The sequence below is a fragment of the Battus philenor genome, unplaced genomic scaffold (assembly GCF_028537555.1).
Source record: "Battus philenor isolate CCGP_79_NKW_IND1 unplaced genomic scaffold, ilBatPhil1.0.hap1 SCAF_13, whole genome shotgun sequence".
Taxonomy (NCBI): domain Eukaryota; kingdom Metazoa; phylum Arthropoda; class Insecta; order Lepidoptera; family Papilionidae; genus Battus; species Battus philenor.
Genome location: NW_027181675.1, coordinates 7,997,274 through 8,141,452, shown reverse-complemented (window position 1 = coordinate 8,141,452; position 144,179 = coordinate 7,997,274). Strand labels below are relative to the sequence as shown.

At 31.4% G+C, this 144,179-nt stretch overlaps 1 protein-coding gene across 4 annotated transcripts; it reads left to right on the top strand.

The window, feature by feature from the left end:
• Positions 1-53,212: 53,212 nt before the first annotated feature.
• On the top strand, positions 53,213-130,027 carry LOC137933143 (uncharacterized). Of its 4 annotated transcripts, XR_011109118.1 has the most exons (6): positions 53,213-53,621; positions 109,250-109,285; positions 126,351-127,747; positions 128,087-128,206; positions 128,479-128,533; positions 128,709-128,739. XR_011109118.1 is itself a non-coding variant. In XM_068776949.1 (5 exons), exons 3-5 carry the CDS (start codon positions 126,379-126,381, stop codon positions 128,758-128,760), a joined length of 1,476 nt encoding a protein of 491 aa, XP_068633050.1. In that variant the 5' UTR covers positions 53,213-53,621; positions 109,250-109,285; positions 126,351-126,378; the 3' UTR covers positions 128,761-130,027. The 4 variants fall into 4 exon arrangements, 1 of the variants encoding a protein (XP_068633050.1); XR_011109119.1 differs by lacking the exon at positions 109,250-109,285; XM_068776949.1 differs by lacking the exon at positions 128,087-128,206 and having other exon boundaries at positions 128,709-130,027.
• The last annotated feature ends 14,152 nt before the right edge of the window (positions 130,028-144,179 follow it).

The following is a 144,179-nucleotide window of genomic DNA, read 5'->3' as shown; positions in this document are numbered from 1 at the left end:
TCTATCTATAGGGAAGACATACCGAAGTCGCCACGCTTAGTAGGTGCGTTGGTGTTCGCAGTGTGGAATTATGGTACGCAGAAGATGCTGCTGCCCATCCTCTGGAAACTTATTTGTGAGCAGTGGTAATCCTAAATAATTAATGCATAAAGAGAATTACACAAGATTGTTTCCCGGAAATGTATCCTGCGACCTAATATTGCAAGTCTCAGTCACTGCTAATATTTAAATCTTAATTATTTGAGCAATTTAATCCCATCCACGTTTTCATTTACAAGTGTGTAAAGTATAGTGACATGTATAATAGTTAATTGTTCAATTAATCATAGTCATATAAATAAATATTAAACTGCCTCTACTCACTTGTCATTGTTTTACTAAAATTTAAACAAAACGAAAAACGTGCAACACTTTACATTTGCAAAAATAATGTTGCCGCGAACCCAAACATTTCCGCGACGAAATTTTGCCGGAAATTAAAATGAAAGTGAACATTAAACACAATAATTCGCAAAGAAACAGGGTCTCTACTATATTTTTATGTACAAGTTAATTGTTTGTGCATAAAGTTTGGTTCGCCTACAATTATGGAATACAGTCGTGGACGTCTTAAAGGTGAAATAACGATGATAATGTTTAAAGCATTAAGCAACGGAGTAACTGCTGAATAACTTAATAATAATTAATAATAAACTTAATAACTTAATAACTGAATAACCTTTAAAGCTATTGCTTAAAGTTGTGGTGAATTTTATTTCTGCGAGAATCTAAGCTTGACATCACGAGAAAATCTAAAAAGATGTTATGGAAAAAATTGCCTTTGATACGTGAACATATTTATCATTGCAAAATAGAAAAAAAATAGATAAGGAAGTTATTTAAATTGTCACAGTGTTGGAATTAGTAGTGAATAATAGTTATACCAGGGGTCGAAAGGTTCTCGTCTGGGGACCATGAACCGGTAGACGCGGTGTGGGTAAGCTCCCCACTAGGCGACGAAGTAGTTAAGGGCGCGGGAATTCGCTAGATTCGGGCACCGCGAAACAGGACATCGTGGCGATCTTTGGGGTAGGCATTTGCCTTGCAGTGGCGTCCACCGGCTGAAAAGAAAATATATCTACGGCGATAACTCGCGTATTCAATACTTTTATCAAAAGCTACTATCACATTTGGTAAAATTCAAGGTCACCATCATTAACATTTAAGCCACAGAATATCTACTGAATGTCGTCCTTCCATAGATTTCGGGTAAGACCGGTTTGAAGAGACATGCATCCGGCTAAACAAAGTGACCTTTGTTTTTGTTGGTAAGAATAACATATAACCTTTTCCACCCCTTATATGGTATGTTGTTCAACATAACTTCGTCAAATAATTAAAATGACGCATAACTGTACCAATAGATAGCTCCTAACTTGTTCTTTTATTTATATATAATGAAATAGAAACAATTAAGTTTGTTTGTTTAACGTACCTTAGACTGAATAATTTTGCAGGTCATCATCATTTCAGCTGTTGGATGACGGCTACTTGATAAAGACCTCCTCAATAGACTTCTATCAAGAGCAATTGGAAGAGACCTGCATCTTCCGACGACCATAACAAGGTTATCTGTCTATTTTGAGGGGAGCGTTATACAGTTTAAAGACTTTAATATTATTTTACTTTTGTATATTACCTTTGTAACGATCGTTTTCATAAATATTTAAATAGTATATTCTAAAATGTACTAAAATTAGAAATCGGTGTGCGTAATAGTCAGGTCGGTGACAAATGACGTGGCGTCCCCGCTGACCGGCTCACATCTCAGAGGAGGATAGGGATTATTTTCGGACATTGATAAATTGCTGCACGTACAAAATATTCAATCGCTTAGAAACTTTGCACCGCATCATTTTACAACTTTTTATATATTGTACAATATTATAGTAGATTTCCTAATACATATGCAGCATAATAGCAAATAGTGGAGTACAGATTCTTATAGTCGACTATGTACATATAACGAAACGATTCAAAAAAAAACTTTGATAGATATAACCAAAGCACATGGTTCCACAAACGTCCATTTTTTCGTTTACAAATGAATGTTTTTTTCACAGCATCATTGAATTAGCTTCCACGCATTGCTGTTTTAAAATATTTGTAATCATATTTGTAATCATTTTTGTAATTATTTTGCAGCGTATAGGTTCAAACTATACGCTGCACTAATAAGTATTTTTCTCTGGCGTATTTAAAACAATTCTTAATCAAAAGTTAATTTTCAGGACAAATAAATTAATTTACTTTAAATGGTATTTTTAAAATATAGTTCTTTAAATTTATTGCTACTTTAATGTTAATAAACAGATTTTCGTGTTTGTTAAAACCAAAGTAAACGATATACACGTTTTTGCTGTAAGTTTAGAAATAATACTTATTAAAATATTCGTATACACAATATAGTTGAAAAAATAGCAAAATATTATTCCATTTCGGTTTGGATATATTGTTAAAGATTTTGAACACCCTTTATTACTAAGCCTGCAGGCTCAGTTCCATGGCGCCAAAGAGAAAGTGCCTTTGTGCTGACAATAAGCGTCAAAATCCGGTCTTTGTGCCTTCTAACATTGTTATCCCTTATAGAATATATAATCAACCCAAATTTTATGAACTTACAGTTTTCTCAACAGAGCTTGTTTTGTAATGTTGCTAAATTGGCAGTTTCTTAAACGATTTACCTTTTAACAGAGTGCAATGGCGTCGCCATCGTTAAATGCAGAGTCAAATAATTTTGTTCATAAGGTACACTACTTATTCTATAATTTTTCAAAAAGTTAAAATTAAATTTCGTTAAATCACGTAAATAAACGCCTTCACTATCCAATCTGTTACTGTCTATTAATTGAATGTTATGTAAATAAATTTAGTTGATTCTGTTTCTTTTGCGTGGTAGGATGGCCGTTAATTTTCCATTTCTTCTTTTACAGCTCAGCGAGATAAGCAGTTTCTCTCGTTTACTTCTGAGTGAGTCTGTGATTACATTTTTTTTACTTTGACCCTTGCATCTCATTCGTAAATACGAATAATAAATAAGTAATAAACAAGTGTTTATCGTAATAGGTTTAAGCACGTGCACAACTCTATCATGTGCTTAGTGATGGTCTGCATTTATTTTTTAGTTCTGTTGATTTGCAGTAGTAGTCTCGTTCCTAATCTTGTCTATCGAAATAATCTGAAGCATGTAATTGTATCATCACAGCTTTAGCATTTCAGACTTTTAGTATTATAATTCTTGCTACGTGTGTTCTTAATCATAAGCTTACAAGTTGACTCTGATAACAAAAATACTGACAAGTTACAGTATTTTCTTGTATAAGCCACATGTAAAGTATAACATGCACACGCTCATACTACCATAAAAGTTAGATTATTAAGATAATTAAATATCACTATGTTTTGTCGATGGTTGCTTACTATAAAACTGATTTGTAAATACATTTGCTAAAGAAATGCTAACACGCTTCTGCTATTTCATTGGTGTTGCAGAGATTCACTAACGATAGTGACTATTTGTAGTTTTGTAGCTTTGTTTTGTTCTTAGTAGAAAAGTATAAATGACACTATTGGTGCCTTTCTCGTTTCAGTCACTAAGAACTTTTCATATATTTATTATCATATACGAGACTTATCACAAATCCTTGGCCGGCTATACCAGTTTATATTAGTTAAGCTTTGGATACGCTAAATTTACTTGCTAGAGTAAAAATCATATCTGATACCTTTTAGAGAACATCACAATGCGATGCGATGCGATGCCAAATTTCTTTAAAATGCGAGTAAATTTTGTTTTATGAATACTGTATAGATATTGCATGTAGTATGTGCTGTGTACATGTTTCAATAGAAAAAAAAAAACAAATAAAAATAATGAATGTAGTTTTCGAATAAAAAGAAATGATTCCAGACAGACTCTTTTACGAAATCGCTAAATTCGAGGTAGGTACTCTGGGACTATAATTTACTCAGTTCGTTTAGCATTTGCATGGTCGCAGTGCGCCGTCGCAATTTTCTGATGCTCGAATGCACTTTATTCTTCGAGCTTCGGAATCTTATATTATTATGGTGTGTAATTAACAACATCTGCGATTAATAGTAAAAACTCACAAATTATCCCTTAAAAATTGTTTCGGTTCAGCAGATCCAACAAAACTTTTAATTTACAAAATTATAAGCAGCCTTGTATGAATACCTTGAAAAATTAGATACGCTTTAGTATTTTCCTATCTCTATTTGGAGAATATTTAACCATGCGTTAAATAACTAGAAGCAAATTGAGTGAATAATACTCAATTTGCTTTAACTTATATATGAATGCGTGTAAATTAAATTTATAATTAATTTACTTAATACAAGACATCAACATAATTATAAAAGATATAATGTATATGTAGGAACTTTGGGAAAATGTATCGCAGCACTTATAGAAATTTATCAAGATGGCTACTAATGAAAACAGGTATTTAAGGCAATCAGGAAGGCTAGTAAGGGTTTGTTATTCGGGCCGGCTTCGTAGAACGTTGACAATGTAATTATGTGAAAGAAATTACTATTAGTTAAAATGCAATTTTAATCAGTGTAATATTAAGGAAAGTGGACAATTTTTCCTTTCCCGTTAACTAACGCATTATTTGTGCGCATGGGAGTGGACAGTGCTAGGAATAGTAAATTAGGCCGAAGAGCCTACAAATACAATACAAAATGTTTACTAATATCAGATTTTGTTTGGAACTGTGTCGTAGATATTAAACCCCATCTCCAGTTCAAAGGCGACAGTATTAATGATGTATGATCCTAAATATGTAAATATAGAACAAAAGAAAAAGATTGCATCGTTAATAATATGATTGGTGTTTATTTAATACCATATTAGAGGAGCGGCATTATTTTTAAATCAATAATTTTAAATTATAACAATAAACAACCTTTTATATAATTTAAACAAAAAAACGTTAATGAAAGTTACTAAGAAGAATAAATAAAAGAAACATCAGACCCTGGATCCGTGCTTGCGATTAAATTAAGGGTAAAGTAATTTACTAAACGAAAAAGTTCCACAATTTGAATTCCTTTTCAAAGTCAATAAGCAGATTATTATAAGAATAACGAGTAAAACTTTACAAGGGGGTTGTAAAACGTTTCAGTATTACATTAGTTTTCTTTTCCGTCAAAAATTCTTGTTATAATTTACTAACTTTTGACGTGAAGTAAGAAATTTTTGGTTTTGTTTTCAAAGAAATTAACGTTTAATCGTGTAAAACGTCTTAATTCAAATAGATTCGTTAAAACTTTGAATATGCGTGAGCTTCATAAGTTTATTCTTAAAGTAACTAAAGACGCTAGCATTACAGCGCATTTTAATATTTTTTATTCATCAAGTTTGGCCTTATGCATGAAACCTATTATAAATAATATTTATTAAGAATATAGTCATTCTTGTAAAAAATAATAAATATAAACGATTTTATGTTAAATGAACGTAATTATTAATATTTTTTCGGAATATCGTGGGATTAGTCGGAATATCGATTAACCAGTTCTATTGGAAATGAATGAAGGAGGCCATGTTCAGCTGTGAACATTCTATAGCTGAAATGACGATGAAGATATGTATTATGTAAATACCTAATAAAATTGGTAACATTACACAAAGCAACCATTTAAAAGGAGTTCCTTCAGACATGTTTAAATAATTAACTGTCTATTATTCAACCGCTGGCTTTTAGTGTCGAGGATAATTTTAAATATTTAAGATAATACTTTGTTATAAGCACAGCCTGAAACAGTCGCCACATCAAAGAAATTGCTCGTACCTTAATTTTGATGAAGGAAGTTATTCCGCCCCGGAAATATCTATGGCGGCGGATAATATCTGAAAGACAGTCGTGCGAAGGTATATTTCAATTTAAACATGTTAAATTGAATTAATTTGCAATATAGGTGGTACGCATTAAAGTATAATATTGATGCTTAGGTATAAATTAGAAGTTTAAGGTTAATGGTAGGATAGGATGCAGTCCGCGGAATAAAAATAAACTGTAAAAGTATTGGAGCGATGAAATAATATTTCTCTTCGAACTCTTGACGTTTATGAAAGTTGTAAACCCGGCAAGTTTGACTTTCTTCAACTTAAAATCAAGGAATTTGCAGCAAAACAAAATTAGATATGAAAGGGGAAAGTTTGTTAGGCCCTGTGGGAGATACGTAGGAAATAATTTACGGTAAGGAACACGCAAAAAAAGGCTTCCGAATTTCACAGCAATACGAGTATTATAAATAATGAGGAAGCTTTTTTATTTTGATATTTATGAAAAGGCAACATTTTCGTTCACATGGGCCAGTTTACACACCAAAATTGTTTTCCGTCAATAACAGATCATGTGAGCATAAAACATTTAAAAAATCCATCAATTTTCTAAAAAAAAAATTTATTATTTTTAAAATATTTTTATCGACATATACATAATTTGCGTTCTTTGTAGGATTGGATGAACTTATGCCACGGGAGGTGCGTAAAGTTTGTATCTTTAATCAATAAAAAATATGTCAATTTGTGCTGTTTAAAACAGCTATTTAGGTAAAAGGAGTACATTAATTAATCAATATTTATATATAACGAAAGTAGTCAATATAGGACAAGTTGTTACTTAAACTCGCCAATTCGATGTGCTATCCGCCTTCTATTTGGCCTGTCCACAACGGTTGACCTCTTTAATATTCTGGATTGGTAATAAAAGCAAAAGCAAGCGCAGCGTTGGACTTACACTCACATGTTGTCTTGTTAAGGTCGTCGGAAGATGTTGAATGCAAACCGCAAAGGAAGGTCTTATTGGAAGTGTGAGAGACTTATGTATAGCAGTGGATGTACAACGACTGAAATGAAGATAATTTATTCATAAGTTATTAAGAACTGGTCTTCTTTCAGTTTTCTAATTAAATTAATATTGTTTCAAATAACAGACTAGTTTTTTAACTTCTACATTTTCTTGTTCTTTTCAACCGATAAACGCTCACTACGACAGTCTACTTAATGGGGGGCCTACCGACGCCACGTCTACCGGATCGTGGTTGTCACTCGAGCACTTTTCGTCTCCATCGTCCATCGGTTACACAAGCGATGTCCCCCGCTCATTGCTACTTCAGACGAGCAATTCTTCGAGCTATGTCGAAGATTCTTGTTGATCTTGTTTCTTCTGCAGATTTCCTTATTTCTAAATCGATCTCACAGCGAAACTCTGAGCAATTTAAAAACGTTGTGTTTTAAAGAATGAAAACTAAATCTTTTTAAGTTTTAAAAACATATACTTATATAATCTTTACAAAAATTTAATTAGGGGGATTTAGATTCGTTTACTTCGAAATACTTCAAATGATTTTAACATTTCAAGAAAATAAAATGCAATAATGTCAAGAAACGAAAGCTGGACGTGTCGGGCAACGACAATGTCGTTCGTGGTTTACGGAGACCGTAAAAATTTAATGGCTGCCTTTATCAACCGTTTCACGCTATTACAGTTTTACCTATAGTTCTTTTGCTTTACGCTATTATGAGTTTTATTCACAAGTAAATATATTTTCAATTTACCATCAATACAGATAAAACTGTAAACTTTATATTAGTTCTATCATTATACATTTATTCGTGTAAGTAAACATTTGCCTATCGCATTATAAAAGAAATATAAATAAATGAAACTTATTTCAGAGTGACCAGTTTATTTATTGATTTAATGTCCTTATAATAAAATACAATTAACAAAATATATTGTCGATTATTTTCATAAATGTTTTTTATTTAGAACGCTGCACGAAAGGAAAAGCTTAATATTTAGCATAGACACAGCTGTTTTAATTTACTACGTGATTTTTAGGTAAAAATAAAAGTGTTCCCTTTACTATCTTACTTCTAACAATTCATTTTTTTCCTCTATGAGAACCTGCCTCGTTCTTAAGCGTTTTATGTGTTTGTTTTCTTTTTCTTTAACAATTTATGTCGGTAAAAATTACTATTATAAAATCCACAACAAATAATTGACAAAATTACTTTACGTACTAATTACAAAGATCATATTAACACATTTATGTGGTTATTTCTGCATTTTATCTGAAATATTTTGTTCAAAATTTTGTTAAAATCATGCATTTCAATCTTAAACTTTGATAATTTTCTGTGTGTATTATTTTGTTCAATTGCTTAGCCACAATAAAAAAGCGAATTGATACAGCCATTCACGAGTCTTCAGTTTAGCATTCATTTTAGTAATTTATTTTCATATATTAATATCGATTTAATCATCATATAATCCAGTTTTAATCATATATAAATTTTGGATTAAACTATGCTGGAAATATAGTAAGAAAACAATTGTTTCTATAAGTTTTTTTTTTAAGAATATTGTATTGTTTAACGTTCGAGTGTAGAGCAATAACATCTTATTGCTAACAGTTTACGATGCAATACGCACCGCCGCCACACTTTGCTAGTAATTGAATTGCAGGCGCTTGCTGTAAATGCGGATTTCCGTACTATACGGTGTTAAGAAATAGGTTATACTGCCGACATTAAATATATCAACAAATATAATAAAATCTATCAAAGTTTATGAGTTTTAAAAAGCTTCACCGTCGTTTTCCTAACAATTTATGTCGGTGAAAATTACTATTTTAAAAATTAAATTACTATATTACTCTACATACAAAGACAAGGACAAGGAGTAACTAAAATAATGTATTAAAATTTGTAACCTAATTAATTAATTAAGCTTTATTGTATTATTTTCAATATATTACAATATATTGGAGAATTCTTCAAGGCCTTAGTAAATTCCCCAGGGATAGTAATCATTCGCCTAGTGAAAGTTAGCGCTCAAATCAAAGTTCGAACGCCAATGAGCCAGAATGTTAAATGGGTATTATCAACGAAAGACAGCTCAAAACGAGTTCTCCTCGTGAGAGCTTTTGGGCCTGGTTACTCTAAGGAGCGTCCACCTAAGTGATCCAAGAGCACCGCGGCCTCTCCGACGATAGGGTGTGTAGCGGATCGTATCAAGGCTCCGAAACAACCACAGAAATTCTACAAATACGTCTTGGGTAGCTGTATAAGGTCAAAAATAATTCAAGATTTGAAACGAAATTTTAAAGAACGTCTGTAATAAAAATTCTTGCGTTCTTAAATGTTATTTGTATTTTACGTAACGGAGATAAAATCAATATTGAAACAAAAATATCTGATTTCAGTTATTGATAAATATAACAATTATAAAATAAAAGAGAAAAATTGCAAACGTGTACGCCTAAAGAGAGTTCGTTGCGCTATGTTATAGGTACATTAAAAAACAAAAGCGCGTACATGTCAATGATTGTACCATCTCGCTTTTAATCCGGGGACCTCAAACGGGGGAGGTATCAGGGAATGCACAAAACACCCAATAGTGTTCTTTGCTCACAGAAGAAGCTAATTTTACTTAAGTGGGCTACTCTAAGCGAGCGCGGTGCGTGGCGTATGCTCCAGGGGGGTGCTTCCCTGCCCTGTGTTTGATTTCAAAGATGGCTAAAATGTCGCTTTTAAACACTTGCAATAAATTATGTAACAAAAGTTTTTTATCATAATTTGTTTCATTGTAAAAATACAAATAAATAAATTTCAAGCATAATTATGCTAAGATTAAGTTGGAGTGCATTTCACATGGTTTTCACATAACATTTAAATACTTAGTTAAATTTAGTTATAATTCACATAGCGATTAATTTCATTTAAGTTGATGTAATTTACTTAATAATTGTCGAGTTATATTTATTATATGTACCAATACAAATAATCAGTTTACATGGTTCAATGTTTACGAAACAAGTTAGTAGGTTTTAAAAAATCTACGAACTTGTTTCGTAGTTGTTTTTTTTTTGGCAATTATCACGGTAAAAATTTATCATGAGAATGTATCTCCGGAAAAAGAATTTTCATTTTGATGAAGCAAATATAAAAGTGCAAAATAAAACTTGTATGAACTCAATTATTGTTAATGGTATCATCAGTAAAACGGGTATCATCATGTATATCTCAATAAACACTTTAACAATGTTGCTGTTAGAGACAGTCCCATATGCTTGCAAGCTTCATAAAGCATGCAGGCATATGGGGCTGTCTGAGAGCATATTTCATAAAGGAAGACATGCCGCCTACTGTGCTGCTGGACTGATAAACTGTGTAAATAATATGCGCTTTAGAGGCCTAGTGCCCCTCTAAGATATCAACAATAATGTTTTCTGGGATCCCTCTGATGTTGTTGATTTTAAAGAGCATAATTTGATGCCACCTAAACTTTAAAAACGCTCGTTTATCTAGAGTTGTAGACATAAGTTAGCCTAGCGAACCTATTTGCATCATAGGATTTATTTTAAAGGATTAATTTGCATAAAGTCGTTTTGATATTTAGAGAAGCACCAAAGAGAAACGTGTGTATACAATGAAAATAAAACGTATCATCACATGACTTGATACCTTGCTTCTTTTGTTCTAAATACATCGCTACCTTAAAATATATATTAAAATATGCATCATATTAATTAAGATATAACTAAAATTCCATTTTGGAGATATATTCATTGAACTTAGAGATTCCTCGCCGAACTTTGACTATGTGTGGTTTTCCGTCAAAGTTTGAGAAGCATAAAGTAAATACGAAGTGACCTGTCTCATTCCCTGTCTTAGATACGATATGTTTTGGAAGTTCGTTATTAAATGTTTGTAACTCAATAATAAGACATTTCAAAATAAAGCAAAAAAAAGAATTTTTTCGAGAGAATGGTAACAAGTTAAAAATCATTAACATAATAAATCGTAAGAAAACTTAAACGTTTTTAAGAGGACTACATGAGTTATACAAGAGTAAATTTAATCTGTACCTTAATATTGTTAATAAAATTTGATGCAGTAAATATAAAGATAATATTTAGTACAAATTTTCGTATTTACCAAAGGTAGTCTTTGTTCCACAGTTACTGATGATAAAAAAAATTGTTGGAAAATTTTGTCTACTAGAAATTTTTCCTATATATAAACATCTTACAACACTGTATCAAAATATGAATTCTACCACGAATAGAATAGACCGCAAAAAACCAAACCAACGTGAACCATGTAAAAGTTATATTTCGTCTGTAGATCATTTTTAATCTATTTATGGTAGTATTTCATTTTAATAAATTAAAATTATCTGTGTACACAATATAAAGAGCAGTTATAGCGCAGCGGGCAATTTAACAACTGATTGACACGCAATTTGCGGTAATTATGTAACATAACACTGCTGAAATATTGCGAATATTACATACCATTCAAATTAATGTTATTATTAATATATTTAATTTAAAATGACATACTTTTTGATGATTTCTTGTTTAAATACTAGTTGTAATTATACAAATGCTACATATAGATCCTACTATAGCAGCACTTTGTGGGAGGACGTCCTTCGCTTCACTAGCCGAATGTGAAAATTATTATTATCAATTGAAAACTACATCATATCGCCATAATGCACGTATATCAACTTTCTAAAACTGACTAGAAAATATGACGAGTTATCTTAATGCGAAATACAAAAGCTTAAGGTTTGCTTTGAAACGATTTCCTTGCGTTGGTTGTCAACATAACATGTTAATATTTCGCCGGGCAACATTTTACCGGCCTCGTTAACACTTGAGCTGGAAGCGATGACGTGCATTGTTTAAATGTAAGCACGCACGTACGCTTTGTTCGCGTGTGCAATACTTAAGATTTCCTAGGGTAGTTTTTATTGTATCTCATATACGATAACAAATAAATTTTCTACTTGACTTCTCGTTAATATAAAATACTTCATTAATGCAGTTAATTATAAATTAAAACTACGATATGGTGTTTAAAACTACGCTGGCATAAATAAATAAAACTACAAATTATTCTATACTTAGATTCTTATTGTAACGAAAAACTTTTTACTTAAAGATAGAAACATGTGGTCGGTAAATGTTACTTAAAACCAATTAGTAGATTATTGTATTCTTTCTCGTAACACGTAACATAATATTGTCACGGATGTAAGTACAAAATATTACTTAGACAGTCCACTTTACCTGATGCTTGCCGTTGTTTCCGCCTTGAGAAGACCTTTACTTTATTTAGCTTGAGGGCGTCTTGTATTACCTTTTCCTCCGTAGGTATGAGTTATATTTGATTAGTATACTGTAGACACTGAATAAAATAAAACACAAGAGGAAATAAAACAGAAGATAAAAATAGCGAATTAAATACGGTCCTGTTATTTTCGTTGCTATATGCTATTTATGAAACAATATTACTTAATATAAAGTAAAAAATGTTTCATAGGGCTGGCTGTACGTATATACCTATACTAATGTTTGACAGGATATCTTAGACTTTCCTCAAAGAATTCAAGAGTTTTTAGTTAATCAAATTATGAGGAACTTAGTTTTTAGACTCATTTACATGGTTGGTATTAAAAAGTATATTTTAAAAATTAAAAAAAAGAACTGTTAAGTTTCTGGCCGTCTCTTTTCTGTAGATCAGCATTACGAGTCGGTGGAAGATTGAAGAAATTTTTTATTTGTATATAAATTTAAAAAGTTGTAAAGAAATTCTTAACAGGTGTAATTTGAGTCTGGAGATACTTAATGATATTAAAAACGAATGGCTTAATCAGAGAGGCGCACATTGTCGACTTGGGAAGCGGCAGACACGAAATTGATTCAGTGAGAGACGTGAGCCGCCTTCACAACAACGCGATTCAAATGTAAGTTAGAAAAAGCCGGCAGCGAAACGAAACTTTGCGTTGACACTCAACAAATTTAATTAGGCATTCCATTTGAACGCCTTTTCGTATCCTACTCCCATATCATTTTTGTTTTCACCTAATTTAAATCCCTTTCAAAATTTTTTTTTATTAATGCTACAAATGGAAAATAACATTTTTTTACTGGTGTAATATAAGCCGATGCCGATTTAAAAGATTCGTTTTTAACACATTCTACTGACGTTTTTATCGACCTGACTGTAGAACAGCAAGAATACGAAAATTATTATACGCTTTTCTTTTTTAGTTTAATTATTAATATGATTACTTTCTTCGACTCATTATGAGATTTCAGAAATTTACAAACAATTTGAGACAAAAAAAGAAAATAAAGAACTATATGCAAATGTAATTAAATAAATGAAATGAAAATAATTTTTGATGAAACTGTGCAATTTGTTTTAATGCATATGCTATATGCAAAGTACTAGATTTTTTGTTAGTATTAACGTTTTAGCTTAAATATAAAATCATTAATGGTTTAGATGATATTATATAGGAAGTATCTCCAGGGCGTACTAAGAAATAAATATTACCTAACGTCTACTTTGTGCATATACAGCGTATGTAGTTTGCGATAAAGATGGCACTCGCTTTCATTAAGTTTTCCTCGACGACTGTAATGTTATTTTTAAGGCAGACATGGGGGAATGATGTGCATACTCGTCGCTTGATTGCCGCGCTCTAGACGCCGCTACTACTGAGTAACCCACTTGAAGGAAATTACTCTTCACTGTGCTCCTCTATCGGATGTTTTGTGTGCGTCGCGACCTGCATCGCTTTGAGTGCAATCTCGAGTTCGTGGATCTAAAACAAAGTGAAGCGAGCCTTTAATCCTGGGGACGTTTGGGGACTTTCATCGTCGTCTTTTTATGTTTTCCGGTTTTATATTCCAATAATTACAATCCGAAAAGCAAAGTATGAGAAATTTATAACAAAGTTCACCTTTGTAATCTTAGCTGTTGTAATTCAATTTCGATCTTATGAGCTATATATAACTATTGGAAATCTATCATGGAGGCTTTTATCTAACAGGGAATGTCTTATGGCTGAAATGACAATGATGAATATGAATTATAAATTGTAAGGTCAAATGCTACCACCAACTAATAATATCTTGTTTATCATGTGACAAATTTGAATTTAACGTAATTTTAATATAATTTTTTATGAAACAGTGGTTTTAAATTTGGTTATGAAAGCGTTAGTATCAATTATCTTTAAAAAAAACGAGTAAATATTTGCGAATGAGGTATGATTTGTACAACACGATACAAAATAGCGCTCGTACAAATTAAAGCAAAAAGGATACTATAACTTTTGAAACCAATTTTAAAGGTAAACAAAAATAAATTCATATCAGAGGTAAAGCTTACAAAATCAACTGGATTCCGCATTAATAAACATGAATGTTGTTAGACTAAGTGAAATTGAGGGAAAATAATGAGGCGGCGCGTAAATTTACCGAGCAAGTTCGTAGTTAGAGTTGCATGAAAAGTTGAAGTTGAAGCCGCGCTCGCGCCTGCTTTTTGAGCTCATTCGACCGTACCGTGGTGTGGTATGTGAGAGCACGGTAAATACTGCGAAGGCGTCACCTGCAATGCGGCATGATGAAGTGCCCGCTGCCTGTTCTCCTCCGCGTCCTAACGAGCGGATAACAAATTTATATATAAATAAAAACGTCGCTCTCACTCACAATTAACTTCCGAAAATATCAGCAGACCAGGTGACTGCAAACGTCAACAAATAGTATACTATCACGTCCTGTAACATAATTCTTGTTAAAATGTTTCATCAACAACATCATTTCAGCAATAGAATCTCCACTATAGATCTCCAAGAGATGATCGATTGAAGGTAGGGTGCATCCAGGGTTTTTCAACGACTTTTAAAAGGTCGTATGCCCGCCCACCTTGTATTAGCTCCAAGCGTAACAGCCCCACATCTAAATTAAGTTCATTCCATGTGTTTACACAGTATAGAGTTTTTTGTTATAATATAAATGTTTTAATTTTTATACCGTTTTATAAGCGGAGTGCTTGCAACCCAACAAACAGTATCAATAAATATAAAAAAATTGCTGTATCAAAATATTATTGTATAGAGCCCCCTTTTTAAAACATGTGCATAGTAGACGCATAGCACGCAAAGCTTTCCATCATAATGTCTTCTAAAAAGTAGTTCTTATAAACTAAATATTAAATATTCAAAGACGATGATTTTGAGACAATAAAATAAATTATGTTTGTGTTTATATGTTTCTGTTCGTAAGTTATATGCATTGATTATTAAAAGAATTTTAATGAAATTGAAATATACTTAAACAATAACTCAGGTTTAAAATAATCATCTTCATGATCATTACCATTAGAACGTCCACTGCTGAACATAGGCTTCCTCCATAGATTTCGATTAGGACCGGTTGGAAGCGGCCTGTATCCGGCCTCTTCTGGCAACCTTAACAGGGTTGCCTGTCCACTGTGTGTGTGATACTACATGATTTAAAGGCCACAGCAGCCATAAGTTCTACGCGCTATGATTGGGGCAGTCACCATCCACACGTCACTTCAGCTTGTCAAACCGGTGGACTTAGTTTGCTACTTTTGTTCATCTATGGATTTCGTCATACTTTTGAACTCATAGCTCTCTTCATGACTCTTTGAGCACCTGTGAGCTTGCTTAGCAGTGACAGAGTTGATTAATATAATAAAGGTACAATGACTTACATATCCACTAGTAAATAATAATGAATTTAAAAAGACAATGCGATTAAATGAAACAATGACATTTCTAGTCGAATTAGATTTTTTATTAATTTTTATTAAGTATAATCTAAATAAAATATAATTATTGCAACATGCTATTATATTTCTTTTTTTTGGTCCTTTAATTATACGTTTGGAACGTATAACACCTTAATAAACATTAAATATTATGTTTATTTTTACTCAAGATAATGTTATACCGTGATTGTGGCGAAAGGTTTCTTTGGCCTTGGTATTTTTGAAAACGCCATATTCGTAATGGCTAATAAAAGTAGTACACAAGAGCTATAACATTTTGATATTCCAATTCGTGCATTAAATGCGGCATTTTATTGAGCAATAACCGTAAAGTTAGGTGTTGTGAAAACTATAGTTATTTGCTACGCTATGGATATTATCTATGTACGTATATCTCTTACTATCTTTTAAATATGAACGACATTTACATAATAGTTTTAAATGGATACCAATAGTTTAAAAATTTATGCCTTTATATATTTTTTTACAAAATATTTACAATAAACGTGGTGTGCGCCTGATGTGATGTTTTTAGATAGTAATTACGAATTTTTTTTTATTTCGAATTTGTATTTTCAGCCTTTTTACTAATTTTGTAAAGGCGGACTTAATGCCTTTAGACATTCTTTACCTAACGTAAGGTGGTGCAGAGATAAATAGCGGTCAGGTGACCAAATGTTATAAAAGTTAATTGGTTATACAAACATATGGTAACTGCATGGTTGCTATGTAGAAATATCTTTAAGTAATTTTACGAGTAATACAAATATTAATGTAGCTTTTATAAATAAACTGAAGATGTAAATCGAAAAAAAATATTGAAAACTATTTCATAGTATAAACTATAAAAAGCATATAAAAACATTTTGCAACGGACGTTCTATTCAGGCCGCTTCCAATCAGTCCTATTGGAAATCTATGTGGGCCATGTTTAGTAACAGATGTCCTACGGTTGAAATACATTTTTATTAAAGAATAAATAAATAGGCATTGTGCAATTAATGTATTTAAAAATGCTTAATTAAGGGTTTTATAGTGATTTTTACAATCAAATACTATTGCAACTCTATTTAGCGTGGTAAATAGAAGAAAAAAAGTAAATTGTTATAAATAGTGCCTGTATAGAGTGCATTTCTTAAATGTTTTATATTTTATGCAATTTTAAAGGAGCAGTAAATAAGTAAATAGACAAAGGAAATTTAATATAAATATTATGACACAAATTTTCATAAGGGGTCGAAAGGCTCTTGAGGGACGACCACGTGCCGGTAGACGCAGCGTGGGTAGGTCCCTCACTAGGTCAACCGTCGATATAGGTTGCAGGAAGTCGCTGGATACGGGTAGCGCAGGAGTGATCATCGTGTCGATTCTTAGGGGAAACCTATACCTTGCCATAAGCGTCCAATGGCTGGAAGAAGGATAAAGAATTTTGTGTGATAGGCATTATGGTGGTGTAAGATGGGTCGCAGCGATATCGTACCATAATACCACATTGCGATCCTCGCATAGATGTCTCATGGACATGTGGCATGGAACAACGACGACGATGGTAGAGATTATCATAAAGTAGCTTGGAATTCCCACTTCCAAATAATAAAATAAAAAAATGTCTAAGATACATTTTGGTACATTTGCAAAATAAGAAATTAATCCTTGAGCGTTGTAACTAAAACTTATACGTAAACAAAGCTTATTTCATCAACCTATCTTAATTTTTTTCAGATCCATAATTAATCGTTAAAAAGTTTTACAAACCTAAATTTGATTTTGATTTATTATGAGACACTCTACAATATTTGATCTCGAGGATAATTACAACCCTTATCGTTGTTTAGGTCTTGCCTGTAACTGTTATTACTGCTTCTTATATTTAGGGATAATTTGTCTTTATTTCCTTAATATTACTTGAAAGAGTTGCAAGAAATACAGTACATTTACCTGGTTGTGTATAAATAGAAGTGATTCGCCTATAATATTTCGTACTAAGCAAAGATTGTACCTATTTACTCTATCACAATACCATATCTGCCCTTAATACCTTAACGAGATTGTACGTTTCATTAGGCCAGTAATTACTTCGAAATATACGTTCTTTTCTAAAACACATAATAACTACAGTGCTAACAAGGCCACTTTATAGTGACTTATGATAATGCGGTGAGGCAGGGGCCGTTAAAAAAATAGCAAGAATACCGCCATCGCGATCGTCGACGGCGGACTGACGGATCGGAGCGGACGATACTCCTTCCCAGATTGCTGCGCGCATATTTGTCAAGGTACAGCGGTTTCGGTAGCTCTGTAGTGAATTAAAATAGGAAAATATCTAATACATACTCAATTCATGCTGATTTATGTATACATTTTGTACATATATAATAAGAAAATATCTTAAAGCGTAATTTATATTTTAATATGTCTTCCAATAATGCAGTACAGAGAAACACTTTAAAATTATGTACTTACGGAAGTAAAATCATGTACAAAGCATGCGAATAATGCATTATCTTCAATTTCGTAACGGTGTTATAAGGATTTTATTACCTCTACAGACCGTCAAGGAATGAGTCTTTACCACAAATTAAGACATCAATAATTTTTTAAGCACTATGCATTGCAGGCAAGGTATTATTACGTAGCCATGTTTTAAGAACACGAAATGTTCCAGCTGGAACGCAAAATAATGAAATACTGTTAATTTTTAGTTATGCGAATTGGTGAAAATTACGTTTTTCTATATTTATCGGTTAACAATACAAGATACAATTAATTAAGAATGCGTGAGCAACAGTGATAAATTTTAAAATTTAAATATTTAAGACTATTAGGAATCGTACGTTCACTACGATTTAAATTACTTCCTATTATCACAGTTTTTTCTCGTTCCCCTGTTATAAGTTTTCAGGAAAATTGCTAATTTATGCATATTTGTAATTTTTTTTATTGATTATAAGCTAATAATTTCACTTTTGCCTCTTTTGAAGTTAAGCGATGACGAGGTCTAAGATGGTACATGTTTGTCTAGAAGATACCTATTAACTCTTGACTTGAAGACTCCCAAGCTATAGCTAGCTGGATACGACGACGCCGGTAGATTGTACCATTGACTTAGCTGTCCGCACTATAAAAGTAGTAGCAAAACGCTTAGAGCGGGTTGAAGTAATTTTAACCGTGTATATATTTTTTCTTTGGTGTATATTATATATATACGAGTATACATCTATAATAAGCCGGCTTAGAGGATCAAGGTATGTTATGGATCCCGTATAGGAAAATAGTATGCTACGGCATTGCTTTATTCCCTGACCCTTTATTAAAATTTGTGTAACATACGATATTGTTGTTTTACCATACTCCTTTACATAGGTTACGGAAATTTATTTTTAAATTTCTTAATCGAAATGGAGTTAAATTAAATAATGAATATTATTCTGGCTATAATTATGAATTAAATACATAGTTTAGATTTTTAAATAGACAGTTTCTGTTAAAAACACTCAAATCAAAAATTGTTTTTAGTCAAATTTATTGTCCCTATACTTTCTTATGCTTTGTTTTTTTTTTGACTGAAAATACTTTATAAGCAGTATCTGTCTTATTGCAGTCGCGTCGTCCGGATAATCGAGGGTGTGTCTCGGACCATGGTCGGGCGACGTTTAATGACCCCGGCGGAATTGATACGTAGGCACCAACAGTTAACGAATCTGAATGAATATGTTAGTGTCAGAGAGTATTTGAGCAATTTTAAGGATGCAGGTGCGTGCTTACAACGCGCTGCACTTGGTTTGTTTTTATATAAGATTGTAATTTGTGAAAATTTTTGTCGGATTTGTTTAGTAAGTTTTAAACTTAAAGCGTTAAGTTTTTCTGCATTTTTACTAATAAATAATAAATATGCTTGGAAAAGTTGTTCAAGACACTTAAACATGAATTTTTAAACTCCATTATGTTACTATTGCAACGTAAGTAACTACTTCTTTTACTTTTTTTCTCTTCTGTACATTTATATATTTATGAGAAAACAGTACATTACTTACAGAAATTAGTTCACTTTTGAAAAAAAAAAATCTTAGCAAGATGCATGTAAATCTTAGTACTTTGTAAAATTATTTAAAATATTAGTATTTTGTTTTTGTCAGTGTCTAAGTTATACACATAACAAAGGCTCGGTAATAATAAAGGTAAGTTAAGTGTAACATAATTGTAATCATAAAAATAAGAAAGGATATAAAAGACTAAGATTGAGATAGGTTTTGTTGATATTCAAGATTATGTTTTTTATTCAAACGGCTGCAGCAAAGCCATCTACATTTATGATGCTATAGCGAATCAAATGCTATGAAAATGATACAAACAAGGATTATTAACCCTTGAATTTCTCCTTTGTTTAGTATCTAAAATAAAATTTTATAACTAGTTTTTTTCATATCCATTTGTTTAAAGTATTTATGTTGTAAGTAATAAAATTTACTTAAAAAATAAAATTTCACGGTAATCGTTTAAGGAATATTTAAATAAAAAAATAGTTCAGCCATCTTTTTAAAACATCATAAACATCGTTTTTATTTTTTTTAAAGTAAGGTCTCAGATGATTGAACATTAAGATGGTGAATTTCAATAAACGTGAACTCTTTTTGAAACAGTTTTATACAATTTTTATCTAAATATCCTTCAATTAGTACAAGAAACACTGAAACAGTATATTTGTAAGATTTTGTAAGATTAACTAATGTGTGGACAGGGTACATAGCGAGTCGGACAGATCGTCTTTGGCGGCTAAGATTCTGAAGTAGAGACTATGCATTGGTAAACGCAGTGCAAGATGTCCACCTACGAGGTTTACAGACCTTGTTTAGGTCATTAGAAGGCTACGGAGGAGGCTTATGTTTAAAAAAGGACGACATACGTCTGAAAATATGCTACAAACGACAGGAATTTGTTTTAATCGTTTTACTACATTTTTTGCATCATTTACAATTATAAAAAATTGTATATAAGTAATAACAAAATTTTTTTGTTTCAACAGATAATAAAAAGCAGTCAAAAAGTCTTCATTAGGCAATCTATTCTTAATATTAGTATTTTTAGATAAAAGTATGTTATATATCTTTTAACTACACATTAAAGTACCTCACACTACTTAAAACATGCAAAAAGTTTAAACTGGTCCAAGCAAAACAATTATAGAAATATTTTTTGTTAGTTAAAGAAACAAGTTCAACTTGTGGTAAATTATATTTGTGCTCATTATTAAGTTACACAAAGTTTTACGGATAACCAAATATTATATATATATTAAATTAAAAATAAAAAATATTTTCAATTAAAATTTACAGATAATATTAAATTTATTATACATAATTATGGCATTTACTATTATTTAAATATTACTGCTATTGTTTTTATAGTTGGTGTTGTGGTACAAAAAAGTTATTGAAAATGAGAACAGAAAACATAAATTGTCAGGAAAGTAAAAATTGTCTTTTTCTTCTTAGCATATATACAGAATGATTAGTGGCAGACTTATGTTTCCAAATACGTTTATTTCAAAAAAAGATTAAACAATGCTGGAGAAGGGTGATGTCGTTGGAATCAGAAGGAAACGGATTTCGTAGTCACGATGTTGTAGTAGTCGGGTGAGCATCGTGCGTTCGCCGTCAAGACATTTTTTAAAAGTAATGATTCTTGCGTAAATGCTGGTCGATAAATTTTGTTCACATTTCGATTTCCCGAATTCAGATATTCCACGCAACTGCTTCGGCTATAAACACTCCGCAACTAGGACACAGTCAATCTTTAAGGACTCCCCAAAACATTGAACTGATTAAAAGCAGTTTTCGTGAAAATCCACGACTTTTAATACGAAAGAGCCGCTTCAGTGCGACTTTCGGCAGCGATTATTTATAAAATTTCAAAAAAAGATCTGAAATTCCATCGATAGAAAATTGTAATTGTTCAAAACTAAATCAAGCTACTTTTTTTCATGCATAATTTTTTGTCATGGACATCAAGATGGATTTTAGTTTTTTACAGTAACAATCCTCGAACTATGACTTAAAAAGAAAATATTTGGCGAAAAAACAGTGCAATTGAACCAAGTTTACTGCAAGGTGTGGCGTAGTAGAGAGGCTCCATTTTGAATAGTATGTGTAACTCAAGGGAAGACATTCATCTGCCAACAGACATTCTTTTCTAGTACATTCTTTTCCAGACAAAAATTATAGTCGCTAACTTGTTTTACCCAAACAAAATTCATGAATAAGAAATAAATACTTTATAAGTTTTAAACAGGAGGAGATTTCATGTAGAAGATTATGTTAAATAATTCAATGTAAAATTATAATGTAGCTTAAATTAAATAGCAATATAGAAGAAGAGGAAACAGATTCATTTATAAAAAAAATGTTTTTGTTATAGGTGAAAAAATAATACCACATATAAATAACAAAAAAATATATAATGTATACATAATGATTACAGATGATAGTAATAATTTTAAATAAGAGCTAAAATTACAATTCTATTCTACGGAGTTGAAAATCATCAAAAAGTATAGGTAAAACCCGCATGTCATTGAAAGAAAAATGTATATAAATACATAAGGTTAAGAATTTACTGAAGCACGTAAATTCTTAGCGGTACGTATTTACATTTTTTCGCCAGAAAGAAGTTATTTTTAGCAGTGATCCGAAATATACATTAGAATTTTAGTTGGATATTTTCATATAAAGTTAGTTTGCAGATCTTAATGTTATTGAATGTCTGAGAAGTTATTTATGTTGTGAAAAAGTAAGTCCATGAATCTAAAGCAACTCTAAAATATATAATGGATTTTCAGACAATATTTATTTCACAAGTACGTGAAAAAGCTCGTAAATTAAAAGAATGATCGCGTAACTTTCAAGCGTCAATAACAAATGATTTTTTGCAGAATGAAATAAATATGGTTTGTTTGAAAGAGAACTTTTTATGTATTCAAATCTTAACCATGACTTTTTTTTATAATTCAATAATCTAAATATACATTATATAAACATTCGTAATTATAGTGCCATAAAACTATAGGATAATTTAAACGTGACTTTTTTTCGTAGTAAACAACTTTACATAATAATTTTCGGTTTATTTTCAACAAATGTGCTGAACTCTGAGTTTGGAACAACCTTGCAATGTTTTTATTTTATGACTAAGCAACGCGTTGCGTGTGTCTAAATGTGGATGGTTCTGTGTTACGGCCACTTTTCTTTTTATGGAGTCACAAATCCGCAATGTGGGTCATGGAATTCTAAATTAAAATTTAAATGAGTAATGATCTGGTAAGTTTGTTTCGCCTGTTCTTCCTTGATTCTCTTATTGAAAATAATATGAAATTTCGCTGATAGTACTTTAAATAAATCATCCCATTATTGTCAACTATTTTTACCTGCTCTATTGACTAAATAAGCACTAGTCTTCTTGAATATTCTAGGACTGTCAAAAAATCGGTCATATCTATTGCATTCTTGTACCATCTTGATCACCATCATCAATAATGTATCATCCGATAGATGCCCACTGAAAGGCATAGTATGTCTCCCCCAAAACATTGCCACGATGGCCGGTCTTGCACTATCCGTAAGCAGCGACTTCCCGCGGAATAACTGTGTAGTCGTACCCTCTAGTGGGGGGGCTACCTCTGCCATGTCTACCGACTCGTGAGCTCCACTCTGGCTCTTCTCACCTTTGGCCCCAGCGGCTGTCGGGTGCATGCGATGTAGCCCGCCTACTAACACTCTATAGGATCAATTCTTCGAGCTACTTCGGTGACCTTGGTTTTGCTGCGAATGTCCTTTTTTAATTTCTGATTCAATCTCGTAGCAAAGTTCTGAGCCTCTCCATTGATTTCTCGATGGCCTTCTTATAAGGCGCATCGTATGCGACCATGTTTTAGATCCGAAGGTCATCATCGGCAACACACACTAGTCTACAAACTTTGTGGTATTTCAATCATACATATATATATATATATATATATATATATATATATATATATATACATATATATATATATATATATATATATATATATATAATAAATATTCTAATAAGAAACTTTATAAAGAGCTGCAGATTGCTGTTTAAATTTTCTTAACCGCATAAAGAAAATGAAAGAAGCCGTAAAATATAACGAAAGCATCAGTAACATCGCAAGTAGAGTGCCTGTTATCGTTTGTACGAAGCGGCGTGGTAACGAGCTAGGAAACTTATAACATATTCTCTTTCTTATTAAGCGTTTTACAATTTATCTGATATGTTTCCAGAATTAACTCAGTCTTTTCGTCATTTATTATCTAGATATTGTCAGTCCTTCGACGATGATTTGGAAGAGATTAAATCTAGAAACTTAATGTAAACTTAATCCAGGCTTACGTCTTGTTGTTAGTTAATAATTTACTTATGTACCACCAGTTCCTTGGTCATTTAAATACTATTTACCCGGACGAACTTCGTGCTGTTAAGTTATTAGCCTAATGCAATCCAGTGGATAAAGTGATTAAACATTTTCATTGTAATCTTTATTTAGTGATTTAATGTTTCAATTATAAACAATTGTTTACAAGCAAAATCTATTCTTACACGGCTAGACATTAATAACCAACCCGAGGAGCGAACCAACATGGCAAGTCTAACAATAACGAAAGCACCCACAAAAGCAGATCATAGATACCTTAGGAGGCAACTCTTCGAATTATCGACTAAGGCTTTTCAGGAAGAACGCGACCTTATGCAATAAAGATAATGAAAGTGTGTTACTATTCTAATGCTTTACGATAGATAATTTTTTTTCTTAGGTTACATCTCAATGAGCCTTTTTTTGGTTTTGATTGACAATAAATGTGTAAAAGCTATGAGCTTTACTCCGATGTATGGGACAATAAAAATTTAGTTTTTTGGGGAATCTTATTTATGTATTTACAAAAATATGAAAAAAATATGTGATCCGTTTTCGAGTTTCATGCTTAGCAACGCATTAGACGATTTATTTTTTAGTTATGGTTTATTATAATCTGGCCCTAATTAGCAACTTTACAGTCGTTCAACAAACCGTTGATAGAGCTATGGTTGAGATTTGTCTATAAGATCGACTCAGGAATGAGGAGATTCGTAGACAAATGAAAGTAGCTGACATAGCCCAGCGGGCTGGCAACTTAAACTGCCAGTGGGCAGGCTTCAGAGCATAGACAGGCCATAGACCGGCAAGCGCAGCATAGAATGGTACACCCATAAGGCGGACAGATGACCTTGTTAAGGTCTGTAAAAAACACTGGATACAGACCGTTTCCTGCGCTTCTATTGGAAAAGTATAGCAACCTATGTACATCCGTGGATATTATAAAGCTGTGTATCCTAATGATGATGATGTCATACATTTTGCTTTCGTAACATTTAGGATCTAGAAGAAAAAGAAGTCCTCAATTAATATGTCTGCAATTTTGTGGCATATTAGCTTACCTAGAACTTAATTATCATTTTAAAGACACGTTGAAAAGTGAAATTAAACAAGCAGAGTAGAGCAGAAGAAAAAATGTTAATTAATTACTCACTGGTAAGGGTTAACTTGCATTCAATCTCGGTGATCTGAAGAATGTTTCAAAGTTTCCCCGAGTTGAACGATTCTACTTAATTAAAACTTGTTGCTTCAGAGATTAAGTAATTTGTCTGCCTACAAGATATACACATTTTATTTGTAGAAATTAAAATTATTAATTGTGAAAAAAAAAAATTTTAAAATATATATGTTTTATAATTTTCTTCTTATTTTACTCCGCTTATTGAAGTAAAAAAAATTTGTCTACCTCCGCGAATACTTTTTCTCTTTTTTTAGGACATATTACAACAATCTCTAGGAAAGCCTCAATTTATTCCTCTCACGGCCATGTTCTTTCAATATTGATTTTGTTTGAAACTTGTCGCATTCCAATACGCTCTCCAACTTACATGAACCAGAAATGTTATTGTCAATGCAATTTTTTTTAAAAAGTACAAATAAATTATTGTTTACTAAATATTTTGATTGATAAGTTATAATTTTAATAATAAATAATAATAAATGGAAGGTTAACTTATTAAATAATTAACGGGGAGATTTATAGAAATATCGTCATATTAAATAGTAATACATATATGTTTATTTAAATACTGGTTACAAAAATGAGTATAAAATTACAAGAATAAATAAAAATAATTTCAACTTCTCTAGAAATATTTGTCAACATGTGAAATGAACAAATTGCTGGCTTATTCGTAATTACGAAATAAATTTCCCATTTTCTTAACCGTGTTGCCTTTGAAACGTTTTCATATTTAATTTTAACTTGATATTCCCATTAGTTGAAAGCAAAGCAAGAGCGGTTTATACTTTAATCACTACTACAAACTGCAACTTTAACAACCACGCCTCTTGGAATATTCACACGACGCCTCATTATTTTTCTTCAATTTAGCTTCCTTAATTATGAATGTGAGTTATTAAAAGTACCGGAAAAATTATATGCGAATGCTTTATTAAGTTATAATCAACAACTTCGAAATGAAGTGTAATATTTGATCGCCCTTTTTTAATATTTAAAGTTAATAAAGTTATCGATATAGGCAAGCGTATGGGCAAGCCTAAGTGTCAGTGTGCAGACCACTACGTTCAGAAGAGGTTGCCGCTAGAGGTCACTTAAGATTCTAGAGTTGAGAGCGGACTGTCACGCGTAGCGTAGTCCGTCCATCCACAAAATTGACAGACGACTTTGTTTGGATTGCCGGAAGACGCTAAATGCCCGCTGCTTTAAACCAGTTTTTTTTTTTATAAATCTGGGGAAAGGGACAGGAACCCCCTACTGGATCGTTCTAGCAGTGGACATCGTACGGCTGAAACGATGACAAATTGTTAGATAGTATAACTTCAATTTAAATAGTTGGTTGTAAATTATAACAGTAATAATCTGTAAATTTTTAACTCAAATACGAACAGATCTTTGTTTCTATATTCAATTTCATTAAAATAGAAATTGTCTTAAAAATTATATGTTTTTATAGAATAATGTAATCATTATAATATTGTATACTATGTTGTATTTTATTATAATTTACCTAATAATAAATAACTGTATTGTTGTACATTTGGTATTAAATGCTACGTTTCATTAAAGTTAATCAATTTTTAAAAGCAAATATGGTAAATTCTCTAATCACTACTGTTAAAAATAATTTAGAAATTAATAAACCATTATTAGTAAGTCATTTTACAATGGATTTCATTATTACGATTTATTTTCTTTTACTTCGTAGAGAATCGCTACGAATGTAGCACGTAGGGATCGCGTCGGAAAGCGATCTTTTCACTAGTGAAATTTAGTAACATCTCAATCCGATGTTTACAAGAAAGTTAAAAGTTAGCCTTGTCGGAAAATGCTGGGTGCAAGATCGTGTCCCACCGTTATATCTATTGGGAAGGCTATGTCCAGCGGTGGATATCCTATGGCGAAACGATGATGTTGATGATGAACACAAAGGAATGCTAACCAAATGTCAGATGACTAAATGACAGATTTTCCGATCATATTTTTACAGTACAAGCATTATTGGTTCCGCAAATCATAAAGTGAATCTTATGTTTTACTGTGACGAACTAAATGAAGTGCATAAGATAGACGCAACGAAGAGCCGATAATCGTTTCCGTCTCCTAATTCTCTCGTTTTTCTTGACTGAAGTTATAAATGTAAACTAAACAGAATGTCGATGAGAGAAACAAATTAAAATGTAAACCACATGTTAAACTACTACTTTGTCTCGAATGAAAGCAGCTATGAATTTAAGCACTTGACTGAAAAGTTACAGTATCGCATTAAATGTCTGAGTATGATGCTTAAAATATAAAGAACCATTGAGAATAATATTTTTTTGGATTAAGACGTATTCCTATGATTAAATTTATTCGCTTGTGCAACTGTGAAATGCAATGAAAGCTGAAAAGCAGCAAATAAAAATGATGTAAACGTTCGTGTACATCCATCATTCGTCTACATCATTTTTATGCATTTATTTAACCATGTAATTTTAATTGAAAATAATATACTTACATAACCGTACACAATATAGATTGTAAGAATTTAATAAGGTTATATAAAAAATAATATTTGAATCGTACCATTATTGTATTTATTCGGTATGAATAACGTCGATAAAAAAGAAACATTCATAACACTTAAAATAAACATTAATAAAAAATTCTTGAATATAATTAAATGTTAATTTTTAACGTACAATTTCTCTGCAAAAATAAAACTTTTTATTATATTCCTATAGAAATAACAAGCATGAATAAAAATAAATAATGAGTTGTTTAAAAATAGACGGTAGGGATTGTTTCATAATAATATCTTATAACATAAATATATCATGTCATTAGATTTACCAGAAATGTGATTAATGAGAAATGAATATTACATTAAAATAAGGCAATTTAAATTTATTTTGTCTCTGCAATAAATGGAACTAAAAAAATGTTTAATATTTCTTTGGTTTCTTATTTATACAAATATTCATTAATGCTCATTTTAAAACAGAGTACATGATTTCATACTATTCGTTACAAGGTAAACGCTCTTCATAAAAATAAAAATGGTTGAAACAAACTTTAAGTACGCTTCAAGCTGTCGTTTCAATTTGCTGAACCATGCGAAGAAAGCAAAAGAAGCCGTAAAATATGACGAAAGCATCAGTGACGTTTTAAGAGAAGTGCTCGTTATTGCTTGTGCAAACTGCAATAGTAACAACAGGCTAAAAAAATTAAAACATAAAATGTTCTACGTTTTGTGCAGCTGAAGATCACGATATTTTAATAATTGCGTGCACATACCGTAACTTTACAAAGTGGATATTAAAAAAAAAGAAAAGTTTCGTTTCGAGAGTCACTTTTCTGCATGCTGTAGCATTGTTTTTTTTTTGCATATTAAAAATGAAAAGTTGTGATGGCATAAAATGTACGTAAATTTTTTTATTTTCCTTTTTTTCAATTTGTTTATTTTCCTTCCTATAATGGTTATTAATATCCTTGAGTAAAATATAATTTATTAAATAACTCAACAACTAATCGTATTTATACACATTTTTAAAATTTTTTGGTTGACTTCGGAAACATCTTGATTATGCGTTGGACCTATTTTCTATTTTATTTACCTAAACTCTTTTTAGTGGCTAGATGCGGGCAACGTAAGACCGGTCACGGTGTCGATCTTTGGTGGACGCCCATGCTTTGCAGTGTAAATCGGCTGACACGATGAACCGCTTTTAGCAACTGTAACAGTATTAATTGCAGAAGCCACGATTTTATTATTTTAACACACTGTTTTAATTAATGCTTTTTCGTTTTATTTTTATCGTATTTTGTAAACTTTGCACAATTCGGATTTAGGTACACATATTTTCCAAAGGTTTGATTTTTTATTCGCGTGATATATATATCTATAATACGATTTTTTTAATTATTTGTACATGTATCTGTAATAATTATATAAATGCAATGAAGTTAAAAAATGTACGTTATGAATAAAAAATTTTGACCGAGGCTAATTATTTTAAAAATTACTTTGTTATAGGTCTATTATTAGTTTTATTGTAGTTCATTTTTTAAATAATTTGACTAGTTTAAATTTATTTGAGTGTATTTAATTTTCATTACATTTCAAAGTATAGTTATTGTTGTTGAGCGCGAAAATAAAAGATACTTTGATTAAAGCCAGCAAAATTATTGCACTTCTTGATGAAGGTTGCAGCCAATGCTTTGTGGCGACGAGTTTTTCGCATACTAGGAGAATGCTTTGCCTCCCGCAAATGGTTTGAAGGAATCACTCATTATGGTGGGGACTCTGTTATGTTTAAGACCGGAATAATTTCATTGGATCAATCAGAAGTCGAATATCGAAAACAGCACACAGAAGCAAGAAGTCACAAATACGGACATTATTCCTTTGTTATTAATTTATTCTGGGGACAAGCGTGACTGATATTATGAAACAAGCTATTATTAATAAAAAATGTTATTTTTTTGCTGATGAACTCGTATAATTTATGCAAGAGATTATTCTGAGCTTTTTGATATTCTTATTTAAAAAGAACGAAATTACGGAATAGGAAAAACTTGGCGCCATTAAGCCTTGGCCTTTTTGAGAGAACATATTCCGGATTCGACGAGACAACGAAATTTTAGGTAATAGCGTTAAATATTTATCAAATAACGATTACGTGAAAGATTATCGTTAACAGTGTGTTAACTTTACCAAATAGAGAACTGAATATTGCATAAGAATTAAACTGCGTACGTGAACTTGATATTTCAGATGATAAGCCTCATCAGTCTTATTACCGAAGTCGCTTATCTAAAAATAAAATATTAATGAGTTTTCATTATTATCATTATTATACAATAAAAAAAACTTACAAAAATTAAAATATAATTATTACTCAGGCGTTAATTTAGTAACTAGTTGCCACGCGTGAACGAGAACGATTTATCTACGCCCAAAACTTCTTACCTCTTCTACAGATCTGGATAATTGCTGTGCATATACCGTGGCAATATAAAAAAAAAAAAACGTAATTTATGGAAAGAACTTTATTAAAACTTATTGAAATAATAAAAAAAATATTTACCAAAATATTTCAAATAGTATAATTTTATCGACAACGTTCCTTATAATAATTTACATTTCACTATAACACAATAAAGTAGGTTTATCGCTTCTCGGAAAGATGAGCTGCGAATGAAATGACTGGCATTTATAGCTTGGATACGAATTCATGCCGTGGAATTGATGTTTGTATATAGGTTTAGATTTATGAACATTAATAGATTCAGTTTTTAACGGCAAAAATAAAAGTTGAACAGAGTTTTGTAAAAAATGAACGTAAGCGAGCGTTTGATACGAGATCGGTGGACCGCAAATATTGCTAACCATCAAATACACTGTGTACACAACTGTTTTTCATTTTATTACAAATTTATTTATTTCGTCCTTTTTTATGATTTGTAAACAAAAGACTAGGCGCTCGATTATCGATTTAGTAATAGGATTTTTATCCTTTTTATCGAGCGATATATCAGTGGTATTGTTCAGAATGGTTTACTATCATTAAAAACATCTTGTAATTAATAAATTAAATGTAATTGTAAATTTAAAGTAGGCGATGAAATTTAATTCGTAAAAATAATAGATCCTTCTGGAAATATTTGTTAAAGTGATAATAAAAATCGATCAAATTTATTCGACCGGCAGGAACGATTTCTGGCGGTTGCGGCAATTTATTCCCCTCACAAACACGACTCGTGTTCTTTCAATATTGACATTGGCTGTAACTTGTCATTCTCCATTATGTTTCACTGAGTAAGTAAACGGCCAAGACATTTTCCCGCACAATTCTCGGATCCTTTTGTTATTTTAAACAGTTATAAAAACAGTAAATTTATTGATTCAAATTCAAATATATTAGATATATATTGTACATAGTGTGATCTTCCATAAATTTTATTTTCTCTTCTTTTCAGCTGATGGATGCCCGCGATCGCCACGATCTTTAGCGTTGGCCAATGATCCATTGCTCTCTGTTGTATTGCGTTTTAAGTGACCAGAGATCCCTAAAGATTTCAATATAGAGATAACAAGGTCGCTGGTGGCTTGCTCTTGAGAAAGATTTAAAAAAATTTGTATTCGTTAATGTTCCAAGCAATCGTATTAAAAATCTATCGGGAAGCCTAGGTCTAGCATAGAATTAGTAAGGTATTAATGTACACTATATACATATATTGATATTTAAGACATATACTTATATATAATTTTTAATATTTTGTGTACACGGTAATCTATGAAATATTGCCTGTTAAAAAGGACCACCGGTTTAAATATAACATAATGATACCTAAAAACTTGGTCACAGAGCTTTGATCTTTAAACACGAGTCTTTGTATTGGACGCTACATACTTAAACTCTTGTCAGACTCTCATCTCAAGAGTCGGGGTCTCAATAAGAGCGTAGTACAAATTTGCACCTCTTACGGAAAATACAAACGCTGGCTCCTTTTGCTTTGGAGGCTATCGAGTATATAGCGATTACATACTTAAATCTAAAAGAAAATAACAAAATATTTTTGTAGCAAGTTACGATTCTACAAGCTAACGTCCCCGGGACTTCATTTTGGAAGAAGGAAAAGAATAACAAAGTCAACAATCGTAAGCCACTAAACGAATAACAAATAAACAAAACTGTCTACTTATTTAAACTGCGACATTTTTGCCGTACTCTTAACAAGAATAGAAATGGTAAAAGTTTTTATAGACTCATCTTGTTTATGACCGTTTTAATGAAGTTCTGAACTGAGGCGTACGAGACAAATTGGGAACAGTTCTGATATCATTTAATTTATTTTGTATCTTGCATTTTCACCTAACAGTAGTGCCTAAAATGTTTACGTCAGTTTTTTGCTACGCCGAAGGTATTACATTTTGGAGACGACACCGTATTAACTATTGGCTTCTATGAGACTTTCAGATCTACAATAGTAGTAGAGATTCGCTTGTCGTATAAAGAGCTCATTTCTTTCGAAGAAGTTAACTAATTACTTTTCTTTCCTTTCCTTTTTTATTTCTTTCCAATTGTTTGTCACTAAATTCCACGTGGCTTGACGTATTACTACTAGTAAATAGATTTCTTCTTCGCATAAAAAATAAGGTCTAAATCTTCATTTTAGTTTATAAACAAGAATTTTCGCTGTTTTTTTAATAATACGCAACTCATTTTGGTTTAATTGCCCGTTGCTGTTAGCGACTGACAATACTTTGAATATAGTGTATGTAAGTGTGATATATGTAAGAAAATTTCTCATCCTTTTAAAATAGCTTCAATACCGTTACGATGAAAGTTTTGTTCTTTTGTGGCTATCCACGAATCCGTTTACTAAGATTGGTGTCATTGGATTAATGTTCATTCTTCGATACATTCAACAGATTTCTCACTATGTACTTAGAGCGGGTGTAAAAAAATATAACTTTGAATAACTTCATGTAATGAAAACGTTATAAATGTTGATTTCCTTAATTAATTAAATAAAAACGTTGCGTCAATGAAGGGCCTATTCTCGTAAATTTTATCTCTGCTGTTCGTAGTTGTTAAGTTCATTACAGAAATAGACAAAGGGGAGCGATAACAGTATATTGGTCAGTGTAATGTCTAAGGAGCGTCGAGGGAGTGGAAAAGTACGATGTGTCATTGTAAACAGGTAAAGACATTGTTTAAAAACCATTTAAAAAAATTGGAAATGAATACACAGACAAATGTAATAAAGAACGTGTTTTAAGCAACCGTACTTGCTGCATAATTGTAACAAGTTGACCTGAGATTAGATACAACGATGTATAAATATAAAGTTAGTTTGAAATTAACTTTGCTGATAAAGTAAGTAATACATTAATATATCGAAGAACTACAATATTTTTTCCGAAGGTAAAATCTCTGTAAAAGTTTAAATCTATGAATTGTTGATGGATAAGAGTTTTAGTGCATTACCGTGTTCATGGCAACGTGCTGAAGTTCAAAAGCACTTTGCATTTTGAAACACGTAATCAGTAAAAGCACTTAATGATCTTTCAATTATATATTTGTATGCAATATCATACTTTTGTGATAATTTTGTATGTATATAAAAATATATACCATATACATCTGCAAACGTAAAAACTATTCTTTAATGTTAAGATTGAATAAATAATAAACTTTTACTTTTCCCAAGAAATATTTTTAGATATTTGTTCAGTCGTAGTTAAATTTGTTTTATTCTGGTTATTAAAATATTATTAGAAACAATTAATCTTAAAATGAACACAAATTGTTACCGGTAAAACAAAATATTTGTTTTAATATGTATTCGAGTCAATGATTGAGTTTTCATTTAAAAAAATCTAAAACAGTAGCCTTTAATTATAATATGGGTAGAGTAAAGTAAAAAAAAGTAAAAAAGTATTATGATAATATATTATATTGATGTGTACTTTATTTTAAGCATTGATACTACAAAAATATTGTTTTATAATGTTTTTTTATATATTCCAATGATTTAATTTGCTTTAATTTGTATGCTGTTGTAATTATTATGTAATAGCAATTATTTTAACAAGTAAACAATAATGATAATTTATTTTCAAGGTATGGCAAGTATTTTTAATCTTTTTTCTTAAGGTATTTTGTGACCTCCAGGGACCAAAACACAATCTCTTAACTAACTAAATTAAATTAATCGTAGGCAGATCACTGAAATGCAGATCAATGAAAGATCAAGTAAAGATCAAAGAGTTTCTGGAATGTCTTCAGCCACTTCTTTTCCCGTCGCTATCGCACCAAAGAGGTAGTAATGTGCGCTTTCTGGTTTTCTCGATAGTCTGATAATTTAAATTAATAAATTTTTCGAAGAATGGAACTGGAGGTACGTTGATGGTGGAACGGCTTTGGTAATAGCGATATTATTCCTCAACGTCGAACCGGCTTACAGTGCGCTCCAGAAAATCGAGCTAGACACGGTTCTGGTCCAAACGTTTACCAGACGCGGGGAATTCTTCGAGTACCTGCATAGGTATAAATTCAAAGAGAGTAACTCGTGAATCTGTGACTGCGGTGGGCCAGATCGTCGTGCACGCGATCGCTTACTCTCCCATATTTTGCCATAGAATTAGGAGTCAAAATTAGATACCGCCACACTTTCTTGCAATCTGCAAAAATATAATTAAAATAAGTAAATATTAATGTGAGACGAAGAGATAAACAGATACATAAAAATAAATGTGATATAGAAAAAATACATATTCAAAAATAAGAATTGTAAGTGAATGCTTTAAAAAAAAATCAAATGAGAAATGTAAAGAAGTATAAAAATAAAACGTATAAATAATGTAATACTGGAAAAAATGTGGTGAAGTATGAATGTAAAGCATTGAATGAAATAAAATGTGAAGGAAGGAAGAAGATAAAATGCCTGATAATGTCGGGCGAATGAAGAAAAATAAATAAACCTACTGAGAAACTTGGTGAAATCAAACTCTCTGTACCAAAAAATAATAGCACCTAATAAGATTGTGTTCACCTTGCGGGTGTCGGGATGTCTGGATGCAGACCGCTTTCAACCAGCCATATTGGAAATCTCTAGAAAAGGTTAATGTACAGTAATAACATTTCGTAGAAATTTAAAAACGTTCGATATCTATATTACTTTCGCAAATTAACCCGTGTCAATATTATAAATACCATTGTAGTTCATAATCGTAGATAATTTTTTTTTAAATGAGGTCGTTTTCATCAAAGTACGTACGCACACATACGCAGTAAATAATCAGACACAATCTTCACTGAGAAAAAAAATTAAAGCTGTAAAAACCACAAATTACGTATTTACTTTTTTATTTATAGTATAGACATTTTAAAATATTAAATATGGATTACGAATTATAGAAAGTAGAGTATAATACCACGGTGACTTCAAATTACATTATTGTCAATCGAACCATAAATTTGCGTTAAAAATTACACAAAATCATAAGAAAAGCGTAAACCTTACCTTATTGTGGAAAATTTCTCGTGTGTTTTCTTAACGTTAATAGGAACAAAACACCCGATATTTCCACGTTGTTTAATACGCCTTTTCGTCGATTAGATTACACCGAGGTTTTATAATATTAAAATTATTCTTGCATGGCGCTTGTTTGCATGGCTTTCTTATGGCAAATCTGGAAATTAAATCATAACAAATATGCAGGACAATTCATCAACATCCATTCAGACTTGGGATATTCGTAGTTGGGTATCCAGACCGATGCCACCCTTATAAATTTTCAACAGAACCGGTAGGAAGGGGCCTGTTTCCACACAGACACAAGACGTTCACCCGTGAAATGACTTACTTTGATTGATCTTACGGGTCAACGTCTTGTATTGCACTTGCTGGTTTATGATCACTACTCTAGAACTATAAGGCCACAGCAGCAATCTGTTCTTCGCGCTATGTGGCTTGCCTACTGCCACTTCGACTTGTCAATTCACTGGACTATATTGGTAACGTTCGTTGAGCATAGCCCTCTCCATGTCTAGTTGAGCGAATATGAACTAAAATGTTAATTGCACATTACTAATACATGTTATAGTAGACTTAATTCCATTCATTATTTATTTCTCGTATATACTACATACTCGTATAATTAAGGAGCAGTGGCAGCCCGGCGGTAGAGGACTCAGGCTGGCGTTTGTAGGTCACGGATTCGATTCCGGGATACGATATAATTCACAATTTTTGCATTAATTACATAAGATTACCATTGCCCAAAAACAATTTCCCAGAGGAAGGGAAGCAGCGTCCTCTTCGTACCATAATTCCAAATTTCGATCGCCAACCCGCCTTCCAATCGTGGCGTTTATGGTATATCCCTTCATAGATATCTTTAAGGTAGACCTATATTTTACAGTGAGCATCTATGGGCTAAAACAACGAGGATTCTGAAACAAAATCTACTCCTATGATTTTTTATCGGCTTGGTCTTTGTCTGTCTTCAGCTAAGGACTCTCGATCTTTTTTTTTCCTTTTGTATTTAAAGTTCATCACGGTGAATGTTCCTTCTTTTATTATTTTTGAAGCTCTTGTTTTATTTTTGTTAATATCTCTCGTTACTAATATATTAAACTGTGAAAATGTATGTGTTCAATGTTAAGATGTTACTTCGTCTTCTTTTATAAGTTTTGATCCTTTTTTCGTTTTCTTTTTTGTACATATAACAGGCAAGATACTATTGCTAGATAATAAATACGGAACTGGAGGTCACCATTCCTTACGGCTGGACAGACTGCAATCAATGAACTGAATTACACTTTTCTGAAATAGTAAGTAAATAAATAGTAGAAACTGCTGCGGACTTAGTCTGTATTTTTATTTCTGAAATAAGTGATAAATGAAGAAACGTGTACTGCTCCATTTGTTATAATTGGATAACTAAATTGAAAGGCAATGTACGTATGCTCACTTAAAACGGATTTAACACAATGAGTTTTCTTACAAGAACAGAAAGCAGGCAAGAGATAATTAATCAAACCGTTGCTTTATTTATTTTTCACTAACAATGTGTTCAACACATGAAAGGAATTTCGAAAACAAATTGAACAAACACGCAACATTTATCTCGGCTCTTTTGAGCGGTAAAAGCGTCCATTATGTACCACTCCAGAATGGATATTTGCACTTAAGGTGATAGCTGTCGCATCACATGATGTCGGAATGATCAACTTTACATTTTACAGTACATATTTGTTTATTTATTTGTCTCATGTGCGTTTTATCGTTTTCTAAAAGCTTTTCATAAAGGGAACATTATATAATAATAATTATGTGTATTGATTTCAATACTTTGCAAATATTAATGCAATTATTATAATTTAATTTAAGTGAAAAATGTTTTAACATATATACCCTCAGTACACGTTACGCATGAATAGTTAAAAAACATTAATATTTTTTTTCTATAAGTTGATAACATTCGTCATCATATCAACCATAGGACGTCCATTGCTAGTACAGGCTTCCTGCGCAGATTTTCAAAAGAACTGGTTGGAAACTGCCTGCATATAGCATATTCCGACAACCTCAATAAGGCCGTCTTTCCATCTTATAGATGTAACTCCTACGCTGAACTTGCAGCTGTCCTCCGCCTTTGCTTTGCGTGTTATGTGGCCTGCCCATTCCAATGAATTATATTGGTGACATTAACATTAAGTAAACATTAATGCGAAAACCTTTATAACAAATTACACATTGAAAAAAAAAGATTCATAATCAATATACATATATTATTAGTTTTGAATCACTGATATACTGAATACTATATAGTACAGTATAAGTAGTACTTTCTATATAATACTAATAAAGTATTTTTTATAACTTTGGTATAAAATATATAAAAAGATCGAAAAACAACATGTGTTTTACGCTCCTATAAAGAAGGCGATTGAAATACCTTGAGACGGAAATTAATTATCATTAAACTTCCCCTATTGTAGTGGGTGGGTCTTAATTTTATTACCGAGACAGACATGAGGGAGCGTTGACACACTCGCTATGCTATTGACTGTTTGAAGTCAAGGGAGTGCCTGCAACTGCGACCATTCTTTAAGGAATCTATTCATGTCTTTTAAACCCAAAGTATATTGCTTTTTACTATAAATATTAGACAAGATATTTAGAATCAAATATTTTTGATTTCTTTATTTTAAATTACTATACTATAAAATTACATTATGGATATATAATACTTATTACAAAATAAAAAATCAAATTCTACTTTCTAAATATTTGCATGAAAAATGGCAGAGAATTTTTTCATCTATTTTTCCAGCTGAAAAGGTCTTAGCATTGCGTATAATATGTTCTTTAAATATAAAATTTTGATTAAAAGTTTCGCATGGTATTTTATTCATATAAATGTTGTCAACGATGTTATATACGTAAAAATGTACTTCCACTGCAAGTCCCTACTTTAACCACATTATTATAGTTATATAATAATAAAAAATATTATACACATCACAAACATAAATTGTATGTAATACGATAATCACAGAATACTTTTGACCATCATACGTTTACATTAGTAACGAAAGTTAATTATTATATACCTTTAGTTTCGTGATCGATGATAAATAAATTATGAATTTGTCAACATTCCGTCAAAGTAAATTTAAATCTTAACCGCGGCACAATACGAAATTTTTATTTATTACCTTCGACGATAAAAAGATTAAAAGCTTTTCGCAACAGGACCACAAAATTGGCTTTGCCGGTTAAATGATAAAAGCTTCCATTAAGAGTCGTTCTGAAATGGATGTTTCCACTTAAGGTGGTGGTCACAATGTCATGTGGCACCAACGCGCCTGCCGCTCTTCTATTATGTAAACCACTCTTTTTATTAAAAAAAAAACTTTTAATTTTATTTACTGGCTATATCTGATATACTAGCTGTTTAAGTGTTTCGGTGTTTTCATTATAATGTGATAGAGATATGTATTGAGAATAAAAATAACATAATAATCTATTTAAATGAAACATGCATCACCGAATGTGTTCTCAGGTACAAAAATCGAGAACGGCTCGAATTGTATTCGACTAATATTGTTTTTTCTTATTCTCATTGAGCTACGAAAAGGAACCTATAGATAGAGAGGAACATGGGAGAGATTTCACGAGAAGTAATAAAAAACACGTGTTCTTTTCAACACAACGGAATAAAGTGAAATATCTGTCAGAGGCTGTTAAACAATTAACAGAGAACAAACCAAAAATAATTATAATCCAAATAGTACTACAATGGAAATATAATCACACTGGTACAAATGTTTCGTAAAACGTACGTAAAAAAAACTTTCTTTTTGTAATTAATCATTGAAATATATTATCAATTAATATACTACTGTAAACAGTACGAAGTCGGTGTGTCAGCAAGTCAGAAGTATACAGGCGATCAATATACAAAAAGCTTTTAAGTCCTTTTTCCGATCTCCCTGTGTTAAGTGATCATTTTAAAAACTTTATTTTTTATTACAATTCAATACGCATAGACATCTGGTAGTACAAGATCTGCAGGGGTAGAGAATAAACTTTTATAGAGTAATTCGAATTTTGAAAACTATTTCTATTTCTATATTGTGATTACGTTATTTATTATGACTAAAATCATTGATTTTTTATAAGATTAACATGCTGACTAACCACTTTCAAGTTGTATATCTACAACCAACCAACCTGTACATTATTATGTACATAATTCAATCATATAATCAGTGAAAAATTAATTATTAAAAATGGCGCTTGTACGTAACTGCATGAGTTTAAACGATGTCTTTACGTTATTTGTCGATTTTCTCAATAATGTACTTCAGTCTGTTCTGCCAAAGATGTTAGTGACGATTTCTTGCAAATTTATAATTACCGAAGCATCAGTTATAAGCTCCTTCTTTTAATGTTACTGTTTTGAGAGAAATTATTTTTTAAACATAATTTTTCTTGCAGGACTAATGCAATAGTACGTAAAAGTAGTAATAGTAAATGTCATTCGCTATATATAATCCTCCTCGGTAAATCATTGCTGTATTTTTTACGACTAAAATACTGGGAGTGTCCAAAATATATTATAAAAATTGGGACTTTATGAAAAAGAATTATGACTTAGTTTGGTTATGTTTTGGTTCAAATGTTTTTTTCTAGTGATTCAACCGTTTGAAGTTCCCAAACAAGAAATTCAGAGAAAACTTGTGGTTGGATGTAAAAATAGTTACAAGAAATAGTCTATAAAACGACTTCGGTCCATTTTAACACATTCCAGGAAGCACTTACTTTGCTCCAAGCGGATCTTTCGCAAATAAACAACAACACCAACAATACTTTACAACGACTTTTTGTACATTTAAAATAAAGTTTGCCTCAGCTTAATTTTTGTTTCACTTAGTTAAAAAAACCGTTATAATGGTGATTTTCATGTTATAAAAATTTGTATATGAAATGAAACTTTTTTTTACCTTCAAAATATTCCACCAGAGCTCTTCTTCCGACGCTGGAAATCAGGAAATCAAAGTATATATGTTTTACCACGTCTTAAGTTATGCAAGTAAATGATGGTAGATTCAGGTTAATCAGGTATTTTCTGGCCCACGGTAGGTCACCAACTAATTCTGTTCTCATCTTTAAGATAATGGGCGGAGAGTTTATGCTCTACTCTGAGTTGCAGAGGCATTAAGCCACCACAGTTGAATCTATGGTGCGTTCTCATAATTTTGAGAAAAGGCATCAAAGAAGACCGTAGGGTTTAGCCTGTAGGAGCCTGGAATAACTCTTTCACTGTCCTTCAACAGAAGGATATCCCATGTAAGATTGTAACAAGCTACCTTTCTTTAACTTGTGAGAAATCAACTAGTAGTTGTAACTTATTGATTTTTAGTAGAATTATGATAAAGATCGATCCTTCGTACATTCTATCGAATTTGTAAAATCCCAAAAGTCCCTTAAAAATTTGCATAATCGACCTTATAAGTCAGTTTTGTTCTCACGAGATGAAAAAGTAGCTTGTTACTATGTTATGGTCAGCCAATTAACAACATCATTTATTTAAATTAACGTAAAAAGAAATTTGAATGGAAATAAATTTAATATTTTGGTGTTTCAGTTACACGTGGCACCGTCCCGCTAAAACCACATGTCAAATCTATTAAGAAGTTCTAGCTTATAAAAACTTAACAAATGTCCTTCAAAGAAAATGGAGCTTTATCTGATTGCTTCTAGCTCGACTGAATAACGAGTGTTCTGAAAAGAGAAATGGTAGGTCAATACTACGAGACTTACCACTCAGTTTATCTCTACAAGTTTATATTGCTAGTGAAAGGTTTCTTAAAAGTAATGAAAAATTTAGAGGAATAAATTCACTATATCACACAGGTAAGGAATAGCAGATATGTATTTGGCTATAAAAAATAAAACTTTTTAAAGCTCCATATATTATAATTTTGTAATTAATAATGATTAGCCGAAGATAATCGGTAAAGAATAGTACGATTAAGCATCGACAACTTTCTACGCAAACCCACTGATGCACTAATGCGCAATTTGACTCCTATCACGAATAAAAAGTGAAGTGTAATAATAACACTTGTTATTCTCGTCTACGATAATCAACGAAAGGACTTATAAAATTAAATCATTCCGTAGAAAACTAAAGTTACTACACTAGCAAATATCATTTATTTAGTTTTAACTAGCCGAAAGTAAAATAATGTTTATGCAAGATTTATGTTTTTAAATGCCCGTAACTTAATAAAACCAATTCTTGTTTAATGAAATGAAACAATTTTTTACGTTACCGAGGTTTCCTTTTTTTCATGACGTTTGAAGAATTTTGCAGAACTGATAAGTTGGGCTGAGGTATTGACGGTAATCGAAATAATTTTGACATACGAGCAAAGAACAAAAAGTATTTGGAGCCTCAAAAAATACACCTAGAAATAATTCCTAAAAAAACTTTCATTTCGTGTGTAATATTCCCGTAAATTCAAGAATGCATTACATTTATGTATTCTCACTTTTTAAAACTTTCAATGTAATACTATTTTATAAATGAACACCTCGGGGGTAACGAAGTCCTAACGAGGAAATAGTGGCAGTAAATCAGGGGAAATTCGTTCTTATTGAATTTCCTTTCGTCGGTAAACGGATGCTCCGCCTCGCTTTTTGTTCTAAATGGATGCTTCTGAACATGTTAGTTTCTTTGTTCTATTCGTTACAGGATTTCTATGATTGTTGACAAACATGTAATCGTACAAATAAAAGAATTAGATTAATTTTGAAAGTAAAAAAATGTACAAAATGAACAAATACTTGATTTATTTATCTTCTCCATTTTTACGTACGAAAGTCAATGACAAGTTTAGTCAGTATTTTTCAACGTTGATGTGTTTCAAGTATTCAGCGGATTATAAAAGATTTACGAAGCAACTGCATCACTTTAACAGAAATAAATATTTTCAACTTTGATTTGGAACGTGTCAATCGTTTCACGAAATCGGAAAATAAATCGGCTATTTATATTTTTATTATTTAGTGTTTACTTGTTACTCCAACAGGCTTCATATAACCAACAGTTACAAGACATTCGCAGCACAATAAAGAGAATAAATAATAAGAACGTTTTTCGATGTGGTCAGTTTAAAGTGACGTTATAATAAGAAACACGATAACTTAAGAAATAAGTTTTACATTTCGTGTACTGCAAAACATATATATTTTTAAATATAAATGTTTTCGAATTATTTCGATTGATTTCTTTGAGTTTTGCGTTTACAACACGTTAGTCGATTCATTTTTTATTAAATAGATTTATTTATTCCGAATTACATAAAGCGTTACTTAAAATTTTGTGACATTAATTACTTAGAATATAGTGAATGAATTTCACTGTAATTAATGATTTCGTATTATTTACGTAGTTGTTGAGCCTCATTGGCAAGCTCGCAGGCGCTCAGCGTGCCATAGCGACAACTCGGAATTCATCTACGAAATTGACACAAGAATAAGGAGATCGTTGTTCCTTGAATTGGCAAGGGGCAGGCCACATAGCGCGAAGACCAAGTGGTTGCTAGGGCATTAAGGTTCTGGAGTGGAGACCACGGCTCAGCAAGGGTAGCGCAGGACGTTCACCCTCAATTTGAACCGATGACCTCAAGGATTTTAAGGTCGTTGGTAGACGCTAAATGTACATCGTTTCCTCCGATCTTATTGGAAATATATGAGCGAGACCTATGTCCAGCAGTCGAAATGCTGTGCCTGAAATGATAATGATGATTTATTAAAACTTGAATTATATTATCAAATACATTAAACCAATACTAAAACTCTTTGGAATAAATCTCAAATTATTTATTTGTATAAATAAAGCCACTAATGCAAACGCATATATCAATGCAAGTTTAATAAACTGGCAGCTAAAGTATAACAACTAAATGTGTCACCTACCGATGGAGTTGGGAAACTACTGTGACAGAATTTCAGCAGTAAATCTTGACGGGCGCGGGAGTGCGGTACCGTTCGCTATCTGTTGCAACATACTTGGCAAGAGAGCCCGACTCCCAGCCAACTGTGACAATGCTTTTTCTGCGTATTTTATGTCGGACTTATCCTATTGGATAACCTTAAGTAAAGTGCTTAGAAAGATTTATTTATATCGCCGTCACACTTTTCAAATAAATATCTGTCGCGGGATAAAATTTTCCAAGTTTAGAGTTCGAGAGTTTAAAGTGATATTAATGTATTCTGGACGAGGAACTGGTACATAAGACGTATTTTACTCTCAGTGTATGACATAAGGAGTTTTATGACGAGAATAATTGCTCATCTAGCTAATTACGTCCATCCTTCTATATATATCTAAATACATATATATATATATATATATATATATATATATATATAAGATATTTCTATTTATATATTGACTCGTAAAATTAAACAGTAGTAGCCCAGCGATAGAAAACCGAGACTTGCGATTACAAGTCGTGAGTACGATTCCCGGAATACAATCTTATATAATTAACGCTGTGTTCATTATTTATAAAGCTTATAAACTAGGCAGTAGCGACCTCTGCGTACCATAATACCACATTGCGATCGCCAGCCTACTTGCCAAGCTTGGCGATTATGGTATATCTTTGAGGAAGGCATATACCTTGCAGTGAACGCTATAGGCTGATACCACGACGATAACAACTGATTCGTCATGGTATCTCGGGCATCACACGGTTAACAGAAAACTTGAATCTTGGTAAGCTGTAGAGTTCAGTAAAGGATTTATAATTTTACAAAATTCCACTTGCAAGGGGTGGTGAGGGATGTTGAGAGGGGATTAAAAAAATGCATGTTTTCAAACTTTTATATACAAGACCAGACCCGAATATTTCTTGTCATGCTAAAAATTACGAGGCGAGGGACAGCTAGTAATATCCAGTTAATAAATCTAATCAATTCATGTACCTACTGATATTTGATTAAGCCGTGACAATAATTTATTTCAAATGGTTTAAGTGAAAAAAACTACAATAATGCCTGTCGTGAAAAAGCTATGTTTTATATAAAGTAGTGTACTTTTCATTTAAAATTCTTGAAGACAATATTATAGGATTAAGTGCTAAATAGGTAATGTTAGACAAAAGGTTAGTCGCCTGCCACTGTGTAAGACTAATACACACAGTGTATTGAAAGCATATTACAAAAAGCTCAAAGATTATGCCCGTGTTCGTGTAAAAATAATTACCAATTCATAGTTTGTAAAGCTTGTCATATATAATTTGATTTACTTTTCATAATTTGAAATACACTAATAATGTAACAATAAACATTGATAAATATTAATACAATGTTGATCTGAAAGATTGATAGGCAACATTTTTTTTAAATCAGTATGAATACAGCTTCAAGCGATAATAAAAATATTACATTTATACATATATGAGTAAGTGTCTTATAACTATTTATTAAATATGTATTACGATGAAGTATTATTTACTAAGGTTTGATTTTAAGAATGTCATGGTCTGATGAAGAATGTTAAAGTCAAGCAGCCTGTGCTTATTGTTATAAATAGAGAATTAACTTAATGTATATATATATATATATATATATATATATATATATATATATATATATATATATATATATATATATATATATATATATATATATATATATATATATATATATAAAGCCTTAGCTGTTTTTAACAATGTGTACTATTTCAAAGCAACCGAAAACAAAGAACGTATACTATTTAGAGCGAATGGGATTTGTGTGATGCCATCATTTTATATCGTTTATTGTACTCACTGAAGTAGACAACTGTATGTTCGCTGCTGGATATAAAAATATCCGAGCGTCGCACGCGAACCGGCAATCACGGCTATTCATGAATTCGCCTAAATGCCACAAATCGAAATTTCGTGTCGTGTAAAACGAACTTAAACTGAAAATGCTATAATATATATTCTATTCATTCATATACGAAATTACTTTTTCATTGGAAATGTTCAATGCAAACAATTTTACTATCGAGTTTTAATTTTCAATCACAGGCCTTGTAGTCTATTTTAAATGTATTTATGTATTATAAAATACCGGTTTAATTTAATAATTTGGAGGCTCTTCAATTTCCCCAGAGAACATTCTGAAACAGCTATAAATCGTAGCTATTTCACGTGTTGTTGATATTTACCTACAAACGGCAGTAATAAAGCAATTTAGCTCATTTTGCTACTACTGAAACGTAGCGCGGCTTTGCAGCGGCTCAGTCCTGCCATGAATATCAACAAGGGTAGGGCGCCGTCACCGGGGCCTTTATGGCGCGAAACTTAAACAAGCCGCTCGTGTCACGCGATCAAAATGATGAAAGTAATAAACGGACAGCGAAATATTTATAAACCAAATACACAAGGATTTATTTGGAAAATTTTTAATCGAATGGACGCCATTTTGATATAAATGAAGTTTACCAAGAATCTTATGTAATATAAGCTTGTAACTTTTTTCATGCTTAGCAAAATTCGTAAATATTTGGAAGGAATCTATTTAGGCTTTTACTGTAAACTAACATGTAATTATAAAGAAATAAGTTTAAATAAAAAATAGGAATAAATATAAAAGAAACATCTACATGTTTTATTAAATTATTTTAAGTGATAATAAAGCTTGGAAACCTTTTGCTCTTTTTATCAAGTTTTATCTTTTTTGATATCCTCTATAAGTATTAAGAATATTTGAAAAGGATACCAAAAAAGAAATAGTCGAAGTTCAGCAGGCACTTTGCAGATCAAGCCGTTTTCATAATTTCAAGAAAAACATTTCAGGAGAACTCAATTTAATGTTAGTTTGTATCGGATTGGGCTCTTGCGATAATTTTCTCTTTACGTGCACATAAGTTCATGAAATCACTATAAAAGTTATTCAGACAGTCATTAAATGTAAAACGTAATAGTAAAATATCACTTGCTGTTACCAAATAGTTCTTTAATGTTTATATTTAACAATTATAAAAGTATAATATATTTTGTGTTTTTTACCTTCGTTGTTATTATATCCTTCTCATTCTTTATTCTTTTCGCCATCTTTTATATTTACCTGTTTCACTTACCATCATTAATTTATATTTGCACCGACAGAAAATGTCTTGGACATTAAGTTCGCCGTTATAAATACATTGTATAAGAAGTGTTTTAATGAATATAATATAAATTATAATATAAATTTAAATGAATATAATAAAAATTGTTAAAAGTTAAATACATTAAAGAGAAAGAAAAACTTTGTTATAAAAACCTTTAAAGTACAATATAATAAAGAAAAGTCTAGTTTAATAAAATGTAAATTTTAGAAGCCAGTTCATATATTTTGTTACATATATATATATATATATATATATATAAATATATATATATATATATATTTATATATATAATATATAATATATATATTATATATATATATAAATAAATATACGCTTTAGATTTTACTGACCACCGCGACGGAGACTTTTTTCTTTCTGTCCTCGGTTAGCAAAATTGTTTGTAGGATACCACTAACCTCTCGAATGATATTTTCTTCAAACGCTGGCATGATCACTGGGTTAGTTTCGAAGGCTTTATGTTTCAGGTACCCCCACAAAAAAGTCCGGTGACTTAGGCGGACAATTAATACCTAAACGATTTTCCAATTTTCCAGGAAAGAAATCACGAAGAAGCGCTATGGTTTCTCTAGGCTATGCTTTATGTTCTAGGTAAGGTTTAAATTGTAGCATTTCGCTGCAACAATAAAAATTTTGTGAAACAGTAAAATTATAAAGTTAGATAAAGCCAATTTAGTCACTTCTTGTATTTGAAATATTAACAAAGACTTTGTCGTCTGAACATCCGATCACGTGCGCACCATAACCTATCATATTTTATTAAACTAAAACAGCAGCGTATGTTTGACATAATGAGAAAACGTGATAACAAATTTTTATAAATAAATGTAACTAATTATATCAAATTTATATTAATTGTATTTTAAAAAAAATATGTAATTGAGTATGATGAAAAAGAACAATTTTTTTGTTTTCATATAAATTTCAAGCCGTTAAAATTTAAAAGTGACACAAGAACAAGGTCAAAACTTCACTGTTCAAAATTACATAGAATTTTTGTCATACATTTTTATACCTATACATAAAAGACCGAAAATTCATATGCTCACTCATAGCTTTTGTACACTTCTTCGCTCTATGTTTTCTTACGTTACGTGAACTCTGTTCTTGCAAATTTTTACCACAAGAGAATTACTACCTATTTAATTTTTTCCAAGTCACGTCAATGTGGTTTTTCTATATGGGGAATAAATTTATTATTACTAACATTCAATTCCTTTTTTACTATCAAACGTTTTTAAAGTCACCATCGATAAAACCTTAAAACTGTACTTGAATTTTTCTCTTGTCGCTTTTGTTTTACGCCAGCAATAACTACTTTCCTCGAGTGATTTATTAATCTCTCGATCTATGAGCAATTGTACTGAACAGACAATAAAAGAGAACATAAAGGCTCATTAATACATGTCACGATGTACGACACGTGAGAGGATTGGATCTAAACTATCTCAGACGCCCGCTGCAAGGCATAATGCTACCTTGAAGATATCTATAGGAGGATATACCATAATCGCCACGATGGGAAGGCAGGTTGGGCATCGCAGTACGGTGTTATGGTACGAAGAGGACACTGCTGCCCATCCTGTGGAAGCTTGCTTGTGAGCACTTGCAATTCCAAATAATTAACGCACAAAGTGTGAATCCGCGACCTATGATCACTAATCTCAGTCCTCTGTCGCTGTCACTTGAGAATAGATGGTATGGGAAGATAGCTTTCCAATTTGAAGATACTTAAAATAAATAGTTGGTTTTCAGATTAACATGGAGGTTATTATCTAATATTTTAGACCAAATAATCAAGTTAAGCAAACTTTAAATTAGTAAACAAATTTAAATTAAGCTCATAACCGCCGTAAATATTCTTTCAATAAAAAATATAAGGAGTGAGTTTCGTTACTTAAATTCACTTCTTGATTTTTCGCAACGTAGCAAATGACTTCATTTATTTCGAGAAATAGCTACCATGTCTCTATTTGCATGTAAATTTCGTTTTAATTCACCCATCAAGCCGTCGCACGCAAAACAACAATCACCCAAACAATGAAACCATGATGTATGCCAATCAAAGCAGTATTTTAGCACTTCATAAAACGCAATCATTACACGAATTATGTACAGGATCTTTGAAGGAAATATACATTTTGCAATATTATTACCACCTTTAATGTTTTATTTATCTTCCTTCGTATATGTTTAAATAATTTAGTTATTAAATTGCTCAAATAAATACATTATGGAAGAAGATAAACCTATCACACTCAATTTTAGATCTGCCACGGGAGAGATTTAAAACCAATATTAAAAAGAATATTATTGAAATAATTATATTATACCATCCAAAAATACCATACTGATGTAAATGTGTTAAATTAGATGTTGTTAATGCTCACTCAGAAAACTAATTATTGTCAAGTACTCTTTACAAAACTATATATGTAAAGAGCAACTGTCAAGTTTCTAACCGGCTATTCTCAACAGAACTGCCTTTTGAGTTGGTGGTAGTTTCCTGTATGGATAACGGTGCCAGCGTTTTATATTTATTGACCATTCGAAAATGCTTATAGCAGCCTATTCGAACAAAGAATGTTTTATTTCCCTTTTTATCTTTGCCTAAGTACAAACCTATTCGAACACAAATATTCCACCTGATACAGTAATGCTTTAATTAGAGTATGTTCCCAATGTTTAAACCTAAATATAAATGGTGTTTGGTAATAGGTGCAAAAGCTATAAAGAGGTAAATAGATAACTTATTCGCAGTCAATGAATGTAGGATACTACAACGCCAAAAATTGAATAATTTTAAAAATTAAATAACGTAACGATAATATAGTAAGAAAATGCACTTCTAAAATTCGGATTACTGTGTATTAAAATTTAATCAATGTGGTTGCACTACTAGAGGTAATTGACCTTTTGCATTCCAACAGGAATATTTTATATTTCAGTGCGATAATTTTATACAGGATGATTGTCAATAGGTGTAAAAACTCTAAAGCTGTTAAATGTCTTGTACATTCACGTCTTAAAAACTTTTACTTCTGTAACCAATCATCATGTATTCAAACATTTCATTTTATACTATTTTATTATAACTGATTTAATAGTCAATTTTCATATACAAAGCCTTTAATAGACTAAAAATGGGATAGGTTTTATCGCCATAAGTATTGATTGTTTTGAATATATGCTTATGTAGGTTACATTATCAAAAAATTTGTAAAAGAGCAGTGTGACTTCCTTGTTGGTTAACACAGACGCCATAATTTTTTTTTTGCTTAATCTAAAGTTTTGTCGCTACTGACTGATTAAAGTTATAAAATATTGTGCATTTTGACTTTTGCATAAAAAGATTTAATATGACGGTACAACTTTACTGGAACGCATGGGCCTCCGCCAAAGATCGCCACGTTCACTGGCTTTGCACTGCTCACATCCAAAGACTTTTCGCAACCTTAACTATGTCGTCAAGAAAAGGACCAATATTTAGCCACCTCCGCACATGTAGTAGTAGTAGTGTAACAAAGTGCACCGCCCGCCAGCCCGCTGATAAATGCGTATGCGGCAAACAATGCGAATCACACAACTGCCACCGCCAAATCACTCAACATGTGTTTCACCCCTCCACGGGGCATCTTCAGGAGTTTTGTTACACCAATTAGGGCCACTTAGCAAATGGCTACCCTCGCCCTATCTACCGGCTCGTGCTTGGTATGATATTACGGTACGCAGAGAACGCTGCTGCTCATCCTCTGGGAAATTGTTTGCGAGCAGTAACAATTCTATATAAATTATACACAAAGTGTGAAGTTTATTAGATTGAATCTATGGAATTAAACCCGCGACGCAAGTCTGTCCTCTACCGCTGGGCTCTAACATTAGGAGAGATTTTGATTCTCTCGATGCGATTTTCACGTTTAGCACACGATAGCTATTAGTACTGTCAGTGTCTTTAAATGAAAATATTTTGAGATTTATTTCAGTGTCAGCTTTTATAATTATTACATACGTTTTCTTGGGTTCGTACGAGTATATTTTAAAGTGTTATAAACTTGCTTTATCATTTAATAATAAAAACACTTTATTATACATATAAACATCTTAGAAACGTTGAACATAAGCAATATATAAACTTTAATTAAGTTATTATTAAATATAACTTACGGATTTTAATAAGATATACATATATATGTATATACACGTCACACGATCGTATATACACGCATATACGATCAGTTCGGCCTATGCTGGAATGATGTGGGCGTGTTGTCAACAAGTAATTCTAGTAATATTTACACTTGGCTGTCTGAGTGATAGCTCTTTATCAGTAATTACTGTTCTAACCCATTTAGATTTTATTTATGTTTTATTAACAATATGAGACGACGTGGATAAAATGGTATCGCTTAACAGTCCAAAATTTGCCTTAGTAATTAAAAATAGATAAATTAAACATAATTTATATTAAAATTAATTAACACAAATATAAATTTTCATCACTTTATCTGACTGGAATTTTTTTGGCGGAAAGTAGTATAGATTTTTAGAAATAAATTCAAATTCGAAACATTTTTATCTAATTAGGCATTTAAACGCACTTTTGAATCGTCAATTATTTTTTACATTATTCAAGATCTGTGGTGCTGATTTGTTGAGAAGAACCAACCCGAAACTCACCATTTGCTCTTGAAATTTGACGAAGTTTGATATATAGTCGTCGTCGTTTCAGTGCATCGACACTCATTGCAAGGTATAGGCCACCCCAAAGGTATCAATGTGGCATTTATATAAACTATAGAACATGAAACAAAATTTATATGTAGTTTGAAACAAAATTAATACTTTGACCGACACTTTTGTTAAAAAAAATGGAGGACATTCTTCAGCTATGAAAAAAAAAATTAACATATTTAAACATAAAATATTTATGGAACTGTGATGACATGATTCATAAACATTAATTAACATTCAGAGTCGAGAAACATAATATAACTTGTAAAGGTATTCACTATGAATGCTTTGAAATTACATATAAATGAAAATCTTTTCAGAGAATGAAATTATGCTTTCTCTTAAGTGTCAGCATTGAAAATGCTGCTGGTTGAAAAAATGTTTAAAATAATACTTAAAGTACTAAATTCAAAAAATAAAAACTACGAGAAAGAGCGTAACAAAATGGAGAGAGGGTGGTTGACAGGTCACATGGGAACTGTATGCAAATATCTGCAAGTTGTGTTTTGCAATGAGGTCTTGTCAACGAGACGAAAGTTGTGGAAGTCATGAATTTTAAAAACGAAACTGCGTGTTTGTTTATAAGATTTACGTGGATCGCGTTTAGTATTTTAGCATGTTAGCTACGCACTTGGTAATAAATAGATGCATTAGAAAAAAGAATTCAATGTGAAAGTCGACATAGCCCAAAAGACTGATTGAAAAATTGGCAAGTTGAGGTGGAAGTGAGCAGGTCATAAAGCGCTCATAAGTGATAGCTGCTGGGGCCTTAAGGCTCTATATTGGAGACTAAGCAGCGGCAAGCGCAGCGCAGGACATCGACCCATTAGATACACAGGCGACTGTGTAAAAGTTAACAGAAGATGCTGGATGCAGGGTGCACTCACCCGGTAACATCTGAATTCTATAGGGGAGGCCTATATGCAGTGGGCTTGCTTCGGTTATAATGACGATGATGAACAACAAACAGTTAACTGGTAATAAGAAATTAATAATTATTAATAACATTAAATAAATTCAGAGACACGTGTTTAAGAATTAATACGCATTTGCCTACACAAGAAAACAATTTGCTAATTGCGTGACTTCCCAAGATGCCTATGGAACTCAAACATTACTAGAATGTGCCGTACGGTGTAAATGCTCTTTTCCACCGATTAAAATAACTTTATGAAGTTTAGGGAAGTAAGAATATTTATTTTATTTTCGATTTATGAATCGAAAATAAAATAAATATTCTTACATCAGGAGAATAATATTTCCTAAATCTATTATCTATATATAGAATATGACTCACTTGAATTGTTTTGATCATAATCATTTAGGATTCGATAAACTTAATTAATATTATGTTAACTATGTATATTAGGATGGTTATCCTTCTTGCAGAGAATTTTGAAGTTACTTTAAAAAATTCCGAAATTTTTTACAAGTTCCCATCTAGCTAAGTTGAGCAATTAAGTAGTTTTGACAACATAACTTTGAGCAAAGTTATGTTTCCAGTGGATTATTTAAAAAGGCATATTCACTCTTTAACTTATGGTAAAAAAATATATCTTAATTTAATTTAATGCATCAGTTACAATAACTTTGTGATAAGTTTTATTAGGATAAATGGAGCGTGTTTATTTTGGACACAGTACATGCTCCGTAACGGTGATTAATGCTCCAAGTTGCTTCGCGCAGGAACATTGAGGAAGCTAGCACAAAGCCGACATGGAAAAGGTATTAAACAGTGGCTTCAATAAACGGCCCAATAAGTTATGTAAAGTGCGGGTGCATCGCGTTACATTACAACCCCTACATGCCCCGGGGTTGGGACGCATGCGCGTGCACCGTCGGCCGCGCACGGCATATGCGGAATATTAAAGGAGGAAAGAGAAAAAAATTAACTTGTGAAGCCATTTTCGTCTATCGGCGCCCCCTCGCCCGCCACGGGGCTTCTCGGATGCAGAGTGACTCGCGCGGTCGCGCCGCTCGAACGCCAGCTTCGTGTCCGCTGCCCGTCGCCCTTCGACTCCTCTCTACGCTAACCGGTCGGTTACATGTGAATTCAAGTAATGCCTTCAAACAAGTTCATGTGTACGAGAACCATTTTAGCTAGTTTTGAAACTTGGTTATTAAGTGCTTAATACTTTTAAAACTTTATAAGTCCAGTGTAAGTGCGTTTAAAATACTTTGCGTGAAGTGTTCGTATATTTTGAAAGTTATCCAATTGTGTTTGTGTCCTAAAAGATTAAACTATTGGAATAAGATCACGGTTACTACGCATCGTGTGTGTTACGAATTGTTGGAACTAAATGCAGTTCTGGGAAAGATAGAACTTGTGATCTTTTTTAAATTTACTCTTCGTGTGTAAACAAAAAACGTAAGCCGGTTCAACTTGGACATAAGTAAGGTAATACTCTTAAAAGTATTATTGTGTAGCCGTATCTGTTTAGTTCTTATCCGTTTAAGTATTTATCTATAATTATGTGCTAGCTTATTATAATGTTATTAGATGCACTGTTATAGTTTTATCAATTTTTTTACTTTGGAAACATGAAATTTTGTGTTGAAATTTATGATATGACATATTTATTTGAAGCTATTATTTGGATTTATCGATGTATTATGTTTTATTAGCATTTGTTGTTGTATTTTTCTGTAGAACTCTTTACCGTATTACGGTATAAAACGAAATCATAAAAGCGCTCTTCTTATTTCAATATATTATCGAAAATCGTCCTTTTTATTGAAGCAACGAATGGTGAGATGAATAATGGTGCAAGTTTTACCGATAAATCACGCTTTCCCTGTCTGATAGGAGCATCTAAAACTGGGGTCGTACTTGGCAAGAGCTCTTCTTGCTTGTTAGTTTTATTTCATATCGTTATCTAACGTCTGCAATCAATTGAGCCGAAATGAACACGCTATAGGAACAAATTACTTTGATATGTATTCTTCTGGCAGTCATTCTTCGTATTTCTTTATTTGTTTGCTAAGATAAAGTAATAAAGATTTACTTTGAAAAATCATAGTCGTTAATAAATCACTACAATAAAACAATACTCTTTGATACATTGTTTACTTATAAAATTACAATTAGTTCTATTTGCGGCCGTACCATATGTATGTCGTTTGAGTCATAACTTACGAAACAGCTGATATTGTCATTCTCGCGACATAAATGTTATAATGTTTTTGATATAATTGTAAAGTAAAAAAATATAAAAAAAAATTACGATTAAAAAATCACGATATCATTTACGAATTTTATAAATAATGATGCGAAATTACAAAAGACGTCATCATTAGCGAGTATCAACAGACTGTAAATTCTTTTTTGTTCACTGGAGACATTTTCACCTAAAAATATTTTTTAGTGTCGACCTATTAGAGTAGGTATAGACAAGAGTAAAACGTATCGGATAATTGAAGAATATCGGCCTGAGTTGGGCGCATCCCGCCAGGAAAATAGAAGTGCTAAATAGAACAAAAGTAGATGGACCGTGAAATAGTCTGTCGAACGAACGCAGGCTTCCCGATGATCTATTCTTTAGGATTACTTAGTGAGAATATATGTCGATTGTTCTTTTAAACGCTTAGCGCTTGGTCATTAAAACAATTGATGTTTAGAATTTAAACATATGTTAGTAACATAATATATTTTCTCTTTTTTTGCCACCTGTTAACCTCTGCCTGCTTATGGTGGATACCTATTATATTGGGTAATAATTTGTCATCGCTCTTTTTATTTTACTTTTTTATTGTGTCTTTTTTACTTACTTTTCATTTTCAATTGATAAGCTTCTTGTTATTATTTACATATATTTTAAGTTTCTATACTTTATCAGTAATTTATTTTAACTTATTAAACTATGTGATTGCTATTCATTACTAGATGGAATGTCTTAAATTAAGTCAATATTCTAATTTACACTTTTAAAAGCCTTTACTGTTGTACTCTAGTTTTTTATTTCCTACTTTGTGTGAAGCAAAATATTAAAATTCTTTTCATTATAGAAATAAAGTATTCGCATTTACTTATTTTCAGGGCCTCTGACCCTGTCGAACAAGAAGTGTTCTTGTTATTTTTTACATTTATTAAAAAATAAATATTTCATTAAATACTTGTATAACATATTTATTAATATCCGAAGAGAAGTTAACCATAAGTTACATCATCATTAATTAAAGCATCGTTAAGTTGATGTTAGTTGCTTAAGTGAACCCATAGTTTGTAGAGCCACAGGCAATAATGGAACTGGAAGACTTCGCCAAGTCTGATTGTGTCAGCTGAGCTGCGGAATAATAATTAAAGAAATAAATTCGTTTTAAGTTTTAAGTAACTCATTTATACCATCTATAAGAAATTTTTTTTTATTTTTCTACAAAATTATGTATTTGCAGTTCTAATTGTAAGACGTGGCCTAGCTTCATCGCTGCAGCTGCATTGACGGTACAAATTCATTACCAATATAATTTATATGTAGTTGTGTAGACTATATGTCTAATACATAATTGTAATATGTTTTATTAGTACGCAAGTTATAAAAAATATAAAGAAATACGAACAAGAATTTTTCGAGCGGTAAATTCAGTTTAATTGAGTTTCTCTTGTTACTGTGATAACATTATAAATAAGGAGAGAAATGATCATTTCGTTCCACTTTAACAAAGTCCAAAGGTTTTAAGGAAGATAAACTTTTTAGCGTTATACCTCGATTCTGGATGTCCCTTTTTTTATATATTTCTCTAAAGCTCATTTATCGATCAAATTTATGGAAGTCAGATAACATATTGGCACTGCACTACTAATAACATCAATAGTTAATCTCGTAAACCATATACAGGTGATTGGTGTGTAAAGGTTTAAAGGGATACGCTCTACTCAAAACTCAATAATTTCAAAAATAAGAAATGATGTTGTATTGACATAATAAGAAAAAGCGTTTTCAAAATAATGATTACTACATATTGTCGTTAATTATTGTTAACTATCTATCCGTACAGACTTTCTTATGCCAAAAATTAAAAGCTTCACACATTTCAACAGAAATAAATACCTAATGTAACATATAACAGAGTGATCACATTATACAGGGAGATTAGAAGTAATAGTAATATATAAGTTTTCTGGTGACAAATAAGTTACAGATAGTCTATAAAGATTTTACATATAAAAACAAGCACCGTGTGTGCAGGACATGTCTCAAAACATTTTTGGTAATATTTAAAAAGTTATTGACAGGCATTAAAACGTTCCCACGTCCCAGGAAGTAAGCACTGGATTGCCACGCTTCGGTACTTTGCCTTTACACAGTATACCTTTGTTCGTACGTACAGTAAACCTTTACAACATCAACTTTAAGTTTTGTGAATGAAGTCAATAACACTCAATTTTTTGTCCAAAATCTCCTTTTACGTGTTTTATTTTAATAAGTGTATTCTTTAGTCAAAAAATATGCACAACATTCCTAGTCAGTCCATTAATATTGTTACAAGAAAAAAAATCCTTTATTTTCTATTACATGTCACATTTACTACTGTTATACATTAATATAAACACACTCAAAATGATTCTCATTAAGTACGAGTATATTCGAAGCCGTTTCAGCCGATAGACGTTTATTGCAAAGCGTAGGCCTCCGCCAAAAATATCCATGGGCGATATACTATAATCGCAACGCTTGTAGGCGGTTAGGCGATCACGATGTGGTATTCTGGTACGCAGAAGACGCTGCTACCCATCCTCTAGAAACTTGTTCTCTGAGCAGTGTCGATTCTATGTAATTAATGCACAAAGTATGAATCATAAATAAGATTGTATCCCAGGAATTGAACCCACGAACCATCCTCTACCGTTGGACTACCAATGCTTAGGTAAAATACAGTCTTTAAAACGTTTGGATCAGTTTTTAATAGCGTCACGCTCTTCGTGGGGTAATTCTATAACAATATTGTATATTATTCGAGAGGCTAATGATAATAATATACTTATTGTACACAAAATTCACAAAAAAAGAATAAATTAAAGGAGAAAAATAACCAAAACAAAGTAAATTAGTGATTAAATAACTAAATCGCACGAAATGTGTGTACAATTATAATCTTTTAACTAATAAAACACTAAACTAACTATAAATACACAAACTCTAATGTTTGTGTATTTATAGATATAAAAACCCGTAATAAAGACTTCAAAACTTTCATGGCTTTCAGAGCATACGATACTCTCTGAAACAAGTCAGAAGAGTTCCGAGCCGAGGTAATGGAACAGGAATCCGTACGCCCAGTCACTCCGTGGACCCTCTTCCTTAACGACCTGACCACTAAGAAGGCCTCCCAATCTCATGAAATAAATTAGGGACTATTTCTGTCAGGGTTCACGAGAGAGAGCTTAGTAACAGTATAGAGATATGGGTAAGCGCCATGTATCATATGTAGTATAATGTATCCGTGCATTCGTTATGACAAAATAGCATATATATTATTAATTTTGCATATATAATCTTCTTTGTATATGTATATCCAAAAATAAGAAAGCGCATGTCTTAGTACATTCATTACTTACTTTTTGTTTCGTTTCATTAACGTTGTTAATAACACAGAGGGATATTAATAAAATTTGCAATCCCGTTGTTGCTTCGCTTCGAATGCCAATGTTCTCTAGACCACCCGCGATGAAATCAAGAAGCAATCAGTTTTGAACTCTATTGATTTGATTCTGAGATCTCATTTTTATTTCACCGCTCTATATTGGCAACCATAAACTACTTGCAATTTTTATTTTTTAGCGATTTTATTTGAATTTTACATTAAGGTGTTAATATTATTTTTAATTATAGTAAATTTTTAAACCGTATTGAACTCCAAAAATTTGTTAATCAAAAAATATTGTTTTTTTTTTTAAATATTGCACTAGGTAAACTACTTCTTTGTGTGGTGCATACATTCATTTAAATTATTAATTAACGTAATCAATAAAAAATTACAATTATTTATGTTACATCAACATAAAATTTATTTTATTTTATAAACCAGGGATAATATGAGGTATAGCTAGGGCGGCATATTATTTGAAATTATTTGTAAAAGTCAATCTAGTTTTAGTTATCAAACCTATGACACCTTAAGTATTTAAAAGTATTTGCACAGTAGTTTATGCTCGATTACACTAATGCGTTTTTTTTTAATTTACACTAAAGATCTGAATCAGCATTCGAATCTCATTAGCAACCAAAACAAAGAATAAAAACTCGGTGTAATAAATTTAGCGAGGCTCAACTGGAAACGTTTACGGTTCCTTTTAATTCGGTTACCATTGTAGCGGCGTCCCGCTGTGTGCCACCCGTTGGATTTCTTGCTATAATTCCAGCTGCTTTAAAAGTAACTTGGTTCCTATTAGTCGCTTACGTGCGGAATTGAATTTTTGTTTCTCAACTATAACAAGGAATTTCACTGATGTCTTCTGATTAAAAATTGTACACGTGTTCCTCAGCAATATAGAGACATCATAAAAGCAGAAATTTCTACTCGTAGTTACATCTTATTAAAAACAAGTCTTTGTGTATCTTGAAATTTTTGAAAGCTAGAATAACCAATGTATTGATTCATCGTGATATCTTTAGAATCATAGAGTTTAGAGATTTAAAATTTTGGTAAAAATATTCCATTCGCCGGGCCGTAAAAACCAATTTTACGAAAATCCAGTCGCGAGGGCGGTTGAAGTAGAGTTTATTAAAAAAATGCATATTTAAACTATGGCTCTTATAGATATAAAATATTGCTAAAAAAATTTATTTGTCGTTTTAAAAATTACGAATATTTCATGAAATTACAACCGCGGTCAAGGAAGTGCCTAGCCACGCGGAGAGGAATCGGTAGTTGCTAATATAAACGCTTTTTTATACACAAACAAATTATTTAGCTAAATAAGAAAAAAAGAATAAATGTGCCCGAAGGAAAATAATGTTCGGGTGTAAAATCTTTGTTGGTGATTAAATAAAATAGAAACAAATAAAAAATTTATGACTAACAGACACGTGTTTCGCAAAGAATTGGTACCAACTGTGATACATCTGCGGAAAGCAGTACGTGCCGTTTCGGTTCCATATTAAAATTCCCACACATAAAATTGAATGAGAAAAAAAAAAGGTTCTCCGACGGCCCCTTTCCAACTCGCAACAAACAAGCAGGTAAGCGAATCTTTACGGCCCCTTAAAAATAAAATATACCGAAGATATCGCGGGACTTTATATCCTATTGTACTAGTCAATAAGGGCCGGAACCGCCTTAAAAACATTTTACACAAAAAATTAAATTCAATACTTTTAAATTTCTGTTACTATTTAAAGCATATTCATATTTGGAACTAATTATATTTTGTCTAATCAATTTTCCTAAAATATAGTTTATATAAATAAAAACCACACACACACCATTGTCAAAAAAACTATAAATACGTTTTGTTAATAGTCCAAATGTTTATTCGTCGAACAACGTAATTATTTATTGAAGAATACAGTAAAACTGTTGAATACAAATTAAAAATATTTAAATTGGTGTCAGAAAAACCAGTACGGCAGATGAATGCCGTATAGGGTCTACACTACATTTTACCGGCGACTCCGACGACTTTTTTCGACGACAATCAAATAGAGGATGTGAAGTGCAGGGCGAGGGACGAGGCAGTCGAGCAGTATCAATAGACCTCTGTGAGAAAATGCCGAGTTGTTCTGACGATTACAAATTTTGTGTCGTGAGTGTGATATTTTATGAGTTCGTCTATGATGCCTCTTGAAAAGGTTTAAATTCGTGGTTTTTTTCACAACTGTCTCACGTTTCCACTAATGCTTTTTGGTTATATTTTTACATTCTTTTTAAATAAACTGATTTTTATTTTTTTCAGTTCTTTTCCTTTAGCTAGGCATACGCAAAACATTTAGGAATGTTAATGTTAATTCGTCTAATTTTATTACAATTATAAAGAGAATGTATTTTGTGATTTTATTAAAAACAAAGTACATTTTGTTTAATTAATAAAAAAGATTATTTTTACCTAACCAGAACTGAAAAAATGCAAATACTTATCATGGAGCAAAAGAAAAGTTATATTGGTAAAAGTACGCGATCAGAATCTTTAGTTAAGGTCACGTTAAGTTATAAACAAGAAATAATAAATTCTATCAAAATAGTCTATCCCGAATAGAATGTTTATTATAAAAGTAAACGATGGCTTGTTTTGGATAACAAGTGGCATTTGCGCCCGGCTAACGGAAAAAATATATTTATAGCAGACAGACGAAAAAAATTTGTTAGCAAATATTTCTGTTATCAGCTTATATAAATATGAATTTAATTTTTAAATAACATAATCATTTATTTTATTTTCAAATGGATTTTGGTTCCAATAAATCACAAAAAACAAAGCAGAGAGTTTAAAATTAATTACGTAGATTTTAATAGCGGGCAATGGTACCTTTCCAAGAGTTTGCGTGGCAGCGGTCACGTCCAACGGACTTCGGACAATCAAAACAATAATGTTTTGATAGGAGACGACCACGGTTCTCCATTGTTTATTTTATACATTCGCCAACGGCAGTTCCAAGATTATCTTCGCCGTATCCAACCCACGGGCTGTGTATTTTACCTTGTTATCGTTGTTTGAAGGCTCTGTTCTATTGACAATCTGTTTACATAAATTTTCGTAAACAAATCACTAAATATTAATATATAATTCTTCAATTTTACTTGTATGTACTTGCGAAACGGGGATGTATATAGAGAATCACTTAAATTTGATTGTTATATGCACTAAACATAAATATGTTTATACCAAATATATTAACGAAAATATTGTGTGGTTATTGCATTTACCCGACAAAATGACATATGAGATAACCAAAGCTTCGTTAATATGTATGCTCCCGATATCTGCAATGTGAGATAGATCTAAAAACATAATCTTGGGCTAAAGTCGTTTTTGAAAATTCTGTTTAAAAATTAATATTATATTACTGTCAACTTTAATTTTTTGGTATACAAAAATCAACATAGAATTGTTTGAATAAACGCCATGTTTCATTGTATTAATAAATATAAATATATAGTAAACATCGTACGAGTATTTTGTCCGTACCAAAAAAATCATGATTTAAAACGTTTATTGTGATTGGTTAAAAGTAATAAAACGAGATTGCTCACCAATTTTATTATTTGCACGTTGTGATGCTATATTAAATTTGTAATGCATTTAGTTTTTACAAAAAATACTCTTCTGTATTACTAGATATAACCAAAAGACAATTTAATTAAAAGTAAACATATTTCTTTAGTAAAATAATCATTAGAAGCCTCCAAAATTATATTGTTTCAGAATATTACTTTTCTCATTGCCCAGGGTCATGAACCCTTGGATACGTTAGTAATCTTTGTCTGCTCTGTGCTGCGCCACCTGTTCTTATTTTTGGGATCGGAGAGCGCAGCATGACGTTTTAAAAACATTGAAAAAAAAAATAGTTTTTTTGCTTCACGTTTGAAAACTTTTTAATTAAAAGTCTAAAAATAACTTTTGTTTGACGTTAAACTTTCAAACTCTCTACATTCAAGTGCTCTCATATTGAATAATATTAAACGCACAATTGCTTAACTGTAAATCACTCTACGCCTCCTTGTAACATACAAATTCAATTAAGTGAATATATTGTATAACAGGATGTAGACGATTATATAACTCGACAGTCCAACAGCATATGTTCATGTATAGTATAGTTTACAATCTATGCAGATCGCACTACTGGAGATGATCGCGATGCGCTCATATTAAATTTATTTATGTTATATCACACACACAATGCCATTGCTTAAACATTATGCATTAATTTGGCAATGTAATGTAACCAAAATATTACAATAAAAATATAAGTAAATTCCAGGAAAACCTATTTTTACATAATTTCAGAGGTAATACGTCCACTGCTAGACTTCCACAAACTAAACTAAAGTAAAAAAAATATTACCACTGTAATGTAATGTGTTAATAGACATAACTATTTACCTATTATATGTTCATGTTCGTTTTTTCCATGATATAAATGATACATTTTTATAAGACAGCAAAATATTTTACACCTGTACCGCTTAAAATTTACTTTGAGTAAATTACGCAGTAAGAAATGATTATTAAATGATCCTTGCCGTTATAGTATATTTCGTAGAATTACTATGTACAATAGTATATAGTTCTACTATGTATAATAATACATGCTTTAAAAGTACTATAAAGATTTTCATTTACCTTTAATTTAAGATTAAAGAAATTTATTGATTAGATGAAATTAATTTATTTAATAATTAATTTTTTTTTTTTCTATTCGAATATACTTGCAAGTTAAGGGCGATGGTACGCTATAGTATCTCTCGAAATTAAGCCACGACTGCCGCGCACTTGTAGTAATTAGTGTACGTAAACTCTGAAATAAATAGTCCATAAACGAAGTCATCAAAGATGGAGAGGAGAGGTATAAATTTCCCAGAATTATCTCTTAAAATAAAGTCGATAGAAAATATTCTCGATTTTTTTATTCAGTGCTAAAACTGCATTTTGCGGAAGACCTCAATATGAAGATGGATGAAACGAAAATGATTTCAAATGCTCATGTCGTACCGAACCCAATATCAGTAACAAGATCAATTCTTAAAGTTGCTGACTCGTACGTGTACCTGGGTCAAACAATCAAACTAACTAGTGGAGTCTAACATTGAGAAAGAAGTCAATTTTCTAATCCAACTCGGCTGGGTAGTATTCGAGGAACTAGGGACTTAAGTGCGCAGGTCACATAGCGGGCAAAATAGATGGCCACTCTCGAGTGGCGACCACCCACGGTGTTATTCGCACCAACTTAGTCAGTCTTTAAAAAAATCACTTATCACCAATCACATTGAATATGTTTTTTATTTATCTAACAATTTATTCAACTAGCAAATTAATATTTTATCATACTGATTCAATACTTTTTTTTTATTTTGTATATTGAAACAAAGAAATTTAATTTTACACGATTTACAAAATCTGTAAAAAAAATTGTATTAACATTTTGTAAAATCATTTTAAAGGCTTAATTTTAATGGCGCGCAGTTGACTCTTTGACAACAGCGTGCGAGCACAGATCGAAGTTTACTGCCTATAAAGTCTTTATTACCCATTGTCGACGATTATTACTTACCCCTTATGACTTATGATGTAATAAATAGAATCATTTCATACCATCCGCTTGACAGTTACAAACTTATGATTTAATTTGTAAAATAATTTAGGGTTCCTGGAAAAAGCATATATAACTAAATGAATAATACCAGCATACTAATACCAGTTGTTAGAACTATAACATGTTTGAATTAAGAGGATGGTGTCGTGTCTCGCTACGTTTGGGACATTTTCAGCACGCCACTCCAATATCGATTGCTTGATTCTATTTTCGGCAACGTACTTCTGACCGCTTCTATTGAACTTAACTACTCTATGTATATTGAGTTTGTTATCCTGTTATAAAATATGATTTTCAACTATTCTTTAAGATATTAGGTTACTAGTTAAAACTTGAATACAATCTCACTTTGAATCATTTGTTCCAAAAATTAATAAGTGGTGATTTGTTATAGGTGTAAAAATTTAAAGTTTTTAACACGATGAATGGTTAGCTCATATGACAACAAAAAGCTTTAGAGTTTTTACACCTCATTCCAGTCACCTTGTATAAAATTATCACTGTGACATTTGTTACGTTGATTTATTTATTCTATTGAAATGTGACCAGCCAATCAATTCTGGTAATACAAAGTCTGCAGGGATATAAAGTAAATAGTAATTAATTTTAATACGTAATAATCCGAATTTCAAAACGCTTTTTCTAGCGTTATTTATGAATTCTGAAGCTGATATAAAATTATCAGCAAATGAACTATACAGCCCTGTAAAGTTACACCTTCAATATTATTAGTTTTTCCCTGAATAATTTTAAAATGTTATTGGGTAGTAAAATTAAAAGAGTATTTTCATCTTAAACACGTGAATAATATTTGAAACTGAATTAACACTTGGACGCTTTATTAGTCTAAAGTATTTTGATACTGCATTATTTGCACAAAGGACACAGTTGACAAAAATGTAAAAGGACCATCGACCATATTGAAAGCATTGCTTGCATTATCCCGCCTTTTGAGGCATAAAGTTATTTTCTCAACAAAGCACGCGGAGTCTCTGAGCTCCTTATATTGGACCTCTCTTGAGCCGACCCATTGTAATCTTAATGCTGTATTATATTAATGCGATAAACATCTCGGAGACGAGATCAGTGCTCATTTTTTGTGAATTGTCTGGGTTTTATATTGGCATAGACAAAACTAGAGGGACGTAACTACCCTTCTCTGGTAACGACGTCCTTATCTTTGCAATAGATAATAGACGAAATTTTTAATTCTATCAATAAATCGGAAAGAACAAAATATTTATTTTAGTTTATTCACTTTCGTTTATTTGCATAGCAAAAGAAACGACTTTCTTATAACAGATCCTATTTATAAAATTATCGAGTGAAGACCACGGTCCGGTAGACTAGGCGTGGGTTGGTCCCCCTCTAGGTTGAGCGACGACATAGTAAAGGTCACGACGAAGTCGCTGAATGTGGGCAGAGCAGGACCGGTCTTAGTGGCGATATTTGAGGAAGGACTCTGCCCTACAGTGGATGTTTATCGTCTGATATGATGTTGAAGACGACAATTTGTAAAGTTATAAGAGACAAACTTGTTGTAAACTTTTTTTTCATGTTTCTTAAAAATAATTATAATCGGAGGTTGTGTTATAATGTTTATAATTATAAATTTAATATATGTAACTAAATTCTTTTGATAAATAATGTTTATTGGACCTTTGTAAGAAGTTACCTACTGACTAAACTATTGCATGACTCGGCATGAATCTTCAAATTTAGACGGCTTTCTAAGGCGAGCCCGACCGCAGTGATCCAGGTATAATGAAACCCAGTTCAATCCCAATGTAATACTTTGTTTATTTAAAGAGATTTACAGTCTGTTCTTGCACACATTGCTTGAGGAAACCAGATCACGAACAACATAACATTATCCAATTGAGTTTCCCTTCTAAAATAAAACATTGATAACAATTTTTTTTAAATATACAGTTCCAAAATGTTATGTTAGCTAAGAAAAAATCCTTTTTTCTTAACAAACTTCTTTTTAAACTGGTACTTTAAAAAAACTTTTCTGTGCTCCTATCTAAAACCTACGAAATTACTGATCTGATAAGTTGCGTAGTGTTTTGTTTTGCAAAATCCGTGGTCGCATCGAATTGGCATAAGCGCGCTTCTCGCAACTCGTAATTAGTCAAACAATCGATATACGTTTTGGCATTGTTTATAAAAATAAGATCTTTTTTAAAGAATAAAGTCGCCTTACTTTGATAACGGACTGGTTGTCTTGAAGCCAGAAGAACTTTGCACTGGATATGTTAAGAAACTTCGCAGTGGCAAGCTAAAACCTTTGAACTAGAGATTTCTACTCCTACGTCCACATAATCCGATGATACTTTAAAAGTTGTGTTATAAATTGTATGTTATTGGCTTTCTTTCAAAAACTTTAACTTTAAATCTTTACGTTATTTCATTGTGAATTTATATGAATCACAATGTTCAAAAGTGCAACATTATGCTTATCAATTCAAAAGTTTCTGAAAAAATTTGCCTTTACTACAGCTTAACGAATATATCTGTTCAATTTAGGAAGTTAAAATAATTTTGCAATATATGTTTCCTCAAACGCGAAACAGGTTAGCCGAAGGTGGTTTCCAACCACCCTCAGATGTTCTACAGTCACGACATTTTCACTACATATAATTCGGCAAGAGTAGTATTATTTTAACATAAGATGTCTCATAAATCAACGTCAGGCGCAATCGGGTGATTGACGCTAGTTGCTATGCTATGTTCTTTCAGAATCAAGCCAATACAGGGCAATGTTTTGTCTTTCGTTTACAGAAAGATTACTTGTTTATCACCATAATCGTTGCAATATAAAGAAATAAACATAACAGGGGGAGGGGGCTATGCCTTGCATCGAGCGTATATCTGGTGGTATGATAATATATGATGAATATAAAGAACATCGCAGAGTGCATAAAATTTATTCACGTTTCTATATTTTTTCTAAAAGAAAATAATTTAACTAATACGTCATATTGACTTTCTTAAATTAATTCTCCGGAGTTAGCGTTTGTCGTCTCTGACACTCGATTTCGGCTTCACGTTAATTTCCGAAATGTGTGTATATTGGAAATGTATATCTATTAGTCAGTTTAATACCCTCTGTGAATAATTTGTTAAAGTTAAAGAAAATAGTTGTGAATGTATTATAATTATTTATACGCCTTATGTTATTTCTGTCTACAAAATATTCCATTTGCTATTTGCAGAATTCACTATCTTCATAGAGTGGGAAATAGTTGTTTTTCTTTAGCACCGGATGAATCAGCTTAATTGGCACGACACGGCTCGGCTGAAGCTGGCCCAGAGTCAAGATAACAAGCTAAGTACATTACACCCGGTTATAAGGGTCACCATTATATTATAGAATATTTATTAAGAACTATTTGAAAAGCGTGAAGTAATGATGTTCATTATTTTGAAGAACGATTTGCTTTCACGCTATAAATGCGCTTTAAGAATCTGAATTAAATATTCCTCTATTACAAATAAAATAATAAAATACAATAAATGCCAACATAAATACATGTATATATTAAAAATTTGTTATTAGTTTCTAAAGACTACCTAACGAGTACTAACTCGTACTTAATTGTTGAAACTCTAGCAAATGAGAGTAAAGAAATATATATTTCGTCGTTGAATTCTCATAAAGTTTCATATACTATAATAACGAAAAAAGTATGTAACTTTTGCTAGGAATTCTATTAATAAAAAATAGTACAATGCAATACAATGTCCACTAACATCTGCTTTGGTTTCGCAGAGATTTACCCATACTGCCATAGATTAGAGGCGACAGTTTTATTCATAAAATAAAAATGTTTAGCAAAAAGGTAGTTCTGTCGTTGGTCCACTTAAAAGAATGCTTATCAACACCGCATCTACCGCCTCGTGGTCGCCACTCAGAACCTTTCGACCCCTATAACCAAAAGATAGTTCAAAAAGTTATTAATAGAAATATAAATGTCTCTGTTTATCATATATATATATAGCCTTATATCTTAAATAGTTCAGTATCTGCATATGAAAGGTACAACAGCCATTTTATTTTTAGAGACATAATCGGAGGCCTATCAAATAAAAGTATTAACCAGATAGAGCTTTTCTGTAGGCGACTAATACACATTTTAAATTTAAAAGTATGTAATTAAGTTAATCTCATTATAGAATTCAAGAGTTTTCAGTTGATCGAATTAAGTAGAACTTCGTTCGTTGACCCATTTACATGATTAATATTATAATGTGCACATGGCAAATTGTTAGACGTTATTTAGAAGACCAACTGTTGAGTTTCTTCTGTTGGGGCTCTTCTCAAAAGATCAGCGTTGGGAGTCGGTGATAACTTATTACATAAAATGTTATAATAATCTACGATTAAAAATCGCACGTAAAAGCCTACTTAAATGAAGATATTTTAAAATTTATTTTTTCTAAATCCCTTTACGAATATTAAGAGTAAAAGATAACTGTGACTGTTGAAGAATAAGAATACGCAAACTCGAATTTAAATACATACATAAATACTGCTTTTGCTTAATAAAAATTACAGTATGGTGTTAACAAAACTGCTGAATCGTGTCTAAAAATGGCTGTGTGGTGGGGGCCGAGGAAAAAAGTGCATGAGAGCTTCTGCTGCAAACATTGACAGCTGAAGGAAGGAACAGGGCGGCCGGTATTCCCCCCGCCGCGCCCTGTGCATACCAACGGCGCGATAAAGAAGTTTCGATGGCGTTATAATAGAACATGCAACGTGCATGAAAATACTTATAAAATTTACAGGATCTCATTTTTATTCAATACTTAGTTTCTCATTTTTATTATATACAGGATGATTGTTTATGACCAATGGTGCAAAAAATTTGAAAGGATGAAAGTATAGCTAATTTGCTGTTAACTAATGTATGGTACAATCTGTGGAAAAAAATATCCAAAATCTGATTATTACATATTAATATTAATTATTATTTACTGTCTCCTGTCGTATTCAATTTAGAAAAAATATGAATATACTTCTGAGTGATCACTTTATAAACAATGATTGTGAATATATATTAAATCTTTAAAGCTTTCTACTGGCATATAAGATATCCCTCTATACAACTTAACGTATAAACAATCACCTTGTAGTTTAATATAAAATTGAAACACGGAAAAATATAAAACATAATTCTTTAATACTGTTGTATAAGCCTTTACAAAGGTTATAATTTTTTTAAAACCATAAACCAGTAATAAACTTTGTTTATAATTTCATTTGTAACAATTATTTAAAACACATGTGTTCATTTGCATTAGCGATGTTTGGTGTTAACAGGGTTAACGCGATAAAGAGAAAAACAAAAACTTTTATGTTTTTTTATTCGTTGCTGACCAGTTCTTGACCGCGATTGTAGTTGAGGTCAAGGGGCGATGCGGTTTAAAGTGGTTACCGTGACAGTATTACATCGCCTCTACGTAAAGTTAAAACAAATGTCGAGAAAATAAACTTAGTAACTTTAAAATATGCTTACTCTACAATAATTAGTTTTAAACAACCAAGCGTTTTTAGAACGCGATCTCTTCAACATATATAGCTTATTAGCAGGAAAAAACTTTTAATCTTTACACCTACTTCTCTGTAAAAAGTGGTAGCTCTGAAATGCGTTACATTAATTTGTTTTTCTTTATATTAGATTGCGAAAGATCAGTAACTTTCGGCAGTACAACGTTTGCAGGGACGTATATAATTAATTTGAAAATGTAATGCGAATTTTGAAAAAGATTATTCTTGCTTATCTTTTTTACGTAATTTAATGTTGCTGAAACTATCGATTTTTAAAAAAGATGTATCATACATTAATTGTCGGCTAATTATAAAAACCTTACGAATACAATTTTAAATTTAGAACGGGGTAAATAACTTTTAATTATACCATTAATTATGCACGGCTATTGCGGTGACATCCCTTTTATTGGTATTTCGTCTGAACAAGCCATTGGAATGTGCACTCCAGTTATTTAATTATATACCAATACTTAACACATATGTGAACATTACATGGAATACTTTCATCTCCTAATTGTGATAAAAGATATAAAACCGTTACATAATTATAAAAATTTTCTCTGCTACTTATACAAGATTAAAACTTTTGAAAAATTTAACGCGGCTTTACATAACTGTTTCCATTTGCATAAACCTCTTCGTCTACAAAGAAAGTTAGAATCGTGAAGAGAGACCAAGAGTCTATTGAATAAGAGCTTCTTGTGCATGTTTGTCTTTTGACGCTGGTTTTATATCCGCGGTCGATAGAGTCGTTTAGAATTCAACTTACTTGAAATAGCAACGGATCTTTAGTTACTTTGTGGACTTCTTAATTAATCTAAGCCACGAATGTTCTGGTGCGGTAACTACAACTGAAAATATAATACGGAAAATATTTTTTTGCTAAAACCTTAAAATGTTTTTGCTGTTCACTATGGAATTAATCTGGATATCTAACTCCTAATTGTTATACCGCAAGCCGCAATTCTTCGAACTATTATACTTTAAATAAAATTTTAGACATTTTTCTTTTCTAATGTATTAATTTATTTATACATAAGCAGTGGTAGCCTAATCGTAGGGGACTGACTCTTGTGATCGTAGGTAGTGAGTTCGATTCACGATATACAATCTTATATAACTCACACTTTGTATATTAATCAAATAAAATTGCCACTGATCACAAACAAGTTTCCAGAGAATGGGCAGCAGCGTTCTTTTCCTATCATAATACCACACTGCGTTCGCCAACCTGCCTGCCAAGAGTGGCGGTTGTGGTGTATCTACTGTAGATATCTTTCGGGGAGTACTATGCTTAGCAATGGTCGTTTAAGGTTTAAAACAACGGAATCAAATATAAGAAATGAATAAATGCTTTTGTTGTTTTATTTCAAACATCTTTACAAATTGAAAATTATCCTTTAGAGAATCTACAAAGTAGACAAACGACGCTGGCTGGATGCAGGCTTCTGAATAATCCTTTTGCAAATTTTTAGGGGTGGTTTATGTCCAACTGTGGACATAAACCACCCCTAAAAATACATCTAAAATGATAATGATAATGAATATCTAAAAATTTTCAAATTGTTATTAGAGATGGTACTTATATATTTGATACTCTTATATTTAATGTTGTATTTTTCAGTCTTACTTAATATTGTACTAGCTTATAAGCTTTACATCTGCTTTTGTATTTAAATCATATATATTCTAAATTTTATAAATAATACTGATGTAAATCAATGATTTAAAGAAACGATGTCGCCAAATGTGTTGCAGTGCACAGAATTCAAAAACGATTAGTACGTTAGGGATTATTGTTAAAGAGAGAAAAAATTAAAAAAATAGTTATAAAAATAATATTAAAATATTTTTCTTTTCTCACATAAAATATTGATTAAATTAAAACACCATTACCACCAATAACGTACCGTAAAGTACATTAGGGTGCAATACAATTAGGATAATCTCATTATTTTAAAAATATTTACTGTACAAAAAGGATTATTTTTGTTAATAAACGATCTTTATTTTTAAAATACTAAATAAATAAATAAAGTGATATAACTTTTCTCTTTATTTTACTTCCTGCTACGGGATAAGTCTTAAAAGTATGTATTGAGTTGCCAATCTGAAATCCACAACACCTGTTCTTACTGAGCTGCCGCCCGTTCCCTGCCCCCGAACAGCATGGGGGAACAGAGTTTGGTTTCGGATCCATCCTTGAACCGCCTGTGATCCACGCTGTCATCCTAAGCCGCATACAGAACATCAACACAGCACTGCTTGGGTAGAGCGGTTTACTACGCGCGAACGTCATCGTACAGTAGGAATGCGTGTGTCCAGTTTGTTTTATTTTTAAGTTCACGGACCCTTCCGCTTCGTGAACTCAGTTCCGATGAAGCTGTAAACGCCCCGAGGCTAACAGCACCAACTTCGAACAAAACTAAAACTTCAAAAGCAATCAAGCAATTTAAAATAAAGATACCGGTTATATTGAAAATTTAAGTTAAACGATTGAAGTTTAAGAAAAATTGTGAAATTAGTAGCTAAATTTTGCAATAGCCTTTAGTTTTATTTTAATTAAAATGAAAGTTTCAGACTTGTAGCTGCGTTAGTATATCCAGCGCTAGGTTGATCGCGTGCATAGCAAAGATCCATTAATGTTACCAGCCGTGTGCTGCCGCCAACAAACAAATTACGGATGCAAACACATCGCAACACGCGAGCCAGCCTTGAAAGCCTTTTGCTTGCTTTGTCAATTTCGTGCTACCCCCGTAGTATCGCACCGAAACTACCCGAACAAGTAATGTGATAAATGTTATTATTACTACTAACATTAGTAATCGACTACACATTTATATACATTTATTGATTTTTTCTAACTTATTTTATCCCCATAGACTTAAACTGCAAGTCCTAAGCATTTTTCAAAGATTGCCTCGATGACCGAAATGAATCGTAGTTGTTTGATCAAAACTTTCGAACAATTTTGGTATCCATTACAAAATTTTAATGACCCGCAACTTAATAACGCAGTGAATATTCATTGCCCGCAATGACCATTTACTATTAGTTGAATCGTTCTCTCGTTAATTTACTATTAAATAAACGCTTAAAACTTATACGATTACATTTTCATTATAAACTACAACTCCAAATCTTTAAACGGCTTTATTATTTTGGCTATTAATTCATCTTTTGACTAGAATACAAATTTGTCCAGGGTGATTGATTACACACAAAAAAATTAAAAACATAAAAGAGTAAATATACAGTTAACTTGCTATCAATTAATGTATCGCACATCCTAGCCAAATATCAATAGTTTCAGAGGTAATAACTTTCATAATTATAAAATGTAAGAAAAAGCATATTTAAAATTCTGATATTACATTTTAAAATTAATTATTATTAACTACTGTTGCATTCAAATAGGAAAAAAAATTTAATGTAACATGTACAGTGATAACTTTTTACAGGATGATTGATAACAAGAGTAAAAACTTGAAAGAGTTTTTGTTGACAAATAATTTGTACATTTAATATCCTTTAAAAATTTTACACTTTAAAGTAATCACGGTGTATATTTTATTCTTTATACAAAGCACGTTCTACGCCACGGTTTGTACAGACATTCTTACTTAAAAAGATTAAATTTACATCAAATTACGTTCCTAACAACGAACTTAATGTATCACGTGCCAAAACGCATCTCACTGGAACCATTTCTTATTGACAGGGCTCATGGGAGCTCAGACGCGAATTAGGTAAAATAAGGAAAGGGAGTAAGGCTGTGTGTAAAAGTTGGAGAATGGAACATGGCTTAACAAATTTCGCTGCTTCAAAGACCTGAGCCTTAGTGTCTTATATTAAACAGTTTGTTTCCACAATACGCTGTCGCTCAAAAGATTATTTATTCTAGCGCTAAAGATAGATTATTTTAACTTGTCGTATTTAATTAATAAGGTGACATTTTACCGAATTATAAAATGCAACGTTACTGTTACACTAATACAAAAACAAAAAGTTATAATAAAATCTAATTTTAAAGAAAGGCTTAAAAAAGTTTCTACTCTGCCACCCGATTTAAAAGCCAATACACATATATGATAGCATGATTAACTTGTATGGCACACTCATCGCTCGCATCACACTTAATGTAATGATGTCGATCTATAAAATATAGATGCGGAAAGGGAAAGACTGCTTCGTATCTTCTTATCAGTGACTTTTATAACGTGAACAGGGGATTGCCTGCCATGTTCTTATACGAATATTGAACCGGAACCTTGTACATTTCAGAAATAATAAATAACGTAGGTAAGAAATAAAAGATTTTCCAAAATTAAAGTTAGCCATTATTCACTATCTGTCCCTGTAGACTTTGTTATGCCAGAAGTTATTGGCCTGTCGCTTTTCAATACTTCCACTTTATACAGGAAAGATTGGGAGTAGACATAAAAGTTTTACATCATTAAAATGGCTGCGTTATTGGGAACTCTCGTTCCCATATCTTATTTTTAAGACATAGTATATCCATTTTACAATATTTTTTTCCTGTTTTCACCTTCTCTGTTACATGATTCGCAATCTCTCTCTTTCTTCCTTCTATCATCCTTCATATTTTCTGTCATGTTTACAGCGTTTATTTACATTACATTCACGCATCGTCTCCCATCTTTCGCCACATTGCTTGAAATTTTTATTATTTACATTTCAATATGACTATTTTTTTCTTCAATTTTTATATTTTGTGTTATTTTATACAATATACGTATTACACAAAGTGTAATAAAAAATTTATAGAAATACAGCTCTAGTAATAATCGGTCAGACTATTTCAAGTAATAGGTAAAAATCGGCCATATAATTTTGTGTCCCGAATATTTCTAGAGTTCGTAAACAAAAAGTAACCTAAGAGAAACGGTAAATTTATGTTGTAATATTTAGCATATAAAATTTTTCAAAATCGTGCGTCTGTTTTTATAATATCAACCTTATAAAATTTATTGTAGCTCCCAACAGTATTTTTGTTTAACTAAAAAGTGTCAAGTTAGTTTGCAGCGTGACATGTTCAACGTGTACCTGCCAATAAGCTGACGTGTCCAGGCAAAGGGAAAATAAGGCTCATTCTGACAATCAGTATATTGTTTGGACAGAGCTTAAACTTTTAAATTTGTGCACATTTATATTTAAAGTGTTTTTGTATGTTTTTAATTATTAATATATACGGGACAAAAATATTATTAGTTCTGCTTGTTAAATTAAAATATCAGAATCACTTACGACTTATAAAGAAGACAAAAATATTTTACATGAAATGATTTTGATTTTATAATATTAAACCTTTTTTATTTACGAATACTTGTGTGTATGTGTGTGGTTATATATTACTAGCACCTCTACGTGAAAAAAGTACATGATGTAGAAACAATAAAATCCAAAAAAAAAATCATTACAGTATTTACTAGAATAACGTAACCTATTTTATTTTATATGTTTAGTAAAGCAAACTGTTATCGAGGTAACATATTTACACAACGTACGCTTACTTACCTTTCCTTTCTTTGCCTTGCTGCTTGTTTTGTATGTTTATTTACCATTATAAGTTGTTGAATTACGTCTAGCAACTTCGGCCTCCACCAGATTTGAAATACAGAACATATTTGATATATATTTATATTTACTTATGAAACCCACAAAAGGTGTATATGTATACATTTAATATAAATATCGCTTAAGGTTAGTTTACTTGCTTGTATAAGCAAATTAATGTAAAATTCTTTTATAATAATACTGTACCGACTAGTTTAAGAAATAAAAAACAGGGCGTCAGGTGAAGTATTTAAATGTTTTTTTTTTTCATGCGAAAACACAAGCCGAAGTCAATGACTAAACAAACCACAAACACTTGGTATGCCGCCCGTCCACAACTTAACTAGCGTCCTTCAAAATGCATCCGCGCCATTGAATAAAGAAGTCCACTTCAATCCACTCACGTACCGTGCACAAACGGACAGACGGACTGATGCGTCACGTGCACCCCGGCACACTCTTCACTCCCAGCTTCAATTTAGTTGAAAGTGCCAGCTGAGTGCAACGTACATCCTGATCCAACTTTACTTTCCGCCGAGAAGCTCTAGTCTTCAGAAATTCCAAGAAACTTTGCACCACAGAAATGCAAAATAAAATATTTCGCTGAGCTGAATGTATAATGCAACGCTGCAAACGTTTATTACATTCGGAAATTTTACATTGCAAAACAGTATTTTGTTTACATGCAAAACACTAGACTTTCCTCAACCTTTTAATAATACTTAATTCATACTACTCCACATTGATGACAATACTCTTAAGAAAATACTCTGTACTTTAATTTAATTTTTTTGGCATTACCAGAGTACCTTTGTGTATCTAGAATTGAAAATACATTTTAAAAAATAAATATAGTTGCAAAAATATTACGCGAATACAATAAAGTTTAAAATGTGCTTGTATGAATTAGTGATCTGTACACGCCATGGTTAATAATAGGCAAATTAATTAGCGTCATTAATGATTAACTTACTAATGTAATTTTATGAACGTGTCAACAATGTTAGCAACAAGGTTAGATTAGAAAGAAATTAAACATTATGTACATGCAATGGTTTTTCGTGATTTTTCTTCTTTTTCTGAACAGAACCGTAATACACTTAATATCTTTTCAATATTTAAATATAAATACTCAAAGGTCAAAAGGCAGTACTTTAATTTAAAATGTTTGTCAATGTCATAAAACGCAAATTCAATTAGTTTTAAATGAAGATGAGAAACAAATACAAAAGGCCAAACAAATGCCTGTGTCTGTCACATTTTTCGATGCCGATGGTTTTTTTTACTTCAAAATTCATAATCAACATTGTTTCACCTGTGAATATTATTTACGGTTTTTTTTTGCTTCAGTATTCCCTCGCGTCTAAAACTACTGCATTATAGACATGACGTCTATCTTTAATTTCATTATATTATGGAAAGCAAGGTTGAATGGACACGTCTGTTTATGCAGTGGTAAATTATGATATATGAAGTATTTTTTTGTATTTTTACGTTACTCCTACTATCATAATATCTTCACGATTTTTATTGTTAGGGATATTTCTATTAGACAATTTTAAATTGTGTTATTTTTTGCAAGCAATTCACACACTGTTAATGTAATTTTTTTAATATTTTAGGCTTGACTGTAATGACTAATAGCGCAAGCTTGACTCCCTTCAAGTGGGCCCGTGAACATAGTCAAACCAGGTGACGTCGGTCTAAGCGATCTAAAAGCTAGATGGTGTCGAACTTCAGTGAAAGTTAAAGCTTTGCACCCTCAAATTTGCAGTCTGCAGTGTAAACCAGATCCAAAAAATAAGTGAAATCGTGAAATGTGTAGCGCAAACTAAAATAACACTGCGGAATTATCAAAATAGGCGAAAGTAACGTTCTATTGTTCCCTGTAGAATGAACGTTCATAGTGTCTATGCTACGTGGAATTAAGTCCGACTCGGGTAAGAATTTGGTGTTAATTTTATTAATTATAAATTCTTACTTTTTTTTATAGAACTTGTGTATTGTAAAAGTGATATAAATATCAAATTCTTCTCCAGTTTAAAAATAAAAACATAAGTGAAATGTACTAAGCACCGGGGCAACTTTTCGATATTCATAAACTTTTATGATAACCTCTTTTAAATATATATGTATACGTTAGCAAAAGCTCCACTTTAATTTCAAAATATCATACTTAAACAACTTTATACTGTCACCATGGCAACAAAGGGCCATTTATAGTTTAGCTCGCCGGTAATAATTTATTTAGTACGCAGTCAAACCATTAAAAAGCATTCAGTCTCGACTCAACGTGCATTAAGCGTGGATCAGAGAAATTGGAACAACATTTTTAAATTTTATTTAATTTTATACAAATGCTTTTTTATTTTGAACTTACCAATTTTTTTATATTTATTTTAAATAGCACATTCATTTTACAATTTAATAAAGAAGATATTTTAATTTTTTTTTTTTTAAATGTCTTTTTTATTTGAAAGATTCATAAATGGCAAAACATGCCGTATAACACTGAATTAACAAAAAGAAAATTAAAAAAAAATCCTGTAACGGTTTTGGACGGCAGTCGTTCTGTTGTTGTTTTCTAATCTAAGAGTAACAAGAGGAATTTACATACGTAATGTTATTTTAAAAACAAAAAAGGCCTCTCCTATTCCCCGGAGCGCTTTATAACACGGTTGGTGGCCCGGTACTTTAAATACGGCATTTAAAACGCGATTACTTTCAATCCGGTTACATTTAAAACTGAGATACCTCCTATAGTTTATTTGAACGGCGCATCAAAGTCATTGGGTATTTTACCATAACGACTCTCTGACTTTTAAACTGAGAATATTTTTTAACTAAATTTAAACTTTATGTTGCATGCTTTACGGTTAAATTAAGCTAGCAGGTGAAATGTAAAATTATCTAATATTATAATGCTCATTCTTTTAGATGGATCAATATACATCAATTGGAATCAATTTATAAGGAAACATAAATAATTATCTTAATCAACGATTTTTATTTTCATTCTTCTAACCTTCCCTGTGAATTACTTTATTGCGCCGTTCAAAAATTAAACTTAAATTACAAAAACGTTAAATGTTTCTTATAAACTCGTAATACTTTCTCATCAACTTGTTTTATTAATTATACAGTTTAGGTAATTAGTCACGTGATGATTTAGTCAAATAAAATATCAACTTACTTTACGTGCATAGCTTTTATACCATAAATTAATTCTATTAACAGTGGTAGACATGATAAAATAAACAAATGTGTTGTATCGCACAAAGCAAAAACATCTCCAAGTGTTCAAATTTTTAAAAAATTTAAAACAAATTAGCATAAAATCTTGTAAATATTTTAAATACATATTCTGAAGTCCTCGGCTTTGACCACGGGGCAAGTAAAATGTTTATGTTGTATATAATTACACCATCGTGCATCGGCTTATTGCGCTCGGAAATTATTTTAAAGTGAATGGGTGTGGTGTTTACGAGTTCGTGTAGCGATTACTGTAATGAAGGAATGAATCATCTAAGCGATTTAAACTTTAATCTTAATAGCATCAATTAAATCATGGATTAAAAATAGTTCATTGTGGATTTCAAGTTAATGAAGACTTTGTTCAAGCTTAAAATATATTATTATAATTTTATTACATTTATTTCAATTATTTGAATTACAATGGATCAGATCAAATTTAGGTTTAAACTGGCCTGGCTTATATATAAAATGTTATTTTGTGTGTTAGTTAGTTTTGTAGTTATTAACTAACTTGATACTTAAAGACATTGACTAGTTTCATGGTTGGTCTCTATGAGAAAAAAAAATTAAACAAATAAATTAACTTATTATTCAAGTTAAGAAGAATTGCGTAAGTATTGTTGTACTGTTAAAGAAAAATTAATAAATGCATAAATAAATCACACCTAGTATAGGCAATAAAGTAAATAATTTGGAAAAGTAATTGTAGACGTGACAGCTAAGTAATTATTATATTGCACATCAGTATTGTGAATAAAAATAAATAGAAAAAGTATATTAAATGGCTCTATTTCGTCAACAACAAGCCGACAACAACAATATCGACGAATAAAGAAAAATATGAAATTGGCATTGATTCGCAACAAAAACAATTCATTATTCATAGCTAAATACGTTAATTATTTTTCATTGAATGGCAAATTGTAAAGCGCCGTTTTGTTTCATTGCCGGCTAAGTTCCGATGCAAAAACTTGCCCCGCCCAGCGTCGACTACCGGTCGTGATTGGTTGGACAATCTCTTTGTTGGTTACCACGGTGTCTTTGTTTAAACCACCATTCAAATTGGCATTCACCACTTACAGGCCGCTTTTGAATTTCGCTTTACTCTTGGTAAAAGTAATTCAAGGCCAACACTTTTTTTACCGACAAAACGTCCAGAAGTATCTGGGACTATATTTTTTAAATTAAGAATCGAAGTTTTAAAATAAAAGTAAAGTTCGATGCGATGAACAGTGGTAGTCCAGCAGTAGAGTGCTGAGATTTGTGATAGTCGATCGCAAGTTCGATTCCTGGGATACACTCTTATTTAATACAGACTTTGTGCATTAATTTTGTAGGATTTCCACAGCTCACGAAAAAATCCTGGGGATAGGCAGCAGCGTTTTCTGCGTCCCATAACACCATACTGCGATTGCCAATCTGCTTATCAACTGTGGCAATTATGTAAAACCCCCACATATATATCTTTGGTAGAGACCTATGCCCCGAAGTGGGCTTAAAATTGCCTGATGTGCCGGCAATTTTAAGCCCAATTTAATTAAAACTGTTGATCTTAACTTAATTTACAACTGTTAAATGACCGACGTATTTAAAATTGGTATATAATTATAAAACAAATTAATGTAATTCATTTTATGTAATTGTCTATGGCATGTGCATGATTGTTTGTCAAATTATTAGACAGCCTATCATCTATGATCTTACATTATAAAATCGTAAATTGCACCGCACTATAGTAGATATATTGTTATACTTTAGGTTCTGGCGTGGAGACCATGGACCGGCAACCGCAACGTATGAAGTCTACCCACAAGGTGGAGAGACAACCTTGTTAAGGTCGAAAGACGCTGAATTCTGGCCGCTTTAAACCGGTCGTTTTGGAAGTCTACGGAGAAGTCTATATGCAGTAGTGTATATCCTACGGCTGAAATAACAATAATTATTAAAAGTGCTATCAATAATCTCACATAAAAAATCCTATTCATGTTTTTAAATGTCAAGAACAGCTTAATCAACTGTTGAATTTCGGACCGGCTCTTCTCAAATCAGCATTCCGAACTAGTGGTAGCTTACTACTTATAATTCTAACGTAATTGAATATTCTATAAAAAAGATTATTTGAATTTGATACATTTCTTAGTCGTAATTATGTGTTCTAGAAAAAGATTGTCGTATCAAAGAACATTGCTTTGAAGAATTTAAGTTTGTCAACCTAGGAGACATTATTTATCTCGTTAACTATTCTCCGGAACTAAATCTTCATAGCACCTTTTAAAACGTAACATAATATACTTGAATTCTATTTATTGAATCAGGAAGAAACTTTAATACCGTAATAAACTGTTTAAGGCATAGGTTTGCATAACTTCCCTTGGGGCGAAAACAGTTTGCATTGTCGACTGCACATTTCTTTTTAAAACACTTTTAATAAAACTTTACTGTTTTATATATATATATATATATATATATATATATATATATATATATATATATATATATATATATATATATATATTTATAAATAATATTTTTGAACTATCATATGTACGTTTGTTTAAATTGTATTGGAAAATATCTTTACAGCACTTTATTATTACGAACACAGAACAGTCAATCATCATTGGCCGCTGGACTAGCTTGCGTTCACACGCAACACTTGAAAAGTACTATTGTCAAAAGTATGGTTTCTAATAAATCACAGTGAACTTCACTGTCTATTCAGGATAATTTTGTCTAATATATAAATTAATTGTTATTTAAACGAAAAGAAGTAACTTTGAATTTATAAAATACAACAACTATTCACATCAGTTATGTGGTGAATTTAATATCAAGGTGAACAACTTCGTACAATGAACTATGTAATTGGTTATTCATACCATGAAATCCCGCGTTGAACATGTCCAATACCAAACAAGATTCAATATGTAAAAAACTATATATTCTGAGGCAAAGGGGAAAAGAAAAACTCAGATATGAAACACACAGCTTTTATATTTCAATATTATACTGCAAGGCACGTCGCTGTGTGAGAAATATCGAGTTACACGAGTTAAACCTAGATTTATGTAGAGTCGTAGTTAAAACCTCATACGTAATATAGTTATTAGTAGAAGTTTATAAAAAAAAATATGTATAGATGATTTGAAGTACGATTATGTGATTGCATAAGGTCGTGGTTTTCTTGGTGTATTTTTCTTCACGCCCAGCTGTGCGTAAGCATTGCTATGTACAATAATTTTCAAAAGATTCTGTAGCTACACAGTAGCTAATTATTGCTAATATTAATTAATAGTTAAATTAGTAAAATTTAATTGTGAATTTCCTTTTTAATAAAAAACTAATACCTTCTATGAATAAGGCGTAATGCTCAATTTGAGACAACACTCTGTTAGCCCCGTTATGGTATAATAAGAAAAAATGTACTTCTGTCTCCGTCGAATATTTATAGATGCGAGTGTATGTTTCAGGATGGGCCGGATGAAATGACAGCATGTACGCATATTAACATAAAATTAATCTCAAGAAATGCAGGTGCGAGTCATTAATATTAAATAATCGCTAACAATATTTTATATGCAATGTATGCACATTAGATAATTATAACAACAGGCAAGGTAGAGAATAAACTGCATGGTGATGGTTTTTCAATTATTTCATTCTATATATCTTATCATAGTTCTTTATAAACGACACTGAGCATAAGATAGGAACGCAATAAAGTATGAACTGATGGAAACTTAAGGTAAAATATATATAAAGGCTTTTAATACGCAAAATTAAAAACCAGCCCATTAGACAGAAATCTAAAATAACCCACGCACTTACGCAAGCCTTAAAAATAAAGAGCTAATGGGACGGACACGTATTACTTTATGTAGACAATCGATGGACCTAACATGCAACAGAACGGAAGGAACCGCTAGGAACGAGAGAGCCAGGCAGAGAATATAGACTGCTTATATATCAGAAATAGCAGAGAAAGACCTACAAAATAAAAACAGCAACAGAGAAACATAGAAGATAAAGGAATCCTTTACCCACAGAATTATCTATATCTTAAAATACTAATAGTTACATTTTAAGCAACAGTTTTTATAAAATGACTAACATTATTTTAAATGTAAATTTTAGTGTATGGAATTAAATGACTTTTTTATTTCATTTTAACTTAACATATCTTTTCTGATTTATAAAGCATAAAATTATGTAAATATTGCTTTCTTTGAAATTAAGAGAAAAATAAAAGATTTTAAATACATTAATGTAAGTAAAAAATATGTTTTAGGTACAAGATTACTAAAATAATATTAAAGAAATTGGCCACGATTGGACAATTGTTTTAAATATCATTAGTCATTACCAAACGTCGAAATGCCTTTTAAAGTTTTAAAAGACTCGATGTTACAACTTTTAACATAATAAAGACATGTTGAAGCTCTTGATTAAAAATGTAAAATTTAATTTTCTTTTAATAGTAGAGCTGACAGCACGAAATAATTTTTTTCGGTAATGAAGCGTAATGAGAGTCGTCGACACGCATCGCCTCTTCTGTGTTCTGTTACAAAGTGTCGCCGCTGTTCGTGTCGCTCATTGCTTTAGTTACGTTGAAATAATTTCGGGTGAAATACTTTATCGCTACCAATCCACACTTTTGTAAATATATATTTAAATTTAAAGACATTATCCCTCATTGGGTTTGTTATTACAGCATAGTCTGTTCTTACATCGTGTCTTCCAGATTCACTTTAAGACAGGTTAAAAGTTACAAGAAGTTGAAAAAATACAGTTTTTGTTACAACTATTTCATTTATTCAAGTTATTATTAGAGATAATTTAAAGTGATCACTTATGTACATCCTGAGAAAAATACCAAAAGAGCCCAATTTGATAGAAACTCGCATTAAACTGAACTTCTTTACAAGGCAACGCGCCCTAATTTGAGAGTCCATAATAAACTCACACGTGTTTTTTTGTGGTTACAGTTACAATATTCTTAATGCAGTAATTAGAATAATTCATTACCAATTACAATTATACTACTATATACTATTAGTTTTTAAGTATAATTATTATGCTTAAAAACTAATAGTATAGTTAATTTAATTATGTATAAAAACCCTTAAATACATACTACAATAAGATTTTTTTACATGTTTTTTGGTTAGAAAGTGCTGAAATTTATTACAAGATAATTTAGAGACATTACATATAGTGTGTTGTAATACCGCACACAGTTGCCCATTTTGTTATTAAACATATTTCTCAAATAGTAACAAAATTAAATGAGTCTTGTTATTTCTTGTTATTTAGTTGTCGATGATATGAAAGGAAATAAATCTAGTCCAGTAATTATTTGGACATCCTAAAATATATGGATTTATTTGAAGTGAATTATGAAACGAAGGTTTTCAATTATTTAGAAAAAAAAAATTTCGTTGAAAAACATTTTGATTAACCTTTAAAAATACTATGGTAATATTTATGTACATAACATTATAGTATTTCTCTGTCGTTTTGAAATGTTGGAGCCTTTTCGTAAGATAGCAAAAACGCTGTCTTTAATCTTAGGAAAAGATTAAACGCATCCATAAATAATATTATCCCGTAGCCTGTGACCATAACTTCTCCGATATTATACCAAATAGTCCACCCGTCTTTATGGAAGGAATATTTACTGACAGTACTATTTCAATAATTCATACGTAATCGTACCTTCCCTACGACACTGAGCGGCAACTAATACATATTTAATAAACCTTTACCGCCTAATAATAAAGACAATGGAGCGGTCTCGTGGCGGAAAATAAATTCAACCTCTGCCGAATCATTGCAATTACCCGTCTCAATGAGCGCAAATCGATTCTATCGCTGCCTTACAATGTTGTCGACTATCTTCACTTTTTAGATCTGTCCAAAGTTGAAAAGGTTTACATATAATATAACCCGGTCTGTCATGATAATAATAGATAATTTGTTACAAGCAAAAAAATCACCCGCAAAAGGGCCTTAAAGCCATAATAAAAACAGATAAATGGCCTCGATGGGTTGGATCGAGAAATGAATTTAGATTACAGGTTAGCGCCGTCTAAGTATGGGTTCGTTCCTTCACCTGCACTTAAAAAAAACAGAAGGGAAGGTAACAAACAGCGTTAGTGCTATCCCCACGTTATAAATTCCTATTAAGAATTGACGCTTAAAAATGTATTTTTCTTTTATTTATGTTACAAACGACACAAAATAATTTACAGTTACCACTTACTACCAACAAGATTCAGATTGAGCTCTTTCAGTATAGCTCAGCTTAAAACTATAAGGGTTCCTAACGTGGCCTGATTTGAGATATTTGCCTACAACAAACTCAAGCGTTTTGGGTTACTTTTACAATATTCTTACTACACAGAGCAATTCATTATCAAGCTTTATTACAGTAAATTAAAAACTAACTTAAATTAAACAGTAGTAAATAAATTCATCGTTATAATACGATTACTTAAGTTTATGTAAAGTAGTTTCATATGTACATATCTAATACTACAAATCAGTTTTATACAACTATCTTTTTTTTAATCCAGGATTGGGACGCAAGATTTTCTACACAAATGTCAATAATTCAAATAAAGATTACTTTGGTTTAGTTGATGAACATTCTAGTTACGGTAAATTAAACAAGTACAACTAGTCTTGTAGTTGAAACTAATCTCACAATGTTACTGTAAATAATTTTATTGTAGAACTGACGTGGATGTGTTGAGAATTCTCGAGCAAACTAGTTTAAATGTTTAAAACAAGTTACAAATAACTTTAAATAACATTAAATCCATAAATTGTTTTCCATTAGCACGCCATAAATAAAGTTGTAAATAAGAGCTCGATCAGCGGGGTGTAGTCGTATAGGCGGACAATAAAAATAAAAACTGACGAAAATTAATAAAATTTAATTGCATTATAATAACAACCGCTGCCGGCATGTACTTACTAAGAACCATTCGCGTTCTAATAAGAGAATACGTTATCTTAAACGGGGTACGCCGCAATATATTGAAGCAATGACTAAATTGAACGAGTAAAATCTACAGATTTTGAAAAAGCAGAGAGTATTTTATTTCCAGTTCGACATGTACAGCCCGAGAACACTATATTCCTGTCGTCCTTCATTATTTCAATGGTAGAACAGACGTCCGACGTTGAGCTTGCTAATCCGCTATCTTCACTTCAAAACCGCAAGGCTGCCGCAATCACCTGTTCTGGAAACTACGTGGCCACCCATTGTTTTTTAATGTAAATTTTCAAATAGGTTCTTTTATTAGTACTTCTAAACACTATAAAAGTAATATTATTATAAACAAAGGAAATATAGCGTTATCTAGCTAGGTTCACACTTCGACTCATATTTCGAAAAGCAGTTTAAAACCTTATTTAAAATAAAACATTATAATAATCCTAACAATAAAATGTAATGTAACCTATTATATTAATAATAGTACCAGTAATAATTCGATTTCATGCAATTTTTATTTACTCAAGGGCATATCCCTGCTAGCGTAATGGTTATCTTTAAAATGGCCTCCCGCTCATGCATTTAAACCGGTTCCGCCGCAGGAATAGTTCCGAGCATGAACGCAGGTATTATAAGTACATATATCAAGCAGCTGTAGCCTGGCTCTGAAGTGAACATACTCCGTGACTAAATGTATGCCCACGCGCATTAAACCTCACGACGCCTTAAATAATTTTCCCTGTCCGCGCAACACTGTGATTACCCCGTCATTATAATTCGGAAGCGTTCAATTTTTATTACATTTTACGGTTGGTTTGCGTTGACGCCGGTTACTGCCAGTTCCGTCCAAACTTCTTTCCAAATTTTATATGACACCCAGTTTTTTTTTTCAACTGGTTGATTGTATTTCGTTTCGCTAAAAGTTATTGTTCTATTGTACTCCAGTTAAAAATAAATAATCAAAATCTAATTCAGATTCATAACCTAATTTAATAATTTAAGGTCTTAATAATTAACAATGAAGACCCACAAAACTAAATTCTTTATTGTGTAACACTTAAGTACACTGTACATTGATAATAATGTAATTAAATTTTAATTTAATTTGTTACCGTACACGATAAATAACCTATTTTATTCTTTAGGTTGTATCTGAAAAGCAGTATTAATTTTTACGAAAACATGGAGAAAAGTAGGCCCAATTGGTTAAGCCGTTCTCAATTTAGAGCCTAGTAATAGAGTTAATGATTCATTTACATTTATAGAGGCAACTGATCATGTATTTATAAGACAACAAAATAAATTGGTGTCCACATAATAATAATTTTTTAAACAAAAGGAAACAAAATATCTTATTATACAATAAATGATTAATGTAAATTCTAAAAAAAAGTCGTATAACTAAGTGATAAACAGCTCGTAGAACTAATCTTGAGTAATGGAAAATAAAAAAGTCACAATTTTAGGAAGGCACCAAGTTTCTTTTTTAAATTTAACAAATAGGCAAATTTGTAAAACCATTCCCTACGCAAATAAATGTAATTTGCTTGACTTTAAGATTCATTAGTTGTGTAAAAATATCCCCGGAACTTGAAAAAGCTCGTCGTATAAAAGCTTGTTAAAATCACTCGCTGCTCGACCCTGAATAAAATGTTTCAAACATTTCACCTACCCGTATTAAAGCTGGAAACAACCCTTACGTAATCATTACAATCGCTATCGGAGAAGCTCATAAATTACAAGGGTGAAGAATATGAATAATAATATTCCCTTGAACAAAAATCTTATATGATTTCATCAATTTATATTCGCTTTAACTCTTAAGAGCTTATAATTTAATTATAAATAAAGAAACTTTGAATAAGATCATTTTTTATTTCGGTGTTGTAGAAGAAGTTAATATATTTTTGGTATATACAGGCGAATATATAGTTATATATTAGCAATTGACAGCAAATAAGTTTATTACAACCTGTTTAAAAATTGTCGGTTTCATTAATAATGTAGTAAGAATAAGCCTTTTCATAATTCTAATTATCACGTATTAAAATTAATTGTCGTTTACTACTTGTTGCCGCCGACTCACGTACTACCAAAATTTATAGGCCTGTTACATACCAATAGAAAAAAATAAATTATTGTTACATATTTCAAAGGGACCACTTTATACAGGATGATTGGAAGTAGGTGTAAAAGAATTTTAGGTTATATAAGTGTGACGTCTCTTTGGCCCAGTGTTTTCTGGATCTACTCACTTTCAAAACACTGTCTTAATGAGAGAAAAACGCACCGTGATTACTACCAAATAGCCTCAAGAAACTATTTACTAGATCTCATATTTTATTGTTTAAATAAAAGGAATATTTCGGCTTACGAAATGTATGATCTTGGTTTGAATACTCATTGGAATTTTCATATATTTATACCATTGAGATATTTCTTCAGAATGTATTATGCAAAATTTTCGGAGTTTGCGGTGAGAATTTGTTATTTGATATTCTTAGAACCACATTACAAAAAAGATGTAAGATTACAAAGTTTTCGCATTTATATCTATGACTAACACAAAAAGAACCATTAAAAATAGCAGATATAAAATTAGATTGCTTAGGCCCGATAAGCCTAACAGAATATATAAACTAACTTGAATAAAAGTGTTATTCTCTCACGGACGAAAACCGACCTTAAAGCGTAAACAGTAAGGTTCAATATAAATTGACTTTTATCTTTTATCTGCAGGACAAATTTGTTGCTGTGAGAGTACAAATATTATGCGCTAAGTCTGGTTAACATACAATTCAGTTTTTTTTAATTGGTTTTGGATATTTCTTTCGTCGGTTTCATAATATCCTTTTTCTAGCGCACGTACCGTCGGTATTCATTTATGATCGATCTTATATATGTCTCAATATACAAAGTAAGTGACGATTGAATAAAATATTCAAAATATTAAGTTAGTATATAAAACATTTAAAGGAAATCCACTAGTTTTAAGCAGCAAACATTTACACGTAATCACAACAAATGAAACCGCTGCGCCGTCTAAGTTCTTGTTAAAACGGTACATCGTTTGAACTACAATCATATCGTTCCAACGATCTCAACTGACTAAAAATTGTTATTGTGTAGACCTAATGCCTTCGTAAAACGACTCTGCCATTGTGTGTTACAGCGACAAAATTTTCTTACGATTATCGCTGTGTTTTGTACTTCATTTTTTCCTCTGCTTTATTAGATCAAAGGAATAAAATATTCACGTAGTTGTTATTTTTAATGACAAAAACAGACTGAATAAATATTTTGTTATAAATGTTTACAAATTATTAGCATTAATTCAAAAACATTATTGTTCAATTTACTCATAAAACGTTAAAAGTCATGAACGTATTACATAAACGAATGTATCTCTATATGCCAGATAAAGCTACGAACGTAATCCTCGGTTATGATAAGCGATGATGACACTTAGCTAGAAAGATAAATAAATAACTGTCAAATTCTCTTAATAACCCGTTTATTACTGAGATTTGTTTTTTCCACACGAACGTGGGATAGCATAGATACTTATAACGTTTAATTAGTACGTTAGACATTAATTAGAAATGTGATTTCTAAATATTGTTAAATATACGCAAAAGGTTTGTAAAATAGTTTTAAATTAAAGCAATTCTTGGATTTCAAGGTGATTTGGGTGAGTATAATACAGAGTGAATATAGCTCATTTGTTAGCAAACATCTTTAAAACCATTATACCTATTTCCAATTACCGTGTATAAAGTGATTGCTTTGAAATATCCTTTATTAATTGATTTTATTTATCAATATGCAACAAGCCATTAATTTCTGACCGTACAAAATTCTGCTGGATTGATAGTAAACTAATTAATTTGATTTTATGGAAATCTGTATTTTGAAAATGCTTTATTTACTCTGTAATTATTACCTTATTTACAATTTTTGAAGCCATTTTGTTTATCGGGCGGGTGTATTTGACTTCAAGTGACCCTCTAGGCTTTAGCACCTCTAACAATAACCTGTGTAAAATTAGAATTGTTGTAATATTACAACGAGAATACTTTAACAAAAGCTAAATCCATTAAAAAATTGAACGACGGGAAATTTCAAGTGACATCAATCAAAAAACTAAGACGTAACAAAAGAGTGGAATAATTAACTATTCTTCGATAAATGTCGTTAACTATGGCAATTTATATAATACTCGGCGCTACCACCTCTTTTTTCTTTTCATTTTTTCACACTTGATTAACTATTGAAAATGTAATATTAATGATATCATATTTTATTTATTTATTGTTCTATCTATTTTTGCACATAAAAATGACACAGCGGTTTGGCTATCAAACATTAATATAATGTAAGCGCAACAATATATTTTGTCATGCCAAACATCTTTCCAGGCAAGTGTATGTAGTTGTTTTGAATGTTCACGTACAAAATGTCCTAACTAAACTCATCAATTCTTGTGACACATTGTTCTAGTCTGCCTATTGTTTGGAAATGTAAACATGTTTAAGGTTGCCAAACTGAAACAATTTAGTATATCTGTTAGGAAAACGTTTGCGATTATGTTTTAAAAATATTATCACACAATTACTAGATATATAGAGTTATGCCAATATCAAATTTTGTGGTCGCAAATATGTGGCCGAGGGATTGACAACCGGACTTTTCGATCGGTAACTCATTTAAATAAAAAAACACTATGTCACTAACATATTCACTCGCTAATATGAACTATAGATACAACAAAATGCCAAGGCCTTTTTTGCTTACGTGAACTTTATTTAACAGTGAGCATAGGCGAAAGTAAAAAAAGAAGTTTCTTCATCTACTTATTACAATATTTTTAAATCTGCGTATATAAATTTACAATATCTTAGATACTAATATGACACCAAATATTAAGGTTTTAAAGAAAATTCGTGTGTGTAAATATTTTGATTATTACGATTTTATACACTGTCATATATCAAATTTTCTTTACGTGAATTTCATTTGCAGTTTGATTAATGAACTGAATATAGCGCTACGTAATGATCTTTTATCAAGATTTTATCTATTTTAAATAATTTTTCACATTATTATTTATTGCTATGTTAGTAAATTTGTTAATAAATAAAATACAATATACAAGATATCAGAACATTCAGTAGAATATTTGTGTTATTACAGTGTATTGTCGTTATGTTATGTGTGAAATAAATCACGCATTACATCTAAACACTAAGATCTGAATAAACACTTGAACTATTTGTTAGACGGTGTTGATAACTAACATTTTTAATCGATGTTTTGTTAGTAAATGATAGTAACAAATGATTCTAGTGAGCATCAGCGATTATCAAGAACTCTAAAGATGAGTTTACACATCATTACTTTACAAAAGTTGCTAATGTATCAGTTACATTTTTATTCGTATAATCCAAAAATTTGTCGTTAATTTTGGGTTCTGCATCCACCCCAACATTTTTCAGTATAGTAATGAAAACTCTAGTCATAACGTTTAATCAATAATAGAGTACGAGGTCTCAGAACCGTTCACATGTGACAGTAAACTTACATTTTCCTCCGTTCCCCGTTCTCCTCCCTATTCAGCGAATTCAATGTAATTTTGTTGCTGCGTTTTGCTATATATACGAGCCCTTGAATCAACATACTGATCTGAAAACTTTGTCTCTGTGATTCGTTTTCCTAATTAAGAATAAAAATTTTTAATGTTAGGTTATGGAACTTATGTGAATATATAATTTTTGGCTATAGTGACAAGTTTTGAGACAACGCTGCGCTTGATTTTGTCTTTTAAACCTTAAATATTATGTTACCATATTGTAATTACCTGTGTCGCTTATCATCATGTTAATGACTAGGTTGATTTACCTCGTTATGATATTAAAAATGAGAGGTTTTTTTATCTACACTACTTTTTTAATTAGGGTTTTCGGCTTATACAAAGCTCGTTTATTAATCCGCGTCAGAAATTGTCACATCAAAGAGAAATATTCAACAAAAATCTCACGGGGCAACCCTGGTTCTGGGAAAATAGTCACGTGTGTGCGTTGGTGCGTTAGATTGTACGCGTGTGGGAGCTGGATGTTGGAAGGCGATATACAAATTTCGCTTTCGGCGACGTCGGTCGGCATTTAACGTTTTGGACGAGCCGCGAGTTTTAATTTGTGATCAATTATGAGTGAGCACTGTTATTTATCGATGTTTTATTTTATTTGCGTTCTCATAGCGTTGTTGGGTGGTCCAGTCACGATTTACGGAGCGCGGTATACACCAATAGGTTCCGGTATTTAAACCACAGACTTATAAATGTTAACGAAATCACTATCAATATCCTTTATAATCGTATAACTGTTCGTTTAAATTATAATTTAGACGAGTCGTCTACAAACTTAGTTTTTATAAATTGATATCTACAGCTATTCTACAAGTTTTTGTACAGTTTTTTTACCAAATTAACTTCCAATATAATCTAAATATATCTTTAATATATACTTTGAGACACTTTTCAATTTAAGAACGTTTTTTTATAAAAAAAAGACTTGATCGAACATATCATTATTCCTTGTACATCGGGCGCCGTTCAAACGGTTAGCGGTAATTTGTTCCACTAAACGTGAATGTAATTGACCAGCTAATTCCCAAAGAGAATATATTTGGATTAACTATTGCACCGACGGCACTGTCGCTTGGGACTCACAAGTCGATTCTATTTAATACGGTAAACTGTTGATGTTTTAAAAATTGGTATGTTCAAAGTTTAAAGACGCTTCGGTTACAATATAATTTCAACACTTGTTTAACTTCTCTAGACCGGATAAATTATTATATTTACTTAAAAATGAAAGCTTGATTACAACTGTTTTTAAGGAATTAAGTTTTCGCGTGCATGTTTAAATAATCAATATTGCTGCTAGCGACCTAACTCCATCATCACATTTTTAAACATCAAAGTATTCATAATATTAATTCTTGTTCTTTAATAGTTATTCGTAAAATGATATAACGTATATTACAAAATGACCGGCGAGTTTCATTTAATAAAGGTAACAAATAGCTGAGCTTGAAATGAAGACGTTTAAATTATAGTACAATAAATAAGTAAAACATGACTCCGTAATTTAAATCATTACAAATGAAGTAACGCAACTCTTAACAGAAGTGAGTTTTATTTTGTAATTACCTTTAATTACATCGCGTCGTAAAATCCATTTCGCTATGGGAAATCTTTACGTAGCGAACAGCGTAATAAATTAAGTTAAGGTCGAGCCCCTACAATTATTGTCGGGGAGATAATTATCGCTGCTACGCTATGCTTTCCTTAATAAGAAGTTTAATAGACGTCTAATAAGCTTCTTGTTATTTTGCAAGCTTTATAACAAAAGGACTGATGAGTAATGTAATGGATAGAAGTAAATGCAATCCCATCATAAAGCAAAAAGTATGAACACTTCCTTATAAAGATGTTTGCCGTTAGTAATCCCAAACGGGTCTATTTTACATCGACTTGACGTTTCAGCCTATATATGCCCACTGGAAAGCATAGTCCTTCCCCAAAAATTCTTATGGAATATATAAATATACCATAATCGCCACGCTTGGCAGGTGGTTTGGTGGTTGCAGTATGGAATTATGGTACGAAGAGGATGCTGCTGCCCGTCCCCTGGAAAATTGTGTTTCAGCAGTAGTAATCATGTATAATAAATGGGCAAAGTGTGAATTATATAAAACTATATCCCGGGAATTGAACCCGCGAACTTCGGCCAAAAGCGTCAGTCCTTTACCGCTAGGCTACCACTGCTCACAAGACTAGTTCAACATTCAAATTGATAAAAATAACAGCCAGTCGTGAAGTTACTGTATTAAAATAAGTTTAACAACAATTTTTTTTTTCTCGAATCTGGATCCAAAAACTGTTCTTTCCCGGGATTTTTTTTTTAAATACAAATTTCTTCTACTTTTCTGTGTCCCTTATCTTTAGAGCAGATATTTTACAGAAAATTCTATAATACTATAGTGGTACTTACTACATTATTGATATTAAATTGGTTGTTGGTTTGTTAGCTGGAGGAAATTACCGTTTGGTATAAGACAGCCATCCATACATCATTTTTTGCCTATTTATCTAATCTATTGATACACAATAAAGAGAAAATTAGTAAATGATAAAACATAAATTGTGTTTATATATCAAAAACATCAATTGTACCCTAATTTCTTTGTCTAAAAAGATTCCGGAAAATATAAATTTAGGCTTTCGTTGCTTACAATGACAATAATGACTTAAATTCTAAGTTACGTAAACAAGCAAATATTTGGTTCATAATAATCGTCTAGGCAATTAGAGAAAGCTTCTCGCTGTACATATAGGAATTTCGAACACAATATAATATAAACTTGAAGCCATTCGAATTACCACGAGCTGTGTACACTATGAGAAAAGTTGCCGCCCGAAAAGGAATTTATTTGTCAACTTTGCGCTGATAAAACTTCGTTTGGCATTTGATTGTGAGGTCATGCCCCCTCTCCAACTTCCTTCTAAGACAAGTTTTCGAGAACGCCTTTAACCCCGAAATAATTTCCTCAAGTTGTTTTGAAATAAATAAGATATTAATATTTCAGCTATGAATAAGTTAAGCAGTCATTAGATATCTTTTACATAGTATTTGTTTAGTTAAAATCATATTGTATTTCTTGTTTTTTGCGTTTTTTTGTAACTGTTGCACAAAAATTAATTTGTAAATTATTAGTGTAATAAAAAACTTAAGTATAACGAATAATTTTAAATAAAATAAAATGTACACCGTAGAAACATGTCGCAATAATTGTTATATAAAACACAACAATTATATGTAATAATAAAAAGAAACAACTTTGTTACTTTATATTTTAGTAGGTATTGTAAAATAAATTAACTTTGATGAAATAATGTTCGTATGTCATGTTTTACTAATAAAGACCACCCTTGTAGCAAAGAAGGATATTTCACAGTTGCTTAACGATCTATTTACATGGGAGATCGACGCGACACATTCATAGGAGACGCGTACCTCAAAGGAATGCCATAAAAGCTCGGAAGTTGACAAATCTCTCCGCGTTATTTCTGTACTAATTAGTGGCTAAGGCGTGGGCGGCATCACTCCAGTGGCGAACAAATACAAGGGACGCATTCACGGAATCGTTCTGTCAGATAAATTATTTTTTTCCGACCTTCCCGAACGCTGTTCGTTTACGACTTTAATTAATGAATATTGGATTGCTCACTCAATAGGTTAGTGGACCATTCTTATTTATATTGAACATACCGTACACCATAATTGGTTGTGAAAATTTATTTTAATTTTTTGTACAAATTTAATTTTGTTAATTGTACCAATTACATATAACTAGTAAGTGAAATCTTTACTTTTTATGGCTTAAAATAATAATAAATTACGTTCCTTTTTTATCTGGACTGTAATAATATCTTTTATCGCTGATTTGATTTAACGATCTCTAATTAAAAACAAATCATTTTTTAAAAACCATGTTTTAATAGTACTTGTTTATTTATACGTAACAACCATTGAAGCAAAATTAGCGGGCAAAGATTATTTGAAAAGTGTTTTCAAAATTTTAATACAATTACATTGAGTAAACAAAAGACTAAACTAGGTTACCAATTATCATTAATTAAAAACTTTTTGTGTTCATGAAATAAAATATAAAAAAGTGATTCGCTTTTGAAATATTTAGAATTATATTCAAAATTTTTATGTGCTTTATTAAACATGATTTTAGTGCAAGTAATTTTGAAAGAAATATTAACCTCTCCCATAATATTCTATCACAAACATTTATCCGTTTTTAGTCGTCGTTTCAGCGCAAAGACGCCCTCTGACTCCCCTAGAGATAAGTATGGGTGAATATACTATAATCGCCACACTTGGCAGGCATTTTGGTAGTTGTAGTATGATATTATGATTGGCAAAGAACACTCCTCCCCATTTTCTGGAAACTTATGAGTTGTGGCAATCCTATACAATTAAAGCACAAAGTGTAAATCACATAACATTGTTTCTCAGGAATCGAACACGCGATCTACGATCGCAAGTCCCAGTCCTCTCTCTCTCTTGTCATTAATTTTTTGTGTTTGGTGTTACCAAAAATAGTTATGTTATTCAAATATTTTGTCTTTAAATACAACTAACATTGTACTTTTGTATTTTTGGATTGAATTAATATGTTTGAAAATAAAATTTAAGGTTATTTAAAAAAAATCTTTGAATGGGCATTAAAAAGTATAATTACTTATAATAAAAATCGTTTATTCATATTTATTCTATTTAATTTTACATGAAACATACAGCCTGAAAACATTTGCTTTATTTCTTATCATCATTTCCGCTAGATGATGTTCACAGCTGGGCATAAGTCTCGCTTATAGATTTTCAATAGAGCTGGTTGGAGGTAATTTGTATACAGCGTCTTCCGTGCTCAATAAAGTCGTTTGTCCGCCTTACTTGCTGCTTACACCAGAACTTCAAGTCACCAGCGGTCTTGAAGTTCTGGGGTGAAGATCCTTTATCCTTAATCTCAAACATTCATTAGGTATAACGGTTAAATATTCCTTTTACAATTTTAATAATAGAGCCGCCATGTAAATTCTGGTATAAGCGAAATACCCCTGCTCAAGATAATCCTCTCCAATAAAGAATAATGGGTACGCCTCCGCTTTATCTTGCGCGACGTTTCGATCAGCGATTAGCTTTGATACCTAGGCTGATCCTTCTCGGTAGAACATAATTGTAGAGCAAATTTAAAACATTAAAATGTTTTTCAGATTTATCCATGTAAAACAATGCGAAGAGTTTGTTATGTTTACATTTTTCTTTCTATTTCCATTAGACAGTTCGGCAACAACCCAGAACTGTCCCTTTAAAATGTTTAAAAAAAAGGTCTTTGTTTGTTCAAAAACGTTTTCTTTATAAAGAATTCTCAGCCACTTAATTTCAATTAGTTACAAGTATATGTTCTGTCAAGCTCGTTAAGGTCAACTTTGAGGAAAAGGTCAAACGTCGAATCCAACCCGACTGGACCGCGTGAAGGAAACCACGAAACATCTCGCTCAATGTTTTGGAATGACTTAAAACGAAAGTCTACGTGGTCCCTAATTCCTAACTAAAGCTTTAATGTCTACCTCACAGTTGCCCAATGAGCAAAGCGCTCACGATTTATTTTTATAGGAATGGTGAAATCCGTAGACGGAGGAAATTTCTTGAACTGGCAAAGTTTATATGGCTGCTGGCCTCGTAAGTTTTCTAAAATGGAGACCACGGACCGGCAAACGAAGCGCGGAACGCCTACGACAAGGTGGACAAACCTTGTTAGCTAGTCAGAAGATGTTCGATGCAGGCTGCATCTAATCGCTACGTTCCTATGAAGAAGCAATATAAATCGGCTAAAATAATGATGACGATATTTTTTATCTTTAACCATTTGCCAGTTTTAAAACAATCCAGAACTTAAATGCTAATTTAAAATGTGTTAATAAAACGCCTTTAATTGTTGCAAACGTTTTAAAAAGAACGTGCTCACACCTCACAACTTATGAAAAAAATTAAATAATTTCGTTATAAGTAAATAATCTGGACATCTTATTTTCATTACTTTCGAATTTTTAACAATAAACAATACTGAACACATTAAAGTAATGATTTCAATTTGTGCTATAGTTCTATATTAAGCTTTTACACGTATATTTTAGTTACACAAGACATGATTTATATATAGATAATTTATTTATTTCAACTCTTAAATTACCGTATTATTAACAAGGGTATAACATTTAGCTGTATATAGCTGTCACATTAAAAGGACTCAATGTTGATAGATGCACGGGCATACATATCCGCTGCAGACGTTTAAGTGTCGTCTCCAGCTACGGTACCGTATTGTTATTTCAGTCGTCGGAAATGTAATAAATGGCCAAGTTCGAAGCTACATCGCACGTACATTCTGTTAGCTATCATTTGTCTCACGCATGTGTTCACTGCATGCGTTGAGATATTTACGATCTATTAGCACAACAAAAGCAAAATTAGAACTCCTATTGCTTTTCTCTTTACTGGTATCCGACGACGATTCTTAACGAATGACAGACAAATTATTCTACTCGATTTAAATCTCTGAAACCGTGCAAGAAGCAAAACAGAGCAACAGGTTTTTGTTTTTGTACATTTTGTCTGCGTTCCTAGTAGATTTTTATGTTTTTATTATTTTATGCAGACTAACATTTTTGCTTTAATCAAATATTTAATCCAATGGGTTCGAAATTAGAAGTTCCTTTAATTAAACACACTTAAATGTACACGAAAAAAGAATGTAGAGTTATAAGATAGTTTAGTAATTTTTATAACGTTCTCCGTTACGATAAATTATTATGAGGCAGTGCTAGTATTAATTCTATATTTATTTTACAGAAAAACGCTGTACGGACTATTTATAACTTAAAAGCTAGAGCTTTCCTTAGGGATGTTTGTTAATAAACTGGTATTCTAAAGGTTGCTTCGCTATACATTTTCAATACCATAAATTAAAATTCATTTTTTTAAAAAATAGGTAGATATTTCACAGCTTAACGGTACATTAACACATACTTCAGATTCATTATTTGAGATCTATACTTCAGTTTACTAAAAACTATTACTAAAACTATACATAATCTTATTTTTGACTACTTTACTAATAGTTTGTACTAAAAATTAAGGCTGTGTACAGTTTAATTAGTTTGCTAATGAAATGCTAACACAGAGCTATTTAAGATTTCGCCCTAGACCAACATTAGCGGAGGGTAAGTTGATAAATTACTTAATTTCATTAAGTGGCGATATATGTCAGCAGCTTGTGTCGTATGGCAGTAATGCGTGGCCAGAGCAGCCCCGTCCTGCGGACCGCATAATGTAAGCTCACTGAACTGCTATATTAGCGGACCGCGACAAAGAAAACGTAATGGCCCCTCATATATATGTAAATAAACTTTTCAAATGCATTTCAAATTAAAATAATCCCAAATTTATATGGTAATTCGTGACCGTACTTTGTCCTTCGCGGCTTCTCGTTTTCAAATCGATTACGTTACATGGTTTTGAGTTTAGATCCGACTCAGATAACTTTAATGAAGGGTTTTAAATGGGAATCCTTCACGAGGCCAACTTGATTGGTGATCCCCTTACATCGTAGTTTAATGTTTCATCAAAGACCACACATTCAAAAATTGAGAATGACGGTTACGTTTATGTTCCTTTGGCTATAAAATGGTTTTACGACGGTATGGTTTAGCAGTTAGCAGTTTTTTACCTAATTGTTATTAATCTTTACCTCCTATTTCATTCATTTGAATTTAAAAAGAGATATATTAATGTGTGCCCGAAGCTTTTTAACGACGTAAATAAAAAGGCCGAGTAGCTTTACAAATATAAATCAAATACAATTATGAAGTAGTACATTAAAGATCATTGAACTACCCGTCGGTTGAACTAAATTTGTTTTTCAATAGTTACTGTGCCCTTCATTAGTCATGATTAACTCTAATTTATAGGTTCGTTTAATGGTCCATTAACTGATTCCCTAAAGTCTTCTTATTGTGTGACCCAACACAGCTCCATAAAACACTTCCAGCCAATTAAATGATACATTGATATTTGATCCCCATGAGATATTGTCACTCTTAATCAGTTTCAGAGGGTTGAGGCAAATCGTAACGTGAGAGGGCAATAAAAATTCTGTCACTCCACGAAAATATGTCTCAAGGATTTTTTTTAAAAAGGTCCTTTTCTTACTTTTACACACAAGGTTATTTAATTTCCGCATACTTTGGAGTCCCTTTACAATTTTAAATTTCGCATCGGTATAAATGATTTTATACTAGAAACATACAAGGTATTTCGTTTGAAACGTTGCACATTTTACAACATGCGAGAATTCCCCTCTGATGATATCTGAGTACGTTAAAATTAGGAATGTGAATAACTACTTGCAACATGATATAATAGATTTATAACTAACGTAAAACGCTTTATACAGTCTTACTCCGTTGCAAAAAAGTTCAAATTACATCGTGTTATTTCACTTGTTTTTATTACCATACTGATGCTTCCCAATGTACGTGTTCTGATATAAATACAACATAAGATAGTTATATTATATATTATAAATAAAATTATATTATTGCGATCCGAACACATTTCTAACACTTTAAATATAGACTAATTATAATAAAGTTCATAAAATATTTACAAATATCACTTTTGCGCAATTAATGAATATTTTGAGATTAAAAATATAACTTGTGTATAGATAAAAAGACAATGTGTAGAAACGACGAAAACGAAATAATTGAGGTTTTTTTTTTCATATTTCAATCAGATATTCGATGTCTTTTTAAAGTGTAAATATATTTGTTTGTTTGTTTTTCTGTGAGTAAATCGATACAATTTACTTTTGTAATTAATTTATTTACGACGTACGTTCTTTATCAGCATTGCCATTTAAAGATTCTCTATAATATTACGTTAGATTTTACATCGACATAAAAATAAACATTATTAGCATATGGATACACACAACATGATGTGAATATGATTCAATATGAATCTTTGAAGAGTTGAAGAAAAATATAAATAGCCTTATACTGTTAGTATATTACTACTTCAATGTTCATAACAAATATCACAGCGATATTTCTTTCAGAATATGGAAAATATAAGACCGTTGAACTCTATGTATTGCATGATAAATTGTATTCAATTTGCCAGCTGACAGCCACCGAGGAAAGCATTTGGGTTACAAATGCTCATGCTTAGAATGCACGCGATACAAATGTATAGGTATCCCAGTGCCATATAAGACCTTTTTTCAAATGACGGAAAAATTATATACCATTACCTTTATAAACATACATATTTTAAACAATGCATCGCATAATGCTATGTTTCGGTACAAATACATTTCAATATACAGGTTGATTGGCTATAGGTGTATAGGGTTTAAAAGGGAATCTATTGCTTATTTATCAACTTAGCTTTTACATCTAAATATGTTACTTTATTTTATTTCTATTGGAAAGGGAAACTTCTGGAAGTATAAAGTCTGCATAGATATATAGTAAACAATAATTAATTTTAATTACTAACATTTTAACTTTTTAAAATGCTTATGGTTATATTAATACTAGATTATATATTGTATCTGCAACCATCCATTTTTCAATAGGGTGTACCATGCATTAAGTAACAGCGAATGAGCTGTACATTCACCCTTTCAAGCTTATACACCTATAATCAATCACCCTGTATACCACCATGTCATTGAATTATGCACATGGTTAAGCTCACGCATCTGCTTTCCGAGAAACACTTGAATGGCCGTACATACATTATTTACATTTCCATACACAAAATAATTCAGTATATGTTGAACTGTGTTTTATTTTGCATTGCATTTCCATTTCAAATATTCTTTTGTTAAATTTATCTTTAACAGTTAATAAAATTTTTGAATTATAATGAATTTTTCTTGTAAGCAATAATAAAATGTAAAAAAAAAATTTGTGTAATTAATCAGTACAAAATACCGTAAGCATGTTAGTTGGCCTTCTCATGTAGCAAAAGTAAACGAAGTACAACAAACAAGTCGCGGTGACTCTGACGAATAAGGGAGACCCGTCGAACACGTCTTTATATAGAACTGCTACCAAGTTTGTAACGACATACGATGTCAGCTATATATCTCGTTTACCCTTAAACATTTGTAATATATATGTATTGATCAACCAACTTTTATCCGTAGCTTTTATTAAGAAGGCTTTGCTAAAAGTTTCCGCTGAGTTTTGCAAGCCACAAAAATTACTTAATTCAAGTAGACAAAAATATACGGGACTTTCCTCATAATTCATATAAGCCTTTTATAATATATTTAGTACTGGAGTATTAAAATTTTAACCTATAAATGTAGTATCAAATTTAAAAAAGTGTGTTAAGTATTTATTAAAATTAAATGGGCGGAAATTTAAAGATTTACATTTATTAAATCCAGAGAAAACGCACTTCACAAGTGAGAAAAAAAAATGGAGATGGCGTAGCAGTAAAACTTCTAACAGCACCTATGTATTTCCACACCCATATGAGTACTTACCTCAATTCACTATAACTATGAAAAAAGGAAATAAAAAATAATCTTACATCGTTTTCATCATATATGATTATTTTTTTCCACATACAAAAACAAACTTCCTGCAATTGATTATTTAATTGTTGTTCTTAATTTATGTAATGCTTCACAGGTATACATAATGCTACACAGGCGTCCGTGGTTAAAAATATCATTACATATTCATGAAATAATGTTCCATATTACTTATCGCCGGGAGGTCTACATGAGGTCATATATAACCTTAACAACATTTTGTTGATTAAAAATTGATTTTACAAAAGAATGTATTAAAGATGATATTTATGTCTTTGAAAATAAGTCGCCGTCGCCTGACTTACCTTAAAAATTAGAATCTCGTTTATTTATGTACGGAACAGGGGCGACATTAGGCACCTACGAACGGTTCATTAATCATCACCCTCTAATGCCGGAGGCCAAACGAATATTCTTAAGTGAAAGACGGCTGAGAAGGCAAAGATTTTTTACGCCGCTGTAAGCCTGTTGCTATGAAAATGACACCTGGCAAAATTATTTATATAATAACGAACGACGTATTATTTCTAATTCGTCTAATAATTTTGACTAAAAGGTCACGTTAGTTATACCCTTTCAATAAATTAATTGATATTAATGTTTCCAGTTTAATAGAAAAGTTGACCTAACGTGCGTGTCGACTAGAAGTATATTTTTAGGTGTGATTTAAAGCCATATATATAATTTATGAACAACTTATATTCAATTAAGTTTAGAAAGGTATTTGAACTTTGTCTTTATTATAGTAATTTTGTAGCTAAATATTATAGAGTGCTATAACAAACCGAAATCTGGCGCTAACCGTTTAACCAACATCAATCCACTCGACCTGACTTGAGTGGAGTACGTAGATCATAATTCAGGTGTTCACTGAGTCGAACCCAGGAAGCGTTTTGTTCATATCGCAGTGTTCATCGTTTGTAACGACCGTCACTCGGGAGGCATGCCTAAATTGTAACTATTTCTACCGTATATCCGAAATTTTTATTTAGTAAGCCGCGCTGTGTCTTTAAAATAAAATGACTTCATTTATAATTGACTAAACTAAGCGGTTTATTACTCTCAGTAACACTTTAACAATCTATGTAATAATCAGAAAATATTTTTAAGGAAACTACTTCTACAACTAATTCAGTGTTCTAATTAAAATTCTTCTAGTTGATCAATCCTCCTATCTTCTATCTTAGGTACTATCTTATCATGTATAGTCCTGATCGAATTAAATTTAAAAATTAACATATCACTTGATAAGCAGGAGCAGCTCATTTACTAGCTTTATATATATATATATATATATATATATATATATATGTGTGTGTGTGTGTGTGTGTGTATATATATATATCAAAATAGTATACAATACACAGAATGATATATGATATCGTAGGAGGCTCAGTGTGCTATGTCAATGTATTGTTATAAATAAGTCAATAATTGTTTAAATCAAAAATGAGACTTTTGTCGTCAAAATTTTTTAACAAAGGACCAAAGGATGTTGGAGGAGGGTTTCGTGATTTCTGTTAAAAAACCTAGTGTAGTGTGAAACAAGAATAATTTGCTTTTCGTTTTTTTTCATCATCAGTGAAGTAGCTTAAAGATTGAAGGGTCATAGAAGGTGAAGTGGCTCAGACTTTGTTATTGCCTCGTACGAAAATTTCGCATCAGAGGGGAACTCAAAACGAGGTCACTCTGAATTGACGCGACGCAATTGAATACTAATTTTGTTTTAAGACTTTGATGGTTTCTGGCGTAGTTTTGTATAAATAATATCTAATAAAAATATTTTACAAGAGCTGAATTATGTTTCAAAGTTTCTTTTATATCTTCTTTACAAGTTACGAATGTTATTGTATTTCAAAGTGAAAATCATAAAACTTTTTAGTTATGGCGTAGTGTATATGCCAAAATGCTACAAAAGGACTCTTTATAGTTAGGATTCTGCGACGCCTGTCGATACTTCCGTTGTCGGAGTAGTTTCCACCGCAGTTTCGACTTTATTTTCTTTTCCTAAAATAAAAAGTTTGTATAATAAAAACACTTATTTTCTTAAGCATTGGACTATTTTTTTTAAATAAATTAGTTATATATAATTTTAGATTTTATTACTTTTGAATACATACTTGCTGAAATCATTTGTATTGTACTTTACATTAGTTAGATATTCATACTGATTAAATTAAATGTACGTTGATTTTAATGTAAACAACAAAATTTTGTCACAGAAAAAATCATATATATCCGTGTAATTTCGCAATGAAATCACAGTGTCCCTTTGTTCCTTCGCTTCGCAGGCTTATACATATTCATACCGCCGCAGTCACGTAAGAAATATTCCGGATTCCGGCCTAAGGAATTAATTGAAATAAGGCAGGTGACATTACTGCTGTGGGTCACGCACAAGCTTGATGTATTTGAAGCTGACCCTGTTCTGAACATTCTGTTGACATTTTTATCACGTGCCACGCAATTATAATACATCACGCTTAAAGTATTAAAAGATTATGTGCAACTTTACCTTTGACGCCGGTTAAAATAATACTCAGATATTTTGGACTCAAATCGTAAAATATTTTTTTTAATGACATCATTGCCACAGAAAGATTAAATTTAACATAGAAATGCTTTTGACTATTTATGTTTTTGTTTTAAAATTACTTTCCGTTATGCGTGTCGGTACCGTGATTAAGTACCGCTATTGTTATTTGTGGATAAAAAATTATATTAACGTCGTAGTTATTTAAGTTGAAATTATTTTAATTGCTATGTAAGCATTTGCTTTGTTATACAATATCACATCTGCACTTATTGCTTTGTGACGTGAAATACTGTTATAATTAAGTCAATAATTTCAATAGCTACTGCGCTATCAAAGCAGAACGCAATAATTACATACCTGTTTACATGGAGAATGTGTAAAGTGACATATCAGTCCTTTAACGAATTCTCTAGTTACTAGTTAAATGAACTTACTACCGCGGTATGGACAATCTATAAACAAATTAGATCACTTAGATATAGAAAATCTGTTTTTGCTTCAACTTCGTCGAGTTAGTAAGTGTTTCTATAGCCAATCTATAGAAAAAAAATATATACAGTCTTTTAAAATGAGTTACCAGATTACAGAAATATCCCATAGCTATATTTTAAAAAAATCAAAAAGCGATTGTGTCCTAAGGCTAATGCCCTACGCTTTAAATAACTTGTATTCTATTATCTCTGCGTTTTCTATATCAAATACATGTTTTGTTCTAAAATAAAAATGTGTGTAAAGTTCTTGAGTTTCTTCCGCCTGTTCTTGTAGGATCTGAGGCGTATTATCCGAACAACTATTAGCCTTATCTAATTTCAAAAAAAAATTATCCATCGTATGTTGAATGAACATTAATTTTAATTTATAAGTAATATTTTTATTACTACTGGCACCCGTTTATCAAATATTATTATTAAACATAATGTTATGTAAACGAATTGAAATACGAAAAACACCTGTGATAAATCTACTAATAAACTAACACCTAAAATTTCTTCTTAAAATCTAACAGCAAGTACTTTCATGTTTTGAATTTAGGTAGGCCCTTTGCATATCAAGTTTATGTTTGACGTTAGTCTGTTAGCATAAACGGGACAGCCAATTACGCTCAATTCTCTTAAACGGGTACATGACTTTATCATATGATAATGCATAGTGGTACACACATGTTTATATTTAATTTTGTTGAAATTTTTAATACTGTGATATAAATGGTATTTTCTATGACACTTCCTTAACTATTGAACTGTTAGGTAGAAGTCGAACGATTGATCAAGATATAAAATGTTTTAAATAACATATTGATTATTACAGTCGACACGAAATTTAAAAATAAAAATTCGGTAAGTTGTAACTTAAAATTGATAGACAATAATATATCAATATGCCGATATGTAACCTTATTTAAAACAATTTTCAAATATAATTGGATCAAACATGAAGAAAACCAAAAATATATATACATTATTGCTTGTGATACGGTGACGCAGTTTCTTTTGTTTACTTTAATTTTTTGAGTTGCAGTGAATTTTGAAAAGTGAAAAAATTGCAGTGAAATCTAATCAATCTCATTATAGAGCTATCGTTGGTACATTGTAAAGATTATAAATAACATAAATCATGAATAATAGTATATAAAAGTCTATACGATGTGTTTTGATCCATATTGGCAATCATTTTATCAAACTATTTGTTATACTGAAGGTACTCTCTCATTTCGGGCTTGATTGGCAAGCTAACATTCTCTCAGCGGGCCATGAAAAAGGCTATGAATTTTTCTCCGGGAATGAGGAACCTGGTGGATCGTCAAATTAGAAAAACAGTGGGCAGACCACACAGGACGCATATCAGATATTACTGTAGCCTCGAGTTTCTGGGGTGGAGACCACGGACAGTCACGCAATGCAGGGCGTCCCACAAGGTAGATGACCTTGTTGAAGTCGACGGGAGAAGCTATATGCAGCTTCTAATCAGTCCTATTGGAAATCTATAGAGAAGGCCTATGATGCCAGCGGTGCTCGTTCTTCGGCTGAAATGATGATCAGAATTCGCTAAGTAGAACTTTCAATATATAAAATTTGTTCCTTCAATTGAAACAGACACTAGATAATGTTGGGATGTACATTTAAGTATTTACCAACAAATAGCGAACTTTACGCGGACTTAGTTAAAGAGTATCTATAGATAAACTAATAGAAAGATCTTCATATAAATTATAATCAATGATAATGCCTGCTTTTCGTAAGTACCTCACTCTATCTTTAGAAAGTCATAAACAGTTTGATTGACAGTGCATTTAACCACGACAGTTTAATCACTTAAGAGCTTGAAAGAAACGTGTGTCGTAAAGTTTTTTAAGCCTAATTCTATTTAGAAGCAATGGAGCGATAACGCCCGCCATCACGCATTTTCTTCCATTTAATCGTTATCAAAATGAGCGATTAGTGTCCCGCGCAGCGTAGGCGTACAAGGCTCGATTTTCAAAAGGCTCTCATTGTAACTATTAAGATAAGCTTTATGACACAAAGACCAGATAATTTGTTACATATATGAAGACACGACAATTCAGTTTTTTTTTTATTTCAATCGTATAATTGAAATCGTGAGTAATTTTAATAGCGTCGATATGACTTCGAAGTTGTTGAATGAGAATGTTAAAATAAAAAAAATATACCACCAGTTGATATTAGTACACTACCATGGTAATGAAAATAATATCCAATCTATAAAATTTATCTTAATGGGTTATGCTAATCGTAGTCACCGAGGAAGTTTGGCAGTGGGCGTGGCAACAACTAGTGCGCCCGATAGCCACCGGTGCCGAAAGAATTTCCGAAAATATTCTTCTGTAAAACATCATTCATATCCTTATGTGTTTGTATTGGTTATTTGTATTTCATCATTTGTGTAACATATTGAAAACCAGTTTTTAAATTTATTATTATTATTTTGTTAATTTTAGCAACTAAAGCAGGCCTTAATATGTTGTTATTACAAAAAACAAGTAGACTGTCTGTACAATTTATTTCGTTCTTATTAAAAATTCGTTCCTCAATCTTTCTTAGTGTTGGATAGATCTGTTTCACATTTGCGTCACGATTCGGACAATCTTCTGGCAGGTCTAACCCATAACATATAAGTACGAAACAGTCTAATAATCATACCTGAATAAAAAAAAAAAAAACAAATCAGTTTAATTAAAAAATAAATCAATCATTTAACTTACAAAAGTTAGCAAGTTACTCAAAAAACTAAAGAAAATAGATTTTTTTTAAACAACTGTCTTGAAAACCAAAAAACAATATTTTTTATCGTATCATCATTTCAGCAATAGGACGTCTATAGCTGGATGACACACGCCTACCCCATAAATTTTCAATAAGCGTTATCGGAAAGCCGTCTTTTTTTTATAATTTAATTATAAAATGGTCTATTTTTACCCAATTTCTAAATTATTCGAATAAGTCACTCAAGCTATTCAACGTTTTAGAATTTTCTTTAGTAACCAATTACTTGTAAAAACATACTTATCAAAGTGACTTAGTCATTTGTAGTTTGTAACCAATTAAACAACAAATAGGTACATGCCAGCGAAGACTACCGTTCATACGAGGTCTCCGCTTTGGAATTTATTACGTAATTTAAAATGCTAATAGCTTTCGTCTGGGAGGCAGCGATCTGATGAATAATGAAACATTCGATACGTATCTGATATTCCGCAATGATTTAAATTATTGTCTTCGTTAATAGGCTCATTTAATATTTAACACATTTGCTAGAATGGCAGACGCTCGAGTATTACCATATTCCACGAATGGCGATAAATGTTTAAATAGAGTTGTATATTACAAAGTTACTGTGAAATTACATAATCAAAATATCCAATATATTTATACAAAGATCTTTTATGATAGCTGACATTTAATGATCCTCTGGAAATATTTACAATATGCGGTACTCGAAATTTTATTTGATTATTATTATATCAATTCACATTTCATACCACAAAGTGTATAGTTACATTTAAAGTTACTCTATCGTAATAGACCCCGGAGCCGCGTACACATATTTAAATGGTTTATTTATTGAGAATTATTTGACGTGTATTGTATGTCAATTTTCTTGTATGTGGGCGATGCTCTATTATCGGACAATTGGCCAGTAGTAACCGCAGCGGCCAACCTCACACGATTACCTTATTATTCACATAATCACATGATGTATGTTTGTCCCGTCACATCGGTTGCAGCACTCTAAACGCTTATTACGTTTCATTTTATTGTCAGCGGCTTGAGATGCCCATTGTATTTTTCGTAGCTTTGTTTTGGGTACGCTCATTTATACTAACAAGCTTCGTTAGTTACGCTCTATTTGGAATGCCATTAAAGAGAATGAACTTTATGCGTCAAGATGTAATTATGTTGGAGTAATATTTCCATATACGTTGTAATTATTTTATTTCATCTTAAACTCTAAGTACGTTCGTGTTATATTTATTCGTCTGATATTTATTGTTTTTTTTTCTATATGAAACAAGAAAGTAAGTATATCTTGCATTACATTTTTCATGTATCTTTTTCAAAGAAAGTGTGTGAATCAAGATAATCCAACTCTAACCCTCCATTAGTGCGCAAGTTGTGTGGAAGCAGCAATCTGCAATCGTAGGTAGTAGTTAGTCCAGTCCGTTCGTATCTCTGTTTGGTCTCAGTGGCTGATTTATGTGCTTTTACTGAACGCAAACATTGTGAGCGGGCATCAAGGCGCGCTGCACTCGCCTCGGGCGTATGTCAACCGCTCCGTTCCAGATTATGCTCTAATCCCCTTTCTCTTCAGTAAGCCGCTTTCATAGCTTTGTAGCAATATAGCACCGACGCCCGTCAAGTGTGCCCTAAATCTGTTTCTATAGATCGCACGCATACACAAAATTTACTTTCTTAAAAAATAAGCAACTAATTTTCAGACTTCTCTCATTGTAATAATTTCTCTAGTCATAATATACAGACATTTATAGCTCATTGCTGTCATGACACTATCAAAATCAATTGCTTCGGAGATAATTTAGAAAGTGTTTTTCGAAAATTAGGACAACTTGATAAAAAAATAATAATTATTCACCATCTGACTCTTACTGCCAGACCTTACGACTGTAGTAGTAGTAGCATTGTTATAAAAAATATTTGACCTTTTTCCGTGTGATTATTTTATCCAGTTTTAAAGTTTTAGCTGAAAATTAATTAAACTTTCACTTCTACGAGAGAAACAAGTTATTGGCCAATAGATTTCCAATAGACAAAATAAATGTATGCTACATGTTTCGAAGTAATAACTTTATATAGAATGATTAGTATAGCTGTAAAAGGTTTAAAACTTTTTACTGACAAGTGAGATATCAGTTAACCCTTTTAAGCTCTGATACCTATAACCAATTACCATGTATCATCAAAGAGTTTATAGAATGTAAACAGTTGTTGAAAACAATAACTTGATGAAAAATAAAACTTATGTCAATGAAGCTGTTCAAAGTTCTTCACTTTGACGTTTTAGATTAACTAATCTTATAAGAATTACCGATGAAGATCTAACATGGTTTATATTTGAATCGCAGGACGCGTGGCTTCGCATCACTACTCGAGATTACTCGGTAAGCTTCTCTTTGATTCTTATACATTTTGCAAACCTACATCAAAGCTTAGGTGGATTTGCGGTATCTATTGTTATATGACAAAATATACCAAAATCCTGTAAACTAATGCAAACAGTTATTAATATAATCAAAGCAATTTATACAAACTACATCATGAAATCTTTTAAATAAAGTACCGCTATGTGCACTGTGTATTTAATTGCGAAATACTGTTAATATTTTACTGCATGTCTTACTTGGCCGAATCAAATACAATATTAAAATATCGTACATTACGTAACCTTACTCTTTGTCATGTATTATACTAAATTATCACCATATTCGTTTAAAAAAGCCGCATGTTTTCAGAAGTCGAATATAGAATTTTGAGACTAACTTGAAAAGAGAATCATAACAATAAGTCGGTAAGACGTGAAGCCTCATGAAGCCATACAACTTCGACCCAAATCTTTTCCACAGACCCTTCGTAAAGTTCAGATTAACCGTGTTTCAAGCAAAACTGCTTAACGTTGTATGATTTTATTTTTATTTCTTTACGTAAAAGGCTGTGGCAAGTTTAACATATATTTCAGTATTTATATTTGCTATTACATTTTAACGATATTTGGAAATAAGATCATGGGCACATGGATTTTTAAGTTCTTCTATTGTCAAGTTTTATACTTGTTTAAGAATCAAATACGTAATTATTTTCCTTTTCTTATATCTAGAGTTTTGTAAATTGAATTCTACACGAAATACGTGCGTACGTAAATTTTTCCTACCACACAGAAAACAGTATACCAATGAAAATATATTTTAAGAGTTTTCTTTTGAGAAACGAATTTGGTTCTTAAAGAGATCATAGTCGAAACGAAAAGGTTATTATGGCGTATCGTTCATAATATCATAGCAATTAATATACATTTCGTTTGTATAAATCAATTTTTAGTTGGGTAGTGAATTGTTCGAAGAGAAGGTTAGATAACGCCATTCCGTCAACTCAGATTGTTATATCTTGTTGTTACTTCCGGTAGAAAAATCAAGGGGATCAGGAATCCGTCTGCGAACATTGATTTTACTTTCAGACGTTTTACAAAGACAAATGTGCCTAAGTTTACAAAGCTTACTCGTAAGTCAAATTGAAATGTTCACGCCAATATTCAGTTTGTTTATAAACAGCTTTCAATCCGTCGTGTTAGTGCCACATGTGTTGCATGCATTACCGAAGTTTATTTTGAATTTAGTCTAATGTAATAGAAATAACACCAGATGTCACATTCGACATATATTCTTAAAATTTTGTTTATTTTAACCCTCGTTATAATAAAGTTTCCCTTAGCGGGTGTTATGTTGTTTTGTTTTGTCCCACTGCCGTTTCGCTCTGAAATCCCATGTTGTTTTATTTACAAAACAAACTGTGCTGTGAGGTTTTCCATTGAAATGGCTACGTCGGTTTTATATAACATAAATAAATAAAACATTGAAGCTTGTCGTCACTAATGGTACGATAAATATTGTTTATAATATTGTGTATAAATTTACCTACCCTTAATGTATTTACCAAATATCGAAGATTGTTCTCGAAATAACAACCGATAATTTGATGATTGGCTGAATATACAATCAACAGATCCGGGCAAACAAAAGACCTTGTAGGATAACTGCTATGCCTTTGTTATATTCGGAAAGATAGCCTTGTTACTTCATATGAACCTTTTTATACTTATATTTTGCTTTTTTAATTTATTTTCTACTAAAGCACAAAATTATTGTACTTTAATGTATAGAATGTGTTTAGATAAAAAATACGTTAGAACTATTTTTAAGCTAAATTTTTAAAACTGATAATTTATAGAATAACCCTCCCGAAGTTTTAGACCTGTTAGTGTTAGTCTCAACACAGTCGGAGACAAAGCCAAGTTTAGAAAAAAGTGTTTTAGGTAAATTTTTCTACTAAGTAGCAGAATTGATAAAAAATAGACGCGTTTTTCATTCGTACTTACCACATAACATCGTTAGATAATTGCAATTATGGTACTTCCGGAGTGCATCCGTGTGCCTCCAGCTACGGAACTTCAATTTCCTTTATAAAGCCGATTTTCCTTTTACCTTACTAGCAAAATAACGTATTTACTGAAATGAAAAATATGAAAAATCACTCGCATCAATTCTGCTTTATATTTACATTCTTTAACAAGTTGTTTTTCATACAAATATTTACAGGATTTGAGGTAAATAAAGTAGATATTTCGGGAAGCATAAATCAGATTAACGTTACTGTCTTCTGCCAAAAGAAGTGCAAAAAATGTTAATTATAAATCATTGATATGTAGTGCAGAAGTGTATCAGCTTATTTAAAGGACGGTCTAATTTTTTTTAGTTTAATTACTCACCGAGTCCGACGAAGTTGTAAAATCCAGGGAGCTAACAGCGCTCAACGCGAATCGAATATATGTTGAAGGCAACGGTAATCCAATAAATACTAAAAGAAGTGAGCGTATATATTTTCTTTCAAATTGACATTACATACGAGTATATTATTTTCTGTAAACATTGTCTTAACGTAATAATAGTTATTTAAAAACTTGGCATTCTTTAATTTTTATAAAAAATCCTACAAGTACTCTAGTATTTATATATTGAATGTACTAAAAATATAAGGTTATAAGTAACGTGCTATAAAAGCCATAAAAATGTTGTAAAATTTCCTTAACGCATTGATTATCGCATTTAAATGCAGATAAAATGGTATCACGATAACATCTTAAACATCATTAATATATTCATCTAACTGTCCGTGAATTCTTAAGATTGTTTGTAACTGTATACATGAATAAATTTTACGGTTCCAATAACTATCGCCGTAGGAATCACAATCACGCCATGTAATGATATTGTAGTATATATCAATGACGTAGTGTAGGCTTACATATTCCTGAAGAGTATATTATAATTAATTTACTTTATAAACATTAGAGGATTCAACCTTTAAAGTGAGTCATCACGAATTTGAAACTTAGTATAAATATTTGTTTGGTAAATAGAGTTGAGCTAAGAACGAATTTTATGAAATTATAATCACAAAGATGTCGAGGGTGCGTTTATTAAAAACCATATATTTTTATGCTATTGCTCTTGTAGGTATTAATAATTAGCCAAAATTATTATTGGCATGGTGAAAATTACTTAGAATGAATTTTATACAATTACGCCAGGTGGGCGACAGGTAGGAGTAACAAAAAATGTTCTAATAGTGTGATGTACTTATAACTTTGCATCTTTATAAAAAAAGAAAACGTTTCATTATTAATACTCTGTCGCTTAATAATAAATAACATTTCTTATTGCCTCTCTTGGCAAGTGTGTTGGCAATCGTAGCCAGACTTGTCTAATCAATGACACAACTATTTGTCGCTTAAATGCGGAGCTTTTATAGTTTTGGGTGCTACAAATGTTGTCGGGGGAAAAGATAACTTAATTGTTTTTTTTTTTCATTATATAAAACATACACAAGTGCATTGCAAATATCGATTGTGTTTAAACCAAAATATATCAGTTGCGGTAGTGATGACTCTCTGAGAGACAAATTGTGACGATCTGACATATACGCATATGAATATTAACAAGTATAAGAAAAAATAACAAGGTGTGCTAGAAATAACTTTAGCTAGGTTTCATAAAATAGTTACTATGTTGTTGATACGGTATTATAATACACTCCCGTAGAATTTGTCTTAATTGTCGAGTTATAACTTAAAGAAATATATTAAGATAATTGTAAAACCATTCTATTAAATTGCGAAGCATTTTAAAATGATCTTCATTTTTTATTTTTTTCCTTCTAAATCTGGCAACTTCTGTATTGGAAAACGCTAGAAGCAGACCGCTTTCAACCTGTCCTATTGGAAATTTAAGAAGGAGGGGCATGTGCAAAAGTAAATATCACAGGAAAAAAACTTGTCAATTCGATTTGTAAAAATATGATTCAGTGGAGTCAAACATTTGTTATTAAATAATCACATATGAATAATATAAATCTGTCACGGGATCGTGTATTAATCGCCGTATTTGGTGAATAAATTTACTTTTGTTTGAGTTTGCTTTCGCTACGGCGTTATTTATTCAGTAGGACGACCCGGGGCTAGGGTGGAGATACTCTCGCTGTTTACATAACATTTTCGTCCCACTCCTGCCGGCCGCCGCGACGACTTGGCGATATTTCCCTGATTCTAACGGAATTTATTAAACAAACAAAATGAGAAGCAGGAATAATACGTTCCGAATTTTTGGTTACATGCATGTTATATGTTGTCTTTTCACGTTGTTTATTCCTCAAAATACCGTGTTATTGGTTATCGATGTAAAAGCTGCAAACAGGGACAATTATGTAGCTCATTCGTCAATTAAAAAACTTTTTAACTTTAAGCTTTAGAAATTTTTACACGTAATTACAATTACCCTGTATGAAGTAATCACTTTTAAATATGTTACATATTTTTTCTGTAGGAATGCGACAAGCCAATAGTTTCTGGCAGTACAAAATCTGCAGGGAAAGATAGTAAACATATAAGTAGTAGTACAAATTTTTAAATCGCTTATTCTTCCTACATTACCATTACCTTATTTATTATCTCTGAAACCAGTGTTGTGGATAGTATGTTTTAACAGAAAATGAGTTCCTTCTTTTTAAGCTTTATCGCGTATAACCAAAAGCACATATTCGAATACGGTGTTTGAAGTCTGAATACTTACGTTTATGTTATAGTACAAAATAACCTATAGAAAATGTTGTACTTTTTTTTTGGTTATTGAAAACCCAGCTCTCCTGACCAATTTTTACTTTAAAAAAAGTTTAAACGCTATGTTAATTTATTGTTATCCCAGCAGCCACCTGTTACGTAATATTGTAAGAGAAACAGCCCTTATTCGCTTTACATTATAAGTTGTTACTTTGTATTAGCATTGTCCAGCACGGAGTCCAGCTGTGATTCGGATAACTCCAATTTTTACTCGTAACAATAAAGTTCGAAATATTTATCTTACACAAATGAACATTATTTTTCTTGTGGTTTGAGTAATTTGAAATTTCTTCAAAATACATGAACGTGTAACTAGTTTGGGACGATATCCATCACTTTATACGATAAACAATCGCTATTTGCGGGTCCTCCTATTTGTACCTTTTCGTGTGGAATTAATAAGACTCTTTATTGTAAACCCAAGTGTCTGAAAACCTGAGTGATTTGTGGATTCCAAGATATAACAATTCACTTTTATTGCCGATAAATTGTGTACATTTATAGAAGATAAAAAAGTAAAGAGTTCCATAAATATTTACGTTTATTTCATGAAGTTTTCTCACCCTTAACGTATTCTGTCTGGTATTGGCAAACGCAAATAAGAGCATCTACTAACAGTGAGTTATTTTATTGAAGCCAACGCTCCCACAGAGATGCAGCGATATACATACAATAAAACTGAACTAGACAAACAATCAATTCCCCAGACACGACGATGGGTGTAATATTAGAACACAATTTATAAAAAAATAACATAAAAATCTCTTAAAATACATTAGGTAAACTAGATATACTACACAAAAAAAGTTTTTCCTTTTAATTTTTTTTTTCAAGTACTGAGGATTATTCTTATGTTCTTAAATATATATATATATATATATATATATATATATATATATATATATATATATATATATATATACTATCTCTATAGCTTGTAAGAACAATAATCATATAATAAAGATTAAATATAAGATGCAAAACAGTTTTAAACTTCTTCTTACAAAGCGTCGTCGTCTCAGCATAAGTCGCCTTTTGTGAATTACTATAAAATAAGGATTACGTTGAAAATGTTAAGTGCTGAATTGGATTTAGAAATATTTTAAATATTACTTTGAACTGCCCTTAAACAATACCGGAATATTATCTGATTAATTATTATTAATCTTGATACAGAAAGTATGCGCTTCTAAACTCTTCTGACTCCAATCACAAAATACATATAAATCACACTATATTCATCTCACGAAATCGTCATTGCATATGTAAAAATAGCAATAAATAAATATGAAAATAAAATTACGGAAAAATTAAGAAACACATTCACCCTAATGAAACTAACGTTGAGCCATTAAAATAGTAATATATAAATAATTCAAGCAGGGGTTTGGCTTCGTTTTAAGAAATTTTCACATTAAATTTCATGAGGGGTTCATTTTTCCGGAGTCGCATGTCTGTGTTTGTTTTCACATTGCAAAAACGACAACTGACAAGAACAGGGAATTTGACCATTTTATTTGTTAGTTAATTTGATTACCATAAAATAATGATAATACACATGCATGGTGGATTAAATGTATCAAAGTTAAAGATGTACAAGTAATATATAATCGTTATTTTTATAACTTTTTAAACTTTATAAAACTTGTAGACATAATTATTTCAGATAAACAAAAATAAAATATATTTATTATTAACATAAACAACAAGCAATGAACAATTCTCGAATTATTCTGCCTTAAATATTTCAAGCGGCGAAAGAAGAAATCCTATTTCTTCATTTTGTGTCGTCGCCTTAGCCGCCGGGAATGCTGACGGGAGACCACTTCGTTCATTTTATTTTTACAACGTAAAGCAAAGTCTACGAGTTATGAAAGTTGATTTATATTTTAATGGTTTGCGTAAGGTTTCCAACTTGCAATTGTTTCGCTCGGACCGAAACGACTTCAAACGAATTCTATGTTGAGGGGTTAGTTAAGTGGATCACGCAATAGGCTATCAATCACAGGAGTATCAAAATTTGAGGTTGACACGAAGTAGATGTGAAAATGATTAATGCTTTCAAAATGGTTGTACAGTTTTAGGACATTTATAAACTGAAGTATATTTTTAATTAACTTTTGAACTTTAAAATTAATGTACCATTCAACTGACGCACCTTTAACTGAGACGACATTGAACTTTCATTGTTTCTTTTACTTTTTTAAATTCTATATTTTTAAACAAGGTTTGCAAACAATAAAGTAAAATTAGACAAAATAGCGATAAACACAAGGAAGACAGAGATGAACACTTTAAATAGATAAGCTTGTTATCTCTTTCTCAAGAATTCATAAAGTAAGTACTTCTTTTGAGAGCTATTGTCAGTGTACAGTCTAACGTAATGTGTCTTAATAATCATTTTATTTGTGTTTATTTGAAAGATTATCAATCTGATTATGATATATGTCAAATTAAGCTTTTCTGGTATTCTCAAGACGTATGTAAGTGCTCTCTGTAAATGACAGTAGATAATAATATAATAATTAATAAACAAATGGTTATTTAATGTTGTTGAACTAAATTTTATATGCAACCGTACCCTGTAATAGTGGATACATTTTTGTGAAAAATAAATGATTCGTTTAAAACTTGCTGCCAGCAGCTGACTTTGTAATATCAGAAGCAGTATCACGTTCAAATAGACAAAATAAATATATTTTTATGACAGTGTGATCAATTCATTTAGTGATTGCATGCCTTAATAATAATAAACAACAATTATTTACAATACTCTACTGTCAAGTGCAGTAATGTGTCTTTTGCAGTAATTATGTGATTATATTTTCATTCTACTATAATGAAATCCTAAAAAAATAACGGAGTACATTAATCCTACGTAGTTAATATATTATATAGTTCATTTTCATTTATTTAATTCATTTGTATTTTAAATTGCAGACTTAACAGTTGCAAAGTACCCACGTAGTAATTTATTACACAGCAGACGTGTGTAATGAAGTAAAGCTTGCTAATTCACGTACCCGCCTACTCCAAGAGAAAAACTAGGGACCTTCATTAGTTTAGTGACTTGCACTTGAAGTCGGTTGACAGTGAAGTACGTTAGGCTAATGGATTTAACATAAGTTAGGGGCTTGGATAATAGAGACTTGGATAAGGTAAATCAACTTATGAAAGCATAAAACGGAGACTCATTTTAACATTTTATATCTTTGGATATTATTAGTTTTTTTTTTCTATAGAGATTTCTTCCAATATATTAACCCAACGTTTATATATCGATGGAACCAATATAGTTTAGAGACTTGACATTTGTAGTAGAGGTGAACTCGTAAATTTCTTATAGAAAGGGCGTTTGTTAAATGTATATTTTCAAAATACAGTTATTATTACTGTAAAAGTTGGACGGAATATTTTTGGGCTTGTTAAATATCATCAAGAATAGATTTTATAACAAAAAATAGCGGCGTCGGCAGCAGGCAGCTCAATAATAAATTTTTATATACCTCTCTAAATTTTACTTCACGCGAAACGACCGAGGAACAGATCATTTATACGTATATACCAATTTTTTACTTTAATAGAAATATACCACAGAATCTAACAATAACCTATTACGCACATAATAAATATTTATATAGTTTAACATTAATAAGTGTGTTTATTACAATATTATCATTATCATCATAGAACAACACACTGAAATTTGTTATAAAATAATGCGTGCACAGAAAGTAAAGTAAATCTAAACAGTAAACAAACAGTATTGATGTTCCTTCGTAATTTATTTAACGTTTAAATTCCGAAAGGGTTTGCTTAATTTGATCATTATTCTCGTGAAATCCCGGTGCGTACTAAGAAATGACAAAAGGTGCTCTAATTCTGCCATAAATTTCCCTTTAGGCCGCCTCTTGCATACCATAATTACATTACTTTTCACTGTTTCTGGAAATACTATAAACAATTTTTATTCTCTGGACGATTTTTCAACTCCATAATGGATCGAATATTTTTATTTTTAATTCGATTATAAACAATTGATTATATTTAGAAACTTTTTCCATATAACGGCAAACCATGAGAGTAGTATTTATCACAGATCTCGACTCTTTCAATCTTCTTTTCTAATCTTACGTTTGAATATTTTCCTCTTCTAAATTAAAGAGACAGCAAACCGTTATATCTTTAAAGAGAAGATTCGAAACCTATTATAGCAAGAATTGCCATCTTTACACCCTATATAGTATCCTATGTGCATACATGTATTGTAAATAATTTTTCAACCATATCTTCCTATTTTAGCATAAATATTTAGATTAATTTATTTTTACGAAGAGTACTGTAATTATTACAGGGTTTCCCGTAATGAATGCATACCTCTATTCACTATCAAGACCTAAATAGAATTACAATCGGTGCCTAAATTGTAAAGTTCGTTAAAAAAAAACCTTTTTATTAACCTTACTGTACTTTTATGTACATCACGTTCTCAAATAAATGAAATTTCTTGCATTTTTGTTGTCATCTTAACCATAGATGAATAATTTACTGCATTTCGTAAAATCTCGAAGCTTACTTTACTACTACTTAATATATGTACAATCGTTTTATTTATTATTTTCTACTGTTCTTGCGTAGTGAACAGTAACAGTAAGTAACTTGTTTTCAGAAAAATCTAGATAAGAAGTCTTGTATTTAATATTATTGTTTAATAATAACATAGTACAGGCCTTACTTTAATTTAATTTTTTTTTTTTAATTATAAACGGTATAACTGTAGAATGAAATGACCAAGCATCACGTTTACCGAAACGCTTGAGTATTAACGTTTCTTAATCAATTAACCCAAATTCAATTAACCTTTGAAGTTCTTTCAAAGTTCAAAAGGCACCAAAATAAACTGATGAATTAAATTATTTACAAAGCGCAATGCTTGCCCACATTAAGCTGAGTGGATTCATTAGACTTGGTGACTTGCAGTGTAGAGCCGTATGTCACACGACACTCCCGTTTTACAACGTTGGCTGACCAACGCCCGAAGGTAAACAGACTTTGCAGGTATTTTTTTTTTCAGGGCGACAACATTACGCTAATTGTTTGATATTTCCTTTGTGCCCCTCCGTGCTTTTTTTACTTTATGCTTAATTAAAACGTCATCGGTATGAACGATAAACTAAAATACGTAGATTTTTAAGACATGAACATTTATTTTCTAAATAAATTGTATCGTCGTAATCGTTTTGAATTTTTTTCTTAATTTTTGTGTACAGATATTCATTAGTAGAAAATAATTAATTTGCATATATCTTGTTACTTGAAAAGAAATGTTCTACAATCCAACGCCTATTTACAATAAAACTTTTTTAAATCTATAAATATTAATTATTACAGTAAATAATTTATTAAGATAGCTGTTTTAGTACATAAAACTACGCTAGCGATTAAGTACTTAATATTTCAGTACAAAGTGAGAAAAAGTTTCGTTAAAGTGTGCCTAAAGGCACCTTCAGTGCCGTGACTAATGTGACACAGCCACCGGCACGTATCGTTTCGTAACGTATAAAAATAAACTTTTTATTGTATATTAATATTCTCTATCTGTTAAATGCGCGACCAGCGACCGCTTTATTATGGCAGAAATAATATACTAATGTCCGTCCTTTGTTTTCTGATTTATCACTCGAACGTTTATAACTGCCTGGTATGTGGAGTGAAGTGTGTTATCATTTATAGACTGATTAATGTCAAAGGTCACTAGATATTATCCATGTGAGCAGGTTCGGCCACTGATACGTCAATATCAGATTACGGGTATTTGTATTGATTGAATAATAGTTAAGATTCATAAACATCTGGTCAATTTTATATTCAACTATGATGCTTAGTTAGTGTACATATTAAAATTTTTGAGTTGCATTGGAAATCGACTAAGTCTTTATTTTGAGATCGATAAAAAATCTTTCCCGAATAATAAGATAAAATACCTTAATAGGAATGTTTTAGCTATTTTCCAATAATTAAATTTACTACTGACTAACAATTCATCATACTATAATAATTCTATCGTAACATTTTTGGTATCTATTCGTAAATGATTTAGATGACGTACGGCAATAAGACAAGGTATCTCACTTCCTGTGTCATTGACAAGCTCACAGTTGTTTAATCAGCCATGGAGAGGGGTATGTTCGAGATTTCTCTACGAGATCTCATCAGCGATAAGGATATTCGTAGATGAACCACAGTAATCGAAATAGCGGGTTGGCAAATTAAAAAGGCCGTGAGCAAGCAGCATATTGCGCAGAACAGATAGAACGGAGGCCTTAAGGTTATAGAGCAGACCACGAATCCCCAAGCGCAGCGCAGAACGTGCATCCTCAAGATGGATAGACTACCTTGTTCAGATCGCCGGAAGACTTTGGATTCAGGCCGCTTCATGCCGGTCCTATTGGAAATCTATGCGAGAAGCCTAAGTTCAGCAGTGAACGTCCTACCTTTGAAATAATGATGTACATCATCATCATGGCAACCGATAATGGGATCAAAAACTTTTTGCTGAATTGTCATAGCAATGTAAACCTATGAAGTCTTCAGTGTCTTGTTATTTAGCAGTTTAATTTAAATATGTAAATTTTATTAGGCATAATACAGGCTGAGGACTCTTGAATTGCAAATGAATGTGACATTACGTTTTATAGGCTAGTAGCCAATTCGCCGTGCCGTTTCCTTAAAGCTGACGGCAAATTTTCACTTAGAAATATCCCTAATTTTTGTAACTTTTTATGAATTACACTAACGAAATATCACCGTACATCTATCTATAAAAATCTAAGTAGCCTAAATTTGGTTATTATAACATTAAATTATGCATTTTTGTTTATTAATAGTCATAGTGCCATTCTGTAAAACATATTTTTTGTCATATTTGCACTGAATAATTTACAGTGTATGAAATATTGAGATGGTATGAAAATAGAACGTCATTTCCATCAAGACCTTTAAAAACCGATACAATATTCAAAATAAATAAACGATTGAGAAGAAACGATCTGATTGTAAACATAATGTATACCGTAACCATATGTTTAATTCTTTGTTCATCGATAAAATTTATTTTCGTTTTTTAAAGCTAACAAGCCAAGCAATCGAATTTATGGTGCATATATACAAAAACAAATATTCGGAATATGATGAAAATGTAAATTGAAAAACCTAGTTTTATGAATATTCTTATTTACGCGGCAAAAGCATTAAGATAAATTTAGTTTTATTTGATACATTAAATATCGAACGTCAGAAGTTGGCAACAGAGTAAAATTATAAAAAAGTATCATTACTTTCCTCGACAAAAATGATGAATGCTAAGTATACCCAACATATTATTGATTTTTGTCACCAATTCACGTATTTTAATAAATCTATTACATAAAGCAAATGATTTACGTTCTGGGTCTGCAGCTTCATTTAGCAACTGCAACTCTATTTTCGCATGGAAAATGAGCATAATTCGGAAGATAATTGTTACTAAGTAACAAGGACTAATACATAATTGGGAACCTAAATACTCATATGATACACCTATTATCATGTCAAATAAATCGATCTAAAATTTATTATACTTCCTAAGTTTAGGCATTGAACTAAATATAAATAAAATTCAAATGCCAAACTTATAATGTGGAGAGATATAAACATTTTATTTTGTAATTATTAATTTTATACTTCTTCAAAAGCATTTGAACAGACAAACATTATTTGAACTATTTTGGCCACTGTTTCTTTTATTTATGAGTAGGGGTGAGGGCCTCGTTCTGCATATATTTGCTTCTCTGAAGAAATCAATGGACCTTTTTTCCTAGAATCACACATGTTGTAGTAAAAACATGTGACTTAACAACAATTTAGAAAAAAATCATAAAGATTAAAATACTTTCAATAAATTAAAATGAAAACTGAACGAAGCTCGGTAAAACAAAAATATAGGCCCAACAGACAAGAATTCTTAATCCCTCATGGCGCTTGGATAGTCGGCGAAATATAAAAACAGTTGCCAACCTAGATTCTTCGTTAGTTAGTCGTTATTTTTTTTTCAAATAACATTCTCCGTTAATATTCTTAAAGAGTTATTATAGCTGGCAATTAAGATTGTTTATAATACATCAAGTATAAAAAAATTTAATGTATGTAAAAACCAAAAATTAAAAGATTAAAAATTTTTGACAAAAAGTCACCCATTCTGTATTCGCCGGAAAGAGTTAGTACCAGAAAAATGCACATCTTATTGTTTAGTTATGACGAGCTAAAGATATGTTTATGAGGAGGAAATTGTTAATATATATTTGTTGGTTTCACGGTTCGAACAGATTCACATGTATGTACATACTTGTTCTGGTTTTATTTTTATTTAACATGTTATTAAAAACTCTTGAGGAGATCGCAGATGCAAAAATAAATACCGTGGACCATAACATGGGCACATGGACAACATGGACTGCAAATTTAACTCTAGAATCATTGAAGAAATTTAACTCTAGAATGATTGAAGTAAATAAACAAGTAGTCATATAAGACCATAATGATATTTTTACAGGGCATAAATCTACAGAAATTTCTTTGCTATTGCTGAAATTCTCGTACCAATTTGTCTCTTAGATTACAAAAGGGCGATTGAATGAGTATTATTTATTTCGCAGACATAGAAAGATATTCCTTGTATATCAATACGCTAATTACCAATATAATAATTGTTTTCCGTGACAATTATATTAATTTGTATTAAATAATATATGGAACAAATACATTTGAAAACTTAGACAGTATTGGTTTCATGACAATGGTTGACAGTTCTAGCTCGTAAACTCCATAGCCCGTGAACTTGTTGGGACTAGAAGGAATCTTTCATATCTCAAATACATATGTGTTAAAGTTACAATTATGTTACAAAATCCTTCCTAAATACAATAAAAATGTGATTGCCAAAGTATTTGTGTCCTTATTGTGTCTATAAATATTACCACAGATATACAAAACTTAAAGAAGAAAGGTATCCATCCATAAAGCAACAATTTGTAACAACTTGAGCAATTATTAACTTTCATGTTTGATTAAATTAAATATTTTTACAAATGTACACTGTTAAGTACAAATAGTAAAATAACGATAAGCCATTTATTATAAATGTAAAGTTATAAATTCACAAGGATTTTTGAGTTCAAGCACCTTTGACTCAGCAGACATAATACTTTGACAGGGCGATTCGTCATGCTCTCTGTGATTAAAAAGCTATTCAACCTAATTTCTCATATAATACCGCCGACCGTATCAGATAAAGGTCTATAGAACCTATTAGAAGTGGTCACGTTTTTAATATTACTTATTTATTAACGGTTTATTCCTGTAATATATAATTTCTTCTTTAAATTATAAAACGAAGCGGCAACAGTCCAATAATTAAACCAAGGGAATCATAATATAAACGGATTCAACTTCGCCTTTAGTAATCTCATCTTTTATAATATTCTAGGCTTGAAATTTAAATGAACAGTTTTTTTTTATTTTTCATAACAATACAGCAAATTCTTAAATCAAGATGTTATTTCGTTTTTACTAAGGAAATATTACGTCTTTATAGGTTGACTTTTAAAATCGCTATTCCAGATGACAATCATAGAAAAAAAAATTTAAACGAGTAATTGTTTGAGTAAAAATATATGTAAGAATATTAACGTAAATAAAAGACAGAACATTCTATAAAAAATAATATGACCTATACGTTCTACAATGGGATAAATGGCTTCTGCAACTAGCTTTAGGGACAATCAGTCAATAGATGTCAATTGGCCGCACGTATTACGTGACGTCATGCGTCGTGTTCTGTGTTTTAATTTATAAGACGCACAAGCATTACATTTCAAATTATAACCTATAAAATTACACTTCACAATATTATCCTAAATATTTAAAAACTGTTTGAAATCATACATTAATAATTTAATCCAACTTTAAATCTAGACAATGTTTTTTCTTGATCTTGGTTTGAGTTTTCATCAAAATTGGCAGACACTAAGACTAAGTGCCATGGATAAACTACAAATAAGCTTATTCTTAACATTATTGTTATTACATAATTGTAAAAAGCACCCTAACACATTGTCAGCCCTATACTTCAAGGGACACATGTGTCTACACAAAAAATCAATTTTACTTGGCGAATTACAAACTAAACAAGAAGGGTGCATACATATTTGAAATATTTATCTTCTTGCTTGCGATTAATTCTTTTTCGCAATCAAACAGTTATGTTTAGCCCTTCAACGTTTCACATTCAAAACAAGCGATGACGTTGTAAATTAAGGCACGAGGTAATAATGATTAAAATAGAATAGAAACTTAAACATGATCAAATATTTGTAACTGGTTTTAGAAAACCTTTAAAAAAAGCAAAAAAAAATTGAACACTGTAATTGTGTATGTTGGTAATATATTATTAAAAACACGGTCAAAAATTGTATACACAATCTATTTCGTGTCACTAATAAGGTAGAATTCTAAATCAGTTTTTAAATGGTTTGTCCTAAATTGTTAAGCGAAATGATTACAAGATTTAGAATTTAAGAGCAATTGTAATAATTGACATTTACATCGCGATTGGTTTTGTTCATTTCGTATTAAACTTGAAAAACTTTCATGATTGATATTTGAAAAAATAACACCAATAAGCAGTCAATAACAGGAATTCATTGAAATTACGTTACCAATAAAAATGTTGCGTCATTTTTTCCCTTCAAATACCTAGCAGACAAAACTGTGGGGTGAGCAAAAGGGGAAAATAATGTGCTGATATCATCAGTCAAATAACGTCAAGAATAAATTTTGAAAATGTTGTCTTTTAATATTATTTTTCAATTCCAATTGTTCCAAATATATCAACAAAATAAAAAGTGTCCATTGTTTTATAAAGATTGTATTGCGTGAAAATAAATTTCGTAGGTACAATAACAATTTGTTGTCTTATTAGTTTACTAGTTTATATTAGATTGCATTAAAAAATAATTTACGTTATATATTTTTAATGTACTTATTTTAAATCTGAAGGGAATACATAATGTGTATACTAAAGCATATATACTGATACATCAAAAGGTAACGGCTATCAAATAAATCCCGGAGTATTACAAGGGCGGTCATAACAAATTATTGTACCAGCCAGACGGTCAACGAGCGCTTTACGAGGCGTTTCCCAGTGTTGATGATGATTTAGATGCAAGAAATATCGAGCGGAAATGAACAGATAAACCGCGGGAACGGCTCCGTTGCCATAGAAATGGACAGAGGGTAATACCGACTTTCACCCTTGTGACTACTTTCCGGACTCTTATCATGGTTATTGTAATAAATTGGTCTGAACTTAGATTGGTCTATGAATGCGTGCAGTAATTTAGAAAGCAAAATAGTGACTAAACATCAGAATAGTTACCACAGAAAAATCGTTTTTTTTTTTAATTTTACAGTGTACCATCATTACGAAAAGTCAGCTGGAATATAATTGTTAAATTCAATTTTTTACGTGTACGTGTTTCACCTAAGTAAAAATAAATGATCGATATAGCTAATCTTTAATTCAAAAATATAAATACACGCAGACGCGACAGATGACATATCGACGTCGGTTGCTATGTTGATCGTCGCTTACCGTACCCTTATCGTAATCTATGTTTTGAATTCAGTACACTTCGTCCATTGATATCGAATATATTTTAGAAAATGGATAAAAACATTTACATGTTTTTATGAAAGTCTTATACTACTGCGAACTGGCAATATATATAACAAAATAGAAAACTTTATACACTATGAAGTTAGAAGAAAATGTATACTTTTATAAGCTATATACATTTCGTAATTACGGCCTTAGTAATAGAAAAGTGTTGCCAAATCTTTCATTTTTAGGTCTAAGTAGTTGAGGCAACAATGTAAACACAGATACTATTATATCAATTGTAATAACATTCGTATAGGGGCTTAAGATATATTGTTATGGAGTACTATAACGATTTGATTATTACGTCTAAAACTATTTATTTCTGTACTTATTTATATATGATAATAAAGTATTGTCAATAATTTTATATTAGTATACATGTATATACATGAATATCACAATGGTCACTAACCCACCATCGCATCACTTGTTTTGTTAACCTTCCTTAATCGGTCACAGTCTTAATATTATCAAAACTAAATGACATTGCCTAAAATAAATTTGTTATTTTTTTTTACAGATACTACAAGAGGATGAGAGGATGAACCATGGAATCACACAGCGCGCCCCCGAGCCCCGACGACCCTGGGGAGGCGGTGTTTCACTCCCGAAGGGGTCGATATCCCCACCAACCATCACTACAGAGAACTTTTGCCAGTTGCCGAGAAAATTCTCGTCCACGGCCTCATCACAGACACGCATCATCCGAACCAGCTCGTCCCGATGACCGTGTACTCACTACAGCGGAAGTTCACGATTATCCTTCATCCGAATCTGGTATTGCTGCCGATTGCCCACACACGCATATGAGCAATAATGATGACAGCCCTTGTTACGACCGATCTGACTTCGAAGGCATTTCTTCCTATAGCCTAAGACGCACACCTGATTATCATCATGATTGTAAACATTTATCAGTAGAGTATAACCGGAGTTATACGCCAGACTGTAGCCACGGCCACAGTTCTGATTGTGATCGCGGTCATAGCCGAAGCCAAGCTTCGCACCGAGTTCACAGAAAACATAGACGAGATGAAGACGACGGTGCACAGTCTCTGGATGAACGCTGTGCTCGCGACCTGGATGAAATTCTTCCAGCGAGACTTGGAGCTATTAACTTATCTAGGGAACCCCCACCTCAGGCATGGAATAGGAATAATATAGCAGCTACCATGGAGCGATTTGAACCAGTTGATTATTCATATGCTTATTATGATCATCAACTGTCTATGCCATCTTCTTCCAGAAAAACTAATCGGCAGCGAGGGCGGGGTATACCAAGAGATCGCTCGGCACGCCATAATTACGTAACTAGATATGGAACTGAAGAAAATATATACGAAGAAATAACAGACGGATCCCGCAGTTGTCCTAAACACCGGTACGGACCTCGACAATCGCTAGTTTCCTTAGACAGAAGTGTAGTCGAAGAAGAAGTTCGGCGTGTTGAGTCAAGACATAAAAGAATTTTAGGCGAACTTAATCTTAGCGTAGAAGCTATGTTGATGCCAGAGTGTGAATCTCCAGATTCAGAAAGAGCCGAAGATAGAGATAATATTGAAGAATTAATGCGTGTTGGTCCCACTGACGAACTGCTTTCGCCTGCTAGTTGTAATCCACCAGATTTAGATAGCGGGTTCAGTGGTAGTAGCAGTGGAGCTAGTTACGTTGGCAGCTTGCGAAGAAAGCCTACAGGATCTGTTCCCCATTTACCGGCTGTTGCTTACGGAACTCGCGGTGTAGGTGTACGAATTTTAGGTGCAGATGATAGTACTTTGAGATGCCCTAGAGATGTTCCTTCACCGCGGAGTTCCAGCTGTGGTGACGCTAAAACGACTGGATTCTGGAACAAGAGAGCTTGGAAAAAAATATCAGGATTTTCGAGTTCCAATAGCATCAATAAAGCAGGATTAACAGGTATTTTTTTTCTTACTTAACTTTACAATCGGTTATTTTTCCACTGTAGTATTGTACATAGGAAATTCTGCATTTAGCTCCATTAATAAGAAAACGTAAACAAATTATACATTCCTTGTATAACTGTCATCACACACATGTATTCGTGACACAAATATTTTAGAAGCTTGATGCTTGACATGAATTGTTAGGATTTTTATGTTGTAGTTTCGTACAAACCCAGAGAGTTTCTTTAATTTGCCTATTTTCAATCGCCTTTAGGCGCTTTTCAATTGGACGCGCTTGCTTTGTTTGTTGATTTCTTTTATTTTGTTAACGGTGCGGCATTTTACATTACAGGTCTGCTCGTTAGGTACACTTTCCGGCGTAAGTCCGGCTCGCAGGGCTCTCAAACTAAGCGGCGCACTGAACCCGTCAAATGTGATGCGTGCCTCTCTCAACGATGTTAGCCGCACTATGGTAAGGGACCCCCAACACTTACATGCCTTAGTACGAATTTACAGTAATATTAACACCTGCTCCAGATACATCGACATTTTTGTTATTTTAAAGCGCGTCCATAGTGTTTATATTCACCTCGTGGTTGAATCCCTTATACCTTTATAATTCTAAACCACTTCTGAAACAGACAAGTTTATTAGAATATTTTTTTGTTTATGTTATCTTTTAATAATTTTGTTATTTTTAATGTACAAAATAATTTACGAAGTAAGAATAAACCTTGGTTACAGATGAAGGCTGTAGGCCAAGCAGAGCTAAATCCAGAACAGCTACTATACCATACAGGTTAATAATACTTTATTAAATATAATTCACATTCATATTGTGTTGTGTATTCATATTTTTTATTTCAATTTGTCATATTGAAAATGATTTTTATTAAAATGAATATCATTGTTCAGATTCATTTGAATAACTTGTAACTAAAATAGCAGTAAAACTTAAGTTACGTTTGTTACAGCTACTCAAACGGAAAATTGGTGGTGCCGTTGGATTCCCTAACCCAAAGTTGAGGAGGGGAATCACTTAATCTTCCCGAAAACTTACTTCCTCAAAAGACTCCTTAAAATGAAGAATGATGATCTCGGCACCTTTCATTGTTTTTAATCAGATTCAGAAAACATCAGACGCCTTAAATGTCTGATTATTCGAACATTCCAGTCGACTATACAACAACAGACAAGTGTCTCGAAAAATTCTCAGTGAGTCTTAAAGACAAACTGTTTTAGCTTGGCTAAAATAATTTACAGACTTGTGTACATATAGTGGTTTGTAAGGAGGCGAGTATACGTTGAAGTGATAGAAAAGCCTAACTAATATTTTGTAATATAACAACCGTTTCCTAGAAACAATAGCTATGTTGTTGTTATAGTTTTAGTAGATAATAGATACTTGAAAAGGCTGACACTGAATCTGATTTATACAAAGGGGAGAAATATACGAGGAACTTAACATATTATCATTTTGATATTACAACCTTCCTATAAATTGGGATAAGTTGCAGAGAACAGACTACATATACCACTTATATATAAAAATTAAAACACTGCCTGTTGGAGTAAAACAATTATGTAAATTTAGAAATTGATGGTCCATTCTACTTTTTTAAATGTAATTCATGTTTTAACAAGGTTATTTAGACAAAGTCATTGTTAACTCTTGCTTGTAGGTAATTGTACATTATGTAAATAATTTTGGCATAGTCGTAACGCAGTTTTATGTATATAATGAATTATAAAGGATAACACTCGTGAATACACAATTTGTAAATTTTGCTTTAACTAAAGTGTGCATAATTGGAAAAATAAATGTTCAGTGTTCACAGTAAATTTTTATGTAAGAAAGCTTAAAGTTTTATTTAGTGTCTTTTTTACACATTTTTAAAATAAAGGAGCTATGTCGTGAGTTACAGTTCATTCAATGTAAAATACTTAAAAGTTATATGACAAATATATAAACAATGAATAAAATGTAATATACGTCTTACAGTATTTAATATGACTTGACAAATATGAATTAATATCCCGAAAAACTGTTGTTCTAATATAAATATGTAATAAAATCTTACATTATTAAAATAACTAAACTGTTTTTACAGTTTAAGTTGTGAGAACATCATTTCTTTTACTATGTATATGTCAGCCGCCATCTTTAACTGCAAATGTAAGTTAAACTTGTTTGATTTAGTCAGCGAGATTATTTTGTACGTATTGTTCTAAGCTACTCGACTGATAAACATAGAATAATCAATGTTATAACTTTTGTCTGTAAACTTAGTGATCGTGTTCAAGTCAAAAGAGATTTATATTAAATAAACAACAAAAATGAAATAGTTCTCTTTATTTTATCTTATCATTAAAACTTAAAACACCACCCTATTTATTTCCAACTGCATGCAAGATGATTGATGTAAAAGATTTAAAGAGGTAAATGTATAAATAAACAGCTTTTCAGTCAGCAAAAGGCTTCAAAGCTTTTAGATATGTATCCAATCACCCTGCAGAAATTGCACATTTTAAAAAATTACATTTTTTATTGGAATGCGTCAAGCTATTAACTTTTGGTATATTCAATAACAAAATCAGCAGAGCAAATGGTCGACGTCGTTTCAGCTCATAGACGCCCACTGTAAAGCATAGGCCCCCTCCAAAGAACGGGGTCCTTGTATGGTCTATGGATAACCTATAAAGGATATATATATATCATAATCGCTATGCTTGGTAGGTGCACGCGGAAGACGTTACTGCCTATCTTCGGGAAACTTATTTCTGAGCAGTGGCAATAATTAATATTCATATGTAGTTATCCCAATTTTAAAAACTTATTTCTTTATATATTATCATTATGTTATTCATTAACATAACCTTTTATTTAAAATTTAAAACTTTTCTGAGACCATTTATTTGTGGATAGCGTGTACCATACATTAATTGAAAGCAAATGAACATTCACTCCTTTATACATTTTTATAGATGTAAATATAATGTATAACTTTTTCTTATAATTCTATTCACAAATCTATTTTGATGATACTGTAGGAGAATGTAAGATTTTACAAAATTGTATCAGTAAGTATTATTCTGTATTCACGCCAAGTAAACTTCTACACATGTTAAATTTTTTTAGAGATCTGTTATTTTAACATTACAATGAATTATAACCCTAGTTTTTATTAATAAATTTGTTTCATAAATATAATGTGATAAATGTTTCCTCGATGTTAAACGATTTCATTATGTAGACGGACTAAATAAACAACCTAAAATTTACCACAACGCGCTTTGAATAGGTATAAAATTTCTCTCACTCAGAGGGGAGCTCGAAAAAAGCTCTTTTGTGTGACCGAATGGGTTAATTGTTTAATTACCAATAAAAATAAAAAATGGAATGTTGAACGGCGCTTTTTAATGGACGTACAAGCAGCTGCTACGACGAGTTTTCTTCAGAAATATGTCATCATTTTGTTTTACTTTAACCCTTTTTTGGCTTTGAAACTGGTTTCGTTTTAATATTAAGAATTACCTAGTATCACATAAAACCAATAAAACTTTGTAAAATATTGTAATTACATAATTTATGCAGCTTATTTTTCATACATTAATTATCCTTATTTTACATATTTGTAAAGATAAATCAAAAGCTCGTGCCAGTCAACCACGTTGATTTTGTAATGCATTTAGCATTGTTTCTTCGTTTAATAAGAAATATTAATTTAATACATGGGTGAATTTCCAAAAAAAAAAGTGTAATTCTTGGTGATGAATCTTATTCAAGTGTAACTTCATATATTACCGTTTAACATTTGATGAAAATTCAATAGCATAATTAATAGCTTCTTATGTAATATATCTAAGCTTAACAAAAGTTTCCTGGCAGTAATTAATCAGAAGTGTCGTTTATGCATTTTAATGCAGAGACGGGCGCTCAGGAAATTCTGACAATTGTTTCAAATTAATATTTTACTCGTTCATTGTCAGACGTGTGTGTCGGCACTTTTTACTGATTTAAAAGGACACTGACACTTGGTTTCAATTACATTTCACTTAGAATCGATTAATCGGTGTTCTTTAGTTCCCATTCCAAATGATTTTTAATTTAGTTCTTGCCTAATTCATATCTTCATCAAGTTGGTTTTAAGACACTGGATGCAGGCCGCTTCTTATATGTCGTATAAAAGAGGCCTATGTCCAGCAATAGACGCGCTATGGCTTAAACAGTGATGATTAAAATTTTACATATGTAAATACTTATTATGTCTTCAATTCAAAAATATAGAAATAAGAAAGAATATCTTTCTTAATGAAAATTTGAAACAACCTTTAATATGTCTATACATTTCTAATAGCCGTCTAGTTGATGTAACAATGGGCTGTTATATCCGCCGGGCCGAATTACCACACAAAGACCCCATTCATTACCAAGCGATACGAGATCAAAGTACGGAAACGAAGCTTAACGAAAAATTGTTCCGTGACGAACAAAATAAAACCAGCGGAATAGAAAGCATACCGTTCAAAAGACAATAAAGTTATGAAGCATCAAACAAGTAAACAAGGACAATTGCTCGCTTATAATATAAATGGTATAATTTTTTAAAAATGTCTTGATTTTTCATCTGATTTTCAATACTTTTGTGAACGCCTGTTCGTCTCCTCTCGTTTCATCAATATTATTTAATACCCTACTCCTGTCTCCAGTTTTTCAAAAAGACCGATTAGAAGTAACCTACTTCAAACATCTTCCGATTAACTTACAAGGTTGTCTGCCCAACTTCTGGGTCGTCCTTCTTTGGCGCTCCTCAACTCCAATCCTTCGTTCATCTATGAATGTCCTTACTCCTTATTCCATCTGTCTTCCAGTCATAAAAACATATTGATATCATTTTGATTAAGGTGAACTGAACTGACTGTTGCAGATCGCTAATATTTCCGAAAATGAAAGAAAACACCTGAGAATGTTCGTTACAGGAGGGCTAAGTGAAATAATACAAAACTGCTATCTTTTTCCCCGCAACTGTTTGACAATTTGGTAACTTTTTGTAACTCCAACAGTGAATCGGGATTACTCATAATATTATTACGACAAATATATGTGATTCTATGACTTCTATTAGTGCTCAAAATTCATTTTTGAATTAAAAATAACTTTTTTTTTAAATTTTCAAGGCATAGTTAAATAGAAATCTATTTAAACGACGTCCTTTATGTTTATTAATAACTCATTTTATATGTTTTTTTACGTATATTTTTAATAAAATTCCCACTTTGACACATTTTACTGAAAAAAAAAGATATTTTTCAAAATTTGGAATTCGCTATGACAAACTTCCACTATTCTCGAGCAAAATATAAATCAAACAAACTTTTATAAATTGCTAACTTGTTTACCTGAAAACATTGGCCAGAACACTGTCATCGATGTTCAAAAATAATTGCATGGAATGAAAAAAAGATAACTCATAAAATCTCGTTAGTTTTATGCTCTAAATTTAAGTTTACAAGCTTTGACATCTTATATTACCCGAAAGATAACTATGATATTGTGTTTTTAAATTGAAAACCGCATCCAAATTTAAAGCATCGCCATCTTTAGTGATACAGTTCCACCACGACGCAAATGTTTACAATTTCTTTGACGTGATCTAAATATGAATGACGTTATCTATAAAATACCAATATATTTACACCTCAATTCATTCTTCCCTTTTTATTTACGTATTTCTGTTGATTTAACTCTTCTTACACGTTGTTCGTGTTAGTTTTTTATTGTAATGATTTAAAAATAAAGTGATCAAATGTTCTGATTATTGATTACCTCAGTGATCCATAAAAGACGCTTATATCCTGCAGTGAACTCACTACGGCAGAAATTATCGCTATTAATATATTATTAGTAAACCATAACGAGCCAATGCATTATCATAGATAAAAAAACTTACATATATACAGAAATAAATATCTTTTTTGTTACAACCAGTTCAATAACTAATAAATTAATGAAGGCAATACGATCTCGTTACATGAACAACTGAATTGTTAAGCGACTTGAGTCAATTGACAATTTACTCGTGACTTGGCATCGAAATCGAGTATTGATCAAGCTCAAAACTCAAATAGTGCAGTCCGTTAATGAATGATTCAATTGGTTTTTATCTGTAAATTTCAGATACTACGCTTCAGTTAAAATAAACTATATCACTCAGAAAGTATTTACGGTTGGCTTCAACTACTAACAAACTTGCTGTTAAATCAAGTGAATGTTTTGATAGTCAAGGCATTTAATTTTTATTTCGCTTTAAATAGTTTTCATTGTAAATAATGGTAAAGATTAAAGGTCGCTAACGTTTATTACATCGAAACATTATATTATCATAACTTCATTTAGAACTGACGGACATATCATATTATAAAGACGTAATAATCGCAGCTGGAAACATACAACGCCAATCTTATAACTAAATAGAAGCAAATTCTTATAAATATCATCAAGCTATTAGAACAATGAATTATCGTCATCAATATGTATTTGGCAGATTCGGTTTCGGCTAATTAAGAATTACTTAAATACTGGGAAATAATGATATTACAATGATAGTTTTGGTAAGCGTAAATACTAAATTTGAAACAGGTGTAAACACAAGTCAATTTTATACAAAATCACCACAAACCGTGGAACATGGATATAGAGACAGCGGATGTGGCATGCCACCATATCAGTATACAGCATTTACATAAATATGTTGTTGGACAGACATCATTAAAACTGTCGCTAGTAAGTCAGTAAATGAATACTCTCGCTCCGCGAACACCGAGCCACATGGCGACGCTTAGCGAAGGCAGCATGGGCACCAGAACCTACAATAGAAAAACCATGATCACTATCATAAGAATGCACGAATGAGCAGAAGTTATAAAAATGTGTAATTGTAACAATATTTTTGTATAACGTAATTATTATTTTTAATAGCTAGATTTAGGTGATTTTATCGAGTTACTATTTTACATATTAAAACACACTTATTGTTTTTATTGGTTTAACAAAATATTATTATACATTGCTCATTTATTAGTCGCCATTAATAATGTATTCAATTATAACGTATACTTTAATCATTATAAGATAAAACATCTGTGTTAACGAATAGTATTGGATTCAATCCTTCTTGATTATTCCTTCTTGATATTTATATTATTGACTACAAAACATTTATAAAATATTAGTAATCTAAAAATGATCATAATTCAAAAGTTACATTACTCCAATGTACATTTACATACTTTTCCTTTTAGAGTTATCAAAAGTTTCATACAAATCGATTTAATGTACCTAACACCGTTCTAAATGACTCCGAATACAGTCGTCACGGAACAATTTTCATTAGCTCGCATTACGTGACTGCATTATTAAGAGGGGAAATAACATGAACCGCAAGTCGTTTGCAAACGAAACTTTTACATTTCACGAAACTGTTATTCTAGTGATATTACTGACAATACCTTCGAATTTTTTTTAAACTAACTTTTTATGATATAATACAAGAGAATTTAAATAAAGAATTTTCGAATTTTAAAAACCTGAGTGTGTCAAATATACCGTACGCAATAAAACGTTTTTTTTTTTTCAGTTTTGCTTTCGTTAAAAATCGAAAGAGTTCTATCACTCAAAAATGGAGTTGTTATGATAAAACTTCCAACAGCTTAATTCACTATAGCAATTGGCATTCAAAATAAATACTTTCTTTGTGATGCTTAAAAAGCAAAAATATTTGCTTTGTTGTAGTATCTAGGCTACAAATATTTCGATGCCTAGTGTGTTGTTTCTCCAGTGGAGACATTTTGGCTAAAAGCCAGATTAAATATCAACTCTGAGGTACGAGTCTATGTGACGAAATTTGGGGCAACACTTCAATTTAATGTATTTCAAAGAAACAGGTGTCCAATTTATAGTTTACTTATAAAAAATTACACAACTTATTTAAACATATTTTTAAAGATTGAAATCTTTGTTACGGGAATTTATTTTCTTCTTTAAAGAAGTGTTTTTGCTTACTTCTTATGACAGTATTTAAATACTACTAACTAATGCGGAGATATAATATATATATCCTAAGTCAAAAAGTTTTGGTTTAAATTTGATAAAATTTAAAAATCATTAATATTGCTTGCACAGAATTACAAATAAAAAAAATAGAATTATTCAATGTATTTATCGCATTACATAAAAGAAACGTGCGTACTTGTTTAAAATTTATCAATTTACTTAAGACATCTGAGAAAATATAATACTTACATAGTATGGTTGTCTGGAAGAAATTGCCTAGTGCGATAAGACTGCTAATTGCACTTTTTTGTTTATTATTATTTAATTATTTATATGTTTTTAGCATGTACAATACAGAACATTAAATTAAATACTTTGTTTGGGCTGTTTATACACTTAACAAACGCTATTTCAGAAATATGAACTTGTAATATCTTCACTAAGACAAGTATTTCTTAAATAACCTCGAACATACAATAGATATAGATAGATATTTAGCGTTTAAACGCTGCGCCATAAATATTAGCGTTTGTGAAAGAACTTTATAAACAAGGTTTATCTATAATATTTATAGGTATAAAGTTAACATATCAAATCAAAACATAAAACTAACGATTTTGGATATATGTACATAGTAAATATCTTACTCCGTGTTTTTTGCTGATCAATTGATGATGATTAATTATAATAAATGTGACTATTAGCGATCCAATTGTTTAACTGACATAGCTAAGCTGTAAAGCTTCATTACTTTCAACAATTTAGCTGCCAGTCTCAAGCCAACGCGAGTCGCGGAGTGTACGGTGAGGAAGCAGATCTCGCACTGGTCCGCGGTGCCTACCGACCAACTTTTATGAGCCAGTACGGCCCCGGCACCGCACGAAGTAATATGCTAACTTGTCTGCACTACGTTTATACGTTCTAACTTCGTTGGCGAATAATTGGTTTTTAGACATCTCTTATATTTCTTATTGCGCCTAAAATATGAGTACGACAAATTATTGGGGTTTCGTGTATACGAGTATACTAGTGGCAGCGATATTAATATGGACCCGGCACTGACTGACACACTGACTGCGTGATATTTTTGATCACTTATTTTTTTATTATTTTCTTACCGTATATATGCAAATGGTACTTAATTAATAACATTTGAATGATTTTCACACAAATAAACAACAAAAATGAAAGCTAGCTTCTGACTGGCTTTCATGTTCAAGACACTGGAAGTGAAGCTGTTAAAGAGAATTTAGGGCAAGCGCCCTCTGCGCCCAGTTTCCTCAAACCAACAGATGATAAAAACGCCATTTTGACAGCAGTGTAAGTCAGATCCAACAAAAACGCCCTTTTTAAAGGCGAAGGTAAAAGTCCTACACCTCTACTCGTTTTCTTAATTAAAAAAAAAAAAACAGTCTAACCGATAACTTAGTAAACAAATTCATTGAGTTGGGAGCATCGCCACTTCCTGTAAGTTGCCTTGTGAATGGTTTCCGCCATCGATCGCAGCCGGATACAGCTATTGACCCCTTAACAGTCACGATTCTTACACCAATATCGCTTCGTTTTTCGATAGCATTAATATTTGATAAAAAAGTGTCTTATTCCCAATGCATAAGATTTAAAATTGATAAAAATAAATCTTCCTCTCGCTTGTATGGCCATTTCGTAGTCTTATCTCTTCCAATATTTTTATTTGTGTCGATAGCAATACAATTTTGTTGCATATAATATAAAAGTAATTTCGCTAGCGGTAAACTGGTACGTGTTATGGTAAACGTTGTAGAAATATTATTAATATTAAATTTATTATACGTACTAGGTAGGTAATAGGGCTTTGTTGCTAAAAAGGTGTGAATAAATACCAGTTGAACACCAATATACGTAGTCTAACAATAGTAATAAGAAATTCTTTGTAGTAATTTCTAAATTTCCTAAAGTTATGACCGCAGATTCAAAGTTTACACAAAATATTGTTTACATATTTTTGAATAATTTTAATAAAGATCCATTTTCAAAGACAAGCAAAGATTAATCTTTCTAAAATGAGGTGAGATTTGTGTTAAAAAAACCAGATCAAAATTGTATTTCATTAATTCAGTCGGAAAAAAACACATTATATTAAATAGCTCTACATACTTTACAATGTTAAAACATATGAAATTTATTTATTTACTCATATTATTATTTATTTATATACATAAAATTATTTACAATGATCACTTGTATACATCATGATAATAAAGGGAAACTGGGAAGTAATTGCCCTTACTGCTGCATAAAGGGTATTCAAAATGTGACTACGAAAAACCGGTCTGAATTTTTTGTGGACTATTCTTAGATTAGGGCACGTTTGGAACCTTCTTAGTTTTATGTTTAAGAATGCTATTATAGAAGAACTCAATACGTAGAATCAAAACTGTTATCTCTTATTATCCTTGTTTTTTATCAGAATCCCTTTATTATTCTTTAGAAAATCCATCGCACTATTATAAAATCTTTTATAAAGATTTATAATAAGTTGCTTAACAAATATCTTTAATAAATAAATAAAGAAATAGCTCATTACGTGGGGATGTGTCATAAAAATAAAAAAATCACAATTTTCTAAACGTTTCGTATGAAAACTTAAATGTGAGTAAATAACTTACTCAGGAATTGGCAAGAATATCTATAATTTGAAAGAAAATTCGCTGTCGTCTTTTCAGCTCATAGACGCCCACGGTAAGGCTTAAGACTGCCCCACAGATATCTATAGATAAATACCATAATCGCTACCATTATTGCCAACCACCACAAGCATGTGGCAGGCGAGTTGGCGATCGCCGTATGGCATTGTGGTACAAAGAGGACACGGCTGTCCATTCTTTCTATCTATCCTGGGAATCAAATCCGCGACGTATGTTCGCTAATCTCAGTCCTTCCCGCAGGGCTACCATTGCTCTAGTTCAAGAATTAAAATTAACGACAGAAATGGATTTTCAAGTTAATTAATTGGCCTATGCCTTACAGTAGGATTAATATGATAATTAAATGCGATGGTACAAAACTCTTTTAACATTAAATTACTTTAAGATAAAACAATATATTAATACAGACGTTACAGCAGACGTTAAAATCAGTTTTTTTTTTCTTGTAAAAAAAGATATATTTATTTTAATATTTAAATCAAATAAAATTATTACTTGAAATGAACCTTCTTATGTTCCCACGTGCTGGAGCGAATATATAATTAGGCCTTACAGTTTTTAAAAACGATTTGACGCCGAGGTATCAAACTACTTCTTCAATGTGAATATACTAAATATTTCCTGATAGAATTAAACGATCTTCTATCGATGACCGTAAACAGCAGTTCCCTTTTTTTTCACCATAAACCAGGAAAGTTGAAACATATAAGTTTGTATAAAAAATAATAAGAACAGTACAAAGATGATAACAAAATATTATTTAAAAAATTACTTTATCCTTTCGACAGTTTTTATTATTTTTACAACAATATTACAATAAATATACTTTTATTATTTTGTCACTGGATTAAAATTTACATTAAAACCTTTTTCATTATAAAATCTTTAGTGACGTTATTCGAGTCACTCCTTTACCCGACATTTTGTGTTTGTAGCACAAAGTTTTAAGTATAGAGGCAGTAAAAACTAGAGATATGTCGCCAGTTTGTAATAAATTTGTTCTGTACTGCAAAGATCGTATCAGCCAAGGGTTATAGCGAGCTAGTAAGGACGAGGATGAGTTATTGCCTGAGCGTATACGCTAATTATTACGAGGCCATAATACATTCTGAGCATGTAAGGACTTCAGAAGTTGCTACGAGCTATAATTATTTTGTTAGCAATTTAACCAATTTTGAATAATGGATTTTTGTAATTAATTACTAGGATTTCCTAAGGATTTTATTACAAAACATCGGCATAGCATTAAATTGACTGACTATCCGTGATGAGTTGTAATAATGAAAAAAAAGAATAGCTTATTTAAACTTAATTTGTGATATACAATAGTTTTAATATTTTAAACAAAACTCTTTAAATAATTATGGTTTTCGTTGTTCTATCTCCTCATGGCCCCAAATAAATAAAAATGTCTCATTAGTCTTTACAGGTATAAAACAATGAACAGCACCTTACATCCTGTTACACAAGATACTAAATTTATCCTTTGATAAGTATTTAATAAGAGAACTATAAATAAATAAATGACTACGAGAAAATGTTATTATAACAAATTAATAATAATGGGTACATCCACTTTACTGTAGTATTGAATCCTTTGTTATAAGACCGCTTATTGTTAAGCATTTTGTAATATTAATCTATAAATCTGAATGATCGAATGCTAGCAATAAGATATCTTTCGTTAATACTGACACTCATGTTAATTCGTCACATATCCGTTCACCATTTGGCGTGTAACATAGTTCATCATTTTTAGTATATTTCCTAGAGAATAATAGAATATAAAAGAGCACGACCCATCTTTCGACCGCACCTTCGCAAGCAACCATAATGCCAGATGATTGTAATGTTGTATATTATACAACATATTTTTATTCACAATTTAAGGTTATTTTTATTTTTACTTGTGTTTATTATCTTTATATTAAGCGTGTTCTCGATTGACGAAAAATGCTATACTAATGCGTTTCTTTATAAGTTTTTCTATGTACTTGCCATCGTTATCAAAATATCACAGCACAGTTAAACAGAAACCAACATAAACACACGCCGACATGTATGATTTAAAGACAGAAGAGCAAGAAAAAGAGGGAGACATTAAGGAGAGCAAGAGAACGTTGCCGCGCTGCAAAAACAACAGATTCATATAAACGCAAGAATAATGTCGCTTTATAGGTACCCAATAATATGAACTTGTGCATTTTCTGATGTAAAATCTTACAGAAGGTAATAGTGCAATAGTTTGTATATCCCGTAGGCATTTTTAAATTTAATTAATCTGTTTAAAGTGTGTGTGTGTGTAATGTGTGTGCGGTAGCAGAGGACTGAAACATACGATCGTAGGTCGCAGGTTCGATTCTTGAGAAATCTTATACTATATATATGTGTGTGTGTATATTTATGTAAAAAAAATAATAAAAAATATAAATCTTATGTTATTCATTATATAGGATCACCACTACTAACAAACAGAAAAAGTTTCCAGAAGCCAAGCATGGCGATTATGGTATACCCCCCATTTATATCTTTGAAGGAGGGCTATGTTTTGCAGTGGGCGTCTATGGGGTAAAATGACGATGATGAAATGTAGTAAACACAGTAACAAATATAGACTATTTCTTCTACTTTTTACGTATCTGTGTTTCATTGTAGTAGTTCCTGTATTTACAATTTTTATAAATCTCGGGCTATAGTAACAGACACCGACTAGTTATATTGCAGGTGAAATTATTAAAAATTCTTACAAGAAGAAATATCGCTGTAGTCGCTAATACTAACGGCAATGTTGCATTTAATAAAAGTCGTTGAAAAATCCTTGCGGAACTTTGTGTTGCGTTGTATCTATGGTTGTATGCGCCCCTCATAATTTATTAGCTCCTAAAGAGCGAAGCTATTTTTATTTTTTGAATATCATATACATTATCTTAGATGTCTGCTATGATTTAATTTCAAAGCAACAAAGAAATAGGATGTTACGTTTTATTCAAAAACACAAAATAGATTGTGGAGTGAAGACTATGACCCGGTACGTGCAGCGTAGAACATCAACCCATAATGTGGATTGAAAATCTTACAAAGGTCGTAAAAAGATGCTGGACGCACACCGCTTGCAACCAGTTCTTATTTGAAATCTGTGGATAAGGCCTATATCTTGCAGATAACGTTCTTCGCCTGAATTCATGATAATAGTTATAAAAACAAAATACAAGATTATTAGAAATTTTAAAGCTTCTTTTCAATATTTTTTACTAGAATAATGTTTATTTCTCTACCCAATGAATGCAATATGTATTTATCGTTTTAAGAACTAAAATTGAGCCTGGTACGAGGAATTACACTCGTGGTTATAAATGAAAAATATTAATCATTCGAATAACATCAAAGCAACTTTAGTACGCCAAAAGGTCTATTAAACATGGAATATTTTGTTTGATATTCGAATACTTGTTTTAGTGTACTGCATTATTTGTTTAGTGAGATGTTATGTATGATGCTTATGGTTGATTTCTTCTGCATGACCGCCTAGATAACTTTGAGCCTTTGATATTAGCAAAATATAGTTGCGGTTTGAAATTCCAGAGCTTAAACTATTTATATATATTCTTTTAATTTTTTTTTTCATTTTGCATCCGTTACAGTGTTCACTTCATGAGAAGGATGCCTGAAGCTATTACGGTCCCAAACGCGACTGATCTGAAAAAAACTGATAACAAACTTAATCAAACATATTTTTTGTGACTACTTTAACAAATATCTTTAATATTATAGAACAATACAATTTTGTGTCTCGCGGTGATAATGTATGACGTATTAACTAAAGGTGAAACATTAAAATGTGAATTTTGTGTGTTATCACAAAAGGTGAGCGCTTTCCTCTGATATATATTTTGGTTTTAAAAACACATTAATATTTAATTGATATTGCAAACGTTTTTTTCTATTATTATTAATTTTAGGATCTTTATTCCATAGACATGTCTGTATGCCGTTATTTTTATAATTACGTTTAATATTTCCGATTTTTTTTCCTTACGTTTTTGCATGTGACATTGTTGAAGACTCTTAAACTATTTACTAACTTAAATCGTAAACTAAATTGAAGCTAACAAACTATTATGATATTTTTTTAAATAGCTGGTGTCTTCTTTGTTTTCAACAACGTTCTAACAATGTTCAGTTTTTAAAAATATTGCAATCCCCTCTCCCACAATGTTGCTAACGTTAGTTAAAATGATGTTTTCACTCTTACGGCCACTTGGGCCTCATTAGGTAGCTCACAGTCACTCAACGAGCCAAAGAGAGAGTTATGCTCAGGATTTCTCTACGTGATCGAATCGGGGACAACCGGCAAAGCTGGAGCGGAGACTACGGTCTCCCCAGCGTACAACACCTTCAAGATGGACAAATAACCTTGTTAAGGTGAACGCTGGATGCAAACCGCTCTCAATAAATCGTATTAGTGATCTATAAGAGAGACGTATTTCCAGACGTGGACGTTCCAACCTGAAATTATGATGATTATGAAGTAATAATGATGTCACGCACTTAGGCTATTGGTTTTTATTATAAAAAAAATAACAATGCCTTTTCAATATTGTACTGGTGTAAAAGAATATGGATTCTATTTCCGAAGTATAACTAATTGCTTCCTATGGAGTAGGCATTTCTAAAAGAGAAGGAGTGATTTTGCGCGTTAATAAGCCGTGAAGAAATGGATCGCACGCGCAGCGTCACATGTCCGCCCATACACAGGACACGCAATAATTCAAAGCCAACGTGTCATAGACCTCTTTTTGTACACGCTAATAAATTATACTAAAGGCTCGAACACAGTTGTATACTTAAAATATATTGGGCAATCTAATGATAATTGTATATATAAAAAGCCAACACAATTTCACTCTAGATTTTAGTGTAAAAATATATCAATTATTCAACAAAATAATCTACTTCTGCCCGAAACAATTACATTAAATTTATATTTTCAACGCCGCAATAAGAAAATCTGGTTGGATTTATTGAAAGACGGTGGGTGCTGGCAGCTTCCAGTTAAATCTTTTGGAAATCAATAGGGGACGTCTATGTACAGCAGCGGACTTCATATGGCTGAAATTTGGCGATAAATGAGAAAATCTGTTTACACATTTTTTTAATTTAATTTATATTCTTTAACGTCGATATTTAATATCCCTTGCCTTTTTTTGATTATTACTTAAAAATTCTAAAACTTTTTCGCATTGCTAAATTCACCGATTCAGTATGCACCAGTCCTTATACATGCAGTATCAGCGACGCGTGAACTCTCAGCCGACTGGGCGGGCGGCCACACGCCGTGAAGTCAACTGCAAAAAATGTCAGACTCCTTTTACATGTTTTTAATTCGTCATCATTTTGGCAAAAAATGCAATATTATATAATCGTTATAGAATGACATCTTTGACAACAACAGTATTATATGCTGAAGATTATATTTTCTTGATGTGCCTTTTCATTTACAATTGCTATTCTTTACACAGATATGTAATATAGATATAAAATTTGTAAAAGCTCTTGATTATCTGAAAACATGTTTGATCAAAGTAATCTTAAAGTATATCATAATGCTACTAATAAAGAGCATATTGCAAAAATTCTTATTACAAATATGGTTCCTGCGCTTTTTTCTTTGCCTCCCACTTCGCCGCCATTTTGTTAAGTTAATG

What these genes read in the sequence shown, in the direction of transcription:
- LOC137933143 (XM_068776949.1), top strand. Translation starts at nt 126,379, where the DNA reads ATGGAATCACACAGCGCGCCCCCGAGCCCCGACGACCCTGGGGAGGCG. An exon ending in CAATAAAGCAGGATTAACAG is followed by an intron (nt 127,748 to 128,478) that starts GTATTTTTTTTC and finishes CCTTGGTTACAG; the next exon opens with ATGAAGGCTGTAGGCCAAGC. An exon ending in ACAGCTACTATACCATACAG is followed by an intron (nt 128,534 to 128,708) that starts GTTAATAATACT and finishes CGTTTGTTACAG; the next exon opens with CTACTCAAACGGAAAATTGG.